The sequence below is a fragment of the Dermacentor silvarum genome, chromosome 2, assembly GCF_013339745.2.
Source record: "Dermacentor silvarum isolate Dsil-2018 chromosome 2, BIME_Dsil_1.4, whole genome shotgun sequence".
Taxonomy (NCBI): domain Eukaryota; kingdom Metazoa; phylum Arthropoda; class Arachnida; order Ixodida; family Ixodidae; genus Dermacentor; species Dermacentor silvarum.
The window spans coordinates 87,094,162-87,223,499 of NC_051155.1; the positions used below are offsets into that span (position 1 = coordinate 87,094,162).

The following is a 129,338-nucleotide window of genomic DNA, read 5'->3' on the forward strand; positions in this document are numbered from 1 at the left end:
CTAGGCGGCTTGCAATGTCTGGCGAAGAAGAACAGGCAAGCACAATGTTCTCTAATCTAACCCCTCGTCCGTGCACCAAGCATCGAAACATCGTCAGCAAAGATACGTAAATGAGCATTTTTTATTGCGATAGCAATTATATGGACACTCCAAAGCATATTTCTGCCGTCGGCGTCACCGTCGCCGTCGCCGTGAGGTTCCGAATGACGTCAATGGAGATGAAATCGTTGCCGCGCGCCGCCGAACGCTGTATGTGCGAGTGAAAGGGCGCGAGGGACGCGCGCTTTCATGGGGAGTGAACGCACGGCGGAGAACAAACACGCGTTCTGCGCGGTGCTCCCTTAAGGGCTGCAGAAGTAGGCGTCTCTGTCTCTTTCCTCCTTTACAATCACCATATATGTACAGCAAACACGCCTTCGTCGGACGCGCGAAAGGCCGGGGGGGGGGGGGGAGGCGACGTTTAGCTGCACCACCAAGTGTCTATTTATATCAGAGGCTCCGGCAACAGTCACCAACGCCGCACGCATTTTGTGTGAACGCGGGCGAAACGCCGACGGCGTCGACAAGAGTTCTGCGTGTTGCCGGTGCTGCTGCATGTCCAAGTTTATACAGCTGATAAAGCTACTATCATTACTCCGTATAGCTCTCTACAAATTTGCTATCGCAATTGATGCTTCGCCTTTAAGGTGAAACTGCGACAACTTTTTAATTCTTCCATAAAGTGAACAGCAGTAGCCGAGATATAACGAAACGCAAGCCGCGTAGAATGTCTCGTGGCATTTCTCCGTATTTTCTTGCATCCCTGGAACGCTGGCTAATACAGCTAGAAACAGTACCTGAACGTTGCCCCCGAGGGCTCCGTGGTCGCTGCGCATGCGTGAGCTGAGAGAAGGTGAGAAAGGGGAACAACCCTCCTTTGCGGGATGTGACGTCACATTGTTGTTTGTTTTTGTAGCGTTAGCTACACTGGCCTAGCCAAGCCCGTTTCGCGCGGCACATCAAGAGCCGTGCTGCGCATGCGCAAGGATCAGTGATGTCACACGGCTTGCGCACCGGAGCCACCGGAGCCGGCACCTCTCGCGCACTCCGCCGCCGCCGCGCGCGACTCACTGCCGCCGGTCTGCGCATTCCAGAGGAGTGACGTCGTAGCCGTGGTAGACGCACTGGCGCCGGCGCGCGCTCGCTGTGCAGTCGCCGTCTGACACTGCGCTGGAGCCGCTGCGCTTCTGACTGGCGTTTGCCAGTGTGGTATAGCCATGGAGAAGGAGAGCGCAAATGCTGCTCCTAGTCTACATCTATGTCAGGAATGGGATTGCTGCCAGTGAACTGCCAAACGTAGCGGTGCCTAAGGGTGAAGCCTGTGCCGTTCAGCTTGACGAAAGTGGTGTGATAATCGAAGCCGTGTATGTGCCACCGAACAATTCCGTTAAAGACACTATAGACGTAGTGGCTACGTGTATACCTAGTCGGGCGGCAAGTGAACTGTGTGTGGTGGCTGGTGACTTCAATCGTGCTCCAGACTCTCTTTGTGTTCCTTTGAAGGACAAGTTTAACCTCGACTTAGCCAGTCTTCCAACTGCACAGACGACCCAATGTGGAAGCACCATTGATCTTGTCTATCAGAGACAGACAGACAACTCCAAATACTGTGTTGGGGCCATAGAGACGGCAGCGTGTTACTTCACTGATCACCGAGCCGTCTTTGTGGCAATAGAGAAGCAACGTGACGTTGAGCAAAAATAAATATACATGTGCCACATAATACGTATACCGCGTGTGTGTCATTGGAGCAGCAGTAAGCATGACAATCAAGCTAATCCTTGACAATCTAGACAACCAGGAAAGCTAAGAATAATCAGCTGAACCTTTGCTAACGCTACGTATATCCTGGCATAGCCGAGCTAAGCCACTGCAACTTTTTTTCTTTTTGAAATAGCTAGTCTCGAACTAGTATTACAAAGTATTACACACATTTATTACACGCACAAAGTATTACACGCATTTAAATTTGCAGTCGCAAAAGACATACTGAAAATATAATCCCCAAAATTTGCTTCCAGGTGTCTTGAGACAATAAATTGTAGAGAAAGAATTTTTCTATACTGCCACTGTTGCTTCGTTGTATGTTCCCATCGCGTGCTTGTTACTAACAGAAAATTGAGCCCCGTGGTTCCCCTGATTTTTGTCGCTCATAAAATGCAAATGTCTCGACATTGGCAGCCTTTAGTGCCTCAAGGTAGAACACTCGTGTTCTACTTTTCGGCACTCGTAATGTCAGGATTAAAAAGATACTTCACATCTGCCATCACGACTGTTAGTTCTGCTGCCTAGTACTTCCAGGGCGAAGTTTGCTACACATGTGCAAATGTTCAAGAAAATGGACATTGGGACAACTGCTGATGTAGCTTACTTGGTAGAGCATCGCAAGCGGAAAGCAGAAAATGTGGGTTAAGCTCCAACCGGCAGCAATTTGGCTCTTAATGCAAAGAATTAGCATGGTCTATTTTTGAATTTCTTCATACACCTGCCCAGGTAGCTTCATTAATAATTAGTAATACTCCTGATGGTGGTTATTGAACGCTGGTCCCTAGTGCAGCAGCCCAATTCTTTACCCATTAGGCTACAGATGCATGCATAGCTCCCCAGATTAACCTCACTGGTTCTCTCGTAGCAGCTAATGCTTTCACATGTTATGTGACACTCGCAGAGTTTGGGATTCACCCGTTTCAGCTCAGATGCAACATATAAAGCAGGTGTTGTGTTTGCTTTGTTGTGTTTGCGCGTTGTGCCTGCAATTGTTTTTGGTTTCTCTATGTTGGCCTATTGTCCTTTGTATTCGATATGGTGCTGGGCATTTCCTCAATCTCAGCCTTGATGCTGTGCCCCCCCGCCAAAAAAAAAAACATTTGTAGGCAGGTGCTCGAGTGACGTGAAGTTCACTCTCCCTCATTCTCTCTTGCAGGTAGAGTATCCAGTTTAGCGCCATGCATATGTGTGGGGCATTTCCTTGTTCTTATTCTGCTGATGTGTCGTGCTGTACATAGGAGGAAAGCCGGTCCACTACAACATGGTTGTCAGTGCTGCTGAATCCAACACAGTCTTGCTGCCTTGACACGCCACATCATTTGACATCTGGGGGTGAGGTGGCATCTTGCTGTTCCTTGTGGTCAGGTATAGCCAAGGCTGGTGGTAGAGTCCGCACACAAAGTTCAAGGTTGAACAATAGAACCAGCACGCACAATAACGTGTGTGCAGATTTCGCTCTAAGCGTGATTTATGTCAGGAATAAAGATTCACAAAAGGGGCTTGGTCCATGGCCAAGCAGAGTGAGCACGAACACCAACAACCATCTTATTTCACATCCTTTGTTGGCGTCTGCCTTTGTCGCTACATAGTAATTAATTAGTAATTAGTTTGTTAAGCTATCCACAACTGAGAACTCGATCGAGCATAGAAAAAAATAACTATAGGCTCCGGGGTTTCTCATGTTTAAATCATAATTTTTAGGTATCAAACATAGCATAGCATAAATTATACATTGGGCACTGCAACCCTGTAATGTGCACATTGAGTGTCTTTTCGTTTCTTCTTCAGAGGGTGCTCGAGATTTCTGGTTGGGTTGCTGTTGATGTGTTAGCTCAGTGAATCTTCCTTCCAAGGTATTCAGTTTGTTAAAGTTAAGCCGCTGTAGATGTGTCTTCATTGTTCAGGGTATTTCTGGCGACATCTGAACGTTCTTGTGGCTATGATGTCATGCTTCAGGACACACATGGTGCTCAATTCTGAATTATTGTTTGCATGCTTTTTCAGAAATGGTTTTAGTAAGATAATTGCACAGGCGACGCGAAATGAGCCACAGCATATGTTTCGCCTCCAGCATGTTCGGGATCACCGATGGTGTGTAAAACAGTGATTCAGACCAAGTATCGCAAAAAATTATTGTTGCCTTTCTTTCTTACAGGCTGCTATGTTTCAGCTAAATCTGCTTTTCCTATATCCAATGGCCTTGTCGCTCAATTAGTGCTTGCCAATTTCCATTACACTGCAACCCACTAAAATATGAAATTTTAGAATATGATGCCTCCCCTCTCTTCCCTTGACCTTCTGGCCTTTCACTCTGCTGCAAGCTTTTAGATTTCAATGCTTAAATGATTAATACAAAAATTTATCCTACCATATTATTTGATGGCTATGATGATGGCAATAATTTAGGTGAACCTGAAACTAAATGACAAAATTAAATAGGCATGTGTGAGTAGGATTGACTGTTCCTGATCACTGGCTCTATGCTAAACTTGAGGTCTTTGCCTCAACGAAATGGGTCTTGGATTCTCAGACCCTTTTTGTGATCTTGTGACTGTATCAGACCTCATGTACAGTCAAGGAAGTTTTACAAGAAGGAGCGCTTTTCTTTTGGGAAACTGTTTTTATCACAAGTGTGCTAGATAGCGCCAGTTATGCCATGAGCAGGCACAACTGCAGGTTCAAACTATAGCATGTACTTTACTTTCAAATAATTCTATTTCTATTTGTGAACTTCCCAGGCAACTTCACAACTGCAAGCTGAACGGGTTGTAGGCAGTCTCAGGGTCAATACCCATATTTTGTTATGGCCCATATTTTGGTGAACGCCAAGATTGCAACCTTGTGACTGAAGTTTGAGAATTTGAGCCCACCTTTTGGAAGTGCTTTTTATGTTCACTCAGTAAGTGACAGTTATTCATGCTTCTTGACATGGTTTTCAGTGATACTAAGGCAACACTTATTGATCTGCATATGAAAAATTTTTAAATTTTCACTAATATACTGTGGTCACCATTACAACGCACTGTTTAAAAGGTGCTGAAAATAAAAATCTACTTCTTTGCCCTAATATAATGTAGAAATAAGCCTTCTGCAGTCTGAAAAGTAAAGAAAACAAAAGAAAAAAACAAAAAATCACCGCCCAAGCACTCCATACAGATGGTTAGAAAAGCTGAAACATGCGGCCGCAATGTTTATGACTGGGTTAATTACGTCTTTGTGTTTCTTAATGAGGTTACATACACGTTCGGCTGCGACGGAGAGAACGACGTCACTGACGGTGTGTCCGCCCTTGTCGCTTGCGTTCGATGACTCATGTTTGCTTGACGGTGTGGTTAGTAGCATTTGCCCGCCATTGTCGCTTGCGATTCCTTAAAATTAAATTGCTTCAAAATTAAATCTGTCAGTCACGTAAGACAACGAATGGCTCATACCTCCTTAAGCAATGGCTAATGCGGCCTCCCCATTATGACGGCACAATAGAAGTGAAATTCTGCACTGGAATTATGAGCGGCAACGGAACCAGCTGTGGAAGAAGACAACGAACACGGGAGCAGTGGCACGAGTGAAACCCGAGGGGCCCCAACAAGCCAGCTGCGGAAGATGCTCGAGCCAATGCTGATGATGATAGTTATCTGTACACGGTCGACAGACAGACGCTTTTTCGTTTTGCCTAGCCATATAAAGCTTTGTTTTAAAACGATTATGGCCGCAAGATTCACAACCACATTAGTTGATTATAAAATAATTGAAGTGCACGCCAACAGCCTCAACATTGTGTCTGTGAAAGACATTGCTCCATCTTGCTGCAGCATTATGCACCTTAGCTTTGTGTGGAAGCCGCTGTTGTTGCATTACTCTTTACTGTTATGCACGTCAACCTTGTGGCAAAGCCACCACACTTGCACCATGCTCCACCGCAAAGCATTTTAGGTGTGTGGAAAAGCACTTACTAAATATTGCATATGCTGGATTTGAGGATTTTTAATGCAAAGAATTCTTTCTTCTTACCAAGCACTTTGCAGTACGCAATTTTATGTCCCGGCTCATGTTGGTCTTTCCATGCTGCCAGACAAAAATATGTCTGGCAGCGAGTCCACACTTGTCTCCCGAGATAACAACCCAATGCACTAACCATTAGACCGCTGTGCACATACTTCGCGCTCGCCAATGTGTAGCTAGGTGTATGAGGTAGTGGCCCATGCATTATTGTGCACAATATGTGTCGGAGCATGTGTGCATGTACAAGTTGGTCGTCAAAGGGACAGCATGTCAGTTTCTCCCATTCTTCCTTTGTGGCAGCACTTTGAAATATTTTGTTAGACTGCTCCAGCTTTGCGATTCGTCCACATTTCCCAGTTCCCTCATTGTCGCAGCTGGCACAACATGGACACTGTGTGACATTGTACTACCTTTGCATTGAGGGTGAAGGTGATATGTGCTCGTTTATTGTAGAATGTTGACAAGAGGTGTATGCACAGAGAAGTATGACATTTATCTCAATACTACATATAAGGATTCTATACTTGTGCCACAGTGACACATGCCCAAATGGGCAGACGGGCCAAGAATGGGCTCATAATCATTTGTGCATACCGCATAAGCCATGTTGTCCACTCGGCAAAACAGTAGCCACCACAGTGTAGGCAGGAAGAGGCAAGGAAACCTTTATATTACTACCATTGCAAGGAGAGTACGAAGGCGAAGGGCCTTTGTACTCTCCTCGCAATGCTTGTCAGACATGCAATCACTCGCCATACACAAACACGTTGGTAAATGCTGCAATGCTCGGCAGAATCCTAACCAATGCTACATAGCCATTTACCTGCAAAATGCTTCCTATAACATAAATCCCCACAGTGTGTGAGATCTACATAATTATTTTTTTCATTTTTCAGGCATTTGGTGGTAGAGGCCAGTGCGTTACACAGAAATGCCACTGCACTGCAGCAACGTTCAGAATGTAGTATGAGGTACATTAGTTCGCTACAAGTTAAAAAACAGAAGTTATATTAGTAGTCAAAATATAGTAGCCAGTGTTGAAACTACACATGCATTCGAGGCTGAGCCACAGCATGAGAACACGGATGAACAGACAAACACGGTGGTCACTTGAGTTGCGATTCTATCTTTACCAACAAGCCCAGCTGTAGAATGAGTCAATAATGTTATGGCGACTGCAGCACAGCAATGGTCTAGTGGCATAGTCTCGACCTCGTATAGAGGAGGTGCTAGGTTTAAAATTTGGAAACTGCCATGAATCTCACAATCAACCCTTATCCCTCGTTTTCCCACAGCTGCAGAGCTCTTTACCACTACAGCAGTCAGATGTGCTGTATACTGGTGGGTGTCAGGAATCACGAGATCCCGATGGGCTGCCACTGGAAGTCTCTTGGGTTAGGTGATACCTCAAATGCCTCCAAATATTTCACTATATAAAAAACCATTACAGAATGAGAAACTTCTCAAGAGCCAAGTTGTTACACACAAAAGAAAACTGTCACTAAATAGTGACCAGTTTCATTTGTTTTGCAAGTCACAGGTTGTGTGCATTTGAAATTGCTGACCAACTCTTATCTACTCTCCGATACAATAACCATAGTCATTGTAGTATTTATATTAAATAAAAATACATATAAGATTGATCTGGTAAGAAAGAATTGCCATTTTGGGAGGGGGTAGGATGGAAGACAATTTGTCATTCCTTTTTCTTCTCTGTGATCGTGCTGATCAAATTCACTACAGTGATAAATGTACTGCACTTCCCTGCATTCACATGTGTTTTCAGACAAAACTGTTGTGTGGAGCCATGTTTGGTGGTAATGCAACGCAAGATATAAGCTGTGTCGTGTGACTCTTTAGTAATATTGTTAAATTCGAGTTGTGACCAATCTTGCTGTTCTTTATCTGGTTCCAGGTGAGTTCGTGGAAGTTCAGGTCGCGTGAAGATACTAGATGAAATTTCTCTGTGAATTTCTCTTTAAAACAATAGCAGCTGGCATCATAAAGTAACTTGAAACATTTGAACATTTAAAGGTAGGGCACATTAACAGCTGCTGAATTAACCTAAGTTGGCTATATTATGTGCATAGCATGTGGTTGCTTTTTTGGGAATGTGGTCATTCTGTAAAATAAAACCGCATTTGTTTCAAATAAATTGCTGAATCTACTGCTTATGTTTTTTCCTGTGCTCTCTGTTCTGATTGTGTGTTTGAAAGCGCAGTGAGTGACTGCAGACAAATGCACAATGCTTCGCTTTATCATGCCGGGAAGCATTGTGGCTTGATAAGGTAGCCTTAACCCCTTCCATGCACACACACGTTCTTGTGCATAAGCAAATTGAAAGAAAAAGACCTACCTTTTCCCACAAATTTTAAAACCTGCCAGTATTAAAAACAGAGTGAAGCTGCACAAATGCAATTTACTGTAAGTATTATTGCTAAAGCCTCTTGAGTGTGCAAAGTATGCGCATGCAGTGCTGGCTATGCTTTGGAAGAGCCCTGCCACAGCTTTCATCGCATTGCTTGCTACAACATTGCTGTATTTTTCAGCCTGATAGCAAAACTACAGTTCATCTCTAGAACTTCCGTAGCACAATCAACAGCTATTTCTGCATGTTTGATGCACTCCTGGCCAGGGACTTTTCGTCCTGTAGGCAAAACAGATGGCCGCGTTGGGCGGCATTTTAGGAACAGCACAGCATACCTTGAAAGCCCCTTGTTCACAAGCAGGTTTTACCAGCGAGAGTGGAGAGGGTCACCATAATTGGACTTTGCATGGTGCGGCAAAATACCTTGAAAAGCTGCTGCTTCTGGCGCCCATTTACAATGCCATGCTTGTAGATATCAACATGGAGCAACCCCATTTTACTTTATTATTTAGAATACTGTAAGCCCATACGGGCTGTTACAGGGTGGGATGTGCATATACAATAGAGGAAAATCTGTCATCGCTAAAAACACACATCACAAGAAAAAATACTATAATGATACAACTTATAAAAAATTAAACTCCAAATTCCGTTGAAAAAAAGTCAAGCCATCAACACCATTGAAACCTTCAGGAACAAGGTTATTCCACATACCTATAGTGTGAACAAGAAATTAATATTTGTACACATCAACTCACGAGTTGTTGGGTAAAAAAATTCTTCCAGGTGAGAGCAGGGCAGTTGAGTTAAATTGATCGTTGAACTGATAACGGAACTTTAGGCAGGCTATTTTTCTCCTGACATTTACCGTTTGCTGTCCTGCCCCTGTTAGCAGGGCTGTTGCAGATTGCGGTGTTCGACAGGAAGAGTAAATAAATCTTCCTGCCAATTTCTGAACACGTTCAAGTTTATTGATTTGGTATTGCTGATGAGAATCACAAATTACACTGGCATATTCTAAGTCTGGGCATAAGTGGTGCTTTACGTGGAACCATGAGGGACACTTGTCTTTAAAGGTGTCATCTAAATCCTGTGTAAATATTAATTGATGAACATCAAATGTCCCTACATCTAAGGCAGTGGTTCTCCTATGGGGGTCCGCCAAACCCGCGCTCACAAAAAAGCAACCAATTGTTTTTTGAGGCATTCTGGTTGGGGACTGCAGAAATGTTTCCCCTTCTACATGAGATGGCTGCAATGCTTTTGCTGCAGTTTTATATGATATGCATGCGAGAATGCTTTTTCCAGGCTTTCATGCTTGAAAAGCAAATACAGAAACCAGGTTGAATGTTGTTGCAGATATGCGACTCTGCTTAAGCGTGACTGCATCACGTATTGACAAGCTGTCCGGATTGAGTTGAAGTGAAACTTTTTTTACCATTCTTTGCCAAGTAGCAATAAAAGGCCCCTGTTTAACGCCTCATGTTGTGTTAGTTTATACCCCCCTACCCCGTCATTGCAAGTGGTCCCCGACACATCCATAGCTGAGAACCATGGATCTAAGGCAAATACAGGGTGTTAAGGCAATAGGAAGCCGCAAGATTTTTGTTATGCACGATGTTCCTATGGAAACAATATAGGGCAACAACAAAACAGTTGAGCCTAGTGAAGAATTTATTCAAGACTCTTGTGAATTTGGCAGGCTTATTATTGCTAGAGGATATTCATGCCCAAGCCTCATCGGCGTGGCATCACTGATTTCAAAGAATTTTTATTTTTTCATTCTGCCAGAGTAAAAGTTCTCGAAACCTGCTAGGCTGCACTTGCTAGACTGGGAATGCTTAGGAGTGAGGATCGACGGTGAATATCTCAGCAACCTTTGGTTTGCAGATGACATTGTCCTATTCAGCAACAATGGAGACAAATTACAACAAATGATTGAGGACCTTAATCGAGAAAGTGAAAGAATTGGGTTGAAGATGAATATGCAGAAGACAAAGATAATGTTCAATAGCCTGGCAAGGGAACAAGAATTCAGGATCCCCAGTCATCCTCTAGAGTCTGTAAAGGAGTACGTTTATCTAGGTCAATTACTCACAGGGGACCCTGATCATGAGAAAGAAATTTACAGAAGAATAAAATTGGGTTGGAGTGCATACGGCAGGCATTGCCAAATCCTGACTGGGAGCTTCCCACTGTCGTTTAAAAGAAAAGTGTACAATCGTTGCATTGCACCGGTGCTAACATATGCGGCAGAAACTTGGAGGTTAACAAAGAAGCTCCAGAACGAGTTAAGGACCGCACAAAGAGCGATGGAACGAAAAATCTTAGGAGTAACGTTAAGAGACCGGAAGAGAGCGGTGTGGATCAGAGAACAAACGGGGATAGACAATATTCTAGTTGACATTAAGCGGAAGAAATGGAGCTGGCCAGGCCATGTAATGCGTAGGATGGATAACCGGTGGACTATTAGGGTTACAGAATAGATACCAAGAGAAGGGAAGCGCAGTCGAGGACTGCAGAACACCAGGTAGGATGATGAAGTTAGGAAATTTGCAGGCGCAAGTTGGAATATGCTTGTGCAAGACAGGGGTAATTGGAGATCGCAGGGAGAGGCCTTCGTCCTGCAGTGGACATAAATAAAGGTTGATGATGATGATGATAATGAACCCCAGGTGGTCCAAATTTTCAGAGTCCCCCACTACGGCGTGCCTCATAATCAGATCGTGGTTTTGGCACGTAAAGCCCCATAATTTAATTAATTGTTTTAAATAATCACCTAATTATTTAGCTTAGAAATTAAGAAAATAATTCATAAGAAAGGTATTCAATAATTCATCAATTAATTATTTTAATGGTTATTTAACTCGAACAAATTACCTGATTAAGTGATTGACTGATTAATTAACTAATAAAAACCGAGTGTCTTGTTCGTTTGCATTGCTCATATTACTTACATAATTGAGTAATTAGGTAAATATTCATTGTGTTATTAATTATTTTTGCTATCTCCAATAGAGCGTTGATCCTTGGACTTTGAGAAATTAAGTAGTCAGTCTCTTTACAGAATGTCCTTGTATTGTTTGAGTGATACCTGCATGTGATATCTGCACGATGTTTTCTTTTTTTCATGTGTGACACGCAATTGTAAGAATTGCAAGTATATTTACACAGTTGATTTTATACCGGCTAACGATGTATAAGCAACAATTGTGACTTCTACGGCTAATTATTGATTGGCTAACACTTGATTTAAAACTGTCAAATTTTATGTAACGAGTTGGCTCGCTCTCTTTTTCAATATGTTAAGCCTTTCTTAGACCCCTCACGCAATACTCCACCTCGGAGCATGTGAGGACCTTGAATAAAATAAGTAAAGCTACAAACATTCACCAGCGCAACTGGCGCAACGAGCCGTCATTGCGGAGCGTGTCGGGGAAACATGGCAGCTTCCATACTGATGATGATAATTTAATGGCCTCCACATTTGAAACGGGGTGGTGAAGAATAGTCATCTAGCCTGCTTGATTTGTTCAGGTACGCTATACAAGTTTTTCATGTAGCATTTTTGTATAAGTTTCATTAAAAAATTTTTTCTCAATATCTACCTTGTATCTACCTGTGACTAAGAGATCAAATCAGGTCGCATCAGTCTCTTCCCTGCTTTTTTCCACAAGTACTCTAAACGTCTCTTGCTTATCTCGAGTCCTGACTGGTTGATGTTTCCAGTCCACTTTAAACCCAAGCGCTTCTGGAAGGTGTACGCTGCCTACGGTTATCCCTGGGTGAATCCCTTCGCATTCCATCAGGATGTGTAGAGTGGTGTCCGGATCTTTGCTGCAACATACACATGCCTCATCTAGTTCCGAATATTTGCTCCGGTATGTTTTTGGTCCTTAGGCAACCGGCTCGAACCTCAAGTGGCAAGGCGTTGCCCTTTGTGTTATCGTGCAGATTTTCCCTTCTAATTTCTTTGTTCTCATTCTTCTAAATATCCATTGTCCTTTTTGTTTCCATTATTTGCATCCAATTCACTTCAGCCCATGCTGAAGGGGCGCCGCCTGGGGACGTCGACTAAAAGAGCTTCAGCCACGGGCCCTTCCTGAGCACACTAAACTGTACCCGAATCCCAGTCTCGTCTGTGTTTGGGTAGGAAAAATGTGCTGTCTTCAGTCTTTCACACGGTTTCGCTTAATAATATATTTTTGCATAAGATATATTTACAGATAACTGCTGCTGTTCAAAATGTGCTAATAAAATTGCGAAATAAAGGACATTTCACTGCCTGTGTTTGTCCTGCTGAAACTCAATAGCCACGCGCTATGGAATACTGGCTCACTTATCGTAACTGAATAGAGTAAAACCTTGGGAAACACGGACGTGCTGCTGGTATTTAATAAATACATAAACAACCACACACACAAATATGCCGCCCATGCACCCAGTACAGATGGTAAACCAGCGAAGCCGAAATGTGCGGCTCCGGTACGAGCCACAAGAGATTTCTTTCTTTCTTTCCTGTCCCTGGCTCATACCCGCATATCCAAAGCGCGTATGTGCCACTACTTGATTTTATTATTGTTTATCGCGACGTAACGCACAATCATGTGAAGGTATTGATTTCATGACCTATCAGCCATGTTAGTCATACATTTGTACCCTTCCATGCCAATTTTGGTATATACCAAGTGAACGAGGCGCGAGGTGTCGATAGGTTTTCGATAGGTTTACTTCCGCTGGAGGGTTTCTGTGGTCGGACCACGAGTGTTTCAGCCTATGCATATACAGCTTCGCTGTAAATGAAATTGCCATTACAAGAAGGAAGAATCTGAAAATGACAACGGTTAGAACAAATCAGACTTCCGTAGCAAACCCAACTCATGCACATTTCCTCTTGCTCCTTCCGTGAAAATCGCGCACTCGTCGAGCGCATTGCAGACAAGCGGGATGTACGTCTCCCCTCGCGCATCAACAAAACCACTGCCATACCAGCAGGCATAATCTTTTTACAATTTTTTTCCCAGAAGCTTAGCCTACGAAGTACCAGGGTAAAAACTGGCGCTTGTGACGCAATTTCCGTTTACCTGAGGGTATACCAGCTTACATAGCCGTGTTTAGGGACCGTAACTTCAGTTGGCAAGAATGATTCAATTTAGCAGGAGCATGCTGAGTTTACGAAACAAGGATTGAGGCCAGAAACGATGTCGCAAACGGTTGCAGCCTGCGTCAGGTCGGGGTGATTTGAACATGAACAGTTTTTTTTTTGCGTGTGTGTTTTGCACATTGTTTAGTACCCAGAAAGAGCGATAACAGGAGGCCACAGAGGTGTGCTTGAGAAAAATATGCCGGTTAAATTATGCTAGTGAATATCGTCCTGCAACACATGACAATGCGTCTTGCTTTTCATATTCACAGAATAACAGTGCGTGCCCCAAATAAAGGCACGTAAGATTAATTGTAACGTTGGTACGGAATCAAAAACATGTGTTTCCTATGTGGCACGCAAACGCCAGTAGTAAGTTCAACGGGCAGCCACCTGTGCCGCTTCCTCAGCTCCGTCACATCAGTGCCCTTGTTTGAGTGACAGTGGCGAAGCTGGCTTGCGCATCTCTCACACATCTCGTTTCCTCGGTTATCGTGTGGCCTAGTGCCTGCTCTACCGCCTTTTGACGATTCGAGCCTTCCTATTATTGAGGCCTTATGCTATCGGAAGCGCTTCCGTTCTTAGATGCCACTAATACCCCTGACAAACGGGCATTCTAAAGTACTTTATGTAAGGGGGCAGCGCAGTGACACATGACAAAGGAGTATCTCCCTCCACGCTAAGTTACTTTGCGGTAAAGAAGATAGGGCATCTACTTTTCGAGCGGAAAGGTGTACTCTAGCATACAGCGTGCACAACTCATCAATAGAAGGAAACCTGTCGCAAAACTACTGCGTCCAGTAAGCATTGATTTACCTTCCGAAAATGCAAAAACAAAAACGTTCTTAAGTTCTACAACCGCTAAATGTAATGTACATCCGCAGCTTTTTAAAATGCTTTCTATCTTGCTTCTTTAACAAGTAGCAGTATTTTCTTTGCGACGCTCATCCAAGGAACCACCTAAAGAAGTTAGTGCGCTGTCGTGTGTCATCGGTGCAACTTCTTTCTGCAAAGTGTCCTTCGGAGTAACAAAAGGGGTTTCCGGCAAAGGACTTCACTTTTGCCAGTGTGTCAGGGGTATTATAGCATGGTTTTCCAATCGGTGTCTGTTGTCGCACAAAAGGAATGCAACTGTTTATCGACACTTTAATCTATGAAAGTAGCAGCAGCTAGTCGGTAGCAAACTTTGAAGTGCTTTCGATAACATAACGGCGCAGTAAGAAGCAAGGAATTCTGGCTCAGTCTTCAAAAGGCGCGAGAGCTGGCAGTAGGCCACAAGTCCACCGAAGAAATTGCAATGCACGGCGGACGCATGAGCTAGCTCTGGCGCACCCACTCGGTGAGTCGGCGGCGCAGATATGACTGCGAGAGGAAGCAGCATAAGCGGCTTCCCGTAGAACGTTTAGTCGGGGGGGGGGTGAATCTTCCTATACCTCCCATTGGTTCATTTATAGCAGACGCTCAGTCGACGCTAGCGCCAAGGCACACTTCAGTTAGGCGCTAGCGGATGGATGACGGTACTACGGTGGCTAAAAAAATAAAAAAATAAAGAAAAGCGGCCCGATTTTTTTTACCCTCCCCCTTCCGCTATAGCACTTTTTTTTCTTCCTTTTTTATGATAACGTTTTCCCGCTCTTTTCTCTTTTCCCTCTTGACTTTCCTATTCCTCCTCGCAAGCCTCGCCTCACCCTCCCCTCATGCAACGCGCAATGCTCTTTTTTTATTTCTTTAGCTGTCCACGGCGCGCTTTTTTTTTTTTTTTTTTTGTCGCGGGCGTTATCAGACGCACTGCCGGACCAAAGCGCGCGCTCCGCGCTCCTCTCCTGTCCGGCCGTGCCATTCTTGCATTCGTGCTGCGTGCATGTGCGCAGTGGATTCTTTTTGCGTTTTCATGCACGCAGTGCCGTTCATTATTAGTATCAAGCAAGCATGCGCCCAAATTATATTTCAAAAATAATTGCACTTACAACACAACAGTTCTTTGGACTCACTTTATTGTGTTCGTTTGCGAAAACCAGAATTGGAAAGGACAGTGCAACACACTATAGAATGCAACAAAACGGGGATGGTGTTCCATGTACGCACATGTAAAAAACATTTATTGTAATTGATCTAATGGCCAATGCGCAGAATAGCTTCTCACGGGCTGCTTTTCGTTCGGTCCATAAAATCCACTTCCGTGAAGTGCCCCGAGCATATTCTGCGGTTGACCTTGTCTCTGAGCAAACCCATTAGGTCCATGCTTCCTGCGTAGGTTAAAAACGCTTCCATCCTGAAGAACAGTGAAGATCATAAATTATAACATCGGAGTTGGAACATACAAAACAGAACTCGTTTCCCATCACGGCAGAGTACTAGTTGTGATATGTCAACCTTAATTCCCAGAAACGCATTTTTAAACGATCGCGAGCAATTAGATAGAAATAAGTGCAAAGCGCACACCTACACACGTGTTCCTTGCGATACGCACAGGTGGTACTATATTTATCAGGAGCTTTATGTTCGCTGCTTGTTGGCACAAAGATATACTGCATCGTTGTGGTGTTTTCAAATCAGCCAACTTATGGTGTTGGGCTGCTGAGCACGAGGTCGCGGGCTCAAATCCCGGCCACGGCGGCCGCATTTCGATGGGGGCGAAATGCGAAAACACCCGTGTACTTAGATTTAGGTGCACGTTAAAGAACCCCAGGTGGTCCAAATTTCCGGAGTCCCCCACTACGGCGTGCCTCATAATCAGATCGTGGTTTTGGCACGTCAAACCCCATAATTTAATTTAAATCAGCCAACTGCTGTCTCATCATCGGACAGCCATGTACGACTGCGCACAATTACTATCACAAATAAAAACCGGGAAGTAAACAGCACGGTGCTCACCTGTTTTCTTTAGGGATACGGTAGAATTTCACGTCGCATGGCTCACTTCGTCTTGATGTGTTCGTACACCACGGAACCACACACGAACAGCGACAGCTGCGAGACATAGCGGAAAAAAAGCCGACAAACGTGCAACGGTAGGTTACCACACGGACCACACTGCTAGCACGGAAAGCGAAAAACTGACCGTATAATGCATGAAAAAAAATTTCTGCCGTTTTGGCCGTTATCAGCACGGCCGACGACGAGCGCGGGCCGCGCCGCCGATAGTTGAAGGCGAGAGAGAAACGACAAAGTTGAGAGAGGGTTGACGAGAAAAAAAAAGGAAAAGCGATTTTGGTTCCGCATCCATCTCATGGATGGCGCTGCAATTCGCGTGGACAAAAAACCAGCGGAGTTTCCGGGGCCTGGTTTAGTCGGCAAGGAGTGTACGACGTCAAGGAAAGCAACATGACAAATCGTCAGATAAGATTGAATGCGCATGCGCACGAGCACTGGAGCGCTACTCTCGACGGCACGCGCCGCGCTGGAAGGTGGCGCATTGATGCAGTTTGGCATAAAGCCCCTATATTTATAAAAGTAGCCCCATTCTTAGATCTTGCCGCCACCGCGCTCACCCCGGCGCTTCCTCCTCGCCCTCTCTTAGCCGCCTCCTGTCGCCCCAGCCTCCTCCGCTCCCCCATTGGCCAATCCGTGTCACGTGGAAGTTCGCGTCGCGCTTTTGTATATTTTTTTCCTTTCCAGCGCGCTCCGACTGCCATTCTCGGGCCTGTGCGACGAAAGCGCTGTACGCACAAACGGATCAAACGTGTTAGGGACAAGAACTTCGTTGTGATGGCATGCTGCTGCGCCTTAAGTTGCCGCAACCGACAAGGCGAGGGCAAAAGGCTTTTTTGTTTACCATCCGGCGTGCGCAAACGCTTGCTGCACACTTGATATTTGCGCCGTCTCGCATCGTCGCGTTGCTACTTCCAAAACGGCATTATTAAGACCATGCAGTTACTGACTTACGAAGCAAAATCGCGCCTCAAAAACGTCTCCGCAGGGCGCGATCGAAGTTTTCTTCGGATTTCCTCTGGTAGCGCGTTAGCTGTCGTCTGCCACGGCAGGCCCGACGCAGGCGGCGCCACTGTCGATATCGCGCCTCGATCGCGCTGGTCGCGCCGAGCGCGATAGTGGAACGGAAGAGGAGGGAAGTGGATGGCGCTACTTTTATAAATATAGGGGCTTTAGTTTGGCATAAAGTATCCTATATATAAAAAAGTAGCGCCATCCACTTCTCCCCTCCTCCGTTCCACTCGCGATCGAGGCGCGATATCGGCAGTGGCGCCGCCTGCGTCGGGCCTGCCGTGGCAGACGACAGCTATCGCGCTACCAGAGGAAATCCGAGGAAAACTTCGATCGCGCCCTGCGGAGAAGTTTTTGAGGTGCGATTTTGCTTCGTCACTTAGTAACTGGCCTTAATTATGCCGTTTTGGAAGTAGCAACGTGACGATGCGAGACGGCGCAAATATCAAGTGTGCAGCAAGCGTTTGGCCACGCCGGATGGTAAACAAAAAATGCCTTTTGCCCTCGCCTTGTCGGTTGTGGCAACTTAAGGCCATCAGCATATCATCACAACGAACTTCTTGTCCCTAACACGTTTGATCCGTTTGTGCGTACAGCACTTTCGTCGCACAGGCCCGACAATGGCAGTCGGAGCGCGCTGGAAAGAAAAAAATACATAAAAGCGCAACGCGTGCTTCCACGTGACACGGATTGGCCTATGGGGGAGCGGAGGAGGCTGGGGCGACAGGAGGCGGCTAGGAGGAAACGCCGGGGTGAGCGCGGTGGCGGCAAGATCTATGGCGCTACTTTTTATATAAAGGGGCTTTAGTTTGGCACACACTCGCGTGGTCCGCAGACTAGCGGACTACGGGTGTACATAACGGGTGTACGGGTGTACGTAACGCAATTCGAATTCATTCTATCTGCAAGAGGCGCTTACTTGCTCATTACTGTGCAGCTGTGGATGCACTAAGTCGTCTTTCTGGGTTGATTTTCTTTTCTGTCCCCCGCACGGCCGGCGCCTGCACTGCGGTGGATGCGCACAGACCAGAGCCATCTGGCGGTGATGCAAGAAACCCAGTGGTGCTGACGCACGCCTCTTCCGCTGTGATTGCTTGGCCTATTCGGCAAGGCCGCAGCCACGGTAAAGAAACCCGGCGAGGTTCGCAAAGAAAAACTTGGCTTTAAAGAAGAATGCTTTAACTAGTGCTCGAAACCGTTATATGGAAGGAAAGTTTCAAACGCGGGAGCCTTGTTGGAGCAGAGCTTAAAAGTACGTGATTTTCTTACATGCAACTGAGACAGAGAGGGAGAGAGAGAAAAGTCACTGGGGAAAGGCAGGGAGGTTAAGCAGGCTGAGCTCGGTAGGCTGCCCTGCACTGGAGAAGGCGGAAAAGGGATTGAAAGAGAAGAAGTAAGAGAGAAGTTCACACCCTGCACATTTGCACAGTCAAGCGTTCATCGCTGAGTTTCGTCAAAGGCGGTGATACAGGCCTGTGCACCTCAAAAAACGCAGCAGCGTCTTTGTAGCCCTGTACATAGCAGACGCACGAGGACACGGGCCTAAGATCTTCTCCTCCGTAAAGGGCCTGTCGTCTAAGTGCCCCAAAGCCGTTCGAAGGGCAATCCTCTCATCTTCGTATCCGGGGAAGTCACCTAAGAGATGTCTGGTGGTTTCCTCAACACCACATGTGCAACAGTTAGCACTGTCCGTCATTCCAATTAGGAATGAATAGGAGTTTGTAAAAGAAAGTCCTATTCGCAGGCGGCACACTAAGGCTTCTTCTTGTCGTTTGAAACCCGGTAAAACTTGTATTTGCATCCGTGGGTCCATGGCAGATAGGCGCTGGTTGGTAAACTCTGGTATATTCCATTTTCTTAGAGTTATAGTATGGGCAAGACTGCTGACGTGCCGCGCTGCATCCGTTCTTGACAACACAATTCCTATTGAATTTGCTAAGAATAACAACAGCTTCGCTCGAAATTGCGTTGTTATTCCGGAATGTCGCCCCTGTGTGCTGCTGCTGTTACTTTTTTCTTGTGATGAATATGGGCCCAGGTCTGTCGGCACTTTGAAACAGCAAAACCGCTAGATCACAGGGGTAATGGGCTTTTTTTTTCAGGCAAGATATGCTGCTTCTTGCCGTTCTTCAACTCAAACTGTCTTTAGAGCGCGGTTCTTAGGCCTCCGTCCCTGCTCGGTGTCCCCCGTAACCGACCGAACGAGCGCAGCGAATGATGAATGAATGAACGCGGTAGCGCAGCGGGAGAATAAAGCCGGCGAAAGCTAAGAGAACGCGAGGAGGAAAGCGGAGGAGGAGAGCATGGCGAAACGGTGAGGAGGAAAGTGGCCGGTATTTTGTAGCGATCCCTTTCCGGTAATAATGCCTTATCGCGCTTATCGCGCTTTGTCAGTGGTCAGAGCGACGGTCCGCTCGCGTTATCAACGGGATCAGCCGGCCGTGACCGATGGATGATAAGAATAAGTCATAAGGCATCGCTACAAAATCGCGGCCCAGGCATGCGGCGAGCGCTGCGGAAACAAAGCGGTGGCGTGGGCTTCAGACCTACTGCGCATGCGCTACTTCGCCTGCGCTGCCGCCGCTAGAGAAGGCGCTCCGCGCGCGCCATGCGTTCCGGTCTTCACGCTTTCTTTCTGAACAATGAGTGACGCAACCGGCGGAAACTGGAAATGCTTCGTCTGCCGCTGCTGCTGAACGAGCGGCCCGAGCAGAGGCTCAGGTCCGCCGATACGACCCTGTCGCTCAGAATCGAAATCTTTGCCACAATATATCGCGAATTTAAAACACCGAAACAGCTACGCTCAAAATTCGAAGTATGGAGTATCGTAACCGCCGAGGAATCTTTTTGCAGAAAATTAGTCAAAGGAAAATGAGAATTATTCTAGCGACAACTGCCAGGTTTGGAGTAAAAATGAGGCACTGAATATGAACGACTGCCTCACATGGTTGGTTCCTTTCACGTGTATCACTCACAAACATTTTTGCAAACATCTAAATTGCAAGAATGCGAAATTTGGCGACCGACCTCTGTTTACCTTATTTGGAAAGAACATGTTATCAGACAGCTTATTTCGTAGATGTTTTGGTTCTAGGTTTAGCGAACCGTGCTGCAGAAGTGTCAAAACAGCCTTAAGGGGGCCGCGGGCTGCAACACCAGTCCAGAAAATGTTGCTGATGATAATGATGATGATGGCCAGCTCTTGGCACCCTTCAGGAGGTGGCCATCACCATCAGGAGGTGGTCATGTGAGCAATTGCCATGCTGTTCCGTCTGGCGTTCCCGTCCCTTTTTCTCATTTGATACACTGTGATATGCCTATAATTATACAGGCGCCCATTTCGCAGGTTTTTATGCAGGTGTCCATTTCGAACCCCCCTATGTACGTTCAAAGATGTCACAAAGCTATTACGCGTTCTGCTATCTTCGTTTTGTTTTCAATCCAGTTGCTCATGCATGAGCAACGTGTTACCGTCTGTGGGCCCATTTAGCAAGCAGCTGTGACTGCGCGGCTTCGTTGGAACAGAAACGGAACTTGTTGGGTCTGGTCTGCGTCGCCCGCCCATGGAAGGTATGCATTGGTAATTTTTCCCAGTTTGCAGCAAAAAGTCGATTTCTACCAAGTCTACTAGCTGTTTTGATGGTACTGGATCTGTAGCTCTTTGATCAAAAAGAATTTGTCGTTTGCATGGTTACTTGGACACCGGGGAAAATGTAATCATGGTAGCGCATTTGCCCTTCATGATACTACGTTTTATGCTCTCATGCTCGTGCGACGCCTTTGGTCTACAATGAAAGCTGTCGAAGAGAACATTTTCTTGTATCAAGGGTTTTCTACAACGTGAACGGTATAGCGTAAAACTTTCCCAATCTGTTTTATTCCAAGTCGGCCATAAAGCCCTCCGTGATAGGTCAAAACGGCTCCAGGTGCATATGGGCATGACGGCCGCCCATATACGCAGACCTGGAGTCGTTTTGAGCCATCACGGAGGGCTAATGGCCGATTTGGAATAAAAACGGATTGGAATAGGCTTACGTTATACTGGCTCATGTTTGCTTTGAATGCGCTTTCCCCACGTCATGTTTAGTTTATTCGTCCCGTTTGTAACCGATGACAACTATGCACACTTTAGGTCAGTCAACACGAGTCATCGAGAAAGCTCCGAGTGAATAACTAGTGGGCAGCCGCAGGAAGGGATATAAATTATAGGTCAGTCAGACGGACCTTGACGGGACCTGCCGTGGTGGCTTAGCGGCTATGGTGTTGTGCTGCTAAGCGCGAGGTCGCGGGTTTGAATCCCGGCCGCGGCTGCCGCATTTCGATGGGGGGCGAATTGCAAAGACGCCCTCGGTCCATGCATTGGGAGAGATCCTCCCAATGTACGGAGCATTCGTTAACGATCCTCAGGGGGTCAAAATTAAACCCACATTCTGTCACTACGGCGTGCATAGTAATCAAAATCGTGGTTTTGGCACGTAAAACTCCAGCATTCAATTCAATTCGGGCCTTGAAGTAGCTCAACCAGTCTTTGTTAGGGAGGAAATGAAAGGTGCACATCACAAATAATTAGGTGCCATTTTATTCAGAATAATAAGAGTTGAGAGTATACTGTTGGTAGAAATACGCTTTTTTCGCAACAGTCATTTGGTACCAAAGTAATTTCTCAGTGGTATTCTATATCTGGGTTAACAGGACATACTAGTATCTAGGAAACTTGAAAAATACCTCCAAGAAAACTTCAGTAGGACATAGTTGACATGGTTACGACAGCGTTTTTCCGGCTGCTACGCCGTACTTTTGGCTTACCAGCTTAGAATTTGTTTCACGATATTGTTGTATGGGCGACTCATCGCAGTTTCAGAAGATTAACGCAAGTTGCGCTGCATTTTGGGCGAAAGTTGTGCCCTATAAAGAGGTTGTACTAGGGTATGTAACGCGACAACAAAGCTATAGCTGATGAACGAGTGTGTCTGACGTTCACGTAGGCGAGCTTGAGCGCCATAAAATATCAGGGCTATCGGTGTAAAGTGGATATCAAAATTGTTGTGTTACCATCATTATACGGCCCGTATCAGAAGACCCAAACGAGGTCTTGCTTTTCTTCATCGTGCATTTTCATAGCTGTCACTGCGGGACAGACGGATTGAACAGCGCGAAGTTTTACGAAACATGAGCTGAAATATTTCAATCTGTGAAAACTTGACCGCACGGAACCGACAGCTGGTGCGCCGCTAGAGGGAATAGGCGCGTGCAAATGAATATCGCTTCGCGTGGTATGCGAATGAGAAAATTCTTGTTCGAAAATAAAAGAATGAATCTGTGGTTATTATTGGCTGCGCAAGGCTGACCTGGTTAAACTGTGCTGAAGTTGAATTGTATTGCTAACTCATTTCTTGATCCGTGTTGTTTTTCATGGACCGAGTAAATTTATCTGACTTAGACACAATCATTCGAAGCCACGGTTTGAATCGCTGTAGTTGCATAGATTTTAACTTTAGATCTGACATAAACAAGAAAGACGAACTTGGCTGCTTCCTTTTTTTTACGAGAATAGAATGCCCACTTAATGTTATCAAGTTTTCGGAACCAGGTTTGTTTCGGAAGACGATGTGTATAATTTTCCTGGTTACAGGTGTTTTTGCATGAACCGCCGTGATCAACGTGGCGGAGGTGTCTCAATGCTTGTTAAAATTTATTTAACTCTGAGTTTCTCTCTGAATTCTGTTGCGCCAATCAGCACCATAAAACTGTTGTTATTAAATTCAGCAATCATACTTTCTGTGTTTGCTACCGGCCGCCATCGGGAAATTATTTGCTGCTTTTACCGCATTTTGATTCACTGTTAGAGCTCGTTTAACATCAAAAATTCGCAAATAGTTCTTGGAGTTGAGTTAAGAATAAATACAATTGCTTATAATAACATGAAACTAGAATTGGAACCTGTTAAATATCCATCTCTGTCAAAACGTTATTACGTCGCCTACGCGAGTTAAGGCAACATGTGAGACTGCATTTCATTTGTTCATAACTGTGACATGTCTTCTGTAAGATCTGGAGTTTTAGTAGACGCAAATAATGATCACTTACCTATGTCATATTCATTGCCACTGCTGTTGAAAAACAAGACAACCGCCCCAAGGGTTTAATTATCGGCTCATAAATACTAGTACGTTGTTTGCCTTCCGAGATTGGCTTGCCAGTGTTTATTGGGATGTTGTGTATAAAAAAAAACGCAGATGAGGCTTATGACAATTTCATGCAAACATTTGGGGGTATATACTCTGCATTTTTTTCCGGGGAAAACATTCAGACCACCCAAAATTTCGCAAGCCATGGAGAGATATGCACCTGTTTAAGCTAATAAATAAAAGAGACATGTTGTGCAGTTCATTCATGCAAAGTAAATCGCCGGAATCATTGGAAGTATTTAAGGAATGCAGAAACTACGTCACGAAACGGATAAGGGTTGCTGAGAAGCATTATCACTTTAATTTCTTCAACTCATCCACCGGACGGCCTGGTAAAATTTGGAGGACACTCGCTTCGATAACTGTCGCCACGCTAAAAAAAAAAAACGACTGCACTTCTAAAAGAAGGCATTGAACTCAAAGGGTTTGATCTTGCAAACGCTTGCAGCAAATGGTTTCTGTCCCGTGGTCAGGCATCAGATAATATGGACCTCTCGTATATGAACTCACCTAATAGTCAGCCAATATTCCTAAGCCACGTTATAAAGCAGGATATTTTTTTTTCATTTTTGTCCTTAAGAAACAGTAGAGTTACTGATGCATTAGTATTCAAATAGCGCCGGTAAAACTGGTTATTGACACAATTGCATCTTGTTTAGAGTACATTTTTATTATCTGTTTATCTTCAGGTGTTTTCCCGCTTCGCATGCGGTCGGCAAATGTCACAGTAATATTAAAAGAAAAGACAATAAGAATGATCGTTCAAACTACCGCTCTGCATCAGTGCTGCCCGTTTTTTCAAAAAGCTTAGAGAAGGTAATTTTAACCGGGCTTTGCTGATTTACTGATCAGTTTAATATCATAAGTCCTGCACAATTTGGTTTTCTTAAAGATAGGTCGACTGAATTAGCCCTGCTGACCCCCCCCCCCCCCCCAAAAAAAAAAAGATATATGACAAAAACTGCAGGAAAAGAAAATGGTGCTTGGATTTTTTCCTGATTTTTCCAAGGCCTTCGACCTGATCAGTCACAAGTTTACTTTAAAAACTCGATCGTTACGGCATACGAGGTACAGCTCATTCTCTGATTACGTCCTACCTTCAACAGAGGTCTCAGTTTGTGGATACAGCCAGGGACTATTCTGAGTTGAAACCTGTAAAAACAGGCGCCCCGCAGAGGAGCATACTGAGTCCGTATCTTTTCATATTATACAGAAATGAAGTAATCAATGTCGGTGTGTCTGCAAAGTGCGTAATTTACGCAGATGACATCAGCTTGTTATTTGATGGTGATTAGGGTTCTGAAATGTCAAATCGAGCCAATGAAACGCTTGCCAACATGCACACGTTGGCGACAAAAATTATTATAAGAATAATGTAGAAAACAGAAAGACAGTGCTGTTTCACCCACCTAACCAGTAGTTTCAACTATCTCTTATTAATTAAAACAATATTGAAATATAAATGGTACCGTCTTTATAAATACCTTCATTTCTTCGAAACAAGACCTTGGGGTTGCCAAGTAAATCACTTAATAAATTGCCTAGAGCAATAGGTACTATGCGTTGCCATTGCAATTAATTTTCTACAACGGTTAATATGATTTTATATAATTCAATGTTTTTGCTTTAGTTCAGCACGTAATTCTTGTCCGGGGAACGACTTCGGCGTAGAACATGGACAAACTGACAGTATTGCAAAAAATTAATGAATAATACGCCTTGTCTCCCAGGGACCATATCTCTGCGCCGGCCAAGTGACGTGTTTTAAGTATAATGCCGTTAATGGGACGTGTTTTAGAAGTTCAAGTTCGTTGTTGTCAACGTAAACTACATATCACTGTCTGCATTCTCTACAGTTCATCAATTTGGTCGCGTCCTGGCTCTAACACTACCGCTGATTCGAACTTTCTTCAGATGCTCTGTGAAGAACCCATCAGCAGCAACCTGTTGCGTTATGTCAGTAATAAAATTAAAAAGAAAAATTTCCACTGTAGTGCGTGACTTTCATATATGCCGTTGACATTCTTTCGCACACTCCTAACACAGCTTCAACAAAAAGCCTTCCCGACAGTGGGGAGTGTGAGCAGGCGAAGACGACGGAGGACCTTTGTCTGTCCGGAACTCACATTCCTGCAAATGTGAGGCGCTACTTTGAGATGGGAGCGGGCCGAGGCCAAACAGTTCGTGAAAACGAGCTGGCATTCCAAAGGTGAGTTTACCGGTGACCACCTAGAAGATCTATTTTCGTTTAAAATGAAATGTGCATTAAAGTAAAGTATCTGAAGTCATAAATGTGCGCTACAGGCTTACTATCCAGATACCTTCTTGAAAATCTTCGGCTTCTACCTGTTCGCGCTAACTTCATCACCGTTGATGCGTCAGCCGTCGCTACCCCCCTCGCTATATTCAGTGCGAAGCACTTTAGGGGACCCGGGCTGTCGGCGTCAGTCACGTGATCACGCTCAAAAACAAGCGCTCAAAACAGGGTAAAAACAGGTGCAGAAATGATCAAAACTGGTTGAAAATAAACTAACATGATTCAGAACAATTGAAAAGATACGAATAATCAAGCATTAAGCGCATTAATCAACATAAATTTGCTAAGATTTCCTCTATCATCAGCAAAGCTTTGGGTCCATGTGCGTGGCGGTTTCCCACCAGTTGTGCCTTAGCACCGGAGTCAAAATGGATGATGGATCGCAGACCACGAGATAAACACAAGATAAAACAAGGTAAACACAAGGAAAACACAAAGAAAACACCGGCGAGTCACTGCTCCGCACTTCCCCAGCTTTCACGTTGAGTGGAACTGCATTACCACCGATTTTACCATTGCATTTTTTCTTCCGTTTCTAATTTTCTGGCTAGTCACTGGGAACGAAAATTTCAGTGCAAAAACTGTTAAGGAGGCTGTTAGACGAGCGGTGTTCCTATATTTATTGCGCAATCTCCGGAACAGGCTTGCTACCGACAGTACGTGCGGGAACCAGGAATCTAACGGTACAATAAACAATAAAACCACCAGTGTCAATCACGAACTGATTTGTAACAAGTATAAGATGGTGTGAGACCTGCGCAAGTAAACCAGAGCAACAATGCATCAGCCGGAATGAGGCGGGATTAATCACCCTGCAGCAGGATCAATAGTTACGTTACTCTTCACTTAACGTATATAATTCATTGTAGTGCGAACACAGCGACCGACAATTCAGAACGTTCGAATGTGTGCGCTTAGAGCTGGCATTCCAAAGGTGAGTTTACCGGTGACCACCAAGAAGATTAATTTTCGTTTAAAATGAAATGTGCATTCAACTAAAGTATCTGAAGTCATAAATGTGCGCTACAGGCTTACTATCCAGATACCTTCTTGCAAATCTTCGGCTTCTACCTGTTCGCGCTAACTTCATCACCGGAATCTAACGGCACAATAAACAATTTGAAAATCCGGATCCAACTAAAGGACCAGCTACATTTCTTAGTTTACACGGAATGCGCATTGAATGCCTTTATGGGCCAAAATAGCGGAGGACGTCACCCTTGGCTGTGGTAGTTTGAGCACGGCGACAATAACATCTGTTTAACGGTGCCAGCATTTACTCTGAAACCTCCAATGAACGCCAAGCCTCATGCATCCAGCATTGCAGATGATTGTTGTTGCTGCGCCGTGAAGAAGGATATCAGGGGCGTAGCCAGGGAGGGAGAGGCATACCGGTTACATGCTTTATTATTGCGATTTTTCATTCTGACATCAAAGCGATTTACAAGATGCTTGAAACTTTTAATTGTGAATGAAATGTAATAATAATAAAGTAGTAATAACAGGTATTGAAATTATGCAAATGTCATGTTATTCTCAAAGCATTGTTGTTAGCATTGTTGCTCAACGCGTACCTGTTCGCACGAACGTTTTTGTTTGGCCTACTGTGATATCGCTTCTTATTCTGTTTGTTCATATGTAACATTCGATTTTCGCTTTCATCGCTTAGTTCTATAATTCACCAGGAATGATGAAATAATATGTACCATGGTGACAGTACGGGATATGTCACGCGTCATCATTTCAATTACAAGCTGCGAAATATAAAACACCAAGGTTTAGGCTGCCACGAAACCATAGCAAAGTACCATCGGTACCATCGTCGAAGGTGCGGCTATGTTAGCCTGAAATAGCAAAAAAGAACACAAATTCCCTCCCATATTTAAGCGCACATGCTGCTCTGCTGAACGAGCTCTTCATATCCGTGTCACATCTGCAGCTGCAGCGAGCGAGTGACCATCTGCATCAATACGTGCCCGTTTGGAGCTAGCGGCGGTTGCGAAATAGACCTGGTCGGCCGAGCCAGGGGTCGAATTCACAATGCTTTTCGTTGTTAAGTGTTCTTTTCCATTGGCTGGACGCTTTATGCTAATATGTCCACGTCAGAGCTGGCTCGAATTCGCCCTTACGAACAATTCTAGGAAATAGCTTTTCGTGAATACGGGCCCAGGTGTATAAGCACATTTTATCGTATTGTTTTCGGTGGGATCTCTACATGATCAGGGCTGTGTTCTCAAGCTGCATGACCAGGATAAGTGTGTTCTCAATCAAATGAGAACACACTTATTAGATATAATATGGATGGTAGAGAAAGTTCTATATAAATGCACATGTGCTGTAATGGCGGGTGATGCTAGACGTGACCATGTTCTATAAAACAGGAATTCGCCGCGAGACTCGATCTTTAGAATTTTCTGGTGCATTAAACTGGTTCAATGTCTGTTTATTTATGGGAGCGAACTGTTCATAAAAATTCAGTGACAATTACGACACTCCCTAATGCGAAATTTGAGCGCAGCTCTATACGTGAATTCAGTTCGCGATATATTGGATGGCACAGACAGTCTGTCTCGTGCGGCACGTTGTAAACGGAGCGAAGTGTGGCGCGACCGCCTCGCAAATCGCGAGATCGCGAGGGGCAGCGCATGTGTGACGCCTGGGCGCGATTCACAGCAGCCGCCGCAGAGAGACCTCCGCTCATGCAGCGCTTTGTTTCCATATATTGTGTCTGTGGACGCGCTCGCCGTATGCCTTGTCGATGGCGTCATCGGTAAACAGACGAAATGTGCTACTCTGGCGTCATATCGTAGCCACCGTCGCCGCAGAAGATGTCTTGCGCGGCACTACGCCTTTCTTCTCCCGTTTTCGCTTTTCGTTATACCCTACGCTTTCCGCCTCGTGCTTCTTCGCTATCGCCGTCTTTCATCCCCAGATGCGCTCCACGTTCGGTCTTTCATCGTTTGCTGTGCTCGTTCGCTCGGTTACGATGGACCCCGATGGACGGCGACGCTCACCGCAAGACCGGGTGCCTAGGAACTGCGCTCTAGATGTGGCGCAATTTTCAGAAAGCCATCATGTTATGCTTCTGACTTGTTTTCGCATAAATAACTGTTCACTGTTCAGAGTCCGTGGCACTAAGCCGAACACTCTAGCTGGAGTTCCTGCTAATGCATGCCAGTTTCTGCGTATATAAAAAGATTGCAAAGCACTAGAATTCTATAATCAGAGGCGTAGGCAAGACTGGCAAAGAGATATTGTCGAATACATGTTTGACAATTGCAGTATGTTCCAGAAAATGCGCATCAAATTCCCAAAATAAAAACGTGGGCAGCTTGCACTAGGGGTGCAAGGCCGGAGTAAACAGCGGAGCTGGTAGCGACCTAGCTTTTCTTCCAGGTTTTACTAGGCTTGGGTAGCTTGTGCAAGGAAATGCTAAGTGCTGCTAGGCACGGTATTACGAATCTGCTCGCCGCCGACTCGCAGATTCTCGCTTGACCGCGCGACGCGCTTTAAGAAGAGCGGCTTCTTCGGGTGTTCGGATCTTCTTTGGTCGTCCCATGTCAAGGGTACATGTACTCTCCACAGAGTCAATGAGAGTTCTGCCGCTGTTGCGGCGGCTCCGAGATTTATCTCCCCGCTGACATCACGGCCAAGCTGCGCATCCACACTTGGCGAGGCGTAGCTGGTCAAAACCTGCCGAGCCGCCGCCAGAGGCGCCGGCTGCAGTCACGGACACCACGCGTGTTTGTCGCGAACGCGGGGTCACGGGGAAACAAGGGTGGCGTCGGCAGCAGCTCTGCGCGTTGCCTCGTTGGTGCTTCTTCAATGTCTTTCTCTCTCTCGCTCTCATGTTCTCTTTCCCTCTTCCGAGTATTGCGCGTGCCGTGTGCACACTATCCTTCTCTCTGCTTGACATGGGACATTAGTCCCATGTCAAAGCAACATGTGCACAGCACGGAGAGGAGGCGAAGCACACGCCGCTCCGCGAGGTGGTTGCTTGGTGTCACAGACCCCGTGAACGAGGTGCCAACGGGGGTCAAATTCCAAAGCCGACTTATCAGCTTCCGAAAACAACCCCACGAAAGCAAGGACAATTAGTAAGCGTCACTCTGGTGCGCCAGCTATCGCCGGTTGCAGTCTGGAGCCGAGAGTTGCCAAACACAACAAAATATATTTTTCAGACAAAGCAGTTATAAACACACGTGCACACTTCGGCTAGACACATAACAATAAAATTCAGATGGGTATTAACAAAACAATGAAAAATAATTAACGACAAACACTAGAGTCCAACACGTAAAGTACAGAATGAATGGCAACACAAAGTGTCCAATCGTATTCACCCTTGCTGGTCTTGAGCCGGACGATCTCGGCGTAGCTCGAGGCAAATCTGGAAGAAGGAAATTCTTCAGGAAATGCAGACGCTCGATGAACTCGTCGACTAGCTTGCCGGGGAATCCCCTTCTTCTGCAGACGGTCAGTCTTCACGTCACATCTCTTCACCGGCGCGGTTTGATCCCCCTTCCGATCCCCACACGGAGCTTTTATTGCATTCGCCGGTGGTTCTGGAACCTTCGGTCGGAGTTGTGATCCCGTAGCGATCTTCTAGTCATTTCTCGCGTCTTCGACCGCGGCCGTCGGAGCGTGGACGAGGAGGGTGGTGAGTCATCTGTAGCCGCACACTCACGCTGTAGTACTCCCTCTCTCAACTCGCCGGCTGAGAGGGTGTTTCGGCACGCGCACGCTCTCTCTCTCGTTACCGTCGCCGTTCGCGTACCTTGTCGTAGCTTCTAGACTCCATTGATCGCGTCGGCTGTCTGTGGCGTATGCGCTCTCTCCCTCTGTCCAAGCTGCCGCGGGGTTATCTTGTTCATTGCGGGCTTGAGCGACGCGCGGCGCGCGCTTAGAGTATGCTGTCTTTTGTGACACTAGGCAGCCCATGTGACTCATCAATCAGCGATGTTCTGCGGCTCGCGGCACAACTGACGGCCGGCTTAAACAGCTCCGCTGTTAATAGGAATGCTGCGATAAACGATCGTTTTCCTCGGAATTGCTCTTACTACAGAAGCAGACCGGATAAAATGACTCGAGGTAGTAGCTAGAAATTTAATTGTGCAAATTAGACTGATGAATGTTAGAATGATTACCGTCCCTCAGGGGAGGCTACTAAGGGTGTAACAGGAGCGCGTTTCGGAAGTTTTGTTTCAGTTTTCTGGGTTCCTGCTGGTATTAGCAGAGTCAACTTCTTGCAGCTCTGGAACAAGGTATGCACTTTGGGAATTATGAGCTTCAGCAATTTCATTTGGATCAATAGTCGGACTATTTATGTTGACAAGTTATGTAGCCTACTTTTCAAAACTACCTTGAGGATTGCTATTGCAAATCATTTTAACAAGTTTATGCGTCTGTAGAGAACGCAGCGACTAGGAAATTGTTTGATAAACGTGTCTTCCCTTCCTTCCAAGAATTTCGACGGTGTTTTTAAGAACACTTTGTGTTACCTCGGTTCCTTCTTTTCAAAAGCTGGAGGTGCTGAGGGTCAGGGAAGCATGAGTATGCGGGCCAATGCACAAAAGCGAGATGGCTCCATGACACTGGAAGCATCGCTATGAAAGAAATGTAAACAGCTGCATTCTGGTTTTTCACAGCTACAAAATGTCGCAATTTCGCCCAAAAGACGAAGCATCGATTGCGATAACAAATTAGTGGACAGTTATACGAAGTAAGCATAGTAGATTTAAAAATTATAGCGCTTTACGTGCCAAAACCACGATCTGATTATGAGGGACGCCGTAGTGGGGGACTCCAGAAATGTGGACCACCTGGGGTTCTTTAACGTGCACCAAAATTTAAGTACACGAGTGTTTTCGCATTTCGCCCCCATGAAAATGCGGCCGCCCTGGCCGGGATGCGATCCCGCGACCAAGCATATTAGTTTTATCGGCCGTATAAACTAGTAAACATATGCATACAAACTAAGTTAACAAACCCGTGATACACGCGCACAAGCAAACATGAACGCATCTCACTCGATGACCGCGGATAGTCGCTGTCAAAACGCTGGCGTGAGCAAGCGCCGTTGAGCAGCGAGCGAAGTGACCTTCGTGCTGCCGCTCGCATCAACGCGAACTAAGCCGCGAAAACAAAGCGCCGGGTGGATTATGTCCCCGCCGCAGGTGGCTTTCAAGATAACAGCGGGCCGGGTGAGTGCGCGCGGCGTAGAACGCGCTCCCCCCATCCTCCCCCGGTAGCCTTGCGGAGCCTTTAGGCGCCGGGAGGCGCGCGCAGCCGCTGAGAAGAGAATGCCCCCCCCCCCCCCCCCCTCCGCCTCCCTACGGAGTGTGGCGCGCTCGTTTACCGCTTCCCTCCCTTGCGTGCGCGAGATTGAGCCGCGATCGCTGGTGCACCCTCGCACGCTTTCCCTCGCACATGCAGCATACGGCGTGCGGCGACGATTTTGTCGCCCGTGGACTTTATATGGAACCTCACAGTGACGGCGACGCTGACGGAAGAAATGCGCCTGGAGTGTCCATATAATTGCTATCACAATAAAACAGGAATAATGAGGCAGAAACACGGAATGCTCTGTTATATGCACTTACAAAGCGCGGTTTGCAGGTGCACAGGGTGTCATCGATGCATCGTACTGGTGCAACACTACGCATTTCGTCTGTTTCAGAACGATACATGTTACATGCCGTGAAGCACTAGCTAAACAAAGCATATAAAAGCGCGCGCAAAATGAAGTCGACCTGGAGAAGCAGACCGCACTTAATAACTAGTCTTTAGCACATTATAACCATGACCCATTTGTCACAATACGGAATGCTTGGAATGTATGACTTGTTGGTATTTATCTGCCTCATCCTAAAACTATTTTACATTAAGGTATTGCGTGCTTCGGATGGTATTAGAGCCTCGGGTTCAAGCACATTTATACGAGGAACTTCACATACACATATTTAGAACTAACGCACATATGGTAAATGCACATTAGAATATAAGCAACATGATTTTGAAAAAATTCATTAAAAAATTTCGCAGTTTCGCCCGAAAGGCAAAGCATCGATTGCGATAGCAAATTAGTAGAGAGCTATTCGGAGTAGGGATAGTAGTTTTATGGTGTGCATAAACGTGGACACATTGCATGGCTTACTAACTGAAATAACAATCGTGGTGTCAGCGCGCACAAGCAAACATGAATAGATCCCACTGAATGACCGCAGACAACGACTGTCAAAACGCTGGCAGCAAGCGCAGCCAGCCGCTGCAGCGGGCGAAGAATCGTGCGGTCTATCGCTTCAACGGAAACTGAGCGGAGAATGCACACCGCATAGAAAGGTCAGAGCCGTGTGGAGATAAGAGACGGTGCGGGAGACCGGCACCGCAAGGCAAAGGGCAGAGAAGAAGTTGTTGGCAGAGGAGAAGCTGCGCCCCCCCCCTCCCCCCCTCTTCCCGTTTCTTGCTTACGCGTGGGAGATTGAGTGGCAAGATACGCCTTTGGTGCCGGAGCACAGCGCCGCCCCGCCTCCCTCCCTGCCATACCCCCTCGGTTTTTCGCGCGACGATCGCGTTTGCTTTCCACTGTGCGTTCGCTCTCCATGATAGCGCGCGGGGGAGTTCGCCCTCCGTGATAGCGTGCGTCCTCCGCGCGCTTTCGCTCGCGCATACTGCGCGCGGCGACGATTTTATCGCCCTTGGAATCTATACGGAACCTCACGGCGACGACGACGGCGACGGCAGAAATCCGGTTGAAGTGTCCATATAATTGCTATCGCAATAAAACACATTATTCTTCACTATGTTAGCCCAGACGCTGTTTGTAGGATTTTCCTTGGTAATAAACGCGTAGGCTAAAACAAATAAAGGAAGCTGATAATGCGCGAGGACAATTACTCAGTAATGTATTATACATTTTCTATGGAAATTGCAGAAAATCTTTCATTTCTCTACATAAGAGACATCTTGCGACACTTTTCCCCATGCAGAAATACCGTGTAGTACCGGTCACGAAGCCGGAAGTGAACTGAAGAAGGCTTGTGCAGATTCGCACTCATCATTTCTATATGTAGATACAGAAGCAAATACTGTGAATCTTTCAAACCTCCTTGTTCTACTGTCATTGTTTGCCTTTTTACGGATGTTTGCACGAGTAGCTTCAGGTTGTATAATTTTCACAAACGCGCGTTCGCTCCACATTATGTTATATTGCAATCGTCGTCTTCATCCGCAGCTGGCTTGTTGGCGGCCCTCGGTTTGCACTCGTGCTCGTCTTCGGTACGCGCTCGTGCCACCGCTTCCGCGTTCGTCGTCGTTGTCTGCTTGCACAGCTGGCTGCGTTGCCGCTAACCATTCTAGCGTAGTATTTCCCTTCTCTTCTGTAGTCGTAATGGGCAGGTCACAATTAGGGGGTATGAGCCATTGCTTAAGGGGTATGAGCCATTCATTGTCTGACGCAACGGACAGATTTAATTTTGAAGCAATTTTATGGAAATCCATCCAGAATGAACCCGCCCGGGAAAGGGCTCATCGTCGATGTGGCGAGTTTAGCGTGAGGGCTTCCGAAGCCCTGGCGAAATGTCAGCGAAGACCCGCGGACCCCGAATTGAGGGAGCGCGGTCTTGAGGCCAAACGTCAGCGAAGAGCCGGTGACCCCGATTTGCGGGAGCACAATGTTGCGGTAAAACGTCAGCGTCGTCTTGCCCTCCAGGAACCCGACAACGGTGGTTCACGCCTCGGCAACGCTAGCGCCAACTTCCCCGGTGCGATGGCCAGGTTTCAACGCGAGTTTCTCAACCGGAACTTCGGAGCCAGCTGCAGTTCGTGTGACCGGTTATGGTTCGAGCACAACGTGGTACTCGTCAGTGCAATTCGTTCGTAAGAACACCGAAGAAATCCACGACAAGCTTCGCTCACCCCAATTTCCTCGATAGGGGAGGGGCTACTGATTTGTTTTACCTAGATGACTGGGCCTGGATGACTGCAAATATTGACACCATAATAAGCAAATGAAAGACGGGGTGATCATCTTTTAGGTGTTCCGGAATTTTTAAGAATTGCTTGTGGCAGACAGAATAATTCTTGTTCTTGAGCAGGACTAAACGAAGAGGCAGGCATTACTAGCACGGGAAATCAAAACACATATTGAAATAATGAACAAGAATTCACTTACTCACTTATTAATAATTACTTTACGGCACATACTGCAATTTAAGAATTCTAGCCGGTGAATGTTCAAGACGTGTCCATTTGAATTGAATCTCCAGGATGACACCAGTTTTGAGATATTTCCCAAAGTGTGGGGCGAAATACATGGGCGTTCCAGTTACTTTTGTGCTTCAGTGCATAAAAGAACGTTTTGTTACACAAGTTAGTGAAACAACAGTGCATCTTCATGGTGAGTTTGGCGGTGCATATCTCCAAACTGGTGTCATTCTGGAAATTTATTCCAAGTGGATACGCCTTGCAAGATCACCGGCTACAGTTCGTAAATTGCCGAATGTGCCGGCCGTAAAGTAAATAATTAGGAATTTATTAGTGCATTTTATTAGTTAAATATGTGATTAGATTTCTCTTGCAAGTACTTCTATGAATAATCCAGCACATTAAGGACTAGAATTACCCGCCGCGGTGGCTCAGTCAGCTAAGGCGTTGCGCTGCTGAACACGAGATCGCGTGATCGAATCCCGGCCGCGGCAGCCGCATTTCGATGGAGGGGAAATGCAAAAACGCCCGTGTGCTTGCGTTGTGGGGCACGTTAAAGAACCCCAGGTGGTCAAAATTAATCCGGAGCCCTCTACAGCGGCGCGCCTCATAATCAGAACTGGTTTGGGCGCGCAAAACCCCAGAAAGAAGGAATATAATTATGTTATGTGCAACAGACGTTTTTTAAAAATTCCGCAAACCTTATAATCATCACCCCATATATCTGCATTGTTTAACATTATCAATAAATAAAGCACGACCAAAGGTAATGGAGAGCTGCAAGACTCCAGGAAATGGTGCCGCTCTCAGGAAATCGATCACGCTAATCCAGCAATAAACTTAGCCAAAGGCATAAATGCGTGTATGCAAAGTAAGCAAAGGCCTAAAGGCCAAATTACGCGCGAAAGCTCGCACCCACGCGCCTTGAGTTTGGCGCGCTTCGCGAGGAATGGCGGTTTGAACCTCAAGACATGCGACAGCACACGCCCACCTGGCTCATTGTTTGCACGTTGGCAGACATCGTTTCGTATTTTTGTGAGGCAGCCAGAGCACCGAAATTTGTCCGAAGATATTTGTGCCCGCGCGGTGCTTCGACGCGTACGATCTGTCCTGCACCATCGGCGCATGCGTAAGGCGCGTGGGCGCGAGCTTTCACGTGCCGGCAAGCGTACGTGTATTCTGGCCTTAAGGTGAATAGAGGCATTACTAAAAAAAAAGATGGTTCTTACACTCTTGTTAATGATATGCTGAAAACCAAATAGCATTATTATTTGTTTATTTGGAGGATATTTTTAGAACAAATGTGGTGGTATGTGAAATTCAGCTTCGTCGTTTGTTTTGTTACGAGTATCCTAAATTGGCTGTGTACAGAATTGACTACGGTGCGCATGAATACACGGAAAAGATGTTAACTGTTTTGGCTGATCAATAAAACTTCTTCGCCATGAACAAGTGATGTCGAGTTTGCTAAGCTGTCGGAACTTTCGAAAAGAAAGGTTTGATAACGCAATTTTTTTGAATGCAGGCTTTTTGTTCACACAACGGATATATTGAGAGTACCGTTAATCTTTCCGAATTTAACTTAACAGCTAGAAATATCATGGTAAATATGGTGAAAATGAGAATAAAATCAAGAACATAGGTGAATTTTCACTTTAGGTAATTAAGCGGTAAAAACTTATTTAATTCTATACAGCGACGTATCTTTTAGGTGTCTCGAGCTCTGCAGTACCGTCCGCTACCATTTCCGCTGCTCAGTGTTCATTTAACGGTTGGCATCATACGCTGCATATTTTTTCGTTACTTATTGTCACTATTATTTTTGCTTCATAACAATGAATGAATAGTTGAACCACCGACAAGCTTGTATTCATGTCGTTCTGCTCTGCTCCAGGTGGCGCTTCCTGCCCAGAGTGCTGAGGTCTGTGTCGCAGAGGCGTTTGGAGACGAGTCTGCTGGGACAGTCGGTGTCCATGCCGGTGTGCATTGCTCCAACAGCCCTGCACAAACTGGTGAACGCGGAAGGCGAGCTGGCCACTGCCAAAGGTGATCACTCCGTTTCTGTGCAAAGCACGTACGGTAGCGCGAACAGTGTCCTCAACGCCTGAGTGATTCTCAGTAGATTATATAGTGTATAGGAGGCATTGCCACTGAAAAGGAGGTTGTGACATTTTCAGATAAATATCCAATACGATTGTGCTCTAAGCCTTGAAGCAGTGAAGATCAAGTGCACGGTGTGTCCTTCCTGGGCGCGACAAGCGTACGACCGTACTTGAAGAATTATTGTAGAGAAGATACAGACAGAAATGATGGTAAAGACGGCTGGAATGTTAACCAGGACTAGCGCCAGCTGGTTATCCATCATGGACAATAGCACCAGGGGATACGATCGAGAAAAAGAAAGACGAGGAACACGAAAGGTGTAGAGCGAGCATTCATTGAAATGTCAACAACGAAGGTATCTCAAAGGCTAACAAATATGCTCAAGAATCCCAGAATAGTAGAGAGGGAAATGTAGCTCTCAGTGTGTCAGCGTTCATTGTTATCATTGCCAAATTATGCTCTGACAGCGGAGGAGTGTCTACGCTCTGAAGCATCTGCAGAACCGTTGCCTTTGCATGCTATAATGTATACAAATATGGCGATTGAATGTGCGACGTTCATATCGTTGCCGTAAATATCTTAAAGCATGGCTATCGGGCATCAGTCATGGCTGCAACTTGAAATCAACAATGTTAATATGTCACATGTAAGAGGTCGCCTGTGGCGAGAAAATGAAGAGGAGCACGCGATGCCCGGTGTTCGGAAAGGCACGAGCTCTCGAGACGCGTGAGCCGAGGCATAATCGAGGGATGAACGGCGCTGTCCGTTGATTCTCGACGTGGCTCCGGGCCAGAAAGGTCGCATCTCCAGCTACGCTCTGGCGATGGGAGACATGGGGGTCTGGCCGAGTCCGTGACGTTGGCCGTCCAAGGTGTGGCCGTCGACCTCGGCAAGTTCGAGCGAGGCTCCTGGACTTGCTGCAGCCTCTCACGGCAGGACCAGGCACCCCAGAGAGGATCCCCCTTCCGCGGCAGACCGGCACGTTAGATTCTCCACCGGACGCCACGTCGGCACTCACGAAGAGGTTGCGACGCATCCCGACGCTAGGCCTATCCAGGTGAGCCTAAGCAACGCCGAGCGCCATCGCTGACGAGCTGACGAGCTCATCGCCGATGAGGCAACGAGCTCACCGCCGACAAAGGAGACAACGCGAGGCGTCGGCACCTACGGCACTCTCAACGCTTCGGACGAGCCCGACACGTGTGCGACAAGAACTTCAAGACGACGATCCGTAAGAGTCGATCACGTTTTTTTTTTACGACGCAGTTAGGCCGGGGCCAAGGTGGCCAGACTTTGGTGAGCAAAAGCTAAGACTGACCGAGAGACTTTAAGGCGGAGCGAGGCTCCGGAAATGAGATAGTTGTTTTCTAGTAGTGTTGTATTTAGTTAGAGATTAGGTTTGTCTATTAAGTAAGCTTTTTCGTTGAGTTATGTCTAGTTTCGCGTGCCTTTAGTTTTGACTTTCGGTTTTAGTGTTGTGTGCCGCGTGCGTTCACCGTCCCTGTACATATTAAATCCTCGTTTGCTGTGCCGCCGGTCGTGTCTCTCCTCCATCGAGAGTAGCGCATGCACGCAACTCTCCGCACTCCCAAGTAAAGGTGACAAAATATTGGCGAGCCTGCCAGGATTGATACGGCCCAGTCACCGATACTCGGGAGTTGTAAAGATGGAGAGGGAACGTTTGGCGGCGGTAGCTAAGGATTTAAATATGTCGAAGGAGGAGACGATGGCGTTTTTTGAATACACGGAACAAGAGAAGGAAAAACAGCAGAAAAGCGAAAAAGAAATTTTGGAACTTAAGTTAAAACAAGCGGAGATGGGCGCGGGCTCTCTTGACGGCGCGAGTTCGCCCGGGTCGGCGCCATCCAACTCTACTTCGCCCAGAGCAAAGCAGATTTGCCCCAGGAAGTTAATGTCTCCATTTGATGAGCGTAAAGACGATTTAGATGCGTATTTGCATCTCTTTGAGAGAATAGCGGTCGGGCAAGGCTGGGCAAGGAATGAGTGGGCTAGCGCCTTAAGCCTGTGTCTAATTGGTGAGGCTTTAAGTGTGTTTGGACGGATGCCCGCCGAAGAGAGTTTAGACTACGACAAGGTGAAAAACACTTTATTGCAAAGATTCCGGCTAACCGCTGAGGGTTTCCGCGAAAAGTTCAGGTCATGCAAGCCGGAAGACGCGGAAACTGGAAAACAGTTTGCATGTAGATTGACAAACTACTTTGAAAGATGGATGGAGTTGTCAGAGGCCAACAAGACATATGAAGGGGTGCGAGACAAGGTCGTAGGAGAGAAATTTCTCGCCAGGTGCAGCGACAGTCTGGCGATATTCCTCAAGGAGAGGAAATTAAAACAGTAGAGGAAATGGCGGCGCATTCAGATCAGTTCGTAGAGGCGCAGGGACTAAGGAATTTAGGAAAGAGTGGCAAAGACGCGCCGATGGCAGCAGTAGGGGAGACGAGGAATCGAGGGTCCGATGAACAGGCAAGGGACGCCCCAAAGATGTTTCCTTTGTAACCGGCTGGGACAATTAGCAATGAACTGTCGGGTGAAGGATAGTCGACGTGGTCCACCAGTGGTTTGCCAGCTATGTCAAAAGAGAGGTCATGGGGCGCATGAATGCAGATCAGGATACGTGGACAAAGCTGCATGTATGATGAAAGGTAAAGAGGATGGGCCGAGAGAAAAGAACATGCCCGTGGTAGAGGGAGAAGTTCAAGGACGCAGGGCCACGGTATTGAGAGACACGGGAGCGAACACAGTTTTGGTCAGGGAGAATCTGGTACCATCCGAGAACATGACCGGCTATTTCAAACCAGTCATTTTGGCGGACAGGTCTGTCAAGTATTTGCCAGAGGCACAAATTCAAGTTTCAACACCATTTTTTACGGGAATTGTCACAGCTAGGTGTGTAAAAGATCCTTTGTTTCACTTGATTTTGGGAAATGTACCAGGGGTGAGAAGGGCCGAAGACCCAGACCCTAACTGGAGGAGGACAGAAGCTTTAGAGAAGAGGGAAAAAAACCCAGAAGCGCTAGAAGACGAGACACCTGAAGTAGAGGTAGCGGCGGAAGTGCAAACGCGAGCCAGGAGTAAGAGTACTAAACCCTTAAATCTATTACCGGTCACGAACATTAAGGGGTTGAGCATAACGGCAGCTGAATTCAAGGAATTACAGGAGAAATACGAGTCGTTGCAGAAGTGCGTACAGAAGATAGGAGAAGTAGTACGAAGGGAAAGAAGTCGAAACCTGGTGGAGATTTTCAAGAAGAACGATTTATTGTACCGTAAGTGTGTGTTCAACTCGGGAAGAGAGGTGCAGCAGTTGATGGTCCCGAAAGAACTGAGAGAGATAGTACTGAAGTTAGGGCACGATAATGCAATGGCAGGTCACCAGGGAATAAAATACAGTTTCGAAAAAATAACAGAAGATTTCTTTTGGATCGGGGTACAGAGCGATGTGAGGAGATACGTCAGGTCATGCGATGTTTGTCAGAAGTCTACGGCTAAGGGCAAAAACGAGAGGAAGATTATTGTTTGCATGATTGCTGAAGGGCAGGACGCAGACATACTAGATAGTGCCCATGATGACGTAAAGGAGCTCACGATTGGAGAGCCCTTGATTCAGGTTAACCGGGATAAGAGTATGGACGACGTCCCGATGGAGGTTTGTGTACCCGAAGAGCGGAAAAGAGCGCAGAAAGTAATTGCAACTCGGAAAGATAGGAAATCGATAAGAGACGTTGAGTCCAGGGAGTACCAGGCGCTAGAAATGATGGGATATTTGGACTCTGAGAAAAAGGACGAAGGAGATATATATCCGAATGACCCTAGACGTGTAACGCATAAGCGTAGAAAGAAGATTCACAAGAGATAGAAAAATAGGGCAGACACAATGGTCAGAATCAAAAGGAAAAACATTTAGGAATGGCATGCGGAAGACTGCGGGATTCAGGAATGTGTAGACAGAGGAAAACACTGTAACAGTACCTACGCATATATAGGGCATGTGGAGTATGGTAAAATATGTCTAGGCCCAAAGTTTGTTCGTGAGAGAGTGTTTCAGAACATTAACTAGTGAACGTTGCGAAGAGTTGAATGAAGTGCATTAGGTGGTGAAAAGTGCTTAAAGTGAACTCTTAAACGTGGTGAACAGTGCAGCTGGTGAATTGTGCGTCACAGTGCGGTGTTGTGTAGTGCATCAAGTCTTCACATGAACCAGCACCAATGTCACTACGAGAAGTCAGTCACCACCTGAAGGCCAACAGTGAGCAGTTTTTTGAGAAAAAACTCTTGAAGAGGGGGCCTATGTCACATGTAAGAGGTCGCCTGTGGCGCGAAAAAGAAGAGGAGCACGCGATGTCCGGTGTTCGGAACGGCACGTGCTCTCGAGACGCGTGAGCCGAGGCATAATCGAGGGATGCACGGCGCTGTCCGTTGATTCTCGACGTGGCTCCGGGCCAGGAAGGTCGCATCTCCAGCTACGCTCTGGCGACGGGAGACTTGGGGGTCTGGCCGAGTCCGTGACGTTGGCCGTCCAAGGTGAGGCCGTCGACCTCGGCAAGTTCGATCGAGGCTCCTGGACTGGCTGCAGCCTCTCACGGCAGGACCGGGCACCCCTGAGAGCATCCCCCTTCCGCGGCAGACCGGCACGTTCGATTCTCCACGGGACGCCACGTCGGCACTCACGAAGAGGTTGCGACGCATCCCGACGCTAGGCCTATCCAGGTGGGCCTAAGCAACGCCGAGCGCCATCGCTGACGAGCTGACGAGCTCATCGCCGACGAGCCAGCGAGCTCATCGCCGACAAAGGAGACAACGCGAGGCGTCGGCAACTACGGCACTCTCAACGCTTCGGACGAGCCCGACACGTGTGCGACAAGAACTTCAAGACGACGATCCGTAAGGACGATCACGTTTTGTTTACGACGCAGTTAGGCCGGGGCCAAGGTGGCCAGACTTTGGTGAGCAAAAGCTAAGACTGACCGAGAGACTTTAAGGCGGAGCGAGGCTCCGGAAATGAGATAGTTGTTTTCTAGTAGTGTTGTATTTAGTTAGAGATTTGGTTTGTATATTAAGTAAGCTTTTTCGTTGAGTTATGTCTAGTTTCGCGTGCCTTTAGTTTTGACTTTCGGTTTTAGTGTTGTGTGCCGCGTGCGTTCACCGTCCCTGTACATATTAAATCCTCGTTTGCTGTGCCGCCGGTCGTGTCTCTCCTCCATCGAGAGTAGCGCATGCACGCAACTCTCCGCACTCCCAAGTAAAGGTGACAAAATACGACCTAAGCAATCGACAGGATATCATCAAGCATTTTTTTTTCACTTATGTTGCCACGTAAGCTCAGCATATGAAATAAAATAAAAGCATGCTGGCCCGTCTTATGCAGATATTGCAGCAGGGACTTATAGAATGTGTTGTCCGTAAACAATTGTTTGCAGTCCTCAACTTGGTCACCTTTCAATTTCACACTTCTAATTACACTTTCACGAATTGTCTTTGTCCAAAGTACATGGATGCTACTCGCATCGGGCATTCACTTCTTGGTAGCTTAGGTGAAAGACGCTGTAAGTAATGGCACTGCCACCGAGGAGTACGCTGTATAAGGATGTTTATTGGACGGCACTTGAAGCAGCGCAATGGCGAAAGTCCAAAAAGCGCAGCACGGACTCTCAGCACGAGCGGCGCTCGAGAGCCGAAGAAAATGACTCACTAGATGGTACTGGAGATAGAGACCCACTTCAAGGCGCTGGAGCGGACCACCCACTCCAGAGTTCCAACGCTTCACTACAATTACCCCGGGTGTGAAAAGGGAGCCGCCCGGCGACTTAACAGAATGTCACCATGAGTGGGTAATGGTATATCTTGAGGCGCTCCACATTGACGATGTCGCGCCCTCGACGACGCATGTCCGAAGATGGTTCAACGGGTTCGATGGGGTAATTTACTGGGGACGTGCGTTCGACGACACGGTAGGAGCCTTCGTATTTGGGCAGTAGTTTCGAAGAGAGTCCAGTTGCGGTGGTAGGGACTGAGAGCCAGACGAGCGCCCCAGGGAAAAAAAATCACAGCATATCCACGGGGTGAATGATGATGAGTGGGCGAAGCTCCGGAGGGAATCATCGGATCTCCCGCTGAAGGGGACGCTAGCACAAACGCGTTAGAAACGTGCAGTACTCTCTAGTAAGGGGGAGCGGCCACAGCGTCTTACGCAGCCATTTACACATGCCGGAACGTGCACCGCGTTTGCCGATGCCATCACATGACTGCTGAGAGAGTATACCCCCGTATTCATAAACACTCCTCGACTTGAACTTGACTTGCCACCGCTTTGGGCAGCGCGTTCGAAATGCGTTGAAGGTAAGGCGGAGAGGCCACAGCGTCTTACACCAGCTTCTTACACGGGCCGTAACGCGCTAGCACAAACGCGTTAGAAACGCGCTAGAAACGCGGCCTTTCGTTAATGTTGGGTATTTATTGCCATCGTGGTGCGTGTGTCCATGTCCGCTTCGTGGCGTAGTGGGCTAACGCCGCGCGCTCGGAAGCGAGGGGTCCCTGGTTCGATTCCGCGCTACGGACACAACTTCGGAATTTTTTTTCTCATTTTTCTCAGACTGGTTACACACTACTACTACTACGACGGGGACGGAACGGGTGCCGCTATAAGGAGCTTCGCTCCTAAAAAATCACCGCATATCCACGGGGTGAATGATGATGAGTGGGCGAAGCTGCGGAGGGAATCATCGGTAAACCGTGAATCTTCCGTGTAATTCGCCCAGTCTCGCCACACTAAATCGAACGATTGACTTCCACCAATGACACGCGCCATATGTGACGCCATTCCTATTTTATAACAGCGCCCTTCATTATAATTGCACCATCTCCCGCTTAAGGGGACGCTAGCACAAACGCGTTAGAAACGTGCAGTACTCTCTAGTAAGGTGGAGAGGCCACAGCGTCTTACGCAGCCGTTTACACATGCCGGAACGTGTACCGCGTTTGCCGACGCCATCACATGACTGCTGAGAGAGTATAACCCCCGTATTCATAAACGCTCCTCGACTTGAACTTGACTTGCTACCGCCTTCAACGCGTTTCGAACGCGCGGCCCAAGGCGGTGGCAAGTCAAGTCGTTTATGAATACGGGGGTAAGGCGGAGAGGCCACAGCTTCTTACACCAGCTTCTTACACGGGCCGTAACGCGCTAGCACAAACGCGTTAGAAACGCGCAGTCTTTCGTTAATGTTGGGTATTTATTGTCATTGTGGCGCCTGTGTCCATGTGCGCTTCGTGGCGTAGTGGTTAGCGCCGCGCGTGCGGAAGCGAGGGGTCCCTGGTTCGATTCCGCGCTACGGACACAACTTTCGGAGTTTTTTTTTCATAAAAGTAGACGTGGCTACCTACTACTACTACATACTACAGAGGAGGGACAGACCCACACCCTAAGGAGCTTCGCCCCTAAAAGTGGGTGCAGAAGTGGTGGTGTCACCGCGAATGCTCTTCTGCCGCTGTTGTTAATTTGTAGTAAAGGTCCGGGCCAGGTCGCGACACTCTTCAGCATGTCTAGCTGTGGCAGATATAGGCGTATACTCAGACGTGTCTGGATTGTATGGAAGGATCGTGTCGATGGTGTGAAACGGGTGGCGGCCGTACAATAAGAAGTACGGTGAGAAGCCAGTTGTACTCTGAGGGGCGGTAGTGTAGGCGTAGGTGACGAAGGGCAGAATGGCATCCCAATTTGTCTGGTCGGCGGCGATGTACATTGAGAGCATGTCGCCGAGCGTGCGGTTAAATCGCTCTGTGAGACCGTTTGTCTGTGGGTAAGCAGTAGTTTTGCGGTGAACCACGTGACACTTTTTGAGAATGGCTTCGACGACTTCCGACAAGGAGACATGGCCTCGATCGCTGAGTAGCTCCTGGGGTGGACCGTGACGCAGTATGAATCAATGGAGCAGGAAGGAGGCAACATCTCTTGCTGTAGCCGCTGTAAGGGCGACAGTTTCGGCGTATCGCGTGAGATGGTCAACAGCGACGATGGCCCAGCGGTTACCAGGCGACGTCAGAGGAAGAGGTCCGTATAAATCGATGCCAACGGGCTCAAACGGCCGGTTAGGACAAAGTAAAGGTTGTAGACCTGTGGGCGAGAGGTCAGGCGAAGATTTCCGGCGCTGACAATCGAGGCAGGAGCGAACAAATTTCTGCACGTACCGGTACATTCCCCGCCAAAGGCACCGTTGTCGAATTCGGTGGTAAGTTTTGTATACCCCAGAGTGTGCACACTGCGGATCAGAGTGGAATGATTCGCATATTTTAGAACGTAGACTGCGGGCTACTACCAGTAACCACTAGCGGCCGTCGGCGCTGTAATTGCGTCGGTGAAGTAGCTCGTCGCGAATGGCGAAATGGTGGGCTTGACGACGCAATGCGCGAGTGGGTGGTGTTGCCGACGGATCAGTGAGCAAGTCTATCAGCGAGACAATCCATTGGTCCTTGCGCTGTTCTGTAGCGATGGTGTGAAGGTCGATGGAAGAAACTGCCAGCTGAGTTCCTGAGCAGCGGGCGTTGTCATCGGGTAAGGGGGAGCGCGAGAGGGCGTCGGCGTCGGCATGTTGGCGTCCCTTGCCGTAGAGCATGCGGATATCGTAGTCTTGCAGACGAAGTGCCCAACGGGCGAGACGGCCTGAGGGATCCTTCAATGACGACAGCCAACATAGTGCATGGTGGTCAGTGACGATATCGAACGGGCGACCATACAAATAAGGGCGAAACTTCGAAAGGGCCCAGATGATCGCCAGGCATTCTTTTCGGAAATGGTGTAGTTGGCCTCGGCTTTAGTAAGCGTACGACTTGCATACGCCACGACATATTCACGGAACCCTGGCTTGCGCTTGCGAAGGACAGCGCCCAGGCCAACACCGCTGGTGTCCGTGTGTACCTCTGTAGGGGCCGTAGGGTCGTAGTGGCGTAGTATGGGCGGAAACGTCAGCAAACGACGGAGATTTGCGAACGCGTCCTCGCACACTGACGACCACGAATCGAGGGGCCCCTTACTGCCAAGGAGCTTCGTCAGTGGCGATATAATAGTGATGAAGTTTCGAATGAAACGTCGAAAGCAGGAACACAGTCCTACGAAACTGCGCAGTTCTTTGACGGACGTAGGTCTGGGAAAGTCGGCTACGGCCAGAAGCTTGGCTGGGTCTGGGAGAATTCCATGCTTGGACACGACGTAGCCCAGTATTGTCAATTGCCGTGCTGCAAATCGGCACTTCTTTAGGTTCAACTGTAGGCCGGCGTTGCACAAACGCGACAAAACATGCCGGAGGCGTTGAATATGCGTGCAGAAGTCCGGAGCGAAAACGACGACGTCGTCGAGGTAGCACAAGCACGTGTGCCAATTCAGGTTGCGCAAGACGGTATACATCATGCGCTCGAAGCTAAACATGGTCAATATTTATTCATGGGCAGTAGATTGAAATCCAGCTTCTTATTTCGTTTCCGAAGCGAGGATCAAAAGACTTCAGACAATGCAGTGAGACAATCACACCAGTTGGTGAGTACCGGTAGTTCCCAAGGAGGCACACTGTGCCCTAGTGGCTATTGAAAGGCTGCGCCTTGTCCGTCCTCTGCTTGCGCTAGCTTGCGAACATAATCGACGGGCATTCATGTGTTCTTCATGGAACTAAATTTTGACACCTAGATGGCTGCCTTAGACTTGAAGGATAGCGTTTATTGTCCTGACGGCTGCTGATAAAAACAAATTACGCCTACAATGTAGCAAGTTCTCTGTGGCCAAGTAAGGACGGCGAAGGTAAAAAATTACCGCCCTTCCGTTCTGTGAACATGGTCGAACAGCGAAGCTGTGTTAGTTACACCGAGTGTTACGAGTGTTACATGTGCATGTGTTAAACGTGATGCAATTGCGTAAACACATGTAAACACAAGTAAACACAGCTATACAACAAGAACTTAGCTTACTAGACGGAAATTTAACGAAGCAAGCAAAATTTCACTTTTATTACTCCAGTTTCTTCGTGCATAGTCCCATCTGTATTGTCATTGAGAGCTATTCTCCTGCATATTAGGGAGGCAAAGCATCCTTTTGAAATTTGTCATAATGCAGAAATGTGCCTAATTTGTTTCGGGAAGAAATGAAAACGAAATCAATATAAAAATAATATAAGAAAGTTGTCGCTGTTTCTAGCGCACGCTAAAGTATTCCACGAGGAAATAGTAAAAGATGAACTGGAAAAATTCCCACTTATCACTGATTGAGACTGGCCGCGAAGAAATGTAGTAACGTTTGAATTTCGACAAGAATGATTATTATCCAGAGTCTATTTTGATAAAGGTTTTTTTTTTCGGTTATTGGAATGGAAAAATTTTATTCTTTAATGGAAAAATTTTATTGTTTTCTCGGCTAAGACAGGACTGAAACCCCAAGACTCATGGTGAACATTATTGTTTCCAGGCAGTACTATGGCTCATCTGCCGAAAACTAATGCTACGTCTAGAGTTATAAGCTAACTATGGAAAAAGGGGAGTGATTTAGAAGTTTATGTCTAATGCGAAAATTTCCCATTCATTATACATACGTTGATGTCGTACCATGGCGTTGTGATTGAATTTAGTTGAAACCAAGAAAGCAATACCACCACTTCTGGCAGGTCAATCCAAACAATTAAGAAAGAAATTTAATCATTTAAAAGCCAGATTTGTTGTATAGCAAATATGAGTGGCGAAAAGCGAGAACAAACATATGATAAATATGTAGTACCCGGCTATTGAGAGTTCGCCAGTAGTTGGTCACTTTGTTTTCCTGAGACCCCTGTATCGTGCTTGGACCATCGTAATAAATGCCAACTGCATAAGCAATTGCCGCTTAAATATGGGTAACGTCTATTTTTGTATTCTTATGTGTATGTTCTTCCGAAGTAAATGCGCCAGCAATGCTTTTTAAATTGCGGCCAGTAACGCTGCCAGATCTTATGCTCTGCTCCAGTAATGCGTGCTATTCCTTTTCTTCTCCATGTGCAGCTTGCGCTCGTGCGGGGACCGTGATGGTGCTGAGCATTTTCAGCACATTCAGCATCGAGGATGTGCGGAAAGCGGCTCCCAACTGCTCGTTATGGCTGCAGGTAACTCTTTTTCGACAATAGCAATATGGATATTTTTAACAACGTCCCACTCAAAACTGCTGTGATACTTGGCGCAGCTTAGAGACCACCGGACACTTCCTACAGTTGACTCCACAAAAACAAAACAATGCCTAAGTGAAAACTTGGAAAGACAGAACAATGGTATAAACTTCGGTTGGCCTCCCATAAACACAATGTTAAGAAACTTGGATTAAACGGAACCCATATATTTGTGAACACCGGTTAAACGGATATTTATAGGGGTCCTGAACCACCCCTCTGGCTTGGTGAAAGAACACCGTCCACGGGTAGCATAAGCTGCTGTGAACATCTCGGCCATACTCGTATTTTGCAATCATGCGTGGCACGTCCAGCTCGCAACGATTGCCTACCATCCCCGCAAGAAGCTGGTTCGGGGGACTTCATCGCGTCAGCCGCGTGCAATGGGCGTTGACTATACGTATTCTGTAAAGAGATAGCGCCTGTAAACTATTCTGCGCTTTCTGTTGGCCCAAGAGAGAGAGCGAGAGATAAATGAGATGCGAAAGGCAGGGAGGTTAACCGGAAGGCAGATATACAGTTTGCTACCCTACACTGGGGAAGGGGTAAGGGGAGACAGAAAGATAACGAAAAATACACACACTTAAAGAATGAGATAAAAGAAACACACACATGTGCGCACACACACTCACACACAGAAAGGAACTCGGGAGCATCACAGTTCACACAGGCCCAAGGCTATTATTTTAACAGTAAGTAACTTTCCTTGCTTGGAGAGTACTTACAGAACTGACCAGGAGGGCTCCCACGTGGTGTTTTTATTGAGCGCCGACAGGCAAACCTACGAGGAGCGCGTCACGTTATCCCTCATACTACGCAAGCGAGGCGCTTCCGACAGATGGCGACTCCGTTACTCCTCGCCTTCCTCGCCCCCACTATGTGAGCACTCACCTATCCTCGCACCACGGGAAACTCAAGGTCACACAACACGCACGCTTTCCAGCGCGCGCTCACTCCTGAAAGCTACTGGCAGACGCAGACTGCTACTGGTTAGACGCCTTGGCAGACTACAAATTGCGCAAGTTGGATGTGGCTACCACCCGTCCGTCAAGCGGGGGCAGGACAAAGCCGGTCCGTACCTCGTAGCACGGCCGTGCTGAAGCGTGTGAGCGCGAGCGCGCTCTCAAGCCCTATCGTGCACAAAGCAAACGCTGCGCATACGCACTATAGTTGCATGTATAGTTTAGTTTTGCTACGTAGCGTAGATACGGCGGCCGCCAGGCAGTGCCGCGACGAATCCTCTGACTGAGCGCACTGCGGCTCGCTGAGGCCAACCGCGTTTGGCGCGTCGTAGGCGCCAAAATCAGAATTAGGTGCGTCAATACGAACATCCAAAATGAAATTTGAACTGCGCGCCATGGTGACGTTCAGTAGGCGGAGTATTGTCGGCACGCCCCGCTTAGCCATAGCCTTCGCAGTGCAAGTCATCGAAAAAGGAGCGGAAGCACCGCGCAGGGAATGTTTGATTTACAATAACTCCGCTTCTGCTGAAGGTATTGAAGTACTTTTTGCAGCAAAGTATTTCTTAAATAGCTTATTTGACCTTAACATGAATTTCTCGACTTCGATAAAAAGTGGTTCAGGACCCCTTTGAACGAAACTACCCCGCTACCTCACTGGTATGTCAAACTAGAAAACTTCGCCAAACATGTCAAATGGTGACGCTATAAAGAGTACTGAAACTCAATTGCACCAGGAAGTCGAAGGAAAGTTACTGCCAATTAACAATGCCGAAGTTACAACTGCGTTTTCCTCATCAGGACTTCGCTAAAATAGCAATGATCTCTGAGCAGGCCGAGAGCACTACGGAATACGTATGATCTTGTAGTCAGGCTGCCATTACAGCTTCGTTCACTTCGCCAGAGCTAAAGTACCTCATGCGATTCCCTTGTAATTGCTAGGAGGCGTCAGTTAAAAATATCAGTGAAGTTCATGCCGAATTCTAGTGCGCGGTACTGTTTTGGACCAGAGAGCCAGAGGTGCAGCTGAAATTCTGCAGCGCTATTTCGAATGTGATAACTGCGCAGAAGTATTGGGGATCCTTTAGCTCGTGAACACACCCTTGGACAGAAGAGAGAGTGGGAGAGAGACATTTATTATGATAGGAAATCTGAGAGGTCGGACTGAACCAAAATTCTGGCCTGCTACTCAGAATTGGGGAAGCGAGACGGGAGTAAAAAAAAAAAAACTGTCAGCCCTTCTACTGGGGTGGAGATGGAAACCAGCGAAGCTGTACTATGGTGGGAATTATACATTTCCAATTATAACAATTAAGATGTGATTATGTAATTGGTTTTTAGAACTATTAAAGAATGAGAAATATATGTTGCCGCGAGACAGAAGGAGAAGACCGGCACCAAAGCAGAGGTCAGCATTAGGCCGGCACCGAAGAAGAGGAAGTAGAGGTTGCTCCTCGCCATCTTGGCTGGTTGCTTCTACGCCTGTGCTACTCGCCTGTAAATATTTGTAAATATACGTTTTTTGCAACATTTTCTGGTGGAGGTGCTGGGTACGCTGCCTGTTCATCCCAATTACCCAAGCACGGAACTCCGAAGTGGTCGCCGCGTTGTTCCCTCGGCGATGGCCACTGAAGCACGCACCGCGCCGGAACATACCGTGCAGCAGCCGTCCCCACCGTCTGTCATCTTATCGCTTCCGCAAGATCTGGGCACCTTCTCTGGCACAGATAACGGGGACGTCGAGGATTGGATTGCATGGTATGAGCGTGTCAGCAAACAGAACAGATGGGACGACATACGCTTATGCTGGCGAATGTGATATTTAATCTGAAAGGAACCGCGCCCGTCTGGTACGAGACGCACGAACACGATCTGACCAGCTTGTATGTTTGCAAAGAAAAACTTAATGACTTGTTCGGCAAGCCATTGGGCCGTCCACTAGCCGCTAAAAAGAACTTGGCTCCCGTGCCCAGTCATCTACTGAATCATACATTTCCTATATTCAGGATATTGTAAAAATTAAATTATGGGATTTTACGAGCCAAAACCACGATCTGATTATGAGGCACGCCGTAGTGGGGGACTCTGGAAATTTGGACCACCTGGGGTTCTTTAACGTGCACATAAATCTAACTACACGGGTGTTTTCGCATTTCGCCCCCATCGAAATGCGGCCGCCGTGGCCGGGATTTGATCCCGCGATGCTGTGCTCAGCGGCCCAACACCGTAGCAACTGAGCAACCACGGCAGGTCAGGGTATTCTAGCGCTTTGCCGTAAAGTTGACGGTAACATGTCCGAAGCGGACAAGAGCGGACACATACTCATAGGAATCGCCGATGACGCATTCAACCTCTTAGTAATCAGGAACTGCGCCACCGTGGATGCTACATTACCCTTTGTTACATTTGCCTATAATTCGTCATGCCACGATACGGCAGGTTGTTCGCCGTTTTACCTTCTTTTTGGCCGGGAACCGACACTACCTATGGATACTTTACTACCAGCCGCTCCACGACAACCATAAGACTACACGCAAGATGCCATCGAAAGGGCGCACGCTGCGCGTCATATCGCGCACGCGATGGCCTTCAGATGTCGCAGGTGTCAAAGAAGAACCGTTACGATGGCCGTCACAAGGATGTATATTACGCTCCTGGACCCTTAGTGCTCCTCTGGTCGGCAACTCGACACGTTGGTCTCTCCGCGAAGCTTCTACCACGCTACCATGGTCCTTATCGCGTTCAGCGCTAAGTTACCGACGTGACGTATGAGATTGCACCGGCACAGCCAATGTTATCTTCTGCGCCGGTCAAGACTGACGTAGTTCATGTTGCCCGGCTAAAGCCGTATCACCCGTCTGCTGATGCTGCACTCTGACCTGCCCGGATGGTGCGCGTGTTTTCGCCCGGGCGGTAATACCGCGAGGCAGAAGAAGACCGGCACCGAAGCAGAGGTCAGCATTAGGCCGGCACCGAAGAAGAGGAAGTAGAGGTTGCTCCTCGCCATCTTGGCTGGTTGCTGCTACGCCTGTGCTACTTGCCCGTAAATATTTGTAAAGATACGTTTTTGTGCAACAATATGATGCGGTGGTTTTCATTTATATAATGACCACCGGGACCATGGCCTTATGGTCGCTACGGTACACCGCCATAGGGTGTACGACAAAGGTTGGCACGTTCTTCATAAACACGTCACCAACGCCACGCGCCTTAAGTGCGAACGCGGGCAAAACGCCGCCGCCGTCGACAACAGATGTGTGCGTTGTTTGTGTGACCGCACAGAACCGCTGTCAAAACGCTGGCTACGTGACGGAACTTAGACGGAATGGCTAAACGCCGTTGTCGACACTGTTAGAGAAGAGGCGGGCGAGAGCCCAGAGAGAGTCGGCGGCAGAGGCCGGCAGGGCTGCCCGCACGCGCCGCATTGGGAGAGCGGGCACGCACACTCACAGTCTAGGGCACCGTTACTAGATTAGGTAACCCCTTAAGGGCTTATGACGACCGAAGCTCGTCATGAGCAGTCGCCACTTTTTTGCTTATGACGACCTGTGGTCGTCATGGGTTTTCCGCAATGTTCTAAGAGGCTTTTGACGAGCCCAGCTCGTCAAATGGGGCTTTTATATTTACAACACAGATGCAGCACAGGTTCCGTCATTGGCGCTTTTGTTGAATGAGTGTTTGCGCGCTAGTTGGCGGAATGCGCGCCTTGTGTTTCACGCGCGTCATAGAGGTTTTTGACGAGCCCAACTCGACTAATGGTGCTTTTTGATTTACAACATAGATAACAGAACGGGTTCCGTCATTGGCACTTTTGTTGAATCAGCGTTTGCGCAATAGTTGGCGGAATGCGTGCCTTGTGTTTCCCGCGCGTTATGAACAAATATGGCCACATCCACGCGGCGTACTCGCGCGGGAAATCTTTCTCCCTCAGATGATGAAAGCGCGAGTGATGAGGATGTGGTGGTCATGTGTGATTCTTCAAGTGAAGAAGATAGTGATGACGTTTTTACGAACAGCGACTCTGAAGCGGAAGAAAGCAGTGATGATACGATGGCCAGCGCCCGCGAATGGTACCGGATAGACTCCGACAGCATCCCAGCCAGACCTCCACGGTTTGAATTGAAGGGTTCTCCGGGAGTGACGATCACAGTAAGCTCTCCCCCTCAACAACTTGAGATTTTTGAGGCTTACTTTGATGATGAACTGATTGATGTTATCGTAGTCGAGACAAACTGGTACGCCTCTCAGCTATTGAATTCGAGTAACCTGAGCCGCCATTCTCGCTTCCGAAAATGGTCTGCACTTAAGCGAGAACAACTTCGTGTCTCTATTATCCTCTTGTTGCTGCAGGGAATTGTGCATAAACCAAATGAAAGGATGTACTGGTCGAGAAACCGGCTGATTGAGACTCATGATTATGTCGAGATAATGCCCAGAAACCGGCTCCAACTCATTATGAGAATGTTGCACTTTGTTGACAAAGCGACCATCGAAAATTCGAACTATCGAGGAATAGTGCATCTTCTGCGCGGCAATTCAATTCTAACCCTTACTTTCTGGAGTTGCAGAAATTTATTTCAGAATACACCTCAAATGCCCCAGGTATTAGAGGGTAATACATGATGGAGCGAGGAATGGCCAATAAAACATTATTATCTGCCGAAAAAGGTTTTCGCAAATGTTTTTGGGTTTTGAACATATTACTGAAGCATTTCGCATCATAAAAAATTTGGCAATTTTGGAACATATTTTTTTAAATGAGCCCTTAAGGGGGTAATCTAGTAACGTTGGTCTAGGGTGCCTCGATGCCCTTCTCGCCCACCGCTCCCCTTCCACTGGGTAGTCGCGTTTGCTCTGCGCCGTGCGTTCGCTCCCCATGAAAGCGCGCGTTCCTCGCCCTCACGCGCTTTCACTCGCACATACAGCATACGGCCAATGAGAGTTTTTTTCTATTGCCGGATGCGACCATCGAAGAGTGAGCCCTTAACAGCTTCGCCGTAAAAAGATAGGAGAGAAGTGTTGATGATAAGGGTGAAGATGGCGGTGAGTAAACTTGAACAGCAAAGACTCTTCAAAGTCTCAAATTTAGACGGCTCTCGTGCAAGAATTTGATGAAATCTTTTACAACATCACGCAGACAACAATCCGGCCTAGGTCTCAGTAAGACCTCGTCGGCCAAAGGTTGATTAGTGGATTTGAGCAAATGTTTTGCCAATTATTGCCTTTGCACATCGTATCGTGGGCAAATGGACAAGACGTGTTCAATTGCTTAAGGTACCTCGCACTCCTCGCAGTCCAGACTGTCTGCACGGCCAATAAGGTGTAAGTGCTGCCGAGTGAATGCCACACCTAGTCGTAACTTGAGAAGGAAGCTTGCATAACTTCTTTTGGGCTTGGGCGGGTATTTTTATTTATTTGTTTATACAATACTGCAGACCTTGCACAGGTCCAAGCAAGGTGTGTACATAAGCATATGAATAAACACAAGAAAAAAAAAGAGCACATGTCAATCAGTAGTAGGTACAATTGGGGACGGCATCAAGTTCCAGTCAATAATAGTTCGTGGAAAAAAATATTTTAACACCTCAGTTCCTGCAAAATATTGGTTTAAATTGTGGGGTTGGTGGTGCCGGGTGTGTGTAGTGTTAATGGTTTATTATATATTGATGGCACAATAGTTTATTGCTAATAAGTGTCGAAAGAAAGTCAAGACGCAATTTTTTTTCTTCGTGAAGCTAATAACTGTATATTATTTGTTAGCATAAGCTCCGTGGGAGAATCAAACTGCGAAAATTTGGAAAAAATAAATGGAACTGCTTTTCGCGGTATTTTTCCGAGCTTTTTAAGGTTAACTTCAGTATAGATATCCCAGATGATGCATGCATACTCAAGTATGGGCCGATTAAAGGATATGAAGCACAAATGTTTTACACTAGTCGGGGCGCTTCTTAATTTGTGTCGGAGTAGACATAGTTTACGAAAGGCTGATGCACATACGTTGTCAATATGAATGTTCCATGACAAATTGTTAGTAATGGTGACTCCCAAGTATTTGTAGTTAGTAACCTCTTGTAAGACTGACGAACCTAGTTTATAAATGTGCTTTAGTGGGTTCTTTCTGCGTGTCATTCGTAAGATGACACTTTTTTCCGTATTCAGGAGCATTCGCCACATGTTGCACCAATCTAAAATGTTCTTTAAGTTGTTAAGTTCGAGTTAATCGTTATGGGAAGTTATATCTCTGTACAAAACACAATCGTCAACAAATAGTCTGATGTTAATGCTGGAGTCAAGTGCATTTACAAGATCATTAATGTACAAAAAGAAAAGTAATGGTTCGAGTACACTACCTTGCGGTACTCCCGAGGTCACCGGTAGACAGTCCGACTGTTGCCCATTGATCACAACGTACTGTTTATGGTTTCTCAAGTAATCAGTAATCCAATGTATAAAGGTAGGTGGAAGCATTGTATTTCTTAATTTTGTTACGAGTAAATCATGAGGTACATGGTCGAATGCTTTGATAAAATCTAGAAGAATCATGTCTACTTGTCCGTTAGTGTCAAGAGCAGAGGCTAGTGAGTGAATCACAGTAATCAGCTGGCTTACTGTTGAGCATCCTTTTCTGAAAACATGTTGGTGAGGCGTTAAAGTTGAGTTTTTCTCGAGAAACTGGTGAGTTTGTTTAGCGATAATATGTTCAATTAATTACAACAGGACGATATTATAGAAATAGGACAATAATTTTGTACCAGAAGACAGTCTCCTTTCTTAAATACAGGAACGATTCGGGCTGTCTTCCAATCGTCGGGTAATTTGCCAGTTGCCAGCGATGTACTGAATAATATAAGAAATTTCGTGACAGTTTTGATCAGCATATCTCTTGAGAAAAGTGTTAGGAATATTATCACAACCAGAAGACTTTTTGACATTCACATTTAACAAAAGTGATAGTACACCTGGATAGGAAATAAATGATACGTCATATGTTGAAGCAGAAGTCGTGGATTGGCGCATGATAGCTTGTGAGAACACACTCTGAAAATATGTGTTAAAATGCTGCGCAATTTTTGTTCACTCTGAAATCATGTCATGATGAAATTTAAGCTGTGTGACAGGTTTCTTTTACTCACTTATGAAAGGCCAGAACTTTGTTGGGTCATGCTTTATGAAGTTTGGCAATAACGTTTGAAAATAATTATCTTTAGATGCTCGTAGAGCATGCGCTGTCTGCTCGCGAAGTGCAATAACTGAAGGTGACTGCGCATGTCGCCTTTTTAATCACTTAAGCTTGCGTTTCAGTTGAATGAGGTTACGCTTCATCCAGAGCGTCTGCTTATGAATTCTTTTTCGTTTATTCGGCACAAATGAATCTACACAACGAAGGCACAAATCTCTAAATTGACACCAAAGAACATCGACATAATTGTCTTTGAAATCAAACAGGCAACTATCTATGTATTTTAAGATGCTTACGTCATCAGCATGTGAAGAATCCTTAACTAAGGAGAATGATTTCGTTCGCCTGTTGCGAGAGCTAAGCGACAAGAAAACACTAACAAGATGATTGTCAGACAGTCCCTGCTCTACAAAGACAGTAAAATTATAAAAATTGCTCGGAATAAACAATAAATCTAAAACCGATTACATGCTCCCTGTTCTCGGGTTGGCTCACGAACAACTTGCATTAGGTTGTGTGCTAGCATGATGTTGGAAACAACGTTAACGTGTCTGTTATAACTTTCAGGGGCCTGTAGTCCGTCCCAGTCAACACCGGGTAGGTTAAGATCACCAATGATTAGGATTTTCGATTTCAAGTATTGCGGCATATGATCTTCTAATTTTCTGAAGTAATTCGGAGCTAGATCAGGGGGTTTTACAACGCGTACAAGATAAATTGATGACCCCAGCATGAGAGCTTGACACATAAGCCCTCAATATCATTAATATCACCCAATAAGGAAGATTCAATGTTGTTTTTAATAAGTATTCAACACCTCCTCTTCTTCAAGCTGTATCTTTACGATATACTTTGTACTCAACAGGGAAAATGTCTTCATCTATCTTATCGCGGAGCCACGTCTCAGTAATGACGTGGCTCCGCGATAATGGCTCCGCGATAAATGCGATAAATGCGATAAATGCGATAATGACTCCGCGATAATGCGATAAACGCGATAAATGCGATAATGACTCCGCGATAAAGGCTCCGCGATAAAAGTAATGAATAATATGTGGATCATGTTGAAGTAAAGCAATTTCTAACGAATCAATTTTATTGCGTATAGTACCTGCGTTTATGTTGATCATGCGCAGTTGCCTATTTGATACCGAGCATCCCTGTCATGCTTGAGATTGGCTACGTTGATTTCCTGTTTGCGACCCTTTACCTTGTTCTACGGGATATTCTAAGGGATATTCTACGATGGATCATATCCATGTAATAAATCAGGTAATCGAGAAATCTGTGGAGTACAATCAACCTCTCTACATGGCTTTCATAGATTATGAAAAGGCATTTGATTCAGTAGAGATACCAGCAGTCATAGAGGCATTGCGTAATCAAGGAGTACAGGAGGCATACGTGAATATCTTAGCAAACATCTACAAGGATTCCACAGCTACCTTGGTTCTTCACAAGAAAAGTAGAAAGTTACCTATCAAGAAAGGGGTCAGGCAAGGTGACACAATCTCTCCAATGCTATTCACTGCATGCTTAGAAGAAGTATTCAAGCTCTTAGACTGGGAAGGCTTAGGAGTGAGGATCAACGGCGAATATCTCAGCAACCTTCGGTTTGCAGGTGACATTGTCCTATTCAGCAACAATGGAGACGAATTACAACAAATGATTGAGGATCTTAATCGAGAAAGTGTAAGAATTAGGTTGAAGATGAATATGCAGAAGACAAAGATAATGTTCAATAGCCTGGCAAGGGAACAAGAATTCAGGATCGCCAGTCAGCCTCTAGAGTCTGTAAAGGAGTACGTTTATCTAGGTCAATTACTCACAGGGGACCCTGATCACGAGAAAGAAATTTACAGAAGAATAAAATTGGGTTGGAGTGCATACGGCAGGCATTACCAAATCCTGACTGGGAGCTTACCACTGTCGTTGAAAAGAAAAGTGTACCATCATTGCATTCTACCGGTGCTAACATATGGGGCAGAAACTTGGAGGTTAACAAAGAAGCTCGAGAACAAGTTAAGGACCGCACAAAGAGCTAAGGAGCGAAAAATCTTAGGACTAACGTTAAGACACTGGAAGAGAGCGGTGTGGATCAGAGAACAAACGGGGATAGCCGATATTCTAGTTGACATTAAGCGGAAGAAATGGAGCTGGGCAGGCCATGTAATGCGTAGGATGGATAACCGGTGGACCATTAGGGTTACAGAATGGATACCAAGAGAAGGGAAGCGCAGTCGAGGTCGGCAGAAAACCAGATGGGATGATGAAGTTAGGAAATTTGCAGGCGCAAGTTGGAATACGCTAGCGCAAGACAGGGGTAATTGGAGATCGCAGGGAGAGGCCTTCGTCCTGCAGTGGACATAAAATATAGGCTGATGATGATGATGATGATGATGACTTTGTTTTCATGTTTTCACACGTTTACCGCTAGTCTCGTACCACAAAAAGATTTCACCATCCACTTTAAGCTTATCATTGAGCAAAGTTACCTTTTTGCCTTGAGCTTTCTCATCCTTAGCACTTTCCCAGAGTAGCTTTCGTTTTTTTAACGTAGCTTGCGAGTAATCATTCTGAATAAATATAGAAGATCCTTTCAGTTCCATCACGTCATCGAATATTTCCATTTTTCATTGAAATATTGCAGATAATCAATTACAGGTCGTTTACCGCGCTGCCTAGCGAGTCTATGAATGCGTCCTATCGACCCGCAGCTCACGCTCAGTGTATCTTTAAAAATTCCAGCAACAACTTTTTCCTTCAGATGAGCTTCTGTTTCCTCAGGACTTTCAGGCAATCCGTGTATAATTAGGTTTGACCTTATATTTTTGTCTTCAAGGTCAGTGAGTTTCATTGCTTAAAACTTTACGACATGTTCAAATGTTTTAAGAGCGGTCTGAACCTGCTCATCTTGACTAGCAGTCGATGAAGTTAACGTACTCCTAATCTCAATCGTATTCTGAAGGTCATTAATGAGTTTTACAGTGTTGGTGACCAAAGCTTTAATTTCTGCTAATTCTTTAGTGATGGCCCTTTGGCCTTCCAGCAATTCCTCGAACAACTCCTTTTGCGTAGGGCCTGGATTTTCTTCTACGTCAGCACAAATTAGCAGTTTACAGACAAGAAAACAGTCGTACATGATACGAAGGCACGGTTGGGGGCACGGCAGAACCACAATATCACGAACATCACTACGGATTGAAACGGCAGAAACCGTAGAAGCACCAACCTGTGCAATGCAAAACAGATGCGTGGTCAGCCACATGCTACTGTTGGTTCCGCCGTACCCACAAAAGACGAAGTTGTACGGCTTCTTGTATATGTTGCTGCTTGCTGATGACGTCATACCAGTGTAGCCGGTTGCGGGCGCCATGAGCACGGTGTCGTCAGAGGATGAGTAGGCTGATAAGTGTTCCACTGCGGTGAAAACCTGCAAGCCATCGACGTCGAATCGCCGCTGGCCACATGCTTGCACGCCGTGGTTTGTTGATTCAGAGATGCCAAGCAAAACGACCTATGCAATGCAAAAGAGATGCGTGGTCAGCCACATGCTACGGCTGGTTCCGCCGTACCCACAAAAGACGAAGTTGTACGGCTTCTTGTATATGTTGCTGCTTGCTGATGACGTCATACCAGTGTAGCCGGTTGGGGGCGCCATGAGCACGGTGCCGTCAGAGGATGAGTAGGCTAAGCGTTCCACTGCGGTGAAAAACTGCAAGCCATCGACGTCGAATCGCCGCTGGCCGCATGCTTGCACGCCGTGGTTGTTGATTCAGAGATGCCAAGCAAAACGACCTGTGTAATGCAAAGCAGATGCGTGGTCAGCCGCATGCCACTGTTGGTCCCGCCGTACCCTATGCTTAGGTCGAGTCTATGCTTAGGTCAAGTCTATGTAGGCGTCGATGACGGTGAGTCGGCAGTGCCTAGTATGTTCTAGTGTTTTTGTACGATATTTTACATACTACAGCATTCCGGTCGGGAAAAGGGGATGGACACTTGCGTGGCATTATTGTGGGCCTACCTTTGCCACTTCAGCGGCCAGCTCATTTCCATATAAGCCACAGTGCCCTGAAATCCACTGAAACGCTATACGATGGCCTGTTCCCAGGAAAAAATCGTGTCATTCCACCATATTTTGCTCAAGGAGATAATAAAGTTCTCATTTAAGGGCACAATCAATCACTTGCAGCGTTGGTTTCGCGCCCATAAATAGTCCCTATTTGAAGTGGTTGATTCGATATAAAACGCACTGCTTCACGGACGGCTACAATCTCTGCGGCTGTTGATGCAGTTTGGTGGTGGAGACGGAAGCGCTTACAGATAATCAAATTCGGTATTACGAATGCTGCTGTTGAAGTAGTTGGAGACAATGATCCATAATTATATACGCATAGAAGCGGCATATTCTGTAGAAATGTAGGATAGGGCATATTGCCTAAGACTACACGGGGACGTGACCATTTAGTAACTGCCGGAATAGAGAGGTGCACCGCAAGTCCTGGTAAAGTCCATGCTTGTACGCTCACTACTTTGGCCGGAGCAAAAGCCGATAAAATGGCGCTGTAATGGTGTAAGAGAGATTGAGAGATTGAGAAAGAGATCTGCGGACGTGAAACGTGAATGGGCAAAAGCGGGTGACGTTCGAGGCAGGTCAACAGTCGCAGATACGCCCCTTAGAGATTCGCAAATCGGTAAACGCCTTTTGGGCAGACGCGCTTCAGCAGTCGTGGCTTTGGTTCAGATTCAGTGTGGGAGACCCAGACATATTCGCAATGCTTTATCTTGTAAGCTCTCCAATATACGTAGGCTGGAAGGAGGAATATTGGTCATGATCGGTAAGCTGTGCCGTAGGTAGCCTATGAAAAGTGCCTCATATAATCCGCGCAATCATCGCTCTGATGGGCCCTACTTCATTCCTGCAATGTATAGAAGCACATGGACGGAGCTGTCTACCTTAGACTTGAGAACTGTCACGTGCTTAGACCAGGATATGTTTCGGTCAATAATGACACCTAATAATATGTGATGCACTGCATATGTATAGGTGCACCATGAATTGTAATCTGGTATCGGTGCATCGCTTTGCAGGTAATAAATAGCAAGCGCTCCACACTGCACAGTCACCGATTGCAGACGTCACAGGCGCAAGAACTTTGAAGTGGCAGACGCTGCACGTTGGAGTGTTGCTCGAAGTTGTGGTCCTGAAACGTCAGTATGTAGATATCGACATGCAAAAAGTCAGGGCTTATTGTGACAGTTTCTGGTACCATATCAGCAAGTCCAATGAGGGTTTTATTGAAAAGTGCGTCACTGAGTACGCCTCCTTGAGAAACGCCGCGACCAACTTGATGGTGACTGGTCTCCCCATCCGCCGTCTTCATGGAGATACTGTGGTCGGTAAGGTAGCTCGTGATCCATTGAAACATTCGGCCATACCTAGCTGGGTCCTCAAGTACATCGCGTATGGCGTCATGCCATATGCACACACTGTCATATGCACCTTTGACGTCCAAAAAAAGTGCTTCTGAGAAGCGCCAACGCTTCTTTTCCTTTTCGATGGTGTAAACAAAATAAATCGCGCCGTCAATGGAGGATCTTCCTTTGCGAAAGCCCATCATCATGTCTGGGTGGAGGTCGCACTTCTCAACATGGCTATCCATTCTGAGTCAACACCGTTCCTTCCATATTTTACCGACACAGAATGCTAGTGTAATGGGTGTGTAGGATGATATGGCATGAGGTGTCTTGCCACGCTTTAGAAGTGCCGCGATGCGATTGGTTATCTACTTGTATAGAACGGTACCTGAGTGCGATGATGCGTTAAATAGAGAGAAGGACCTTACGCCCTTCTTTTACGAGAAAACGGAGCGCGGTGTACGTACAATCTTCTGGTCAGGCTGCTGATGAACGTCTACAAGCAGCAAGTGTGGCGTCTATTGTTCTTGCATTGTGAATATTACATCGAGGCGGTCATCGAAATGGGTCTTGTCGTTCAAGGGATGTGAATGGGCCAGAATTTATGGCGACACTCATTATGCAGTAGTCCTATGCAACCTCCACCTCGCTTCTACACTGGATAATTGCCAGAGCCCGAAATGCGCACTTTTCTTATGGAGGAAACCGAAAGCTGCGCATTGCTTACCATATCTTTCAAAATGGCTTGCGAGAATTTCGGGAAGTACAAAATCCCCTTAAGCATGTAGTGCTCAGTTTGTCAAGGTGTCGCCGGATGTGCCGCTGAGTTCGACGACAGGTTGAAAGGGCCTATCTAGATTTCGTCTTTCTGTATATGCTCTCTGCGCGGCGGCGTACAGAACGTATTTTTTGGGGATTCAGCGTCAATGGAGGTACGAGGTGCCGATGCATTTAAGTACTTCGTTGTATTCTGAAGTACAGACACAATGACACGTTCTTGATCAGGCGGCGTAAGCTGGCCCGAACAGGCGCTGTTACCGACATCTGGTAAGCTGCCCAGTCAGTCTATCGAACCCGCGGTGGGGAGGCTTGAAAGAGCCCTTTTATCTGTACCTAGGTTGGTATTGGATCATTACCATGTGTCTCCAAGTCGGTACACCAAGATGTTGAGGAGAAAAGGCTCTGGGCCCAAACGCATGGCCCAAGCAACATCTATATGATGGACCTCAGAGAAATGTGAGGGAACTGTCAATAAAGATAGCGAAATTTTCATTAAGCATGAATTTGGCCAGGTCCTCACCCCACCTGTTCAATACAATGCTACAGCATAATGGATGGTGGGCCTACACCATAATGGAAGGTGGGCGTCAAAGTCTCCAATCATTATGTATGGCCCAGGGCACATTTTGACAAGAGAATTGGGTATAGGGGGTCAAAGCTCTTTTTCGGCGTTAAGTAGCCTCCAATGATCAAACATACGCGCTGTTTATGCTTCGAAGTCACACAGATGTATTCATTTAAAGAGTGAGTGTTCATTCACTGCATGTCGGGCGTACACTACGTCGCGACGTATGCAAAACTGCACTTTGCTTATGCCTAGCTCATTCCCTGACCACAGTTGTAAGTATCCTCACAGTCGAAAAGATGTCATATTGGGCTCATAGATAACTACAACTGGAAATTGATATTTCAATATTCGTTGGCGAAAATCCAAAAGACGACCCCGTAGACTGCAGGCACAGCACTGCACAGTAACAGATCAACGCATGCGCACTTCAAAATAGCCAGTTCCTACTGATAATACCATGATAACCTACAAGTGTAGAGCCGCTAGAAGCGGCTCCAGTGTATTCATAATTTGTAACACAGCCAATGGTGATGGTGTGCGTAGACTAGAAAGCATATTACGCATCGAATTTATCAGTTGTCGAAGCATGCTCTGTACCTTAGCTCCATCAAGCTGGTTGTCAGCAGGACGCACCCAAGAATCTTCATGCGTTTGACCCTTGTGCGAACCTATCGACGGTACGGAAGGCCAGGAAACCTCAGAATTATGTTGTAGGGGGCCAGTACCTGGAAACACTCTAGAGAACCTTGAAAAGCCGGCAGCGGTCGCCTGGCAATTCAATGCGCTTGCAAGCTGTCGCAATGGTAATGCAGGCAAGGTGCCGGTGGAGCCTCAGGATTCTGCACAAAAGAAGCTATGCTATTAGAAAGAAAGGCAGTACACTCATTTTTTTTTTCATCAGAGCAATGCCATAATATTCGGACGTTTTTCGAGTAAAACGACCCTTGGTGGTTTTTTCGTTTAACCTTTAGGTATTACTAAGTTTACTCGCTCATTTCTTGCACTGACGCTAGTCCTATAGGCAATCACCTTACATTAAAGATTGTGAGCGCTGCATACCACATCGCTAGAACCTCGCCAATACAAAGGACACGTAATTGCTTTCTCTAAATTAAGTTTTCTGCTGTCATAAAATTCTGTACTCAACTTTGACGTAAAGAAACATTACACGCAGGTATATCTCTACAAGAATCGTTCCATCACACGTTACCAAGTGGAGCGCGCCGAGCAGCTGGGATTCGGTGCCATCGTCTTAACGGCAGACTCGCCGGTAATCGGCAGTGTGGAGACCGAGGCCGCAGACTGGGAGGCGAGGGGAATACGGTAAGAGGATAGCGAAATAAAATGAAATCTCTATGCTGTATCTCAATGGTGGTATGACTACGAATTTAGATTGCAACAACGACAATAACAGGAGATTATTTAGAGATATATGCGAAAGTCTGTCTGTCTGTCTGTCTGTCTGTCTGTCTGTCTGTCTGTCTGTCTGTCTGTCTGTCTGTCTGTCTGTCTGTCTGTCTGTCTGTCTGTCTGTCTGTCTGTCTGTCTGTCTGTCTGTGTCTGTCTGTCTGTCTGTCTGCATGACAGACAAAGAACTTTATTGGTGGTCCTGAGGAACCGCTTTAGGGTACCTCGCTTTTCAGGGAGTCAACGTAGCCGTCGCGGGACGCAACCACGTCGGGGTCGGAATATCGTGGTCCTCCGCCCTGTCGCAGGCCCTCTGGACCGCCCGTAGTTGCTCTGAGAGGTTGCCGCTCTTAAGGGCTGCCTCCCAGTCCGTTACAGTGGTAAGCGATGAGCTGCGTAACGCAGGGCATTGCAAGAGCATATGAGATCAATGGCAGTACGCCTCCCCACAGTCTGGACAGTAGGGTTCTACATTAGGCGCGAAGTGACTGAATCTGCCTCTGGAGGGGAATGACCCCGTTTGGAGCATGCGAAAGGCCGACGATTGTGGTCTAGTGAGTTTAGGATGTGGTAGCGGAAAGGCCCGCCGAGGAACTTGATAATGTGCCAAGATTTCATGGAAGGTGAGGAGCGAATCCCTGTACAGTCCTGAGTCTCCGCCCGCGAGTCCACCGGAACCGCCGCGGTGTGTAAGACCTCGCGCACGTTTATGGGCCAACTCATTGGCGTTAACAACCTCAGAGTGCACATTGATTCCCATATGGGCCGGGAACCGTTTGATGATATGAAAACCAACAGCCCTCTCGGTGCCGAGGATGGCTGCCGCCTCCTTTGAGATCGAGCCGGAGGTGAACGCTCGGACTGCAGACCTTAGAGTCTGTAATGATATGGGAACGTAGAGGTCCTTCAGTGCTATAGCTACAGCAACCTGCTCGGCTACTGTCGCAGAAACCATCCTCACGGATGCTTAGTTAATGAGAGTGCCATTGGAATCAACCGAAACTACAACATAGTGATCAGAGCGCCAGTGTAACCGTAATAGAATAGTCTCGTTTTTTTTTTTCGTCTTTCGGTATCTAACTCGGCTATCTTGCAGGTTACTGAAATGAATGAGCGTTTACAACCTAAACTACGACGTCTCGTTAGAATGCATATGTTCAAATGTCACCTAAATATGGACATGCTTCCATATTGCTCATATTCCCAAATCCACATTGTTCCCAAAACAAGCACAGACTGGAACTACCTCCCAGCCTCTGCCACCTCCATAACGGATGCCGATGCGCACATGACTACTGCTTTCGATTATATTATTTTACGATGTTGTTTCACTTCTTCTTCTATTCTGTCATATCTGCTTTGCTCCTTTATTGCCATAGCAATTATAGCGACACTCCAGGCGAATTCCCGCTATCGTCGTCGCTGTGAGGTGTTGTGCAAACTCCAAGTGCGATAAGATACTGCTTAGGTTCGAGTGAAAGTGTGTGGTGGTGTGCGGAAAAGAATTATGGCTTGATGAGCGCCGTCTTCCCGCTCGGCCACTGCTGTGCGCACAAGTGGGGGGCGGGGGAGTGGATAGGTGACGTGACCAAGCGCGTTGTAAGGTGGACAGATGAGCGCGTGTCTCCTGTTCTTGCCCGGCCATGGCTGCGCGTAGAACGGCTGAGTTCGGCTCGGCTTTTGTAGGTAATCTCAGGCAGATGCCAATGCTTGGCCAGCGGAGATGGCTGGTGGCTTCGTGTGCAAAGTGTTTTCACCCAACTATAGCTGAAGGTCACGTAATCTCAAATTTAGGGGACGCGTTAATGAGAGTCAGCAGGAAACGTTCGCTCCTCGTTGCTGCCGCCCATTTACGCCAGCATTCTGACAGTGAGATTCGTTGGTCAATGATTGAGATCTGATGATGTTTGCCTGTGCACACGTGACACCATTCTTGTAAATTTAATTAGTAAGCGAATGTTTACAGAAACTTATACAGCGGATAAAACTACAATACTTCGTCGGGTTGTATAATACCTTGTTATCGCTATCAGTTATTCGCTTTTCGGGTGAAACTAGGATTCTTTTGTAGCCCCCACTCATCTCTGCAATGTTTTGGCCCTGACAGTAAATAAATTAAATGTCATCTTAATACTTCAGTCCGATTAACTGCTCTTTCGCCAGTGCATATATTGAATGGTTTGCCAGCTGTATAGTGAAGTGTCATTATATTTCTGATACTGAAATAAAGTAGTATGCTCAGGTGGCCATTGCCAATTCATTACCAATGCGCTGTACAGCCGTTGTACAACCTGTATACAACCAGAGGCTTTCCTGAAAAATCACTTTCCATGCATGATAAAAACCAAAGTAATGTTGCAGTCGCATCAATTAAAAATAAATATGAAAACGACGCGTCGTGTCTGTCAGAACAGGTTCGTGACATATCTGTCAAACACATGAAAACAATGCACACGGGTAAAAGGCCTGCTCTCTTTACGCAATCTATCAGTATGGTGAAAGGTCGGTAAGAACAATTCGACGATTCGAACCATTCAAAATTTCATTCCTTTACCGATTTAGCGCATGGCGAATGGTACATCCACAATAAGCCCGCCCAGAAAAATAGGCGAGAAACATACCCCGTGAAATGCGTGCTGTTTAAACTATGTTACTGTTTCTCCCAAGGGAAGCTGCTAGTATAATTTTTACTTTTGTCGCTATTCAAATATCAAGACAACTACTACGTGAACAGCATTGTTTTGGTCACATATGACGTAGCTGTTCACTTCGCAGCAGCACAAATTACCGCCGTACGAATCATGGCCTACTCAAAAGCAGTAAGCATATCTTGGAAGAGAGGCATTGGAAAATGCTGACAGAACTGATTTCGCGTATAAAATTTTATAATGTTTCACGGAAATGTGCAGATTGCGGCAGCAGACAGAATTTTACAATTTGAGCTTTGCCAGAAGTTTCAGTGAATATCAGGAAAATAATAAACCTTCATGCTTCAAGGCCCCCGAGACTAAGTGGCCTGTGTAAGTATACCCCCCAGAAGCACAACAACACTGTGTCTAACAGGGCCATATGTTAGCGATGCACTGGTCATTGGCTCAGAAGGCAGTGAAGGTACTTTTTTCACTTTATGAGAACGTCTGTCTTGTGTAAGCACCTTTGGCTCTGTAGTGCTCTCCGTGCACGTCATTGTAGCCTCCCATCATTTCTGCTGGACGATGGCTTATCGGAAAATTGCTACTTGACACAGTGTTGACCCTACTGTGCCAGGCAGTGCAGGGTAACAATTTGGTGCATAAAAAGGCAACACCATTATTTGCCATATGGCCCTTTTACTATTTAAGAGCGCTTCTTGGATTGGTTGTACTTATGGTTCGGTCACAACTGATAGATAAAAAATGTGAATTTTCCGATGTTGTTTCATAACTTTACTAATATTAACACGATTACTGGCTGTACACTACGTCGACCATGAGAAATTCGTGTTATTTGGTGAGTGTAGCGTGATAAAGTATACTATAATAAAATGGAACGTAAAAAGGTTGCATAAATATTTTATTGATGTTACACTGTACGTGCAGGGTTTGCATGGCGCGCATGTCTCCTACCCGTTGTGTACAGTGCGCCGAAATCCACAGGTTAATTAAGACAACCAGGAATGAACACCTACCGCGCTTGCAACGCCCCTGCTTTGTTGCCCGCTGTCCCGAACGATTGTGTGGATCACAAAATGAGACCATGTAAATGAGAAAGCAATCCTTCTAGCCCAGTTGTCAGTACCAGTTACCTGACACAGCTTATATATTCATGTTAGAAGAACTTCCACCACAAGACATCTCACGATGACTGTCGGCGATATTGCGATTAGCATCGAAAATGTAGCGACACATCGTAACCCTGAAGGCACATTTATTTAAAATATCCTTGCGGTCATTCTGAGACTTCCTTGCATGGGCTGCTTGAGACCTACGTACACTGTCTCGGGTATCGACCCATTTTGTGAAGATTCTTCAGGACCTAAATAAATGGTACCACCACCACTCACAACCAAAGTTGGCCATGAGCATGACCGCATGACAGCGACTGCACCACGACGACGCAATCCTGAGTACGGCATGACGAGGATCGGATGACGAAGCTGCAGTGACGACGACGACCAGACGTCGACCGTATGTCTAAGGTGGCATGGCGAGGAGGGCATGACGAGAGTCGGACGATGAAGATTGAATGATGATGATGCAATGACCACGAACTGCATCATGACCGCGAGCACCTGCCTAGTGGTCCAGGCGGTCAGCCAAATTGGGATACTGGGTCGGTGTACAAGACATGCATGGCGACAACAGCATGACGAGAGTCGAAGGAAGAGGCTGGGGGTCGCGACGATGGAATGAGCGCCGGGGCTTCCAGCCGACGGTATGGCAACGAATGGATGAAGAGTATTGACGAAGATGATGTGAGGACGACAGCGCGATCAAAGTCGGATAGCGACGCTGAAATGGCGACGACACAACAACCCCAATGGCATCAAGACCATGAGTGCCTACGTATAGTCGTAGAAGGTAATAGACAACTTGGCCGATAGGGCTGGCATAGAAGTCATGACTACGACGGCATGACGAAAGGCGTATGACGAAGCTGGAATGCGGACGATGCAACGATCACAACGGCATCGCGACCACAGACAGACACATGCCTAGTGGCCCGAGCTAGTGGAGAACTTGGGACACTGAGCCGCCGTAAGAGGCTAGATAGATAGATAGATGGATGGATATAGATAGATAGATAGATAGATAGATAGACAGATAGATAGATAGATAAACAGACAGACAGACAGACAGACAGACAGACAGACAGACAGACAGACAGACAGACAGACAGACAGAGACAGACAGACAGACAGACAGACAGACAGACAGACAGACAGACAGACAGACAGACAGATAGATAGACAGATAGATAGATAGATAGATAGATAGATAGATAGATAGATAGATAGGCCCGCTCGACATGGCGAAAGTAGGCAAAGAAAGCTAATCAAATTAAAACTTAGGCTTGCAGACATGGACAAAAGAAGAGGAAAACGGAGAACACAAGCGTCGTTTTCGTCTTCCTGTTTCCCTGTTTGTACGCATAGCTTTATGTCTAACCTGAATGCCTGCAAAATAGCTCAACTTTCTGCTGTTCAAAATATCTATTTTGCTGCACTGCATATAGAGCGTGAGGGCTGGGAAAAAGAAGCAAGGAATCCTGGGAAAATAAACTTTTTATCTCGCTTTTTTTTCAGGGCATAAAAAGCAGGGAAATAACAAAGTGGTAAATTTACCGAAAAAACTGGAGTTCATTTATGTAAATCATGTGAAATTTAGGCTGTAATTTGGTGAGTACCAAAATTCAGGCGACATGTTCTTCATCCAGTTGGTGTAAATTATTTGACCCTGGTGGTGTGCTGCATCTGCATCTTTTGTTGCCACATTTGTCATTTATCGCGGGACAGAGGGTCCGAACTCTTACGATTCAAAACAATAGGGAGGACAGCCCCAGTAACGCTCCTACTCACAAAGATCCCTCCCGAACACCGCCATAAAATTCTGTAGACATCCTCATGACGTATACACCAGTACGTTAGGACGTTCTCTCGACTTTCCAGCATGAGCCTCAAAAGATACTTATCAAATTTATTTGTACGGTTTGAGCACATCCTCAAGACGTCCTCATGACAGCATTCGATCATTTTTAGTAGGTAACAGCTGTGTTGCCAACCCTGTGGGTTTGAGTGCAGACTGCGGGCAGCTGGCAACCAGAACCTGTGTGGCCGGTGTGGCGGACAGAGCCTCGCCTACACCTCTGACGAAGTTATAACGCGTAACTACGTAACCCTGGTATGTCGCAAGCTACCGGCTTAGTTAATAAAGATATAACAGTAGCCACTGTAAATTATCTGTGACGTCCTGCATAGTCTGCCAATGGACGTCTTGATAAGTAAGCAGAGCAGAATGTGTTGTTTTGTCAACTTTGTGCCGGAGTGCATGTGAGCCAAAGTATTGGCAAATCTGTGCAGAATTTTTTTGCGTACCTACTCTGCGTTGGTGTTTCTTGTCGTCAAACCAAGTGCACCATCCTATAATAGTTGCATCTGAGTTTTAATCATTGTGGCACAGATGGCGCACGCCCTCCCTCTCTGTATATTTAGAAATTTTGCTGCCGATATCTGTTTTCTGCAAGAGAAATGCTTGCCTCGGTTTTATTCTTATTCTAAGGTAAGCATCAATAAAAAGTTATTGTTTGCCTCGGCTTTCATTTTCGATGGAAGCCTCTTTCTGGTCATCTTCCAAGTGCGAGCTGTCTGGCCTTATTATTCGGATTGATTTACTTATTGAGCGAACATTTGAAGATGTTTTTTTTTGACATCTGAGTAAACGAAATGTTGGTTGGGACATATAATTTCACTAACTAGATTTCACTAACTAGAACAACCGTAAAAGTTTATCCTTACAGACACAATTGAGAAAAATGCTAAATAAGCAGTGTTAGCCTAATTATATTGCTCCATGAAAGATGAAAGGTCTATTTTTACCGTGAGGAGGAAACTTAAGTCAGAAAAGACGCAAGGGGAAAGTCTGACTAATTGCGATATCCTGAAGTTCTCCACCGTGTTTTATCCGAGATGTCATGGTCTTCAATAGCATTTGCGTGGATCTATAGTGAACTGTTTTTATTAAGGAAGGACTACATTGCGTTCTGAAGAAATTGCACGCTAAACCTAACTTATCTAAAGCCCTAATGACACAAATACGAAATATAAATTTTGAATTCATGAGGCCACACGTACAGGCACCAGAGTTCTGAGGAGGTAATTAGTTACAAAACATTTGATCGCACAATGAAGAAAAACACCGAAAGAAGACTTTACGAAAGTAAGTTAACTGCTTCAAGTGTGCCGCCTTTGAGAATCTACTTAATTATGGCTGCTCCTTTCTCACCCTTCCGCAAGTTTAAAGGCCCCTACATATGTGATCTTGCTTTTGGTATGGTGAACTTGCAACATGTAATTGACCAGGTAGCGGATATATCGCATCCGCAATCCCATAACCCAATGTTCTGGAATGGTACAAGGCAGTATATGCGAGCATGCCCTTCCTAAGAGTGCAAAATAGCAGCTTTCATGGATGGCAAATGAGAATTGTGAAAGCTACCCAGAATCTCGTATCAAATAAAGGAGTGATTATAGATTACCTCATAGATTATCAACATCTTGCCATAAGTGTTGGAAACATGTTGCATGTACTTTACTGCTATCGTTCTTACTTCCGTATGCTACGAAGGTAACGTTATTTTTTCAGGTGCGTCCAAAGTTTCCAGAAAAAGAAAACCTTTTTTCGCTTTTTTTGCCGCCTTCAAATTTTTCTCAAATTTTACATCACTAACTACGCGGAGCTGGCAGGAATAACTTCGAGCATTGTGCCGCTTCAAGCGTTGATAAACTGTTTTGGCAATGAACGATGTTAATGAAGCAGCAGTCTTGATGTGGGAGCACTAGTTGTTCGTTGTAAAGCAGGGAGGAGACCAACTGCGAAAATCAGACGCCGACGTATGCCCTACGGACGGTACCGGGGCTTATCCGCGCTCTCGCTTCACAATTCGCTGTCCGTCATTACAGTCATTTAACGCCTGCTGACCGCAGACAGAACCCAGGGGCACTTCATGCATCACCCGCATGTTATCACGCAGTTGGCACTCAGGAGGAATTTCTCGCGACTTCTTCCACTGCATTGCTGGTGCAATTTCCTATTCATCCTGGACGGACCGTGAACTGTTCTTGCATGAAATTGTATCACATGTGCGTAAATGAACACATGTCGTTCATGAGCAAAATAGATTGCTTCACTCTTATATGAAATTATTAGGTCTAGGCATCACTTCCGATGCCCATAATTATGACAATTCAACTTTCGTTTTCTTGCTCGTTCCAGCTGGGATGTACCGAGCGGCATTTTTTCTAACGGACCGGTGGAAGACTCGCTTCGGCGAGTCTTTCACTTGAACATATATTGTCGCCAGTGTCAACACAATTGCTACAATTCAGAGCGCGCTGAACCGAACGCAAGTCCCTTGGCTTCTTCGAACCTAGACTATATCGGTTGCAAAGCAACACATCACATCTTTCAGCGATCAGACGACTGCTAACTGAACCGAAAATGAGCTAGCTGGCTTTGCTTGTACGCGTAAACTATACATTACTGTATAGTTTACGCGTACATGCTCGTACTATGGTAGTCTTATGCATTTTTATTTGGTGAGAAACGCTTTATGCACCATGTGTTACTAATTTTCGATGCGATTTCAGGCTTAGAGTTTTGCTGCTAAATTGTCCGAAGAAGATTTCCAGCTAAATGAGCTTCTGCCTTTGGTACATTTGTCGCAGGCAGTGTTAATTATTGATAAGGGGGACACGGAGTTATGAATTTGTGAATGTATATTTGAGTCTCAGCTCCATCCCATCGCATGCACATGGCATTACATGCCGCGCCTTGCTCAAGAAGGATGGCTTGACCTGATAGTATCCCAAGTACCCAACGATAGAAAAAACGCCGACACTGACAATAGCAAATGTTCGGAGTTCTTGAGTTCTTGCATTGTTTTAGGCATCAATATGCACCCTTGCTTTTTAGATTTTTTTAAAGATCACGCAAGTAGCCATACCGATTTATTGACATGAAAGGAAAGCTAATAAAGAAATAACGCAATCTTTCTAAAGCCTCACTATATGACCTTTCTAAGATTAGAAGATATGCACTACAGAGGCCGTGGGAGGCTGCGCAAGTGGTAACAGTGACGTCTTTTTTATCCGCAGCTGTCCCAACTTCGATGAGTGGGGCATGGAAGCAGCTCGACCAGCATTCTGGGACGCCGGCGCTACTTGGAAGTGCCTTGAGTGGCTACGAAGCGTCACCGCGCTGCCCATCGTAGTGAAAGGAATACTGCGCAGTGCGTGATACTGGCAATACAATGCATCAATTGTCGATTAACATTTTACGTTAATCGTTACTTTTACCGTGGCAAAGCGATAAATGTCGCAGTCTCGGCCAAAAGACGAAGCATTGATTGGGATAGAAAAGTATTCGAGAATTACACAATGTAATGGTCGAGCGTTTATAGCCCATATTGTTTGCAGTAAACATTCACTTACCGACTAAAGAAGCATGGTGCGACGCGCGCACAAACATGAACAGCTCTCACTCCATGACCGTGCACACTCGCGGTCACAGCACTGGCATGAAGAGGAGCGCCGGCAGCGAAAGAGCGTGCGTGCTCGTCCCAAACACGAAAGTTTCGTTCCGCCGCATGCTTCACTATATTGACTGTACCGCCCCTCCAAATCTGAGACCATGTTACCTCTCAACACTAGACGCAAAAGAACAAGAAAACAACGCAATATACCAAACATTTCGACTTGGCCTTCGCCCTTCGTCCTGGTGCCCGTTGCTCGTAACCTGCGTAGTGGGGCGCATATCCACTCGGCGCCAATGACCATCTTTGGTAAACTTCTGCAATGCGGTAATAAAACTATAAGTTTCTGGGCAGTCTGATTATCTCAAATGGGTCACCCGATTAATTTAACAAACTGGCCAGGAACACAGAGCTTTATTACCACGTGGCTGAAAATTTCAAAAGGTGTTCCCAAAAACGTGGTTCCGATACATCAATCAAATTGTCATCCATAACCACGGTGTAAGAAGTCCATAACTACGGTGCTTGAAGGCATCTGACTTTTTTTTTTTAACTTCGATGCCCATTTAGTTACGAAGCGCTGATCTGACGGCTACCGAGCGAGGGTTGCCAAGCGTCTTGCGTGCCTCGTATCCCGCATTTCTGGAGCTTTCAGCTCCAGTTTATGGTGGGCCTTAGAAGGCGTTGGAACTTTAATGGCCAATGTGATTATCAAAATATGCCTCAAGCACTTACTGGTACGAAGCCTTACGATTTGGAGCATAGGAACTGCTTTTCTGCCCAAACCGACTTCGAAATTCCGACTCGCACATCTAGCTGCACAATCTGTTGTCCGTTCACCACATGAATCGTGACCCACTCAGGGAAAAAAATATCTACAGGAACGACGGCAATGCAGTCATGCAATAGCACTCTTATGTTGAACTAGGACCTCTCCTCCACTTGCACAACAAATGCCACGGATAAAATATTAAACATTTATTTATTCGCATCATAGCGCAAGCAAGTGTGACATACCAATATTTAACCGTGTTCAGCCGCGGAATGTGGTGCATTTGTAAATGAAATTGTGTTCATGTTACCAGGTGCGCGAAAGAAGACATCACTTAAAGAACGCGACGCAAGCATGCACTCATAAAGAAGATTAGTGTTGACTAGTTAATTTCATTTTGCTGTTATTTAGATCACCTAGTTCCTAATTTAAGACAAGATGCTACAAGATACGTTTGCTCGCGCATTCTTGATATTCTTGTGATTCTGGCAGGGAAATTAGTTGCGATTGTGTAAGTGCATGGTTGCCATCCACGTGATGTCTGTTTTACTTGAAGAAATTATGAAGGCTATGAACCAATTTGAGCGACAACAAGCTATATTATAAAATGAAGTTTCTCACGGAGGTCAAGCACTGTGGTACCTTCGTTTCAAAACACGGCAGAGTGCTTCATGACTGCCGGCGGCAAAACTCTTCTAGGTGGCTTTTGTAGCTCTGGATTCAAAGGGAATATTCTATCGGATATAATAGCACCTTCTTTTCCAATAAATAGAGCGACGGTCATAATTAAAAAGAAGGCTCCACTGTAAAAACCACCCAGCCATCTATGAAATTAATAAGGTATAGTCATGGCATCCAATGTTGGGCCACTCACATATTAGTGCAATTTTGCACTCTTATTCTAGTTTCCTGGAAACTGAGGTTGAAGAGAAATGAAGTGGCGTCGCAGACCCATTTTAATGGCTTCGCCACTTCGGGTAGTCAGAAATCGCAGAAAAATTTTGATTACGCTTGAGCTTCACCTTCAAGAGTGGAACACGATAACATTCAAAGATACCTGACTGCCTCTCACGCTTCCCGGCAACTGTTGCTTATGTAACCGTAAAGTTTACCTGAAAACGCTGGCGGCGACCGCTATGCGCGAAGGCGAGCTTTCTGGTTCTTTTAGGGGCGAAGCTCCTTAGGGCGTGGGTAGAGTGTACTAGAATATGGTCGAGTGGGACGAGCAGCTGGGGCGGCGCATGCTTTGCCGTGAGGCGCCCGACGTGGAAAAATACTGGGGCGGCGCTGCGGTCGAAGTGGATTGGGCCGCATCAAGGTCGCGCCGTTGGAAACTACTGGCGATACTGCTCGGCAGGGTCATTCGTAATACTTCGCGCGTTGGTATTTGCGTTCAGACCGCTCAAATGGGGTTCATAATTGCATATGACATGTATTTATGCCTTAAGAATAAATTACTTTCTTTCTCTTCTTTCTTTATTTTTTATTATTTTTAATACCGCTCGGTCATTGCGCGTGCATTGCGGCCGCAGTGTCGGCTTTCATATTACGCTGTTATTGTACGGTTCCCTTCGGAGAAAAAAATATTTTTCTGGTTCTTCAAGCAGCATGTATCTCTCGTGTGTATTGCTGCACATAAAGTTTTTCATCAGTAGGTCCTGCGAAACGCAGAAGGAGAAAGATATGCAACCTTCCTGCTTGCCGCTTCAAACAAATAAAACATAGCTGCCCATCCGGCGCCTTGTCCTCAGATTTACGGGAAGTATTGTTATAGAAAAAAAAAAAGCTGCAGCGCAACATTTCATTCAAATTTTCGCCTTTCTCGCGTAACAGAATGCGGAGTAATCGTTAAGGGGTCATTTATTGCAGTCGGACCTCGAGTGCCGAAAACGGTTTTAGTTAATTAAATCAAATCAAAGGGGAATTTTATTAGACAATAATATAAAAATGCGTACAAAGATATTTGATCCCATAGCTTAAAGCGGCCATTCTATATGCTAATATTTGGCCGTAAGCCGTACGTGGATTTTTTTTCCAGTCGATACTTCAAAAAAAAAAAAGAAAAGAAAAAGAAAAGGAAGCCTGCGCGGTAGCCTAATGAGTGGCTATATAGTATAGTTGATACGGTCTTGATTGAGCACGCGGGTTCAATCCAGGTCGCGGAATTCGATGGGAACGAAATGGAAAAAGACTCGTGTACTTCTATTTAGGTGCACGTTAAAGAACACCAGGTGGTACAAACTAAACCGGCTGCCTCATAATCATATCGTGGTTTTGCCATGTAAAACCAAAGAATTTGTTTAAATTAAAAAAAGAGAAAAAAGTAGGTGGCTGCATTCTTCGGCTTTTTTCAAGTGGTAAAATAAATTATTCTCGAGTGTTATTTCCGATAAAAACATGTTACGCTTATCATATATATTTCATACATAAATGTAATGCCGTTCCCAAATGTATGACCACTCAACTCAGCTGCTTGTATATTATAAACGGCTGCTTTCAGTTATCCGGTCCACTATATCATAACGACCATAATAAAACAATGGAACGGCATGCCTCACATACACGTAGAGATATGTGCAGATCTGTTGCGTTCGATCAAGAAGATAAGTGTGGTACCACATGGGGCACCCAGATTTAGTGGGTTGCAAACGTGGTGAGACTGTCAAAAATCCTCGTCTGAATCAAGTTAGCAGATTTACAGGCTGCCCCAAAACGGGGCGCTTATATTATATGAGAGCTAGGAACTTGTTAAGCAGGACTTTTTAATACCCTTCCGTTAATTCTCTCAGGAACTGCGCCTTTCCGCAACAGCCACGACTCTCCGGCGGCACTATCATTCGGAATAACAGTCCTCACTTGCATGCAGTCAATCACCTTTGAGACTTCAATAGTGCTGTTATGCGTTACCTTCGAACGGAAACGACTATTCGGCATCGTACACACACACACACACACACACACACATTATATATATATATATATATATATATATATATATATATATATATATATATATATATATATATAAGATGGTTTTGCCTGCTATGCATACTATTTCTGCTAATTCGAGTTTTATTTGCAGTATTCACTAGTAAGTGTGTTTGTTACTGCAAACACGTAAGCTTATTCCGGTCGGTAGTTCTCACTTTTTCAATTATTGCATTTAGAAGATTTGTTATTTTTTTCCCTTACATATATATCGTGGATATATATGTCTATGTACCCTTTGATTTAATTACCTAAAAACACATTAGTACTTCTTCGCGCCACGCAGTTAATAAACCTGGTTTATTTCACTCTCATATTGTTTTCTTCGATCATTGTCCCTGATCAATATCCAGCAACAAGAAGCGCGCGTAAAATGACACGGTATCAATAATAAAATTGTCAACGTAGCCGTCATGGTGCAGAGATACCAGTTACATTTAGAGGACAGTGGTAAAAACAGCAGTTCACATGGCTAAAACTACATTTGATACAGGCCGTCAAGAGTCATGGGCACACCGAAGCAACTAAAACATTAAAACCACGTAGTAGTGCTTCTGCGAGAACGCGTTGGTAGTGCTTCTTCATGATAGCGTCCCTTCGAATGCTGGCATCGAGGCGTCCTAGTGCTGAGACCACCGAAGCGTTCACTGTCGGTGCGCGTTAGTGTCATAATGCAGTACTTCTCTTTTCTGCTCGTTGGCGGCGGCACCGCCCCGAGCAAGAGCGCGGGTACACGGAGGAGTGTTAGATATATAAGGCGCGTCTGTGTAGCTCTCTGCAAATGCGTTTGTGGCGCAATGGGTTAAACGCTCGGCGATCTATCGTCGCGGACCGAGAGGTCGTGGGTTCGATTTCCAAATTTTGCATGTTTGTGGAACTTTTTCTTCTGGTTTCTTTCTTTGTATTATGTTCGTGTATGTTCGTGTGACGTATTTCCGTGACGGAAATACGTCAGTGAAGTCTTGGTGGACCCCGGCATAAAACACTTTCGTGTTAAAAAACGTACTGCACAGAGGTTCTGCGAGAAAAACTGGGCGTCCCGCGCTCGCTAGCAGACGACGCGCTTGATAACGACAGCAAAATTGAAGACGTCGCGTTGTATAATCCATGCCTCAAATATATATGTTTGGCAAAATGCTGTAAATATTAATTTGCAGTTGAAATAAAGCACTATTTTAAGAGCGTACTACGCGCAATCGGCCTCGGCGCCCGCAGCGAAAGTACGTTGAATATGCCGCGGAGCGCGTCTCTGCCCCAATCCAGTTCGCTCGCAGCGCCCTCGCACTATTTTAGGGGCGAAGCTCCTTATAGCGGCACCCGTTCCGTCCCCGTCGTAGTGGTAGTAGTAGTGTGTAACCAGTCTGAGAAAAATGAGAAAAAAAATGTGGTTGATCCCTCTTATATAGGAATCGGTATAGAACACGAAAGTGAAACGTGTCTTCACAGAAGTAGTGTAATGTTTATTGCACATTGATATATAATGTATATTGGTGTTTTGTGGCTAAAGCGCCCTTAGGCGTTGATGCACCCACGCTGACGCCTGGTGGCACGTCTCCTCCATCACGACTACCAACGTCGATGACCATGAGCAACCGTCGTGCATATGGAAGCTGCACTACGCTGCACACGCTAGCACAACGCGAAAGACGAAGCACGTAACTGACACACTAATACAACGCGCAAGACAAAGCACGTAACTGAATCGTCACCGAGTCAAATCAGCGCGTACAGCGCGTCGTAATTGCAGCCTCCGCGATCAACTTCAGAAACATTTTCAGAGCTAATTGCGGAGGCCACGCTCCGCTGTGCTGAGTACGGTGAACGCCACCTAGGTGGCGTTGGTAGTGCTTCTTGATGCCAGCGTCCCTTCGAATGCTGGCATCGAGGCGTCGTAGTGGTGAGACCACCGAAGCGTTCACTGTCGGTGCGCGTTAGTGTCATAATGCAGTACTTCTCTTTTGTGCTCGTAGGCGGCGGCACCGCCCCGAGCAAGAGCGCGGGTACACGGAGGAGTGTTAGATATATAAGGCGCGTCTGTGTAGCTCTCTGCAAATGCGTTTGTGGCGCAATGGGTTAAACGCTCGGCGATCTATCGCCGCGGACCGAGAGGTCGTGGGTTCGATTTCCAAATTTTGCATGTTTGTGGAACTTTTTCTTCTGGTTTCTTTCTTTGTATTATGTTCGTGTACATTGTAAGCTGACGTATTTCCGTGACGGAAATACGTCAGTGAAGTCTTGGTGCACCCCGGCATAAAACACTTTCGTGTTAAAAAATTCCGAAGTTGTGTCCGTAGCGCGGAATCGAACCAGGGACCCCTCGCTTCCGAGCGCGCGGCGTTATCCCACTACGCCACGAAGCGGACATGGACAAACGCACCACGATGGCTATAAATACCCAACATTAACGAAAGGCCGCGTTTCTAGCGCGTTTCTAACGCGTTTGTGCTAGCGCGTTACGGCCCGTGTAAGAAGCTGGTGTAAGATGCTGTGGCCTCTCCACCTTACCTTCAACGCGTTTCGAACGCGCTGCCCAAAGCGGTGGCAAGTCAAGTTCAAGTCGAGGAGCGTTTATGAATACGGGGGGTATAATCTCTCAGCAGTCATGTGATGGCGTCGGCAAACGCGGTGCACGTTCCGGCATGTGTAAATGGCTGCGTAAGACGCTGTGGCCGCTCCCCCTTACTAGAGAGTACTGCACGTTTCTAACACGTTTGTGCTAGCGTCCCCTTAAGCGGAAGATCCGATGATTCCCTCCGGAGCTTCGCCCACTCATCATCATTCACCTCGTGGATCTGCTGTCATTTTTTTCCACACGCGGCGCCTCAGCGGCAGAGCGCCGTTCGGCCCACTCGACCATTGTCTAGTACACTCTAGGCGTGGGTCTGTCCTTCCTCCGATGTAGTATGCAGCCACCTGTAGTTTTATGAAGTGTTCACTACATGGCGTAAGTGTCGATCTTTCTATATGTAAGTGTATGTAATGTCACTAGATGGCGCTACTTTTTCGTATAGTTGATGTGAAAACCTACAATGCAGTGCGACGGGTTACCGCTCGGGGGTGTTATAATAAAAGGTGCTCGCTCTTGACGCGCTTTCTCTTTCGCTCGGAGTCGCCTGATGGAAGACAAGGCTGCGGAGCGGAGAGCACGGAAGGCGGCCGCGGCGCGCCCTCGCAGGCAGAATCCCGCGGAGAGAGCCCGCGAGGCCGCGGCTTCACGAAAGGCAGCGCGGCGGCGGCGCGAAGCAGGATAATTCAGGTAAAGTAGTGCGAGAAAGAGAGGCAGAAGCGGCACGGCTGCGGCGCGAAGACTCGGGCGTTCGCGAACGCGAAGCAGCGGCGTTTACCAACCGTTATCCCTTCATTTCACGGACCACAAAGCCGTGGTAATGAAGGGACTCCGCAATAAAACGTATTGTCTATATACACACACATTGTTTCTCACGTGTTTACTTGATCATATACTGGGCGAATTACTCGGAGTATTCACGGTTTACCGATGATACCCGAGCTTCGCCCCATCATCATCATTCACCTCGTGGATATGCTGTGATTTTTTTTTTTGTTGCGTTAGCAATTATATCTATACTCCAGGCGGATTTCTGCGGTCGGCTTCGCCGTCGCCTTTAGGTTCCGTATAAAGTCGAACAGCGATAAAATCGTCGCCGAGTGCCGTAAGCTGTATCTGCGAGTGATAACGTGCGAGGGTAAGCCGTAAAACGCGGATCCATCTCGCCCACGCAACAGGGGGAAGCTGACAGGAAAAGCGCCGTCTTCCGTCATGCGAAAGGCCGTGGGCGGATGCGAGGGAGGGAGTGGGGAGGTGGTGTTGTTCTCCGACAGCAACTGCGCATTTCGCTACCGCACGCATACAGAACCGCCCATCGCGCCTCAATCTCGGGGGCGCGCAAGGAGGGAGGCAGCGTGGGAGGGAGAGGGGGAGAGGGCGGCGTTTGACTCCGGCACCAACTGCGTACTGTGCACGGCCGCGCGCGGTCGCGCGTCTTATCTTGAAAGCAATCTGTAGGCGGCTCATACCTTTATGCGTGCGGTGTTCTCGTCGCGAAGTTTGCTTCGAAGCGATACGCAGCACGACGGCCACTTCGCTCACTGCTGCTGCCGCGTTTCCTGACGCTAGCGTTTTGACAGCGAGGGTCCGCGGTGATCGAGTGTGATGTGTTCATGTTTGCCTGTGGACGCTGACACCATGCTTGCCAATTTAATTTGCAGGCGAACATTTCCAAGTTTATACGGCAGATAAAACTACTATCCTTACTTCCTATAGTTGTCTACTAATTTGCTGTCGTAATCGATGCTTCGCCTTTAGGGAGAAGCTGACACCCTTTTTCTGTCCCCCACACGGCGGGATCCGCCGCAGGCGCGGATGCGCGGAAGTGAGCGCCATCTTGATGATATTGCAAGGAAGCGAGCGGTGCGCGCCGCTCCCACTAAGACAGGCCACCAACGGCAGCGGGAAAGTGGGCTTGTGCTTGAGTTTCCGTGTATATGCAATGCTATCATGTCTATAGGTTGTGCGTAAGTCGTACTTCAGAAATTTTCTGAGAAATTCAATTAGTTCAGTAACGCCTATACGCAACGCAGAGGGCATGCGTAGGTTCGGGAGGCTTGGTTTGGGATTATTTTTCTCTAACGGACAACGGCGCCGACGCCGACACCGGATTTTTTTTTCCGACATGGGGCCCTTGACGTTATCGCGTTAAAATACATGTGGCATGTGACGCGAAGCCAGGACATGATCTGAAATACCGGTGTTGTTGCCACGAGAGTTTGTCCATTTGCAGACCTGCATATTTCAAAGCGATTGCTTAGACTATGTTAGAGCAGATTGAGGTACTCTAAAGATATGAGGAATTTTCGTTTCTGACGGGCTCTGTCTCAAACACCAGCGTAATTAGAGCATTGATTGTTCGGTTTGCTTCGAGAGAGAGAAAGATGGAACATAAAAATCAGAGAGGTTGACCAAACGCACGTTCGGCTTGCTATCCTGCGCGGGGGGAGGAGATAGCGGCACGAAAAGAGGGATAAAAAAAGTAGACAGAAAGAGCAGCAGTGGCGCTCACGCGAATATGCGCAGTAAGTCTATGAATAGTAATGCTTTGGTCGCGTTATGATGCATCAGCGACGTGCATGCCCATGGTCCAAATATCGTTTCTAAACACAGTGATTAGCCCAGCCTGTTCAATGCGGTTCGCAGTGATCCATTCTCAACGGCGTACTGGGAAGAAAGGCACAAAGGTGTTGAATAGTTCGTTCGCCTCCACACGAGTCACTCATATGCGTGTCACCCCTTCCAATGACCGAACGGGCAAGCCTTCGTATGGGCCAGCGCGAGTTATAGGCGGTAAAACAGTGTCGCATCAAAGCGGGAAACTGTCAATGGTACTTGTAGCTTTAAAGAAAGATAAAGAGCACGGAGATGACAGTTCGAGAGGTTACGAGAAGATTTGTTCTGAAAGGTTTTGTTTACTTATTTACATTACCTTAACTACACCGCTGAGTAAGCATTCAATAGAGGGGGGGGGGGAATTATAGAACGCAATGAATTACCTTTTAAACATAAGGAAATATAAGCATGGTAATTATACGAAATACAGATCATTGATCAATGCAATGATCACCAAGAATTACGCAGTCAGGCTGCCAGGAGCTTTCAGGCTTCGTACGCAGCAAAATGTTCTGTGTAAGACCAATTGAAGCCTGATGGCGAGTTCGGCTAGGACCGAGGCCACAGTAAGACCTCGCTGCTACCCAATAAAAATGCGGCCAGGAATCCACGTACAGAGGCGCACTTAAATTTTAACCCACGTCGCAGCTGGCGCGTTGTCTCAGCTGCCTAAAGAGAGCACCGGTTCCAAGCAGGCATCAGGAAAAAGTAACCTGAAGTCGTTTGAGCAAGTGGGAAATGTTCCGTGCCACGGAGATGTAGACACGCTGTCCAGTAATAAGAATAAAATTCCACCGCTATTCATGCTATTAGTCATGTGTATGCCCTTGAGAAGACTGTGTTTTCGGAAAGATAAATCTCACACATATTTATAAGTCGTTCATAAATTTAGCTGACAACTGGCTTTGAGCAGATGTTTCTTGTGGTCACGATTGGGTGGAGGAAACTTTGAGAGGAAACACTCTTCAGTGTGAGTGCACGACCATCGTAAGCTCATGACAGGAGAGGCTGCTAATGCTTGCCAAGAACACTGCAGATGTAACTGTTGTTATTCTTGGCTCCATATATTTTGATGGTCCCGTATACGCCTAACCAAGATCCTAGAATTGCGATTGATACTAAGGAGCATAAAAATATCATCCTATGCTGCTGCTGTGCTGAACGCAGGAGACGACGCTCTGCTGGCCGCAGAACATGGCGCAGCCGCTATACTTGTGTCTAACCACGGGGGACGTCAGCTGGATGGAACCATAACTACGGTATGTCCATTGCCGAGTAAGATGGCCGGTACAGAGCTTATTGCTGGGAATTTTGCATTAGCGGTGCCGTTTCTCTGGCTACAGAGTACAAAAACTAACATGTGCAGCATCGTTGTACTTTTGGTCATTTAGGTACGAGTAATCCCTTTCAAGTGCCCCATTATGTTTTGCCTTTCCTAGTGACTAACTTCCTAAAGTTACCCCCCGTTTGCTTTATCTCACGTCTTCAAGTCAAATTAGCTTGCATAATAAAACATCAACATTTACACCTTGCTGTTGCTCTGTCATAGCCGAAGGTGACAAGCAGCTACATCACATCTAGAACGACCACGAAGGTTCTTGATTTTCAAACTTTGCCGGCTCCTCCCAGTCTAACTGGAAAGAGAGAAAGAATGGATAGAAAGGCAGGGAGGTTAACCAGATGAATTTCCGGTTGGCTACTCTGCACGGGGGGAAGGGGTAGGGAGATAAAAAGAGAAAGAGAGTGGAAGGGGGTAGAGAGAAAGCGAGACGAGCACAAACTGCGAACACTATAGAGCAGTAGGGGGCGGCGTTCTTAAAGTCTATCGAGAAGGCCCGTAGACCGCAGGAACCTTAGTAATGCAGGCAAGGCCTTGAGCGCGGATGTTATTTCAGAGCACTGACCTAAAGCTTTTATTTCCGTTAGTGTACGATTGTCCAATTGGCCCAACACTCTGCACATCACCTGTTTTTCGGCAGTATAGCTCGGCAGGGGCGTAGCCAGAAATTTTTTTCGGAGGGGGGGGGGGGGGCAAGCTTCTGCGTTCTTTTACGTCACGTGATCGCTAATATACGTCCGGTAGTTTAAGCAGACCCTATACATGTAGATCAAAGACATGGGACACCCCCCCACCCTCGCGTGTGCATGTGCTTGTGAAGAAATTAAGTAAAAAGTAAAGTAAGCTCAGTAAATACAGTAAGTACGACAGGTACAGTCGGCGTTTGGAGCAACGGTCTCTCATCGCGCCACTGAATGGACCAGTCTTCGAAAACGCATCATTCAGAATACTCGTGCGATCGGAGAAGACATCATTAATTGTTAATTTCCGTTAAGCGTCGATGGCGTCGTCCTCGTCGGGGCGAAGTCAAGGACGGCTACATGCGTGAAAATGCACGTGTGACCAGGCAATACCTACTCCCATAGCAATAGCTTGCTCGCTGCGTCTTTGCGCTAGCAAACTTAAATACGCGCAAAAACGCGTATTTTTTCTCGAAGCTTTCGTCGCCCTGCTCCCTGAAAGGAGAGTGTTGCATTTCCTGCGGCAAGGGCATAGGCCACTGTGTCTTCCGCTGTGTGTGAGCGTGCAGCCGTCATTTGCCTTTACATCAACAGATTCAGAATTGTACTGATAATTTCACCGCATAGCATAGATATGGCATGTGTACGCATTTAAAGTAGTGCGTGCAACTCATTTCTGCTTCACTTACGCCGGTGCAAACAGGAAGCGGCCTTGTACCTCACAGAATCTCGACTGATTGGTGTACTAGTGATGCAGGAATGAACTCCGGTCTTGTTCAGTGCATAGTGCACATAATAAATTTCTCAGGACGCGTGAACTCCGACGAGAACTGTCAGCGCCTGCAACAAGAGTTTACTTACGCTGTACTGCGCACAGCAGTAATTCATGCTTGTTGGCTGTCTGTTTCGTGCATTCTGTTGCGAGTCGGTGGAATTTCACTGCTGTCATCAACCCCTTCGTGTGTGCATTGCTGGTTTGGGATTCCACAACAAAACAGCAACTACCAGCCTTCCGTAATTGCTGGTTTGGGATTCAACAACACAACAGTAATTACCAGCCTTCCATAGGGGCGCAATCGCAAACAAGAGAAGTTTCTCGCGCAGACAAGACTATCTCGGCGTGGCTCGGGGGCCGGGGCAAATCTCTAAGAAGGAACTTCTTCCGGAAATGCAGACGCATTACAGCGAGTATCGTTCAGGGGAATTCAGGAGTTCAAGAGTTCAGTCCGCACGGCGCCAGCGCGGCCTAACCGGCACCTGAAGGGAAGCGGCGGAAATGTATACCGGATATTTCGACCACCTGTGGTCTTTAACGTGCACCTAAATCTAAGTAAACGGGCCTCGAGCGTTTTCGCCATCATCTAAAATGCGGCTGCCGCATTTGTTGCTTCATTTGTTGCGCATTTGTTGCTTCAGAATGCGGCCGCCACATTCTCGCCCAAAACTTCACAGTGTGTCAAAGCCTTGACAAACACCGTCAGGGGGGGGGGGGGGGGGGGGGGGGGGTTGGGGGGTTTGAACCCCCCCAACCCCCCCCCCCCCCCCTGGCTACGTCCCTGTAGCTCGGGCAGACACAGATAACGTGTGGGAGCGTCTCATCAGTGTTGCACATGTCGCACGTTGGGCTGAGTACTGGGCGCACCAGTTACCTGATTTAATCAACTGCAAGTTAACTTGCACATATAGTGAGAAGTCGCACATGTAATGTGTCTGAATGCTTTGAACTTCACCACAATTAACGTAACGCTACAAAAATAAAGCGGACACGAACGTACAGGACACCTCTCCTAAAATGTGCCATTGATGTGCGATTTCTGGCACCTGTCAACGAAAAGTAGCTTGTTAGAGCGGAACGTCGGAACGCCTGTCTAAACGAAACCCACATTATCTAGTTCCAGGAAACGTTGACAGGCCAAACGGAATCCTCGTGAAGCACAGGGGTTCATTCACCAGAAGAGTTAACGTAATTTTTCTCCCTTAATTGACGTCAAAGTAACACCCCATTTCAAGTTTATTTTCCAGGGCAATGGTTCCTCGCCTCTTATCAATTCAGGTCCTTCTTCTGCAAACTGAAGATATAAATTTTTCCTAGCTGGTGAAAGCGCACGGCGTTGCACACGTTAGCGGTATGGATAAAATAAAAAAAAAGCCTGCAGAGAGATTTCACCTTGCATCTAATTGCAATGCATCTAAGCGCACCAGCGCAAATTTTCGTAGGATTTCGTCTGCTTTATTTTAACATGTCTAAGAGTCAATGCAGCATCTGAATTTATTTTAAAACACACACAAAAAAGTAACAGGCCTGCGCGGCACACGCAGCACAGTCAAGCGTAAGCTGGTGGAGCGGCTCAAGAGTAGCTCCGATTTCGACACCACTCACAACAGGGTCTTCGCGGCAAAGTCTCCTCGCCTCGTTTTGACGAGAACGATCTGAACGGTCCACCCGGCGTCGACAGCGAGCTGTGGCTTGCAATGCTCTCTGCACAGCAGTCTGCTGAGACCGATGATGCGTGGTTGTAGCCGCGCACGTACGATTCGCTTCTTCAGCAGCGGTTCGCACTTGCGAGCAGACGACGTAACGTGTACTGAAGAGGTATCCAGAATACCAGATACAGTTGCATGCAGCATCAAACTGCTATATGTAACTTACATGTCAGGCACGATGCGTTTGCAGACGCCTTAACTAGATGGCGCCACCATACTGGCGGAGGCTCGGGAGCGCGTTGATTGCGCGCCTCGTCTGAACCGCATCTCGTCGTCTGCGCCTGCGCGCCTACCTATAAGGAGCGCTTATGGGACACGTGCCTAATAGAAAGCACTTGCGTGGCTCAGTGGCGAAGTACTTGACTCCCGCGCAGCGGGCCTGGGTTCGATCCCGGCGGGGACTGGGTACTTTTATCAAAGAGCTTATCGTCGCAAAGTCTTTGTCACTGGCCTCATGTAGGTATTTCCGATATAGTTGGTCACTACCTGGCATCGTGCGTGTCACCGGATACTTGCTTCGAAACAGGCTGCCAAGAGGTCCATCAGCCTGGTGCAGTGGAATCCCAGCATGACAGAGTGCACGGCAAAACTGATGCGGGATGTCATTCGCATATGCTCTCTTTGAGCGGGCCCGAGTGATGCATTCTTCCAGCGAACTTTGCTGTGGCGAGTTGCCTGTGAGATAGGAATAACAAGATCATGTGAACAAATCGGACTCCAACCATGCAAGTCTGTTTAGACCCTGGCATAGAATTAAGCGTGCACGACGTAACCTCGTGAAACTGTACGAAGCATGCTGCATTCACTCTCACGCAGCCATTAATTCAAAGCACCAACACTTCAGCAAGACCTCACCTGTGTCTGCGTGGCCTTCTTCATATGGAAGTAGCGCTGTGATCGTCAATGCTCCGCAATTCTCACGGCGCCCTTGCCGTTGGCAATGCTGTCACACGACGAAGCTTGCGAACAATGACTCCTTCAGAGGACGTCGACTCTTCGAAATCGCTACACTCTTTTACGTAGTCGCCGCAAAGCTTTCGTTTCGTCCCATAATGATCACGCGAAATTTCTCTTGACGCGCCACAGAAATGCGTCATGTGAGCGTGCGAAGGTTTCCGTGAGCAGGCTTTCCACGCTTGACCCTCACTGTCGTGGCTGTCTGAGACTGTTCTCTCTCTCTCGCGCGCGCGCGAGAGACAGCAGATCAATCACACACACCCAATACTCCGCGTGGGTGCAATCCACTCCAATGAAATATCTTGAGGGATGCAGCGGCGGCAGCGGGCGGCGAAGCCCGGGGCCCGTATTTTCGATGTTGTCTAGGCGCCCTAGCGCCGCTGTCGCCTGGCGCGCCTTAGTGTCGCCAGGGGACCATATATCAAGACGCCGTCGCGCGCTTCTGGTGCGCCTACATTCGTTGACCTGTTGACGTCTCTCGCTTTGTGCGCGACAATGCCGTTATTAAATGTGCGATGGGTGCGGTCTTCGAGATACTGTCGACGCGCGGTAAACTTTAAATTGGTCATACCAGAATTTGTATAAATGAGCGCTTAGAACTTGCCCTTTCGATAAAGAACGGAACTAGATAATATTCTCCCTTGAAATCGGAGTTTATTGGAGAAATCCGAATTGTAAAAAATTTTACCGGCTAATGTTTATCGCATTTTTTCGGATAAAACCGAAAACACGGAGCCCTATTAGTGTCGCCAGGGGACCGTATATCAAGACGCCGTCGCGCGCTTCTGGTGCACCTACATTCGTTGACCTGTTGACGTCTCTCGCTTTGTGCGCGACAATGCCGTAAACGGCGGTACAGCGCGGTACTTCTACCCTCTTCCTCACACGTCACACAACACGTGTATAATCGTATATACTTATAAACACCGCCACCGCCCCCATTAAAAACACCTATGTAAATATATGCTGACACTGATTGTTTTATATAAGCTGATGCGCAGAAATACAAATTATTTTTGGACCCGTCATGTAACGTGTACTCACACCCGCAGCTGCGACATTAATGGCAAAGAATGCATAAATTAGTCTGTTGCTTTCTTCATCCTGTTACTGTTATCATGTAGTCTATACACATGTGCCGGTTGGATCTACGTAGCTTTCACGCAAACAAATCGAATTTGATACATGACGCATGGGGAACTTGTTATTGTACTGAAAGCGCCAGAAAGACCCCGGACACGAAATTGCACACGCTTAGCGCCACAAACACAGCGTCCACTGGCTTGTCCGTGCCCATTGATGCGTTTGCATTTGATTTAGTATGTTGTCTTGCCAACAAGACCTAACCTGTAGGCTTGTGTCGCTATTACAACTGCTTCTTTTAACATTTTACTGTTAGGACTCATTTTGGCTTTGTCTTCGTGCAAACACTATACCTAACTTATTTAGGACCGACAGCAACATTTGTCTTGTCGATATTCACACCTTCGACGCTTGGGCCTTTTAGCAGAGTTGTGTAAAGGTTCCGCTACGGTCACCAGTACATCACTTGCGTAGCCAGCCTCGAGTTCATGCGCGGCCTGCAACCTGAAAGGTGCGTCCCGTAAATGATGGTATAGCATTTAGTGTGTTTCCAAAGCATGCTTTTGCTATGCAATTCTTGACAAGTTCCTAATGCGATGAATTGAAGGATAGAATTGACTTAAGATTAAGTTTATATGGCCAGCGTATTTGACTACCAGCGAAAACGGACTCAATAACAAGGAATCTGATTATTCCATCTACACCATTTCAACAGTTAGGTGAACTTAACGATGACACTTGCCTACAATAGTATAAACGTAAGCACTTGCATTTCAAAAGCTATCTTATGTGCGATCAAGAAAAACGAAGAAAAGCACCGTGTCAGTGTGTTCATTTGCTATTCTCGCGTTCACGTTCAAGTTGATTGTGCTATACCATCATCATTCATGCATTGCGTATACCATTAAAAATATCGCTGATCCCTCTTTTATAGAGATTGGTAATAACCCGAAAGTGAAAGATGTATTATTCTGCGAAGCTGTGCGCAGCTATGTTGAGCATTCACAAATGCAAATCCATAAATGCGCACAATCGGGGCATTAAGTGCACAGTGCGAAGCAATGCCGGCAATAGCAAGCACGCGAGGCCTCTTCTGCCGCGCAGCATATACAGCACCCCAGAGCGTCCCAGGCGTCATAGGTATATCGGATGCATCGGTGAGTGCGTACGTGGCTCAACTGCATCGTTAGATGATCCGGCGGTATGGTGCTCGCGCGCCCGTACACATGTTCAAATATGGACTGACACTTGTTGATCGAGTGCGCTTAACGAGTGCCATCTCTGGGCAGAAGGCAAGCACAAGGTTAGTATACTTGGTAGCGAAGCTTCCATAGAAGCCCATACGTTCAAAACATGGCGATTCATGGGGTTTGTTGGCTTAGCGCCATCTCTGTGAGGAGGGAACACTTCCGGCGGAAGCAAACATAATGTGATTCCGTATGCGTTAAAAACAGCAGTGACGTCATCATGCTCTCAAAAACGCTAAATTTGTTTTGGTGTCCTGCCATTAGAGCTGTATTTTCAAGTGCCACGCCATTCGATCGGTCGTTTCGAGCTTCAAGAGTGGAAAGCGATGCAGCAAAAGGTGTGACCCATCGGACCCATGCAAAGATCGGACCCATGCATAGAACGTACTTTTTTTGAAGAACGACGAAAACTTTCGGTGTAGAGTGCTCGTCCCATCGTCGGTCGCCAAGCCAGTCGGCCAACGTAGCCACATGAAAATACCTAAAGCAAGCAATTATCTGGCAGTCGTAACCCGCTACGATTGCCTGAACAGGTTAAGAAACGATGAAACTACCCGCGCCACCGAATTCAGACAACTGTCGACAAGCACGTACAACAGCACAACGTCTGAGGTATTGCAACACATGACCTTTGAGAGCGCACCTCTCTGCACACTTCAAGGTCTGCATTTCAAGTGATAGCGGCGTTAACGCCCTTTCTTAAATGGGCGCTGAAAAAAGGTATTAATTCATAATGTTATAATAAATACAGTGGCCTTTTCTTCCCTCGCCACGCATATGTAACGTTGATTAGGAATTTTATTTTCGCTGAATCTATGAAACCGTGTCTCTTTTTAAGTACAGAACGGATTTTTTCTTTCCCAGTGTTTATTCCCTCCAAACGTAGTCGTGCTTCAATCCCTGCTCCCGTAACCGCCCTTGCTGATGTCGGTGACAAGTTGTTCTCAACCGCTTTTCGCGCGAAGCTTCGCGACCTATTTGGATCGACCTTGGGAAGCATTCGGCGGAAATCGAGCGACCTTGACGGGAAGTGCAAGGAGGTTTTCTCCCTTGTCCCCTTTCCAACTTATGTGCCTCCGAGTGCCCCGAAAGCACCCCCTCCCCGTTCCGTGGGTGACCCCTCCATCATCCCTCCGCGTCGTCCTACCTTTCTCCAACCATCCCTCTATCAGCTCTGATATCCTCAAATAACGGCAACGTCGCGCCATCTCGCGGGATGGCCAGGAAAATTGTGTGAAAACTTCGTGACATACGTACATGGGGCACATTCGCTTGAACTCGGCACAGAACGCTTGCTCGTGAAGAGTGCTTGAGCAGCGATTTTGTGCGCTCACAAGATGCTTTTTCGCAGTTGTCGCAGTATAATTTAGCGTAAAACTCTACGCCAGTATAAGCTCAAGATAGTGTTGGCTGAGATAGCAGGTCTTCATTTATTATGGTGTTCTCTGAGTATTCCGTGACAGTGACACTGGCACGGTGAGACGCTCCACTATACCGGCGCGTGGTCGTTCTGGTTTAGCCGATCATGCAAGGTTCACCACTCCAGGAACCTGCACTACTGGACGACATAAGCTTCGTAGGCAAAACAAGAATACAACCAATGCAGTGTAGGCGCCTCGAGCCTCTAAAAAAATATGCTTAATGAAAGAAGGTTTGATAGCCTATTACATTAAAGCCCCTAGATATTTGAAAAATATCGATAGGTTTTGATCACGCCGCAGAGCAATGGCGATTGAAAGATAACTACAGCGCGTCCCTTGGTTTGTACAAGGAGCAAATGGTGCACGACACGGGCCTCGCGCGCATAGTTCTCCGTTTTCAGTCGGCGCGCACGTTTGCGCCCGGACCTGCCCATCGATGCGATATGACTTTTATGTGACGTTAACTGCTTTCCGGCTGTTGGATTTTTTCTTCGTTTGTTCACGGAAAGAAGAATGGAAAGAAGAGAATGACATTGATAGAGACGCCGAACTCGTGGTTTGGCTGCCTAATGTTACACAGCCGCGTCATGTAACGCGGCTCGTGGAGCTCGCGCAAATAGACCTTTGTCACTTGGCGCAAACCAGGAGGCACTCTGAATAGTGGTCGCTACTTTTGGAAGATCCAGGAGCTTTACGTTACATACACCTGAAGCTGCATCGTACCTAAACCTGCGCTACGTGGTTGATGCACACTGCATAATGCGGTTTGATTTCTCGGCACTTGGTAGTTTATATGTTCGCATGATTTGTAAAACACTTATATATCTACACTTTGTATGATTTGGCGCAGTTAGAGGCTCTGCGTGAGGTATCTGCTGCCGTCCGAGGCATGCCAGTCGAGGTGTACGTGGACGGGGGAGTGCGCGAGGCTGCAGACGTCGCCAAGGTACTGGCACTGGGCGCCAAGGCTGCCTTCATCGGGCGCCCCGTCGTCTGGGCGCTCGCGCAAAAGGTGAGAGGGAACGAACCACACATACCTTCGTTCAAAGTAGCATCCATACTAGAGCCTCTGGTATGACGTCCCTGGACTAGCTTTTTAATGACATGAAACGCCCTAACGCGCATTGTACACGAACTTTTTGTTCGGGCCAACCATGCCACCCAATTGTGGCTATTGTAGGCGAAAGTCAAAGAAGCGACGTCTCGTTCTACAGCGTAACGGCGTTGGTAAGCAGCGACAACAAAGGCATGCTTGGGGAGCCCGTCAATACGGGTAACAAACGCAATGCATGCTGAAGCCTGAACGCCGTATGTCCGCTAGCTCTACGAGCTAGATGAAGAGATTCGGATGGAAGAGAGAGGGGGACAAGGAGAGTTATAACGAAGATTACTATATTATTTGTAATAGTTACTGAAATTTCACTAATCGGGATAATAAACACTGTTATTTTAATCGCCCTTGCGCAGGTTGGCAACGGCAGCGGTCTACAAAAAGGGGCCCTCGAAAAAAAAAGAGTTTTCTTGCAACTCGAGAGCTGCAGGGGCCTTCGTGCGTGGTACCACACGCTTTGTATGTGCGCACCTAGTTTCTTAGAAAATGGAGGGTTTATTAGTAACTAAACGTAAGAGAACAAGTTAATAAAGCAAAAAAAAAAAAAAGCACCGCGATGTCGAACGTACCGGAACATTCCCCTTACTACTATGCTGGATAAAGTAAAGGAATGTGCAAGCATATGCACGTCGGCTGTTTAATCCACAGCGGTCCGCGTTTCCATCATCCTGCGAGGCTAAAATAGTTCGGCGGCCACTCCCTGACAAACTTGAGGTTTTAAAAATAGCTCACTCATAAGCAAACATTGTACCACTTTACCTCTTTTTTGACCTCTTTTGTTCTTCCTTGTAAAGTATAGCAGGCTAAGCCAACCAGACTTAACTCACTTATCAGCAAGTACCGAGGCAGAAGAGCTGCCAGATATTCGTGGCTTATACATTTCTTTAATATTCTATAGGGAGAAGATGGTGTGGCCAACTTGTTAGAGAACTTCAGGAAGGACTTGGATCGGATTCTCGCTCTTTTAGGTAAGCCTGTATATGCAACGAAATTCTTTCAAGTGATCATTGTCTATGGAATAATCCGATATCGAGAAAGCATGGGGGAATTAGGTGAGGGACCCATAGAATGGCGGGAAGTGTACAAAGAACCATAGCATTCCAGGAGACGCTAGTTATCAAGAAAGAGCACATTTGTTTGACGGCAGCAAAAAGGTGGGCCTATTGACATGAGAAGCTGTCTGGAATTTCTTAATAGCACCTCTGAGTGACGCTGAAGAATGAGTAAAAGCCACACACGGTATTGTGCACGGCACGATTATAGATTTAAAATAAAATATACCTATTAAGTTTTGCCTATAGGTCCACAAGAAACATTAAATATTGCTAATTTTGGCACGCGTAAATGGCTGCGAGAAAGTACTTGAAAAGTTTGACTCTCACAGTTGTAGGCAATTTGACATCGAAAGACGCAGTAAGTAAGACGCAGTAACACATAAACCAAAGACGCAGTGCTCGCTCGGCTTTCATATTTGTATGTGAGATGATGGATTTTCACCAGGAACGATTGCAGCGCTGAAAATTGTTCCTGAAATTTTATCACAAATTCACAGGATAGGATGGGAATAAACTTTATTTGTACAACGGTTATGGCTGTTGGTGCCCGGGGCTAGGCTGCCAGGGGTCCATCGCCGGAGAAAAATCTTCGGAGATCCTCGGCAATGGCCCTGGCCCGCTGGACGGCCCACTCCTGGTCCATACCAGAAAAATATCTGCGGATCGCGTGGACTAAGGAAATCAATTACTTTCGACACATTTGGCTGTCAATCATAGTTTGCGGTTCCGCATAGTGCTACCAGATGGCGCGTTATGCATGGGAAGGGCGAAGAATTTTGCGTGTGACGCGAGCGTGTGTGTGACGATACTGGCAAGGCGATGGCACGGCGACTAGTATGACATGATGGCGACAGTGATGTCACGATGACTGATTTATTGTACTTCGTGAAAGAACCATTAGGACCTGCTCCGTTATAACCCAGAGTCGACTCCCGAAGATGGTGAAATATTCCATAGCTTGTAAGAGCGTTTTGGCTGCCACGGCGAGATAGCGGCGAAAGCTGGTGCGCTACCGCTTCAATTAGCGAACTCATTTAATTCCATTCGTTCACCCGGTATATCCAGGCACACGCCACGCTCCCTACTTCGCGACAGCGTCTCTAGATCGCGCGGTGTGTCCGGAATAATGCGAGACAGGAGCCCTGTTTCATCCACATGAGGCGTTTCGGCGGCGGCAATACGGTGTTTGCTGCATTAGTTTAACGCTGATCACATTAACGTCAACATTCATCGTGATATGGGTTCTGCGGGATTTTTTTAGGAAGAAGGCTTTATATCTCGTAAATTTGACCCACAATGCTGTGGCAGTCAGCACAGCTATGTTGTGCGTAATGAAACAATGAAGCACGAATGATCAATTCTGGGGTTTTACAAGCCAAAAACAAGATATGATTACAGGGCACACCATAGTGGGAGACACGCATACGACACGTTAAATATAAAGGTGCTCTCTCGACTTTCACATAGTACATTTACTGATCCTCACATAGTCGAAAACTAAGCACTCGCACTTTCCCTTACCGCAGCGCACAATAAAGCGCCAGACAAATGTAAGTAGCCACCGAAACCTAATAATGTGCACCAAACAACAACCTTTAGAAGTCTAGATGTTGCTCAGGGTCATGTAAAAGCAATCCTTGATCGATGAAAGGACAACGAAGATGCTGTTACGGTAAAATACGTAAAGGCAATAGCAAAAGAGAAGAAGACTGAGGTTTTTAAATTGTTGGGATCCTAGGGGTCCTTGCCCAGAGAAGGAGTGTCGATAAGGTGACCGAACTGTTGAAAAGAAATTTTACCTTGTGGTTGGCGCATGATAGCCTTAGTTGCTTATGCGCCATTAAACACAACACAACAGACACAAAAGACTAACGTCACACAGGTGGACGGACGAAGTGATGCCTAACGAAATATCGCTCACAAGCGCCGGTCCTCCAACTATGCACTCTATATCGCTTGGCACTGATCGGCACTCTTGTGGAAATTGAGTTCAAATTCCTAAAGATTTTCCGTCGCGAGAACACTTTCTTATCGGCAGGTGGCGTTTCCTAACAATACGTTCATTGTCATGGTTTTCAAGTCCAGGACCTAACAATCTGCTTCAGCCTATGAAATGCTTTGACGAGTACGGGCGCACATTTGTGTTCTTTCTTTCTTGAGCATTCTCATGCTGTTTAATGTACAGCTGCAACGCAAAATATTAGTACAAGTAGCCGATTACCGGAGCAGGGAAATTGCTGTACGTAGCGCTCTTATTCCCGTGCACACTCGTATCTAAGGTACCACATGATTCATGTTTTAAAGAGGGGGTGCTTGGCACTCTCGTTTTTGGCGTGCTAGGGAAACACAGCGTCGCGTGCCTCAATTTATCTGATCGGGCGATCGGTCACTTGTGCTAATCTTTCTCCGCTGCAGCTGTACATTTCTTAACATTCGCGCTTAACCACATTCTTATGTTTTGTTTTTTAAAGGCTGCCCTTCAGTGGATGACATCGACTCGTCATTTGTGCGGTGTCACGACTCCAGCAGCGGAAGTCTGGAGCAGCAAAGCGTACAAGAGGCGTAGAAAAGAAGATATAAGCACCGCAAGTGGAGTGGGAAATGGTTCCTTGCGGCAATATGCATGTGCGAGTTGGGCGCGGTAGTCACCACCCTATCGCGTTTCATTGGCGCCTAATAATTAGTGCGGCGTTCTTCGCACCTTACTACAAACAAAATTAAAGTGTTAGCACATCTGCACGTATCCCGGAGCACGAGGTACAATTTGGGAACAAGAAAATACATAAACTTGTTATTCGAGTCATAATGCATACTCATCAGACATGGCTTCTGTAAAAACATGCGTGTATTCCAGCTCGTCAGCAGAATAAAAGAGGAGAAACTGCTGCTCGCCGCACCTCAACTGTTAGCCGCCGGCTAACACCACACCTTCGCCATTTAGGAAAGAGAGTTATTCGGGCAAATATTGGTTGGACACAATACAAAAAAAGTGTACAGACAACTAGAACGATTACTCATTGTGACGTAGCTTTAAAGTACTCACATAGCGACATTCACATGAACTAATTATTAGCGTAAGACGTTTCAACGGCCTGCGACTTGACCACCGACCACCGCTACTTCATCATCACCAGCCTATATTTAGGCCCACTAAGGCCCACTAGGCCCACTAAGGCCTCTCCCTGTGATCTCCAATTACCCCTGTCTTGCGCTAGCTGATTCCAACTTGCGCCTACTTCATGCACGTACAAAGAGTGGGCCAAAGAGAAATGCGTTTAACCGTACATTCGCCGCGTGTAGTATGCACGCGGCTATTCAGGAGTCCTCGCTATACCTGGCCTTCCCATAGCACCGTCACAACACAAATCAGTTGCTAGGCGGGTTCTTCTTTTACATCTGAAAGTACAGTTACGTAACTCTCTGCTTCGTATGCTACAGTTGCCGCTTCCTGGCAACTGCGGCTTATGCAACTGTAATCTTTACCGGGAAACACTTGCGGCGAACGCTATGCGCGAAGACGAGCTTTCTGGTTCTTGCGTTTTCTTTAGTCCACACGGCTGCCGCCGCCGCTGCTGCGGATGCACGGAGGCGAGCGCCATCTGATGACGCGGCAAAGAAACCAGCGGCTCACGCGGCGCGCGCTTCCAGCTGATTCGTTATGTTTTTGCCCACGGACATGACAAATCCATTGGGAGGTTGGCGGATACAGCTTCGCTGTAAAACAAGTAGATGGAAATTTTAATGATGCAGGAGGTGTTGCGACTATCATGCGCTAAAAACACAACAGTTATGGGAATATATGTGTCAAAAGAGGTAACTTGGAATATTCAAAAAAGCTGAGAGAAGTCGCGCACGTGTGGCGCGGATGTTGCTGCGCTTATGTACGGTGATGCATGAGTGCGGATACGAGCTACCGGTTATCAAACGCCAGGTTCTCCAAAAATGCGTCCGGGTTACGGTGAGTCGCGCTTCGAGCCCAGCTACTCTTATCAGCAGCTCGGGAGTCCGCAAGTGGGCTGTGGGCGGGATCAGCCAGCAGACTGCGCGCTCAACATAATGTTTCGTTTGGAGACTGGAGTGGTGTACGCCCAGAGAAAATATTTCAGCGTCAACTCTGCCGTGTCTTGGTGCAAGTCGTCGTTGGCAAGCCCTCCGTGTGCCCTCCGCGCTCGCGGCAATAGACAACCGAGGCGAACTCGTAGCCTCTAAGAATTCTGCAGTCGCGGGAGAGGGGAAGTTTTTGTCTCGGATGTACCACTTTCACCACCAACTACACTCTATTTCGAAAAGCGAGCAATTTTCTGCCAAACACCGCAGTGTAGCCTATCCTGAAAAATATGTGCCCCGAAGAAAACAAAGCGAACAAAGAAATTGTGACAAATCGCCCTACTAAGGGTGAAGTCACTGTCTGGCTCCAGACAATGGGCTTCCCTGTACGGCTTCATGAAACATCCATCAACTAATGCAGCGAATCTGGTCACGAAAAACGGTCACACACCGTTGACGCATTGACTTTCTGGGGCGAAATTGAGGACTTGCTGCGTGCTTCTATCCCTGACAACATCAGCACAAAACTTAAAGGGATACGGACACAAAAGTTGGCGGGTGGTTTTCTGCGTCGCAACAAAAGTTGAACTGTAGAAAATGATGAATAGAACAAGCAGCTTTGAAAAAAAGAACGAGAAACATCTTCTTTTGCGATTTTCTGTTGCACCTCGCCGGCAAGCGGTCGCCGGCAGAAGCTGAAATTCGACGTCATAACACTCACCCGCGCGCACGTGGCCAATGTCGGCCACAGCCGTCACAGTGTTTCCGGGGGTGTCTGTCCTTTGCAGCGTTTGTTTAACCCCATTCGGCGGACTTCGCACGTGGCCTTCCGAAACATTATCCACGTCGGCGCTCCTCACAGATGGTGCGTCTTGCATGTGCCTTCCCGCGGTCGTCGCTCGGTATTGACGCGTTCGTCGCGGGAGAAGGAAATGCCCAGACATTGCTGTTATAACAGCATCGTCGGTCGTGACATGCCGTCGCACACGTTTCCCAGAGACGAGAAGGTGCGTAAACTTTGGATACCTGCCTTTCAGCCATTACGCCCAGCCTGGAGACCTCTAAAAAATGACTTCATTTGCGCGGACCACTTTGTCGACGATGATTATGTGACGAGCCCGGCTGTGTTGAAAAGCCTCGGCATGCCACTCAAAAGGCAATGCTTAAAGCCTGACGCTGTGCCATCGGTCTTCTCACGAAAACGCAAGGCAGAAATGATCAGCGGCGCGTTTGAAAAGAGGAGGCGAAAAGATGTCAGTACTGTTTTCCTTCACTTGCAGTCTTCTTGAGCACTGTGAAGGCGAGGCTGGCGCGAGATGCCCGAGGCTGGACACGAAAGCAGTAATGTCTTTAAAAATGTTGGCAAAGCATAGTTAAACAATATATGGCTAGCGAGCGCAAGCGCGACTCACGAGATCAGTGCTACATGGCAGTGGGGCGGACACACACATAGCTCTGCTTCTTCACAGGCTAAAAGCAGGAAAAACTGGGGAGAACGTCAAACAGGTGCTGCCATTTGTCGGGCGGTTGGCGAAGTCGACGTGAGAGTCTCGGAGGTACTGATACCTCACAGCAGTTGCTCACGCCCGACGGCATAAACTATTAAGCAGTCATCCACGCAGTGCTGAAGTACCCCGCTGCTGCCTCGCCTACGCGCGCTCTTGAAACAGCAAGTTTACAGAGGACATGACAAATAATTCTTACACAAGTGTATGGTGCAGAGCGAAATCTGCGCGCTACGGTTCGCGAAAACCTGACCGCCCCTTCCACGGCCGCCTGATCTTCGTCGCTTGACGCGGAAGGCTCGTAACCGTAAGCGGTATTATTTCTTGCCAAGTTGGAATGGTCCTCGTCTTCAGACGTGGACTCATTGCTGGTAGAGGCACCAGAACTTGAATTCATGCTCGCGATGGCGCCGTCGGCGCGCTTCGAATGACCGCGGCCGGCCGGCTGGCTATCCGACGAGGGTGTCGTGACCTCATGCCTTCCAACTCCCGCGGGTCGGGCGGTGATGCGCGCGCTCACAAAAATGCCCAAAATAAAACCATCGGCACAAAAAATGAGCTAAGTGTCTACTACTTTTTGGTGTAACCACACAGTGAGGATTCATTTTCAGCATTTTCGTAAAATTTTCACATTTTCTGTCAGTATCCCTATTACGCCCACTCGAACGCATGCCCACCTTCGCTAATGAGCCTGCAAGGAGCGGTTTCATAGACACTTGGAAATAGAGAAAGTGGGAAAGATTCTGTTTTGTATTGAGCAGCTTATATAGCAGACACTCAGCAAGACCGCCATATATACATTCTTGATGTAGAAAAAAATTGCGGTAGAAACCCTCTCACGATGTTTTACGGCGGTAGTGCGTTTAGCATCGAACCAATAATACTGGCACAACGTATTGCCACCTTCGCAAGAAATTACTTATGAGGCGTTTAAAGCAGTGGAAATTCTTCTCTCGTGCTTCCCGAAGAACAGTCGTTGCCATCTGGCGCTGCCGCCGCGATGACTGCACATAGTATCTGAAAGATCTCGCGCGCCGGTACGTGCGAAAGCTCAAAAACGCGTCATGCTTCTGAGCATGTGGGGAACCGGGATATTCTCGTGCGCTTGATTATGGGCACGCTGCGCCATCTAGCTGTACTGCCGAGAAGTCTGCGCGTGGCCTCCGAGAGGGGAAGCCTGGCGCACCAATGCCTTCGAACGCTGAGTATTGTCCCTTCGTTTTGTAGCACACTCAGTGGCACATACCCGGTAACCCTAGTTGATGAGAGGTTTATTGAAGAGCGCATTCATGACACAGCTCGCTAAAGCGCCGGTGGTAAGGGCCTTGACTGAAAAGCGGCTCATACCCAGTGCAATTGTGGCACAGCCTGCTAATGGCGTCGGGTTGCTGTGAGCGGGGAACAATTGTTACGCGGGTTTGATTCCGCTTAACAGCTCAGAACTTTAAGGGATAGTTTCGTCAGTGTAGAGCGGTATACTCGCAGTGGCACATACACCTAGTTACCCAAGTTGGCGTCAAAGACGTCAATTGAAGATCGGCGCACATCTACTGGCACATACCAAGTAGCCCAGAATCTTCGACATAGTCACTCTCTCACCAGAAGAGAAATTGGCCTACCTGGTGCAGTATTCGGCCGCTACCTCCCAAATGACTCCCACAATTTACCCATGGCCCTCAGTGCTCAGTGCCTGTGGAGCACCTGACCAAGGCGGCATCAGGCTTGCGACGCGCCAGAGGGTGCTAAGAATTTCTGGGTCCGGACAGGCCGCCAATGGAAACTGAACCTAGCAACGTTCAACACGCGCACCCTAACGAGTGAGGCTAGCTTAGTAGGGTTAGTTGAAGAATTATCAGGTATTGCCTGGGATATTATTGGCATTAGTGAGGTGAGAAGAACTGGTGAGACTTATGCAGTGCTGACTAACAGCCACGTCCTTTGCTACAGAAGTCTTCGTGATAAGAGCGAATTCGGAGTAGGATTTCTAGTCCATAAGGACATAGCGGGATACATTGATGAATTCTACAGCATTATTGAGAGGGTAGCAGTCGTCGTAATAAAGCTAAATAGGAGGTATAGAATGATGGTTGTAAAAGCCTACGCCCCAACCTCCAATCCCGTTGATGAAGAAATGCAACAGTTTTATGAAGATGTTGAATTAGCAATGAGAAAGGTGCAAACTTAGTATACTGTAGTCATGGGCGACTTCAATGCAAAAGTGGGGAAAAAATGCCAGGCCTGCGCGGCACCCGTAGCACAGTCACAGCTTAAACTAGACGAGTGTTGCGACAGTAATACGTAGTAATTTAAGTGAATGCGTCAGGAACGCGCTTGGGACGCCGTCACGCGTGCAAGCCGGCGCGTTCCATCGCCGATAGCTAGCGCCTTTCCCCCGCTCGGAAAGCAAGCGCTTGCGTGGCTGAGTGGTACAGTACCGGCCTCCCACGCAGCAGGCCTGGGCTCGATCCCGGCGGAGAGCGGGTACTTTCTTTCGCACATGATAGCGGTTACGGGGCGGCAGCGGTGGCGGCATCATCGCGACCCGAAACGGCTATTGGAATGCGCCCATAACAGCTTACGCTGTAAAAGGAAGGCTGGCAAGGAAGCACTTGGCAACTGCGGCATTGATTCTAGGAACATTAGGGGAGAGATGCCTGTGGAATTGGCCAAAAGGAATAGGCTGCGAATAATGAATACCTTCTCTTCTCCATGAAGCGCAGCAACAGGATGTGGACCTGGAAAAAGCCCTAATGAAAAAACAAGGAATGAAATATATCTCATACTCTCTGCCGATCCCAGCATAGCGCAGGATGTAGAAGTGTTAGGTAGGGTAAAGTGCAGTGACCATAGGTTAGTGAGGTCTAGGATGTGTCTCATGGCGCCGCCGCCGCGAAACCTGTGCATGGCCTCTGAAATGCACGGCGTAGTTGACGAGAGAAAGAATAAAGTTAGTCGAGAAGAAACAGGGCTACCTAGACACGCAGTAAGGGTAAAAGCAGACCAATTCAGGCTGGTGCTCGCAAACAAATAGGCAGCCTTAGAGCAGGAAGATAAAGACAACATGGAGGTAATAAGTGAAACTGTAACTAGGTTGATCTCAGAAGGAGCAATTGAAATGGGAGGTAAGGCACCACGGCAACCAGTAGGTTAGCTCTCCAAGTAAAGGACCTAATAAAGAAACGGCAAAATATGAAAATGTCAAACTCCAGAAGCCAGATAGAATTCGCTGAACTGTCGAAACTGATCAACAAGAAGAAAGTAAGGGATATCCGAAATTATAACATGGAAAAGATTGAGGAAGTAGTCAAATATGGACGCAGCATGAAATCAGTGAGCAGAAAAATAGGCATAGGACAAGGCAACATGTATGCACTGAAAGATAAGCAGGGTAATATCATCCGCAATTTCGATCACATAGTAAAAGCAGAGGAAGAATTCTGTACTGACATATGCAGTACCCATAGCAGTCAAGCTACTTTCATTGGAAGTACTGAATAAGAGGATACGGAAGCCCCTTCTACAACTAGCGATGAAGTTAGAAGGGCTTTGAAAGACATGACCAGGGGAAAAGCTGCTGGAGAAGATGGAATAACAGTCAGTTTAATCAAGGATGGAGGAGATATACTTGAAAAGCTTGCGGCCCTTTACACTCAATGCCTCACGACTTCAAGTGTACCAGAAAGCTGGAAGAGCGCCAACATTATACTCATCCATAAGAAGGGAGACGTGAAACAATTGAAGAATTATAGACCCATTAGCTTGCTCTCAGTTTTTTGTAAAATATTCGCCAAGGTAATTTCAAATAGAATCAGGGCAACACTTGACTTCAGCCAACCATCAGAACAGGCTGGCTTCATGAAGGAATATTCTACGATGAATAATATCAGCGCTATCTATCAGCGCTGGTGTGTGTCTCCCTTCTTGTCATGTTTTTTTGCGCTGTTCCCCTTTCGAATCATATCCATGTCATCAACCAGCTAATAGAGAAATCTGCTGAGTAGAATGAACTTCTCTATATGGCTTTCGTAGATTATGAAAAACCATTGGATTCAGTAGAGATACCAGTAGTCATAGAGACATTACATAACCAAGGAGTACAGAATGCATACGTGAATATATTGGCAAATATCTACAAGGATTGCACAGCAACCTTAGTTCTCCACAAGAAAAGTAGAAAGTTACCTATCAAGAAAGGGGTCAGGCAAGTAGACACAATCTCTCTAATGCTATTCACTGCATGCTTAGAAGAAGTATTCAAGCTCTTAGACTGGGAAGGCTTAGGAGTGCGAATCAATGGCGAATATATCAGTAACCTTTGGTTTACAGATGACATTGTCCTATTCAGCAACAAAAGAGACGTATTACCGCAAATAATTGAGGACCTTAACCGAGAAAGTGTAAGAGTGGGGTTGAATATTAACATGCAGAAGACCAAGATTTTATTGCGATAGCAATTATATGGACACTCAAAAGCAGATTTCTGCCGTGAGCGTCGCCGTCGTCGTCGCCGTCGTCGTCGCCGTCGCCGTGAGATTCCGTATGACGTCAACGGCGATCAAATCATCGCCGTGATGCGGACGCTGTATGTGCGAGTGAACAGGCTCGAGGGAAGCGCACTTTCACGCGGAGCGAACGCACGTCGGAGAGCAAACGCGCGTTCTGTGCCGTGCTCCCTGAAGGCCTACAGACGCCGCGCAGGGGCCATCGCGAGCGGATGCCTGCAACGTCGGCTCCGGCAAACGGTACGTGCTGCTCATATATACCCAATCTCTCCTACGGCCACTAATCTGCTCGAGAAGCGACATAAGTGCTTAAGGAAGACAGGGAGACCGCCCATTCTGGGCGAAATCCGACCTTTTTTGTGCTGAGAACGATTATCGGACCGAGACGCTCAGCTGCCCAGTTAAGCCTCACCCGGACTCTACCTCTCCGCCGACACCGCCAGCAACGCCAGCCATTATGATGGAAGTAACGGTTGAAGGCCACACCATAACCGCACAAGAGCTTCAGTCAGACGATAGGACACCAGTGCTGTATAAAGCCTACGCCTCCCGACCAGCCAGTTCGCCGAAACCAGCTCACCACTCCGGCCACGCTACCTCTGAGGCAGCTAACCCGAACGCCAGGAACGCGGCGCACGACGCAACAGCCGCCACCCGCAGCGGCAAGACGCCGGCCCGCCTACCACCTGCGACAGTGGCGTAGCCAGAAATTTTGTTAGGGGGGGGGGCTCAGGTTGCAGCGCGGCCTCCTCCTTATAGAATTTGTCGAGGGATCAAATGCATGAATAATAACTGCATTGCCAATTTCATTGTATATTAGATGCTGCAAACGAATTTTTGAACGCTATGCACTGTCCATTAAAATATGTATGTTTTCATAACAGAATATATTCGTATGCCCCAAAAATTGTGGCATAAATAACTGGTATCAATGCTTCCATGTTTTTTGTCTAATTAATAAGTAAAGAAAACATCTCATGAACTTTAGAACTATTGACCCTTTTCGCGGAGCAGTTTGTTTTAGAGAAACGAGATGGCGCTCACGGCGGCGCGCCATACCTCTCCTCAGCGACCGCGCACGAATACGAAATCATTACCGATTCTACCTTGCTTCTGTGCGATCAGCTGTAGGAAATGCAACTGAGTTTTCGCTAACACACTGTGCTCCAATTATGCTAGATTGAATAATGTGGATTGAAGACGCGTGCAGTAGTTGGCTGCAAAAATAGTGACTGTTATGTTAAGGAATAGAATGAATCTGTGTGGCGAAGTTCGCGGACCGCTGCTGCAACTGTCCGAACGTGTTACCGGCACTTCGTGATGTACAGGTTTCCTCGAGGATACAGAAATTTGCTCATCCACCAGCCTTGTATCGCTAACCTTTAAAGAAAGGGTTTCATCCCCAGAACGTCGGCAACAGTGAGTACCACTCGTTAAACAATGACAAAGGGAGTAGCGCCGCTTCCTGTCATAGTACGTTTCGCGCACGTTATCTATACACATCTGTCGAAATGGCAGGAAAACTTACGCCCACTCTATCGCCGACGTATCAAGAATAAGTGAATGGACGCACACTTGAATATATGCGCACTGTATACACACAATAAATGACGGACTACGCCTATGGCGCACCAATGGTCGAAGCTGAATGTTTCGTGACGGTCCACAAGAGTAAGCAAGTTACTAGCTGTAATATATATTTGCTACAAGGTATTACAATGTACAAAATAGCTACGTTTCAAGCCTTGTGCGCAGCAAGAACAGATCTATCGGATTCGGAACTGAGCACACCCGCGAGCGATTAGGCAGAAAATAATCAGATAGTGGCCGCACCAGGGAACTTCACTGAGTCAGAAACTGACAAGCCACTTCTTCAAAATATTTGCCGAATAAAGAACAAAGAGCAAAACACACTAATCTTGACTGAATTCATAATCGCAAAGCTTGGAATGCATATTTAGCCCCGCTTTTAGAAGAAGCACCATATAAACTGCCTGCGCCGTTGGGACATAGCTCAATCAGCTCCGAAAGAGCTTATGCATGTTCTCTCAAGCTGTGATCAAAGCTTTGTGTCGTCCACCTAGTCACCGCCTACGATATCTCCGAAAACAGAGGTTTTCTAAGCCGCGCCGGCGTCATACAGTTCCATTGTAAACAAGGAGGCAACGGAGGCAGTTGAGGCAAGCAATGGACGCGTCACCACGTGATCAAATATGGCAGCGCCCACGGGATCGCCGCGAAAAGGGTCAATATCAGTTCGAAACCAGCCAAGCAGTGCGTGCAGCTCATATGAAAAACGTAAAGGCCATGAAATGAATAAGTTGAGGACAAATATTTCGATGAATCTTTGTCATTCAAGAACCTTGTTTACATTTTTCTACATATGCAACGGCCAGGAAGAAACCTCAATGACGCTATCCCTCGTTGCAATCGATTGCGCAGGAGCAGCTGTAATTCGTCGTGTATTGTAATTACACCGAGATAATACTCGCAGCAGAGAGTACAAATAAAAAGTGGGAGTTCTGCAATGTATATATTAGAAATGCGAAGATAGAATGGAATATACAAATGCGAAGATACAACTCGCTAAAGGGCAAAAAAAGAGTCGCTGGAAACAAAGTTCACTGCTTGTATACACAAAACCTCGCAGAAAGATATTTAAAAATACGTATGAGTCTCCAATAAATCTGCGTATTTAAGCAAACGTCAGTGTATATAATGCCTCAAATACGACAAATAAACATGTTGCTCAGTCACAGATAGTAAACTTTGAGCACAAAAAGACAGATGATCCTGGCAAAAACATAACTATGATCGCAGAAATCGTGATATCTACTTGGGCCATGCAGCGGTCGCGACAGTGCCATGTGGGTAGAGTAATAGAGGAATAATGCATAAATCAGTACGAAAATGTGTAATTTAACTGCGTGCACAACGCCAACAATTATTCTGCACCCAAAATTAAAGGAGGGTATTCCTTCGTTTCAAAAAAGAAATAAAAGCAGGTAGTTGAAAAGGAAAGAAAAGGACAAACGAAGGCCACAGATGATGCAGTAAGTTGAACTACCCAATATCCGAGTGTTTTTGGCGAACGCCGCGTGGGCCGGGCTTTCAATGAGCAAGGTCGGTCAAAATTGGTTATTGGTATCCTCGTAATTTTTGTATCCGCGTGATAATTGTGATCATGATGCTAACTGCTAGAATAAACGGCGAAAATTGCGGAGGTTTTAAATGTTATAATTAAGAACTTATGGACCTGAAGGAACAGTGCTTTTTACTTGCATTGATTTTTGCTTCTTCGCTATCTAAAGGACAAACTCCTCGCGGCGGGAAAGCTGAGCGAAACGGTCACGTTGATGCCGACGTCTCTGTGGGTGTATAGAAGCGCCACCCTAACCATGCGTTCCACAGACATTGTAGAGCGCAAGTAGTTTTTTAGTAAACTCTTGCTAAAAAAATATTCTCTCTGCGCTGGTAGTGGTCACTGGAAGGGTGACTAGAAGCTGCAGCAGTATTTACACACTTACATAGAACCTGCTGTCGCAGTGAGAGATGGGCATCTATTCCGGTGCTAAAACCTAAATCACTCCCTTGATGTCGTTGGCATACTTGTTTAGGTACCTTGCAGAAAAAGTAGGCTGTTCGATTCCAGCGATGTCCGTCGTTTCGTCAGGAAGTATGGAGAAGCAGCCTGCTTTTGAATCTAAGCTTTCTTTGATAATGTCACCACAAATTTCTATAATTTGGTTTTCTGCGTCTGGGCTTAAATACGAGGCAATACTGGGGCAACTTTCCAAATGGTTCTTCAGATATGTACCTCCACAATCAGCTCGCATGCGAAGAAGCACTCTGAAAATACCTGTATTTTCAGCAGGGGCATTGCTTAAATCCATAGGGCCCCTGTCCCTGTGGCCCCGGAGAGCCAGACCTTGTCGCCCGCAAAAAAAAGCCTCAATAATAGGCCGTTCACTTTCTTCTGTTTTCTCATATTTTACTTTGCCTGCCCTGGTCCAGCTGATCAATCACATTGGGCACGCTTCCTGAAAATGTTTGGAGAAAATTATCAGCTGCTAGCTGACAGTCACGGTGATATTTAGTATTTTCGGATGTGTGGGAGATTGCGAGCGCGCTCTTCCATTTATGGAACGGCTTGGACACGAGCGTTCCAGTGCGCGCATGTTGGCCCAAGTTTATAACAACATTAACCCCATGAAGTTCTAGAATTGAAAATCTTTTAAAGCATGCCTTTGGAAATGTCAGCGCACCTTTCGCGTCAAACGTTTATGAGAACTTTATACCCATAAAGTTTCGTAATTGAAATCCATGCGCTGCGTATATTTCGCGGCCGCAGCGAGATGCCGCAATGCGCCCGCTCGCTATCGAAAAGCCGTTGAAAGTTTGTGCTCGGATGGGGCTCCTTGCGTTACGTGACTCCAGGTGCAAGGGCGTTGTCACGAAATCCAGCCCGAGTTCGCAATGTTCGCGCCGAAATGTCTTTTCGAGCGTGAAAAGGACATTGTAGACAAAATCCAGAATAATTGCCGGCGTCGGTGGTAGTTTTGGTCGGTGGTGCATGCCAGCACGAAAAAATTTCGGGGGGGGGGGGGCTGAAGACCCATCAGCCCCCCCTACTGGCTACGCGCCTGACCTGCGACCAAGGAGACGTGCCTCACAGTGCAGCGTAGCAAGCAGCTGCCACCACTCCCACCCAACGCTATTCGAGTGGTCGTTCGCCTGCGAGGTGAACTACGACTTCTAGACGTCCCAACACCTCGACTTACGAAAGCAGTGCAGACCCAGCTCCGAATCACTCTACCGGACGACTTCTGCCTGCGCACCCACACGACCAACAATACTTTCACCATGGCAACAACACACTCCCCAACAGCCGAGACTCTCAAGCGCTAACCTCCCTCGCAATTGGAGACCAAACCTCCCCTTGCACGGCTTACGTGGCACCCCCACCGGGGTCTACCAGAGGAGTCATCACAAACGCCTGTGACGACGAGACCCCAACGCAACTCTACCAACACTTGGTCAGAAGAAATCCGGAGTACACCTTACTAGCAGCCCGACGCATGGGAAAGACGCACTCCATCCTAATCACCTTCGACGCAAACGCAGTTCCGCACTCCATCAAGTACATGGGAGCCATCCACCGCTGCACCCTATACCGCGGCAGTCCGGATGCCTGTACCAATTGCAGACAGCCGGGTCACCGTCACGACGTATGCCCAAGCCCCAACACCAATCTTTGCCCCCGCTGTGGAATACATCATCCGCAACAAGACCCTCCTTGTACGCCCAAGTGCATTTTGTGTGAGGGCCCTCACCTTACCAGCACGGGATCGTGCACGGGACGAAACCTTCGCCAGCCACGGAAACAGACAAGCCACCCAGAAACGCAGCAGCAGGAATCGGTCTCACCCAGGGGCAGTTTTCCCCAATTGTCATCCGGACCCACCCAGCCCAACCAACACAAGCAAGCCTGGACAGAGCCATTGAAACAAGCCTGGAGCACGACCCTTTCTTCTCACAAGCACACGACATCCATGACAGTGAATCCTAGTTTACAACACGCCTGGCGAAATCCCAGGAGGAGGCAGCGGTGGCCAAATCAGAAGCTATAGCAGCCCGAGCAGAAGCCGCCGCTCTTCGGCAGTGCATCGCCAAACTGGAAGCCCAGATAAGTGCTCTTGCCACTGGATCTCCCATTTCACCTACCCCCGCTCCAACCGCACCTCAACCTCCTCCCCTTAACCCACCCAACGACCATACCTTGCCCTGCCACTGCAACCCTTCTTCCTCTCCTGATTGGCTGGCAATAGAGGCTGACACGGAACCCTCTACAAATTGAACTCCATGCACAACACCATCTCCCTCCACCCCTATCTCACTAGACGACATTCCAATCCTGCTTGAGTCCTTTGCTGCTCGCTTTGAGGCAAAATTGCAGGACGCTGTCACTCACATCAACCAGGAATGTGCAACCCTCAAAGACGCGGTTATTCACATAACACAGGACAATGCTGCTCTTAATCACCGATTCGACGTGCTAACCCAAGGGTTTTCTGACCGCTATAGCGATCTTGAGTCCCGGCTCAATTCTTACGCAACCCGCCTCACGAAGCTGGACTCCACCCCAAGTAGGCGTAAGAAGCCTAAAGCAGCTGAAGGACAGGACAACCCTATCCCAACCACAGCTCACGACTCCCACCCACCCGTTATCACGACTCCCAGCCCCCCAATTGACTCTCATGATGGCAGCTCCAAACCGTAATCTTACACTCTGGCAGTGGAACTGCCTGGACTTTGGCCACAAACGTCATGTGGTCCACCAACTGCTGTCCTGCGCTACGGGACCCGACATCCTTGCCCTGCAGGAGCCCTCCAACCCACTCACCCTCCCCGGCTATACTCCTATTCTACCCATATCCCCCCACCCACTCGTGTAGCGTTTCTAGTTAGCCGCTCAATCACCACCATCTCTCATTCCCTAGCGATTCAAGACATTGATCACCTTCTAATTGAGCTTGTGCCACAACACGCTCGACCGAATAGTATCTTCGTCCTAAATGTATGCAGCCACCCTAAATGCCCAAAAAGCAACTGCGAACGCCTTTTTACTCTTGCGAAGCGCATAGCAAACAAGTGCCCCTTACTCGTCGTAGGAGACTTTAACGCCCCGCATACGGCCTGGGGTTACCAGCACGACACACCGAAAGGACGTCCGGTGTGGTTAGCAGCGCAACCGACCGGTCTCTCCCTTCTTACCGACCCTACCTCTCCTACACGCACGGGAAACAGTGTCTGTAAAGACACTACACCAGACCTTACATTCGCACATCGCCTCCCTCACGCCACATGGTGCAACACAACAGAATCTGGGTAGTGATCATAGCATCATCGAAATTCTCTTTAATGCTCAACTACCCCGCAGACCTCCCAGAGGCTCCACTTTCACGAAATGAGACTCTTTCCGATCATGTAGAGCAGCCCGCAACGTCCTCCCCATCACGGACATCAACGACTGATCCAAACAATTAGACAGCAGTCCTACGAGAGGACTGCCCAAGCGACACAGTTGACTCCCACCTCCTGCATTTATGGGAAGCTAAAGCAGGCCTAGAACGACGCTGGCTAAGGCAGCGCTGGAACCGAACACTAAGACGCCGCCTCGCCCGTCTCAACAAAGAGATAGAGACGCACGCGGCGACTCTTTCACGACAAAACTGGGAATCACTATGCAACAAGCTAGATGGCAATATGAGTCTACCTCAGACCTGGAACCTCTTTAGGCACTTGATAGACTCCACTCAATCTAAGATCACACAAAGACACAACCTCACCAAACTCATACATACTTCCGATACACCTCCACCAAAATTCCTCCAAGAACTTAGAAATCAGTACTTCCTCATATACCCTCCTGTAACACACCCCGACTATGCAGGCCCCGCTAACGACCTCCTTGACAAACCCATTACAGAAGCAGAAGTTCAGGCTGAACTCCAGAGACTTAACACGTCCTCAGCCCCCGGCCCAGACGGGGTACATAACAAGGCGCTCCGGAATCTCGACGCCCAATCCATTGCCGCCCTTACCGAATACTTTAGCGAGTGCTGGCAAAAGGGGACCCTCCCACCGCAATGGAAAGAGGCCAAAGTCGTGTTCTTACCAAAACCTGGGAAACCTCTGCTCACCTCTAACCTCAGACCGATCTCCCTCACTCCTTCTGTCGGCAGACTCATGGAGCATGTACTCCAGACCAGGCTCAGTGTGTGCCTAGAAGGCAACAATCTCATGCCCACCTGTATGTTTGGATTTCGTCCTGGTCTTTCAACACTGAACGTCTTCCTACAGCTAAAACAACACATTCTAGATTCCCAAACCTACGACACCAAAGCTATCCTAGGTCTGGATCTCACGAAGGCATTCGATAACGTTACACACTCAGCTATCCTACAGAACCTTACAACCCTGGCAGTGGGCGCCAGGATGTACAACTACATCCGAGACTTCCTCAGCCACCGCACAGCTACACTTACCTTCGTCGACCACCGCCTCCCCGGCATAACACTGGAAGCACGAGGTATGCCCCAGGGAGCCGTCCTCTCCCCTATTCTATTCAACATAGCACTTCTTCACTTACCCCAACAACTAGCTCAAATCCGCGACATCCATTTCAGCCTTTACGCCGACGACATCACTGTCTGGGCAAACTGCGGCAGTGATGCCGAAATAGAACGACATCTACAATTGGCACTAAACACCATCGACACATATGTACAGGAGCGCGGCCTGACCTGTTCCCCTTCCAAATCGGAGCTCTTTCTCTATACCGCCCCAAGCAACACGATACAGTCATTCGTTCCATCTCCTTTACGCTAGGTACCCATCCTATCCCACTAGTATCCAAAATCCGCGTGCTAGGACTAGTTCTACACTCCCACGGCACGCACGGAGAAGTCATAAAGACTCTCGAAACACACGCTCAACAGACCACCCGACTTATTCACCGCATAGCGAACCGCCGGGCTGGCCTACGTGAGCGAAGCGCACTTCGCCTTACCCAGGCTTACATCATAAGCCGCACCACATATGCCCTTCCATACCTACCCCTCCGACAGAAGGAGAGAGACCGGGTAAACGCGCTCCTACGTAGTTGCACGAAAATGGCTCTACACCTTCCCCCCAGCACATCCAACGACCGACTCCTCAAACTCGGTGTCCATAACACATTTGAGGAACTCACAGAAGCCACCTTTACGGCACAAATATCCCGTCTATCTAACTCAGCCGCTGGCCGCGCTCTATTATCCCAATTAAGCCTAACCGCAATAACACACCCTACCGAGGGGGTCCCCCTTTCTTCTTTCTCCGCTGTAACCTCAACATACCTCCCATCCCCAAGAACATGCACCCTGAGCGAGATGGGAACCGCAGAATAGCAAGGGCTCGGGCCCTCCACAAACAGTACAGAGAGGACCACGATGTGGTCTACGTGGACGCAGCAGAATATACGTCAGGCTGCCGTATCACCCTGGCGGTAGCCGACAATGAGGCAAAGCTTCTAACCTCCAGCTCACTCATCACCAATTCCCCCACAGAGGCAGAAGAGGCAGCCATCGCGCTTGCTCTCATCTCTACATCTGCCACCAAAATTATCACTGACTCCAAAGCTGCGATTCTCAACTATGCTAACGGCTACATATCCCGCACCGCTGCTCGCTTACTACGCTTCTGGCAGCCCCGGCGCCCCATAGCCCTCATCTGGACACCAGAACATGCCGGCCTCCCTGGTAATGAGGAGGCTCATTTCCTAGCCCGAGGTCTCACATTCCGGGCAGGAGGAGTCAAGCCCCCTCTACGGGCCAGGGAGTGCCTGCTTTCTTTCAGTGATATCCCTTTCGTACTACCGGGGCGAACGAAGGGAATACACACACCCAGCTCCATCCCTCACCATAGCGCAGGCCGCACACTGGCGACGACTACAAACTCGGACTGCCCCATACCCCTTACTGCTACATGCACGATACCCAGACCAATTTCCCTCCTCATGCAAACTTTGTGGTAAACCAGGAGACTTCATACACACCCTCCTCACATGCCCCACCTTCCCTCATCCCCCATCACAGACCGTGGCGGAGTCTTACGGGGAGACTCTTTTGACCTGCACTTCCCCTCAAGACCAGGGCTGGATCATCTCCAGTGCTATGAGAAGGATTGCGCTCCAAGGGCTCTCCTTCGCTTTGTAAGGGTGCGTCGTCACAGTAAGGGAGCACCCAAGTGCCATGTAGGGGTCTTCGCCCCCACCATCAATGGCAATAAAAGTTTCTACCACCATCATCCTGAAGGCCTGCAGAATTAAGCGGCTCTTTCCTCCTTTCCATATATAGAGAGCAAACGCAACTTTTTCCGTCGCGCGAAAGGATGTGGGGGGACGGGAGGGAGGGAGAGGGGGCGGCGTTTAGCTGCGGAACCAAATACGTATTTATATAAGAACGCCGCGCGCGTTCGGTGCGAACGCGGGCAAAACGCCGACGGCGTCGACAACAGTTTTGCGCGTTGCTGGTGGTGCTGCATGTCCAAGTTTATACGGCTGATAAAACTACTATCCTTACTCCGTATAGCTCTCTACTAATTTGCTATCGCAATTGGTGCTTCGCCTTTCGGGTGAAACTGCGACAGTTTTTTTTGTTGCAGGTGTCAGGTGCCGCTCCATGCCTGAAAATGTAGTGGACTGGAGGAAGTTGCGGACAGGAGGAGGAGTGCAAGAATGGGTTTGATGATTAATACGCAGAAAACAAAGGTAGTGTTCAATAGCCTGGCAAGGGAACAAGAATTCAGGATCGCCAGTCAGCTTCTAGAGTCTATAAAGGAGTACGGTAATCTAAGTATATTACTCACAGGGGACCCTGATCACGAGAAAGAAATTTATGAAAGAATAAAATTGGGCTGGAGTGCATACGTCCGGAATTATCAATACCTGACTGGGATATTACTACTGTCGTTGGAAAGAAAAGTGTACAATCATTGCATTCTACCAGTGCTAACATATGGGGCAGAAACTTGGACCGTAACAAAGAAGCTTGAGAACAAGTTGAGGACTGCACAAAGAGGAATGTAACAAAAAAATGTTAGGCCTAACGTTAAGAGACAGGAAGAGAGCGGTGGGGATCAGAGAATAAACAGGAATAGCCGATATTCCAGTTGACATTAAGCGGAAAAAGTGGAGCTGGGCCTATCGTGTAATGCGCAGGATGGATAACCGGTGGACCATTAGGGTTACTGAATGGATACCAAGAGAAGGAAAGCGTAGTCGTGGACGGCAGAAAATAAGGTGGCGTGATGAAGTTAGGAAATTCGCAGGCGCAAGTTGGAATCAGCTAGCGTAAGACAGGGGTAATTGGAGATCGCAAGGACAGGACGTCCTGCAGTGGACATAAATATATGCTGATGATGATGATCCAGTAGCCCAAGAAGGCATTGTAGTACCCACCGATGCCGCCATGCGGGGACGCTAAGATCAGCGCTGCCAGGCGGCGCCTTGGTGCCGGCTGCTAAAGACGAGAAAAATAAAGATGGACAGCGCTTGCTCAACGCGCAAGCATCGCACGAGCAGTTCTGTTCTAGAAGCCTGCTACGCTGGTCCTCTTGTTCTGGCACTCCGATGCGGCCCCGCGTTCCCGACAGTGGAGCGTCCAGCCTGGGAGATGACCGACCCCAACAACCTAACGCCCTCAGGCAACCTTCCGCCTGACGCTTCCTCGTGCCTACGAGATGTCGCAGCCCTCTAGATCCACCTGCCTACGTTCTAGTGCAAGAACGTACATGTTTTGTTCGCCCAGGTCGAATCCATTGAACTTCGATCTGCACCACATCACCTCGGATACTTTTCGGTTTCGCGACTTACATTGCAACCTGTCTCCCGAGGTGCCTCAAGAAGTGGTGGACGTCATCGCGGCACCTTTGGGCGATGCCCCGTACCAGCAACGGCACCTGCTCACCTCCTAGGAGCTTGGAGTTAGCCGCCCCTCCCAGCTGCGCAACATCATGCGGCAGCTGTTGAGGTAGCTCTTCCTGCAGCGTTTACCGCAGTTCATCCGCTTTGTCATGGCCGCTGCATGGCATTTGACCCTTGTCGCCTCACCCAGCTCGCTGATCGAGTCCACGACGCGACTTCTCCTTCGCTCGCCGCCCTCTCTCCAACACCAGAGTCCTCAGTCATGTCATGCTTAGAGTCACGGATCGATCAGCTCGCTGTTTCCATCGACGCCTTAGGGACGTCCTCTCATGATCAGCGTGACACCTCCTCACGTCCTAGCCGCCGTTCATCTTCCGCGAGCGGTACTCGCTCGCGCAGTCCTCGAAGCTCGCACGGCCACAGCGGCTGCATTTTGAGGGGGTGAAATGAGAAAGCACCCGTGTACTTATATTTAGGTGAACGCAACAGAGCCCCAGGTGGTCCAAATGATTCCACCCCACTACGGTAAACCTCAGAAGCAGATCGTGGTTTTGGCGCCTAAAACGCCACAATTTTTAAAGCTCGCCTATTTGCTGGTATCATCGCACTTTCCAGCACCTTGCCCGCCAGTGCAAGTCCCCATGCAACTAGTCGGGAAACGAGCCGCAAGATAACTGACGGCGGCATGTGACCTCGCCTTACAACCCGGCCGCCTTGTCTTAGTCATGGAGCGCATTTACGGTCTTCGCTTCCTCATTGACATGGGTGCCGAGGTCCGCGTATTGCCGTCCTCAAAGAGCCACCACACTTCTAAGCCACATGGACCAACTCTCCGTTCGACCAACTCTGCCTCCATCGCCACGTATCGTCTATGGTCCCTCACTCTCGACCTTGGCCTGCGGCGCATGTTCCTGTGGGTCTTCATCGTAGCCGACGTCTATCAGCCCATCCTCGGCTCCGACTTCCTGACTCATTTCCACCTCGGCGTCAGCATGCTCAGCCATTGCCTGATTCACAGCAAGACGCGCCTCTACGTCATTGGCGTTCTGTCAGCTGTCGCTCCCGCTGACATCCGCATGCTGATCCTACCATGCTCGTACGCCAGAATCCTCGAAGGCTGTCCTGAGGTCACGAGGCCGTGAAATTTATATCAGCCACCCAATCACAGCGAAACCCACCACATTGTCACGCGTGGTCCACCCATCGCACCTCGTCCGCACTGCTTCTTCAGTGAGCATCTGTCCATTGCTAAACGAAAATTCTATCGCATGCTCCAGCTGGGCATTGTTCGTCCTCCACCAAACACATGGACCTTCCCATTCCATCTTGTGCCCGAGAGGACCAGGTGACTGGCGTCCGTGCGGCGACTACCGGGTGCTGTACGCTCACAGTGTCCACGATAGCTTTCCCCTTCCTCACATCTAAGATTTCGCAGGTCACTTAGAAGGATACAACGTCCTTAGGAAAGTGGGCCTTGTCAAGGCGTATCACGAAATACCCGTCTAGCCTGACGATATTCCGAAGACGGCCATTACAACACCGTTTGGCCTGTTTGATTATGTGCTCATGCCCTTTGGGCTACGCTACGCCGCTGAAACGTTGCAGAGATTCATTGCTCAGGTAACGCGCGGCCTCTCTGCTTTATTTCTTCATGTTGACGACATCCTTCTCGCGAGTTCCACTCCACAAGATTAAGAGCGTCACCTCCGGGAACTCTTTCAACGCCTTCAACAAGTTGGCCTAGTTGTCCACACTCAGAAATGCGTATTCTGATCGTCCGAGCTCTATTTCCGGGGCCACCTCATCTCGGTGCTGGGAATTCATCTGTTGCCCTCTCACGTCCAGGTCATGAAAGATTTCCCAGCACCCACTACCCTACGCCAGCTGCGTGAGTTCCTGGGCCTAGTGAATTTATCACGCCGCTTTATTGCGCACTGCGAGGAGCTTCTATGCCCCCTGACCAACCTTCTTCGCACAATTAAAGCTCCTCATCAGCGATTTCCTGGACTCTCGTAGCTAAATCTGCTTTCAGGGCTGCTAAACAAGCCGTCGCCGATTCCGTACTTCTCACCCACCCGAGGACTTATGTGCCCACTCGCATTATGGTGGATGCTTGCAGCGTGGCCATCGGCGCCGGATGGTAAACAAAAAAATGTCACAGTTTCGCCCTAAGGGCGAAGCAATGAATGCGATAGCAACACAGCAATGTCATACGAAGTAAGGTGAGCGGCTTTGGTAGCAACAACACGCAGAACTGTTGTCGACGCCATCGGCGTTTTGCCCGCGTTAGCTCAAAATGCGTGCGGCGTTGGTGACTGTTGCTGGAGCCTCTGATATAAATAGGCACTTGGTGCCGCAGCTAAACGTCGCCTCCCTTCCCTCCCCCTCCCCCACGGCCTCTCGCGCGTCTGAAGAAGGCGCGTTTGCTCTACATATATGGTGATTGTAAAGGAGAAAAGAGACGCTTACTTCTGCAGCCCTTAAGCGAGCACGGCGCAGAACGCGCGTTTGTTCTCCGCCGTGCGTTCACTCCCCGTGAAAGACGCGCCCCTCGCGCCCTTTCACTCGCACATACAGCGTTCGGCGCGCGGCGACGATTTCATCTCCAAATGACGTCATACGGAACCTCACGGCGACGGCGACGCCGACAGCAGAAATCTGCTTTTGAGTGTCCATATAATTGCTATCGCAATAAAAAAAGCCTTTTGCCCTCGCCTTGTCGGTTGCGGCAACTGAAGGCGCAACAGCATGCTATCACAACGAAGTTTTTGTACCTAAGACGTTTGATCCGTTTCTGCGTACAGCGCTTTCGTCACACAGGCCCGAGAATGGGGGTCAGAGTGCGCTGGAAAGAAAAAAATATATACAAAAGCACGACGCCTGCTCCAACGTGACACGGATTGGCCAATGGGGGAGCGGAGGAGGCTGGGGCGACAGCTGGCGGCGAGGACGAAACGCCGGGGTGAGTGCGGTGGCGGCAAGGTCTAAGAATGGCGCTACTTTTTATATATAGGGGCTCTATAGCATGCCAGAACGCCGAAGTGACCTGCGACACGAAGACTCCCATGGAGTTTTTCTTGCCACCTGGGCCGCTATTTTGTAGCGATGCCTTTCCGATGCTAATGCCTTTTCGCGCTTCGTCAGTGGTCAGAGCGACGGTGCGCTAACGTTATCAACGGGATCAGCCGGCCGTCAGCGGTGGATGATAAGACTAGTATAGAATCAAGCATAACGCAGCGCTACAAAATACCGGCCCTGGCTGTCGCTTTGACCAGGTCAATCTTGATTTGGCTGGAACGCTTCCTCGCTCTCCCGACTGCCGGTACATTCTGGCAATAATTGACCGCTTGATCCGTTGGCCCGAAACCGCGCCCATACCGGACATTACTGCAGAAACGATCGCCAAAGCCTTTGTTTCAGCACGGGTTTTCCGCTTCAAATGCGCCATCATTGTTACAACTGATTCCTGCCGGCAAATCGAATGCACTCTCTTCACTTCCCTCAACCACCTCCTTCGTATTAAGCACTGACGTACCACGGTATACCATCGCTGTGGCAACGGCATGGTGGAACGGCAGCATCGCCAGCTCAAGGAAGCCCTCACTGCGTGCCTGGATCGACCACCTTCCTTTCGTGCTTTTTGGCCTGCGCGCCGTCCTTCGTCGCGAACTTGGCTGTTCAGCGGCGGATCTCGTCTACGGTGCACCCCAGCATCTTCTTGAAGTGTTTTTCGCTCCTTCGGCCCCCTCGCCCCAGCCGCTGCAGTACCTCGAATGCCTACAGGACTGCATTCAGCAACTGCGCCTCGTGCGGCCTCGATCTTCTGACCACCGCATCTTTGTGCATCCGGGCCTTGCGTCGTCGACGCATGCTTTAAACGCATAAGCGTCTCCATGCTTACCCAAGAAGGAAACCCGCCCGTCCGTCATGTAAGACGGACGGGCGGGTTTTTTTATTACCGTTGCAATAAAAAAATTGTAGCATAAAACAAAATAAACTCAAACGGAACGTTGGCGGGGGTGAATTTTGAACCTCCAACCCGGTGCTCAGAAGCCGAATGTGTTACCCACTGGACTAAGCACTCTTTTTTCATCTTTATCGAGGCCTTAACGCCCACGCTTGCCGAAGGTGAATATATTTGAACCATATGAATCTGTTGTACCGGCGGTACGAAGCAAATGTCAAAGAATAACAGTTTCTGTGAAGGCTTTTGAAAGATTTGGTGATGGTGTAGCAAAAGTCATCTCTAAGACCACATGTAGAGCCGACTTGGAGCATTGTGGACATCAGGAAAATTCTGGCTTTGCGAAAGTTTACTGCCAAGCACGCCATATCCCCAAGGCGTTTCAGTGGTCGCGCGATGCAGCCTCCGTTGCGGCATTCCTTCTCCGAGAGAAATATCACCAATCTCTGAGGGCTCATGCACTTTGCGTCGCGCAACACTGCGACCTAAGCAGTCAATGAGCGGACAAGGATGATGAGGAGGGATGAGGAGTTATATGGTCTCATCACGATTGACAATGGTTCGACGCGGATTGATAAGCTGCTAAAGAGCGATAAGGGTTTAGGAACAATTCTATATAACTTTAATAAGCACCGACATGGTTGATAAGCGTCGGATCAAGTCTGATGAGATTAAAAAGGACAGATAAAAGTTGATAAGGAACGGGTCATGTTCTATAAGGTTCATAACGACCAATCAGGGTTTATAAGCATTTATACTAGTCGGATCAAGTTTCATAACATTGATAATGACACCGGGCTGCGTGTAGATGAGAAAGGGGCACAATGCTTACGCATACCTCTTACCCGCGCCGCACGGGCAAAGTGCACTTTGAGCGAGTGTACTTCGCAGCTAGTGTCATTCGCAGGCTGCCACACGGGAACGCTTAGTGACACTCACTGCAGAGCGCACTCGCCGGCGAGTATGTTCGGCGAACTCACTTCGCGGCGGCGAAGTGTGTAGCCTCATTAGCAATGCTTAGAAGATACATAAAGTGATATTGAAAGGAAAGTAATCAAGTTATTTTATTAACATTGTTTAATAACAAGATAAAAAAATGTGCCACACCACAAAAAAACAAAACAAAAAAAACTGCAAGAACAGCAAAAAAACTACTCTCGCTCTCGGGCTGTTCACGACCACGCCGGATAATGAATGCGCATTTGGTTGGCGGATCGAGTCGGTTTGACTGTTGCTGGTCACGTTGCCGTCGTTGCCGGCGCTTGTAAAGGTGGATTGTAAATGTTGTTTCTAACAATAATAAACTGTTTTCGTGCACACATTTTTGTATTATTAAATATATGCTTTCCCGTCTGACTCCCGGTCGCCATGGCCATCAATTTGAAAGAACACTTTTCTTTCTCGTGTAGCAGCGCACCGCCAAATTGACACTCAGCGCGCTGAAGTGCACACGCTCAAAGTGCACTTTACTTTGCCCGTGTGGCACGGGTATTAGACAACTTCCAGAGGAGTTTCTGCGTGAATATTTTGGTAACTGAGAAGAGCGCGAGCGTGCTTGGTCATCAGAATCAGGCTTTTTTTAATTGTTGCCAGAATTCTAAACTAATCGTCTCCATAATATTTTCTGCTCATCCCATATACATAAGCGATAAACAAGAGTGAATTGCTTCATGCTAGTTATTGACGCTCATTGTTGTCTACCATTCGAAATAAAAAAAAATGTTTAATTTCATTTTAAAGGGCCTGCGGTGGACGCACGCTTTCTTGACAACCTCACTCTAAACGCGTAATAAACCAAATACACTAATTGAATTGAATATCAATGCATACTTTTCGCAAAGCTTTAAAGGTTTGCGTTGGACTTCCTCACATTGGATTCGACATTGGTGCAGACGGAAATCCATGTGGGCCATGTTGTAACGAGCAGCAAAGACGACACTTACAGCAACACAACCAGAGCAGAAAGAGCACCTTTATTGGAGCCGGACCAAGCGAGCGGACGCGCAAAGCATGTGCTCTGCAAACAGTGTTCATTCTCTGTGGTTATACAGTGCAAAAGCATTATATGCGCCATTACACGAAAGTTCGTCGTAGTCGGCGGCGTGACCGAATGATGATACCAAAAATGGTCGATGGTGCAAAGAGTAAAAACACGCCAAAAATTGCTCGGATTGTCGTCACATTGGTCAGCGAGGTTCCTGTAAAGAAATTAAATAAATGGCTTTGAAAAGAAAATTACTAAAGTTTCTGTCTGGGTGGGAAGTCTGGGTGGAACATGCTCGGTACGAGACGAGCACGTTTCCCCGGCACCACGGCAGCTGCACGGTTCTCGTTGTCTAACCATGTGCCTAGTGCGTGCGTCATTGCGCATGCATACGTCATGTCGCAGCCAACTGACTGACTAATCATGCGTACGTGCGTCGTTGGGCGGCTGACGGCGCAGCCAATGGCGAGGTAAAGGGGCAACGTCATGAGTGTATAATATGTGCATAAATAAAAAAAGAAGCATTAACGCCAAATTTAACGCCACTGAGTGGTCCTTCGAGCTATGAACTCCTCGGGGGCAAGCGAGCGCATTCAGATGCTTGGCGCGTTTTGATTTCGCCTTACCGAGGCGCAGTCAGAATGCAGGCGAGCCGTTGCGTGGACAAGGAACGCGCGAAAAAAAAAACATTTAGGCTAGTAATGAACATGAAGGTTAATTGCGGGGGTCATGAGGGAGGTAGTGGCCGAATACTGCACCAGGGAGGCAAATTCCTGTTCTGGTAAGGGAATATGTTTGTTGAAGCTTATTGCGCCTTCCTAATTTGTTTGCACCTGAACTTCTTTACCTCGACTGGCTCTCGGCAATTTTTTTGTTGCCGGTGTCAGGCGCCGCTCCATGCCTGAAAATGTAGTGGACTCGAGGATGATTCGGACAGGAGGAGGAGTGTAAGAGTGGGTTTGAAAATTAATACGGAGATAACGAAGGTAGCGTTCAATAGCCTGGCAACGGAAGAAGAATTCAGGATCGCCAGTCAGCCTCTACAGTCTGTAACGGAGTACGCTTATCTAGGCCAATTACTCACAGGGGATCTTGATCATGATAAGGAAGTTTACAGAAGAATAAAATTGGGTTGGAGTGCATACGGCAGGCATTACCAAATCCTGACTGGGAGCTTACTACTGTCGTTGAAAAGAAAAGTGTACAATCATTGCATCCTACCGGTGCTCACATATAGGGCAGAAACTTGGAGGTTAATAAAGAAGCTCGAGACCAAGTTAAGGGCCGCACACAGAGCGATGGAACGAAAAATGTTAGGCCGAACGTTAGGAGACAGGAAGAGAGCGGTGTGAATCAGAGAGCAAACGGGGATAGCCGATATTCTAGCTCACATTAAGATAAAGAAATGGAACAAGCCAGGCCATGCAATGCGTAGGGTAGACAACCGCTTGACCATTAGAGTTACAGAATGGGTGCCAAGCGAAGGGAAGCGCAGTCGAGGGCGGCAGCAAACTTGGTGGGGTGATGAAGTTAGGAAATTTGCAGGCCCAATTTGGAATGAGCTAGCGCAAGACAGGGGTAATTGGAGATCGCAGGGATAGGCCTTCGCTCTGCAGTAGACATAAATATAGGCTGATGATGAATATAAAGGACTTTCGCATTCTCACACGTAAGAAGTCTTAAGTGTCTCTGCCTATTTCTTTTTTAAACTTGCGGATTACGTTTGATTCAGCGAAGGGAAATAATTATACACAAGCGTCCCGAGGATACCAGTTTTCAAGCTGTGAGTGGATTTCGCGCCTTTTTTTTTCAAGCGAAGCTTGTATTGCGTTAGAGATTTCTGTGGCGGCGTAGTCACGTAAAAAGTGACGTGTGGTGCATACACCAGGTACAAGGGACAATAAATAAATAAATAAAGAATGGAACAAGCAATGAAAGAAATAAACATGGGAGGAAGGAAACAGAGCAAGAAAGAAAGTAAGTATAGTGGAAGGGCACTGAATTTTTTAACAGCGAAGCTGTTTATGCCAGCCGTAATTTCTGGTTCGTGGCTCGTATCAAGAAACTGCCGCACCGAAGCCATGGCAACCAGGAGGAGGAGGAGCTTACAGTAGCATGACCAGAGCACAAAGAACATGTCTTGAGAGCGTTCTTCATTTAGGCACGAGCTAGCGTGCTGTCCGTACTGTGCATCACTGATGCGCAAACGCACTGTACAATCACTACTCATGTCCAATACATATATTGGCAGAATATATAGTTGATGTTCAAGATTGGGTTACTTTAGGTAATTGTAAATTCCAAAGCAAATAGCGCATGATTACGAGTGGTTGTGCAAATGTAGCAAACTATCGAAAAAAGAAAGAGAATGCGTTTCTTTATTCATAAATATACATTATACAAGAACGATGCAAATGATAATTGAAATCGTGAGTGCTTCTTCGTGCCTCGAAAACGTGTGTGTTCAGAGAGAAATGAATCAATTCGCGTTTATGAAAGCCCTTATTACAGGTTTCAAAACAATTTTACTGACAACTAAAATAAACGACTGAGATACATAAACAATTCATACGATGATTTCTGCCATATTTTGAGATTGCGAGGAATGCGGATAATTTGAGACTCGCCAGAAATCTACAGACGTTTATCAATGGGCTTCACTGCCGGGGATTCTGCGAACTATTATACGATTGTGTTCTGCATTATTCGTGCGCATCCACGTCAAAACATAACCAAAATGATTACATGCTGTATTGCAAATGTAAGTTTTAGGTTTTTAATTTGGTTATCAGTGCCGAGCACGTCTTAAGCGGTGGTAGCGTGCCCACTAACGCTGATCTGTGATCACATAAATGATGACATCACAACATGGACGGCGACGCCCTAATGGACGGCATGCTGGGTGCCACCAGTTCCAGCACGAACGGCCTGGTTCCCCCCCAGTGTGGCATCTCGGCCAGCCAGAAACACACGTCGCGCCAAGCCTGCCGTTCGGCCTCGTCAGCAGCGATGGCGAAACGTCCATCGTACGCCTGGACCAGCGTCCTGGTCAGCGCCTCCAGGTAGTCCATGTTGGTCCACGGGTGGAATCGCGAGAGGTCCTCGCTGCGCGGAGAGCAAAATTGAATAGTGGCCAAGGCGCTCATGTGTTATGCTCAGAGTGAATGGTATATTTGCGGCCGGAAACAGCATTCAAGTACGCATGACAGTTGTTGCTTAAAATTCAGGAGATATACTCTGGAACTGCCGAGTGGTGATTTTTCTCCTAAGAAGTAATGTGTGTACAACTCGCGTTGCTGCAAAAAAGAAAGAAAAAAATCACCGCATATCCACGAAGTGAATGATGATGAGCGGGCGAAGCACCGGGGGATCATTCGGGTAAACCACAGCTACGGACGAGAGAGAAAGAGAGCGCGAGTCGGGAACGAACTCCCTTGTGCAATGCAGCGCCTCTAGCTACGGACGACAGAGAAAAACGCCGGAAGCGTTCTCCGGAAGCCGGAAGCTGCCTTCCGGAACCAGAAGCGGAACCGGAAGTGGAAACGGAAGTCGGGTTCCGGTTCCGGCTTCCCCGGAGCTTGACGTACATATATATATATATATATATATATATAAATATATATATATATATATATATATATATATATATATATGCGTATACATACATACATACATACATAGCGGTCTCCATGCCAGCCAGAGCTACAGACTACGAGGGACAAGGCTCGGCCCTAAGGTGCTTCGGCCCTAAAAATATGGTGGATCCCTCTTTCATAGGAATCGGTAGAACACGAAAGCGAAAAGTGTCTTCGCAGAAGCTGTTGCATGTTTGCTTCGTCAACTCACAGTCCGCTGCAGCGAAAGGCGCACGATTTTCGGGGGCGGCAACCATGTTGCAAGTTTGCTTAGCGCGCGGCAACCTGTTGGCGAGTGCCGTCCTGCTGGTGAGTGGCTTCGGCGAATGTGCGAGCAAAGTAAGCGACCTGGCTTCGCTGTGGCTACGGGAGCCATTCGGGCTGCGACGCGCTCAGCGACAGGAGTGCGAGTGGCAGAGTACGCACCGTGCGCCGCCAACGCTCTACGGCGTTCTCCTTCACGCTGGAGTGTCTCTCGCCGGAGCAAAGCGAGATTCGCCCGGCGACGTCGTTGCCTTTCTGCGCCGCTTAGAGCAGCAGTTGCCTTATGTGGTGCCATCGCAAGCGAAGCAGTAGGCGATGCATTGCGGATGCATGTTTACAGTGTACTAGAATTCTAGTACACTGTATGCATGCAGAAACCCCAATCCGTAGCCGACGAGGCGTCATAGGCTATAATCCGACGCGAAAGCCAAACCACAGAACACTTATATGGCCAAACCAAGTGCGGTAACTGCCTACACGGGGCCTCATACTCTGGCGTTGAAATCATTCGGCCACCATGGAAATCATGGGAAGTGCATGGATTTGTCTGATGTTCGGGCTTGTGGATTTAGACGTTCTTGTGACTTTGTTTATTGTGCTTCATATGCCTTCATTATCATAAATTTCCGAGCAGTGTATACTTTTCGAAGTGCACAAGACGCTGCGAACACGCACAATAGCTACTAATTGCAAGTGTTCAGCTTGGTGAGGTAGCCAAATCGAAACGCACCAAGCGTCTGAATGCACTGGCTTGGCCGTGATAAATTCACAAGGGCGTTTTATGTCACGTGTCGAGGCGCTCGTCCGTGGAGTAATGGTTTGAAGATCGGGCTTCTCTTCCAGAGTTCCTGTGTTCGAATCCTGCCATCGGACAATATTACTCATGTTTTATTGTATAATTATTGTGTGAAACTATGCATGAGGCTATTCTTGGTTGTTTATTCTATGGCTGCACCGTGTTGGACCCTCCACTGTGCTGTGACTACCTCGGCGCTCCCTGTCGGCGCTCGTTAGTGTCACAATGCAGTGCTTCGCTTCACCGCTACATCACATCCATTGTCGGAAACCAGTCTTGAAACCCTGGATAATTCACTTTCCTGTGAAAAAAGAAAAGCAAGAACGAAGATATACGAGAGAGCGGCGACGCGGTCACCTTTCTCCTGAAAAGCACATGTGTACTGATGTATTTTTTTCTTCAGTGACGAAATGAAACATTTACCTGTCGCGCTATTTTGAATTGAATTGAATTATGGGGTTTCACTTGCCAAAACCATGCTTTCATTATGAGGCACGCCGTAGTGGGGGACTCCGGAATAATTTTGACCACAAGGGGATCTTTAAACGTGCCCGCAATGCACGGGACATTGGCGTTTTAGAGCGATAGCTCTACCACTCTGAGTACAAACCCATAAAACGCCTGGCTGCCTAAATATGACCCTCAAGCTCAGCCAAGGTCAAACTCGGACTTCTCTCCGCCAAAAAGTTGGCCCCGCGAAATGTAGACGGCGTTGCTGTGCCTCCACAAGTCGCCATTCGCCATTGCAGGACGTATGGGCTTCTATGGCACCTTTGCTACCATGCGTACATATGCCTTGCTCTAGTCGCCAGCCACTACCGGCGGTTGCTGCGCACGTCGCGTGGTCGCCCATATCTTGAAAGCGATCTGCGATGCGCACAAGGTGTGCCGAGTGCTGGTAGTTTCGTATGCGCTCTGCTGTACGTTCATGTTGAAGTGATACGCAGCACGAAGGTGACCCGAAAATAGGTGACCCATAGGTGACCCGAAAAATAGCGAGGGATTCTGGGATGCGCCGTCTGCTAGCTGTTTCCGGTTCGAGTCAACGCAGCCGCCGCCACCGCTTCGACGTTGAAGTCCATTGACGCGCTTGCAGTACGTTCTTCTTTCTGGGGTTTTACGTTCCAAAACCAGTTCTGATTATAAGTGGAGGGCTCCGGATTAATTTTGACCACCTGGGGTTCTTTACCATGCACTACAACGCAAACACACGGGTATTTTTGCATTTCGCTTCCATCAAAACGCTGCCGCTTCGGCCGGGATTCGATCCCGCGATCTCGTGCTCAGCAGCGCAACGCCTTAGCTGACTGAGCCACTTGCGCTTGCAGTGCGGCTTTCTCCCACTCGAAGATTAACGTGTTGCAGGTGTCTAGCAAAACCATCGCTGGCTGTTCAGTCGTTGGCTGCTCAAATTCAAGTGTTAAAGGTGAACTCATCTAACTACTGCCTTGCAGCAACTGCTGAGTCAGCTATGTACAAGCATCAGAGGAATGGCTGCCGCTTCCAAAACTGTAACAAGGCAGAGACCATCCGTGAACGAAACCAAAATGAACGTACAGTGCCACTTATCAGGCGGTGATTAGCTGTGCAAGAGCCGACACGGAATGATTGCCCAATATATTTCTTTCTCTAACATTGACTCAGGTAGCCAGAACTATTTCTGTTCTCGCATGCACACGTAGAGGTAATATGAAACGATGTTTTACGGCGCGAGTTTAGGCGGGACACAGCGAGATACATACATAATACTCGTAACCAACTAGCCCACGTAAGTTCCTTGAACGCAGATAGAGGTAATGTGCAGCCGTAATATGTCGGCGATACGGCCATTCCGATACGATATCATCTTGTTCACAAAAAAGCGAAAACGTCTAAATACTTATCACTTCAAATGAACCTCGGGTTTACGCTAGCTGCGCCATTGCTAACGATATCGGTTGCAGCGACGATCACAGGTCAGTATTTACCAAGCTGCTATAGCCATCGCCTCAGCACCCGATTTTTAAGTAATGCTTCCATAGGCTTGATAAATTATCGGATAAAGATAGATTTTCTTCTGTCTGACTGACCCGAAGGCAGAGCAGTCAGTGAAGGCGCGTCCAAGCAGCGGCAAATGTCGTAGAGCTAAACCTGGCCGAAGCAAACAAGGCTGCTGAAACAAAAACCCGAGTTAGTTTATGAATAAAAGCGCATGCTTGCCTTTATTGGCTCGACATCGTCGCGCCCAGGGTCAACTGATACTTAGAAATCAGCTGAATGAATGGTGCGATATTGCTGGTCGACAAAGCGGACGGAAAGCTTCGCACGACTGACAGTTGAAACCGAGCAGAAAAGCACGTGCGTCGGGCACGCCGCTGATGCCGCCGCGTCGTCCGTCGAACCGGAAGCTGCTAGCAGACGGCGCGCCCCACGATTCCCTGCGATTGCTCGTCTTACGGATCACCTATTCGCTCGCGGCAGCTGCCGCGCCCAGCAATGTCTGTGTGTTGTCTTGTGGGGAAATTGTAGATGAACGCCCGTGTGCTTGCGTTGTAGTGCACGTTAAAGAACCCCTGGTGGTCAAAATTAATCCAGAGGCCTCCACAACGGCGTGCCTCATAATCAGAACTGGTTTTGGCACGTAAAAACGCCGAAAGAAGAAGAAGCAATTGCAGATGCGGTAGTTGATGACGGCGCCGAGCAGCATCTGTGTCTTTTACAACGCAAGAAAAGCCGTGCTATCGCTCGACAAACTTAGTTTAACCGCGTTCAATCACGGCAAATGTGTTTTTTTTTCTTTTTTTTGTGTCTGCACTTCGTCCCCATCGAAATGCGGCCGCCGCGGCCGGGATTTGATCCCGCGACGTGGTGCTTAGCAGCCATAGCCGCTAAGCCACCGCAGCGGGTTCGTGCTATTTTGATGACAGATTGTCGTCGCTGTGATGACATGGAAATGGCGTGGTACCAAAATATCGTGAATTTCGTGCTCCAGTGTACTCTTATAGGTGAATGCTTTCATGTTTGCGACTGCACTTCTACATGAAACACTGACGTAAATTGCCACGATTATTTGTAGG

General features: G+C 47.4%; 1 protein-coding gene across 1 annotated transcript; it reads left to right on the forward strand.

Moving 5' to 3' along the window:
* Positions 1-20,723: 20,723 nt before the first annotated feature.
* Positions 20,724-96,831, forward strand: LOC119440202 (2-Hydroxyacid oxidase 1). Its single transcript, XM_049661442.1, has 10 exons — positions 20,724-20,828; positions 25,493-25,655; positions 36,862-37,013; positions 48,099-48,199; positions 64,339-64,487; positions 73,423-73,556; positions 83,909-84,000; positions 92,803-92,964; positions 93,962-94,031; positions 96,590-96,831. The coding sequence occupies exons 1-10, from the start codon at positions 20,822-20,824 to the stop codon at positions 96,682-96,684; spliced, it is 1,125 nt and encodes a 374-aa protein (XP_049517399.1). The 5' UTR covers positions 20,724-20,821; the 3' UTR covers positions 96,685-96,831.
* The last annotated feature ends 32,507 nt before the right edge of the window (positions 96,832-129,338 follow it).

Excerpts from the sequence above, each read along its gene's own strand:
- LOC119440202 (XM_049661442.1), top strand. Across the intron at positions 37,014-48,098 it reads CGAGCTGGCCACTGCCAAAG|CTTGCGCTCGTGCGGGGACC; the intron begins GTGATCACTCCG and ends CTCCATGTGCAG. Across the intron at positions 84,001-92,802 it reads TGGATGGAACCATAACTACG|TTAGAGGCTCTGCGTGAGGT; the intron begins GTATGTCCATTG and ends GATTTGGCGCAG.